Here is a 144179-nt window from a genome sequence, read left to right on the forward strand (position 1 = left end):
AGTTAAAAGATGCAAAGATCAAAAGATAGCCCTCCAACTTGAATCATCTATGATGTAATATCCAACCATTGTCTGGTCCGGACATGAACAGATTCTTAGAACTTGGAACATTACATCACAGGTCAGGCCCTATAGCCCATGGTGTTGTTCCGATCTATGGAAACCTACTCCACACCAATAACACTCTATTTTCCTTACATCCATGTGCCTATCTAAGAGTGTTTTGAATGTCCCTATTGTACCAGCTTCCACCACCATCCCTGGCAATACATTCCAGGCATCCACAATTGACTTAAAAACTTAGTTCCTCTGACATCTCGCCTGAATATTCCTCCACTCCCTTTCAACAGATGTCCTCTGATATTTGCACTTGTATCTTAAACTACTCTTGGCTTCATCTGCCCTGATATCTCTGAGTGTTGAGTACATTTAAGTTGGAAGAATTCCTCATTAATGCAACATTATGCCTTCAGATATTCAGATGTGTGTATATGTGTAGGGGTGGGTGTGTTTGTGTATGTGTGTAGGGGTGTGTGTGTGGGATCTGTTTGTTTATGAGTGCATAGAGATTAAACAACCTTGTCAGTGTTTGCTGTGGCTTTCAGGGAATTATGGAACCATAGAACATTACAGCACAGAAAACAAGCCCTTTGGCCCTTCTAGTCTGTGCTGAACTATTATTTTGCCTAGTCCCACTGACCTGCACCCATTCCATATCCCTCTGTATTCCCCCGCCCCCCCATCCAAGTTTTTCTTAAATGTTAAAATTGAGCCTGCATTCATGATTTCAGCTGGCAGCTCGTTCCACACTCCCATTGTTATTTCTAAATTGTGGGTTCAAATGATCTTGTGGAGACTTGGGCACAAGTTCTAGGTTCTAATGGGTAAAGCAGTGTTCCAAAGTCAGTGGAACTATTTTTAGGTGATTCCTTAAATTGAGATCCCGGATACTGGGGGGGGGGGGGAAGTAGAAAATTCTGCACCGGCTGCGATGGAAGAACAAAACTGCATTGGCCTTGATTCCTCTCATTCCCAAATAGCTTGTTGGCCCCACTGATGCCATATTAATGGAGGACAGTTGATAATGAGTGGAACATTCATTAGTTTTCAGGTTCAGCTGGAAAAATGGATAATCACCAAAAGCTCCATGCACTTGTTTCTGGTTAAACTTTGTAAGATGCAGAAGCAAGAGGAATGGGAGGGATAGAAAATAAAATAATGTAGTCTCAAAATTGGGCTTTATCCTTACTTTACTGAGCTAGATCATTGCTGTGGTTAGTATTAATAGTGGTTCAGAGCCCACAAAATGATCCAGAAATGAGCAAAAAAGTGTTTGGGTCAGAGTTAATGAGGTAAACACTCGGAAACATGCCCTAAAACAAGACTTAGATGTTGATGGCAAGCACTCGAGTGCATTGTTGTAGATACTTATTTCATACGTGTGACAGAGTGGGGTCTGCTCTAAAAGGCATATTCTTCATTGTAACCAGACAGCAACGCATACACTGGCTGCCTTGGAGGACAAAGAGGCTTCAGAGGGCAGCAAGAAAGCATCCATATTTGCTCAATATGAGAGTGAGGAACACGATGTCTTCCTGACCAGGCCAGTAATGATGTACCATTGGATGGTGAATGCTGCCTCACTGAATGCATGAGTTCATAGTGAACACTGAAGACTCTATCTCCATGGCCAGGAGGCCATAATCTCCATTCTGGAGATCATATGTACTTTTCCGGTGGAGTTGGGGAACACTTCCTTCAGCAGTAGTTTGTTGGAGAGGCAGAGAAAGAAGCTTATTGTTGCGGTGCTCTTTTTTAGATGAGAGCTGGTCTCTACGGCACCAGGAAGCTCAGAGGGACAAGCAGTACTCCATCAGTGAGTAGCTCAGATAGATGTAGATGAGTAGGCTGTTACTTTCCCTGGATGCAAACTATTCTCCAGGGGCAAGGAGATGCTGCATGGGAGCAGATCACTGCTCAACACCATGGGGAGATGCCACATGTGAGCAGATCACCACCCAGTAGGAGCAGAGGTTAGACATGGGAATGGCAGGAACAGCCACCCTTCCTGACCTCTTCAGGAGAAGTCTCCTCAGATTGTGCAGTGGACTGACTCCAAGAGGAAGAGTGAGGCGAGCAAGACCCGAGGACTTTGCCTTTTTTTTGCACTTCTTTATGTATTTTGAAAGTGGTTTATATAATGTTTGCTCTATCCTCAAAGACCCCCACTACCCTGGCAACGCCTTTTTCACTCTGCTACAATCGAGAAAAAGGTGCAGGAGCCTTAAGATGAGCACTCAATGCCACAAGGATAGTTTCTTCTGTGTACTTTTTAAATTTATAATAATGTTGCAAGATGAATTTTAGCTCGATGACGCTGCCGCAAAAACACAGAATTTCATGACTTGTTCGTGACAATAAATTCCGTTTTTGTACCAACCACTCTGCTGCTTGGTGAGATTTTATTTTCTCCAATCAAAGGATATTTTATCGGTAACTCGATCCTTGTTTCATAATGAACAGCAGGCACACAAGAGCCCAGAGATACTACCTTGGGAATGATTTGGGGTGTTTTGTCAGTAAATAAACCTCGAATTGCTCCAGATGGCTTCAATTTCTGCTAGAGGAAATGTGAGATACAGTCAAGACCTGGCATCTGGACATCTGACCTCTATCTCTATCCTTAAGATTTCCAAATAAAAATCACCATTAATGAAGAGATATTGGAGCTGGTGGTAAAAAAGTGTGACTCCCAGTTAGAATCTGACCCTGCAGGTATGTTATTGATCAGATGTCAATGTCAATAACTCCCTGGTGTTCAGTGCCTCAGGATTTCAGTCAGTCCTTCAGTGCACATTGATTACACTTGCCAACAAAGACTTTCCTTCCTGAACATGTTTGGGTGTATTTTATGGATTTTGGGCTGCTGATCACAAAAATCACCTTAAAGTGTTCCTATCATGTACCGTTGTTTAGATATAACCTATTTTTTTGGTTATTTTCTGTATGCTTCAACCAGACAAAACCATGAAATGCAATGTGTCGTTGAAAATTCATTTTCTGCATTCACACTTGGATGCCTTCCCTGCTGGTCTTGGTGCAGTCAGTGACGAACATGGTGAAAGGTTTCACCAGGACATTGCGACCATGGAAAAGCGGTATCAGGGTAACTGGAATCCATCAATGCTGGCCGTCTATTGTTGGACACTGACACGAGAGGCATCATATGTTGAGTACAAATGAAAATCAGCGGCTAAACATTTTTAGGTCAGTTGAACTAACACAGTGTGTCAGCATCATTATGCAATTAAACATACTAAATTCAGTAAAAGTTCTCCATCTTCCCATGTGATACAGAAAATTTGAAATTACCTTTGTATTCAGCTTGAAGTTGTTGCATGCCGAAGAAGCGTGGCCTCCCTACCTGCCTGGAATGTATGTATTGTAAATAGTCATGTGTCCTCCCTGTCTGAAACTTATTTGGAAGTCACATCACCTGTCAGTCAAGGTGGACTCCAGCCACTAATTAATGTACACTTTGCCATTGGGTGATTCAAATCATTCAGCGTCATTATTGGCTAGACACACAGATAAGCCCTATGTTTAACAGGAGCACGCTGCACACTTGTTCTCTCTGCCTCGTTGTCCAAGCCCCGGACACTGCTCCATGTCAGCTCACTACTGTGGACATCAATGGAACGGTCATGGGTAAGGTGTGCACTACACTGAAGCTGAGCTGTAGTACTGAGATAGATCAATGCTTGCAGTAGAGACGCATCGCCCATTGATCAGGGGTCCGGAGCATGTGTAAGAGCCCCTGTTTATGCTGTGTAGTAGAGCCACACCTCCTATTGATGATGGGCCAGAAGTGTGCATAAGAGTCCCTGTTTGTTTTCAGGAAGAAAATCTTTTTCATATGACACCAGCATCCTTTGCAAATTTCTACAGATGTGTGATGGTAAGTGTGCTGACCGACTGCATCACAGCCTGGTATGGGGACCCCTGAGCATAAAACCCTCCAAAAGACAGTGGACACAGTCTAGGACATCACAAGCAAAACCTTCCCCACTACTGAGTACATCTATAGGGAACGCTGCCATCAAAGAGTAGCAGCAATCATCAAAGACCCTCACCACCCAGCACATACTCTGTTCTCATTGCTGCCATCAGGAAAGAGATATGGGGCCACAAGACTCTCACCACCAGGTGCTCCCCCTCCATCATCAGACTCCTCAACAACAAACTCAATCAGACTCATTGAAGGGACTCTCACTTGTGAACTTCATTGATTTTCTTTTTTATTCTTTCTGTATTGCACAGTCAGTTTGTTTACATTCATTATCTGTTTACAGTTCTTTATTTGTTTCCATGTTTACGTTGTGTACAATTTATATTTTGCACTACCAATTAGTGGTAATTCTGCCTTGCCCGCAGGAAAAAGAATCTCAGGATTGTATGTGATATCATGTATATACCTGGACAATAAAATCTGAAATCTGAAAAAAATTGTTGTCCAGTGTAATTAGCTTTCAATTGCACAATGTCAAGCATGTAATACAAACTGGATCTTGTGTCTTAGAAAACGATTCATCAATATCTCATTAAACCAATGCCCAGGTGCTCTCAACATCATACAGCACATTGATGCTTTTGACAAATGACTTTGTTCAAAGTCACCAGATATGCATCAGCTGTGTCCTTATTGAATGACTGAGCAGATTTAAGGGGTCATATAGTCTACTGTGACATCCTGCCAAGAGAAGCTACTGCTGGACAGCCCTGCGAGATGAAACCTATACCAGTTTTGAAGACAGGCGCTGCCAAGAACTGACTGAAAACCGTGAGCGTCGTCACAAAGCAACAGGGACGGTTATTACAACAACGGACTTCTATTCTTTCTTAGTGTTTGTAATTTTCCCAAATCTGAGGAATAATTTAAAAATCTACTACATTAAAAGACATGATGTAGGCCATACTGAGTTTCTTTGTCTGAACAGTGTTTAATGGGCCAAAAGTGTTTAGAATGTCAAACTCACTGTCACACACTTTTTGAAAAAAAAGTTATTTCCACTGTTTTTACATAAAGCCTAGTTTTTCAACATGAAAATAATTGAGGAATTTGGCTACCAAGTAATTAATTCTTACATCTATACAAGAGGCAGATCAAAGAATACTGTACTTCATGCTAATGAACTTTAAATAAAAATAGCATTATAATCTGAAACAGTTCACATTCAATTCAATAATATTGTAAATAATATTGTTATAATGCACTTCATCATTTCTGTAGCTGCAGGGGTTGAAAGGAAGGGAGCAGCGATCCACTGGTAGGTCAAAGTTTTATCTGGTGTGGTCAGTTCCTGCTCCTTGTCATCTAATGTCTCAATAATAAATATTTCTGGAAAATACTGCCTGAGGTTACAAAACACACTGACACAGAAGAAACAGCTGGTAAATAACTTCAAGTATTTATATGAGAGTAAAGTGTATTTTGGGATGTGCAAAGAAGATAAAGGAAAATTAACAGGACTAAGTTGTTATTGGCAAGAAAATGGTGGCATGTATTCAGATAGACTGCAACAGATCCTAGGAATAGGCTAGTCACCAAGGAAAGGCTGCAGGAATGTTTTCACTTCCGGGTAGATATAGAGGAACAGTAGGCCATTCAGCCCTCACAACTGCTTTGCTATTTACTAGGGTCACAACTCAAGGATGAATTCAAGGCAGAGTTGAAAGGAAAAGTGCGCACCGAGAGCGTCAAAGTCACTGCCACAGGGAAAGGTCACTGAGAATGGTGCAGCCACAATCAAGGGGGAAAACAGATGAGTAGATCACGTGGAAAGTTCTCGGATGAAGGCGGTTCATAACCAAATCTAACATGTGGCTTTTGAAAATGAATGCCCTGTTTCTGTGCTACAAGTACATGAACAAGCAACATAATCATTATTGATGAGGTTACCTGTAATTTCGTTCTGTTTAATTTTTGATCTCCGTGCTGTGATCACACTAACATACATGTTTTGCAAGGCACCTATTGAGAGAGCATTCAGGAACAGTGCTACTCTCCACTATCAGACTCATCAACAACAAACTCAATCAAGGACTCATTTAAGAACTCTTACTTTTGCCCTTTATTCTTTGTTTTTATTTTCCTCTCTGTATTGCAGTTATTTACATTTCTTTGTTTACATGTGTACACTGGGTACAGCTTGCTTTTGCACCACCAATAAGTGGTAATTCTGCCTCGCCTGCAGTAAAAAAAGAACCTCAGGGTTGTATGTGATGTGATGCCTGTACTCTGACAATAAATCTAAAATCTGGAAATCAAACACTCTGGTCCACTACCGGAGGCTCCAATAGCTCAAAGGTGAGAGCACTGGCCTTGTAAACCAGGGGTTGCAAATTTGTTCCTTGCTGGTGGGGGGGGTGGGCACTGGACAAAGTGGCAGCTCTCTGTCTTCCTTACGGTAAAATTAAAGAATTTCATGCGTGTTATATTCTAAATGTAGTATTACATGACAATAATGGAATCTTTACCTCCGTTCGGTTCATTTTAGCTTCCCTATTGCTCACTGTGTGAAGTTAACTCTCTGGGCAGACCAGAAATCTCAGCTTCAAATCTTCAGTATGCTGAGTTAGGTGATCTTTTACTTGAGGTACTAGAGCCAGCTCAAAGCCACAGATTAAAGAAGAGGTTGGGTGTGTTTTGAAAAGTTCATCCTGAATCCAAATAGTCATGCTCTGTTCAGACACCAATCTGAACATTTGTCATACCCCAGCCAAAGGAAACCACTTGACCCGTCCAAAAATGGAGTTCAAGATAACCTTGGCTGTGGGTTATGTCGCTTCAAAAGTGCTCGTGGAGGATTTTTTGAAAGGTTGCAGAGGTTTCTGCTTCTTTTCAAGCAAGGAGTGCTTGAAACCCCTCTTCTCACTGAGTAAAAAGACATTTTTACCTCAATTCCATTTATATTTGTCAAACGATCAATTGTAAGTCTATCCTCTTACTTATTACCTTTCTCGAGGGGTAATAGATTGTTCTTGTTCACTCTGTTCAGACTTCTTCTGATGATCTTACTCACCTCTGCTTAATGTTACTTGTCTCAAAGAGGAAAAATACCATTCCTCTCTGAACGGATATTCTCCAGCTCAGCAACACCTTTGTAAATCCGAGGGGCATTCTCTTGGTTGCTCCAACATCCTTCCAGTAGGGACTACATGATGCCCGATGGTACTGGAGTGGCAGATCAAATCCTGCATGAATCAAAAGGCTGCTGGCAGGAGAAAAAGAGTGTTCTCTTTCACGATATTAAAGTGCTTCACAGCCAATTGTGTTCCTCTGTGATTACTATTGTAAAGTAGGAAGTGGACAAGTAGCCATTTTGCGGCATCTTGCTCTGTGCAAATAGCAAAAAGATCCATCACTCTTTGACGTTAGTTCGGCCATGGGATTAATATTGGCTCCAGTCCCTGAGGAAATATCTCTTGTTTTCCTGTGGAGTTTCTCCACATTGCTTCACCAAGGTAAACTGAGCCTCAATTTTATTGCTGTTTGAAAGACAGCAGCTTGGACACTCTTGAGATCTCCCAAGGAGGGAGCCAATAGACCCATGTCAACACTTGTAGTCAGTTTTAGGGATATTATTATTTTTCCATTTCTGAATTCAAACTGAATGGCATTAACATTGCCTTCTCTGGTTTCCGTTAAGAAACCCCCATCCCCCCCCTTCTTCTTCCCTATCTCCTTCCCTCAAGTTTTCTTTCTCTCTCTCTCCCCCCAATCAAAATCAATTCTCACCTTTCCTCTTATCATATCCAATATCACCTTTGGGGTGTCGGTCTGGACCCCTCCCCCTCCCATTCTTACCCCTTTCTCTCTCGTCTTTAATTCAGATGCCTGCCTGCTTTAGCTTATACCCTGTATCTTGAAGAAGGGCTCAGGCCCCAAACATTGGTAAAATGGTACATCTTTACCTCCTATGGACACTGCGAGACCGGCTGAGTTCCTCCAGCATTTACTGTGTGTTTCACTAAATTAAAACAATGCTAGAATTAATTCATCTTTCCAACACATTCAGCAGTGGCTAGCTGAGTCACTCTGTCGTTCACAGCTCCAACTCGAGCAAAGCCATGAAGTGCCAATCAATATCTCATAAGTTCAGTGTCATATTATTCCTATTTGTGGAGAGACAATCTCAAGATTCTCTCATGTAAACACAAATAGCAATTACCTTTGCTGGCAGTCTAATCCAAACAGCGCTTGTCTGAGGGATAACGACATTTCTTAAATCTTTGCTCTTGCCTGAGGCATGGTCATTTGGAGCTCAGCTCTTTCCAGACAGCTGGAGTGGAAGAATTTCAATGAAGATGTATTTATATAGCATACACTTTACTGCAACATTATCGAAGAGACTTTTGTATTAAGGTGACAATTTGAGTCTATCAGGTATTTCACCTTAATTTTATTCATCTTATCTCTTAAAATTCTTCATTTTAATTTGGAGGTAACAGGCCCTTCTGACTCAGAAGCTGTGCCACCCAAACGCACCCACATAACCAATCACTTACTGAGCCCATGCATCTTCAGAATGTGGGAGGAAACTGGAGCACCGAGAGGAAACCCACTGTTTATTTAGGACCTTAATCTGGGATACTCTTTTCATAGCTGTTATGCTCCCCAAAGTTGGGGCTCTGTTAATTTGGGGCTAAGTCAAAGTCCTTTTCCAAAAAGACCATGTATATTGATGAGGATTTCAAGGTACTGTAGTTTCAAAGGTAAAGCTATGATGTCAGGGGTTTTTTTGAGGTGGGGGTGATGGAAGAGTGTTAGGGGTTCGAGTTAGCACTAGGATTAGCACCAAGATTTTGGGGCTGTTAGGGTTTAGGGATATCGATAAGGGTTTGACGTTGTGTGCTCAGGAATGTGGATTGCAATTAGTAACAATGAATTACAAACAGGTCTGGGGGCTCAGGAGTAGGGATTGTTTTGTGAATGTACAGGGGCAGGGCATATCTTGGGCCATAAAGCAGGAAAAGGAGCTTTGATAACTGTTTTAAGTGGAGATGCTGAAGATTAGAGGCTTGAAAGCTGAGGGAAGGATTTGAATTAACTTTATCTGAACTATCAGGCTGAGAAACAACATCTTTCCAGGGGCAGTGAGATTGCTCAACTGAGGGATAACGATTCAGTAATGTGTATGCTACTCTATGCACCATATAAATACATCTTCATTGAAATTCTTCCACTCCAGCTGTCTGGAAAGAGCTGAGCTCCAAATCCTCTGTGACTCAACTATTTATTTATCAATCAGATTTATTTATTTTAATATTGGTATAAAGTACTGTGCAAGTGTACTGTTTGTCTGTATTGTTTGCAGTGTGTTGTGCTGAGGACCGGAGAATGCAGCTTCGTCAGGTTGTACCTGTACAATCGGATGAAGCAGGTGAGGCTACCTACTGGCCACCATCATGTCAACCTTGTACAGGTGCTCTATCGAGACCTGGCCGCTGCTTCACAGTGGGGTATGGTTGCTGCAGGACTATAAGTTTGGCGGAGAGGATCACTGTTGATTCCCTCCCCAAAATGCCCTACCCCCTCCCCACCCCAATCAAAGTGATCTACTGGGATCGTTATCTGAAGAGGGTGCACAAAATTGTTGAGGACCCCTTCCAACCCACACACAGCATCTTTCAGCTGCTCCCATCAGGAAAGAGGTACAGGAGTATCAGAGCCAGTACCACCAAGCTGAGGAACAGCTTCTTCCCATGGGCAGTGAGAATGCTGAACGACTAAAGGACCTGCTCACACTAACCCTCCGAGACTCTCATATTTACAAAACCATATTTATTTATGGTATATTTGAATACTGTACTTGTCCTGCATATGTATGGTTTATCTATATGTGTGTCATGTCTGGTTGTGTGTCTGTTTGCACCAAGGACTAGAGAACATTGTTTCGTCAGGTTGCACTTGTACAATCAGATCACAATAAACTTGACTTTAAACAGGAACTAAACCGAGATCCTGGGACCTAACTACAGTGAAAGTATATTTAATTCCCACAGTGTTTAAACCTAATGTTGAATTCTCTATGCTGTCACAAATTTACTGCTGCACTGAACCTTCTCTCAGTTCCCAGGGTGTAGATTCATTGCTCCTTCAATCTATTGATAAACACTCGATGGGATGAAGAGCCCGTACAGTGAAAATTCATAACTTATTATTTCCTCCATCCCTTCAGCAGTGCATTTTGATCACTAGTTATGACCACATGAAGAGGTTTTCTCTTCACGCCTCTCTAAATCTGTGCCCTCATGATCTCTGCCAATGGAAGGATAACTCTTTGCAGTATTTAATTTGTCCAGAAGTTCATGGTCTCCTTTTAGCACTTCTTGGTTCTAATTCTAGATTCCCCAGTCTATGTACAAAGCCCGTCATCCCATCTACTAGTCCACTAAATCTGTGTATCTTCTCTTCATCTTCCTTAAAGAGCATACCTCAATTTTTGCCACTAAGAAATAACTGCAATGAACAGAAGAGCTCAGAATCAGAAATGGAGGAATGATCTGATGCCAGTGGATGTGAGTGATTTCCTGGGGGTCACTCATAAATTATCAGCCCATCAGATTATAATGTGTCTGATATGAAAATATATGCCGTGACCCTGGAGTCAGGACTCCAACTTACCAAGTAACATCATGGAAGTAAAACAAGAAAAGAGATAAAGTAACACTGGACTGAGTCAAGGATAAATAAAATACAAAAACATTTTCCAACATCTTATACTTGGAGCTAAATATAAAAAGTATAATGATCAGTAAAAAATGGTGTCAAGCTGTGCGGTTGTTTAATTAATCCTGGAATCGGTGCAAGAGTTCACAAGTCTTTTTCTCGATGATTTCATGCAGTTTTTTAATGCGTTTATCACTCACAGTCCGGACGTAGCTCTCAGCCCCCAGCACTGCCATCCCATCATGGACATCGCCCATTATAAGGAGCGGCCCATCTGTCAGGGTGATGTTAGGGCATGGGCAGGTCCAGTCCATGTTTATCATTATCACCTCCAAATGCTTGAAGTCAAAGAACTTGAGTCCCATTTTTTCATCCTTCAGCACCTCGTCGAGTGTAAACCTTGCGACTCCAGAGTCTTGTTCCTCAATGATCTCGGTCACCCTCCCCACAATCGCGTAGTCACTTCTGCAGAAGCTGGGCACAATCTTATGCCGAGGCTTGCAGGTTTTGCACTGCTGGGTTTTGGGGAAGGGGCAGGACTCCTCGCACATCTCCTTGCTCTCAAAATTGTTCTTGTTCCCCTCACAGCCACTGTAGACAAAAGCGTGGCACTGCTTCATCAGGGAGTTGTAAGCCCACCTGGCCTCCCACATCTTGCAAGGGCCCTGCACAGCAGGAAAGGTGCAGATATTGACCGTCTCGTTGACGCAAGCCAACCTGCACTCTTCATATGTTTCAAACTGGTTCTTGCTGCCATTGCAGCCTCCAGACACGAAGGTCAAACAAGTGCCCTTCCTGTGGTCATAGAACCATCGGACGTGTTGACGGCCACAATCCCTCTTGTCTGGATCTTTAAAGCACTCTCCAGATGGTAAAGGCTGACCTTTGCTGGCTGAGCCCTCTCCCGAATGTCCTCGCTTGATAACAGACAGCGGAAAGTCTGCCCTCAGGAGACCCGCAGCATTTCTTGCTGTGCATGTGTATATCCCTGCGTCATCCTGCTGGGCACTGTAAATAACCAGCTGGCCGATATTGGTGACCACCACATTGGCGTACATCTGGTCAGGCCTCATAATGATATTTTCCCGGTGGTCACTCTGCTTCTCCCAGGTGATGTCTGGCCTGGGACGCCCGCTGACGTCACAGTGAAAGCTCACAGTGCCTCCGATGTAGACGGACTGGTGGAAGGGATTGGTGTAGAGAGCGGGAGGGATGGAATCCTCCAGCGAGCTTGTGGATGTTGGGTTGGCTGTGGTTTCTAAAGGCTGGGGGCTGGTGTTGGGCCAGGTGATGTGATACCTGCAGGTCACCACGGACAGGCTGATGCCCCTGATGCATGCCTCGGCATCCATGTAGCACTTGTTGTAGTAGGTCAAGCCATCTGAGGCACAGGTGAAATTTGGCTCCTTCTCGCACCTGTCCTTGCACTTGCAAACTGGTTGCCCATCCCAGATATCGCACTCTGAGCCTTGCTGGGTGCACACAATCCTCTCGCAAGTCACCTCCTTGGGAAGGTCTGAGGATGCCAAGCTGCCATCAGCAAATCTTGCTGCCACACAGCTCTTCAGGCCACACACGTTCATGCAGCATCTCTCGAAGCTCTGACAGTCCTGCAACAGTAATGCACACCATTGAAAGCAGCCCCTTGACATAATAATAACATAGAATGTAAGAAATAAGAGCAGGAGTGGGCCATCCGCCCCATCAAGCCTGCTTTACCATTCAATAAGATCATGGCTTATCTGATAATAAGTGCATCTCCAGGTACCTGGCTTCCCCCCCCCCCCCGCCCCCCCCCCCACCCCATATACCTCAATTCCCATACTATGAATAAATCTATCCAATCTTGTCTTAAATATGTTTATTGACATAGCCTCCACTGTTTCATGGGCATAGAATTCCATAATTTATGACACGCTGGGAAAAGCAGTTCCTCCTCATCTTCGTCCTAAATCTACTACCCTGAATCTTGTGTCTATTTCTCTATCTTATCTATTCCTTTCATAATTTTATACATTTCAACAAGATCCCCTCTCAATCTTCAGCGAGTTCATCCCTGACAATTCAATCTCTCATCACAGGCTGACCCCCTCATCTTTGGAATCAGCCTGGTGAACCTCAAAGGCCAGTATATCCTTCTTCAAGTAAGGAGACCAGAACTGCTCATAGTACCCCAAATGCAGCATAACCTCACTGCTTCTAAACTCAATCCCTCCAGCAATGAACAGGCCAACATTCTATTTGCCTTCCTGACAGCCCACTGTACCTGCAAACCAACCTTTTGCGATTCATTCACCAGCACCCAAGTCCTTCTGCACAACAGCGTGCTGCAATCGCTTGTCGTTTAAGTAAGAATCTGATCTTCCATTTTTCCTTCCAAAGTGAGTAACCTCATATTTACCAACATTGTACACCATTTGCCAGACCCTTATTTAACCTATCTATATCTCTCTGCAGACTCTCAATCGTCTCTGCTTTTCCACTCAACTTAGTGGCATCGGCAAACTTAGATACACCTCACACAGTCCCCTCTTCCAGATCATTAATGTATATTCTGAACCGTTGTGGGCCCAGTACTGACCCCTGCGGCACTCTGCTCATCACTGATTGCCATCTAGAAAAACACCACTGTATCCCAACTCTCTGCTTTCTATTGGTTAACCAACTTCTCATTGCTGCAGTCAAAAGTTCCAATGTGTATCGAAAGGGCATCAATCATCCCTGTGCCCAAGATGAGCAGAGTCAGCCAGCTCGATGACTATAGCCCAGCAGCACTAACATCTACTGTGAAGAGATGCCTTGAGAGGTTGATCATGGCCAGAATTAACTCATACCTTAAGCAAAGTCCTGGATGCTACGCAGTTTGCCGATCATCACATTCACTTCACAGCAGACATAATATTGCTTGCTCTCCACTCAGCTCTGCATCACCTCAAAAACAGCAACTCATACATACGGCTGCTCTTCATTGACTACAGCTCAGCCTTCACACCATTATTCCCTCAGTGCTGCTCAAGAAGCAAACACTGAGCCTCAGCACCCCGCCCCACCACCTCCCCCCACCCCCACCCCATTTGCAACTGGATCCGTGACTTTCTCATTGGAAGACCACAGTCAGTAAAAATTGGAAACAATATCTCCTCCTCACAGGCCACACAATCATGGGTATATAGTAAGTAGAGCAGTGGGATTATGCATGCATCCTTGAGGGGCTCCTGCGTGGCCAGGCACAATTCCAATGCTAACTACAAGTTTGCCGATGACACCATGGTTGTCTGCAGAATCACAATTATCAATGAGCAAGCGTCCAGGAAGGAGACAGATCAGCTCGTTGAGTGGTGTCACGTCAACAACCTTGCATTCGACATTAGTTAAACCAAGGAGATGATTGTGGACTTCAAGAGGAAGTTAGGGGAACATGACCCAGTTCCCATCAAGGGCTCAGTAGTGGAGAGGATCAAGAACTTCCTGGGTGTCAACATCTCCAAGGATCTGTTCTGGAGCCTCCTCGTTGATGCCATCATAAAGAAGGCTCGCCAGCAGCTATACTTTGTGAGACGTTTGAGCAGATTTGGTATGCCAACAAAAACTCTCAAAAACTTCTACAGGTGTACCTCTGGTATGGGGGTACCAATGGACAAGGAAAAGCTCCAGGTGGTTAACTCAGCATGTGACATCACAAGCACCAACTTCACTCCATCGAGGACATCTACAAGAGACGGTATCTTAAGAAAGCGGCTTCTATCCTCAAGGACCTCCAGCACCCAGGCCATGCCCTCTTCACTCTGCTACTATTGGGAAAAATGTACAGGAGCCTAAAAGTGAGCACTCAACAGCACAAGGACGGCTTTTTCCCCACTGTCATCAGATTCCTGAATAATCAATGAACTTAAGACACTGCCTTACTTTACATGCACCATTGTTTTTTTTGTAAGGTGGTTTATATGAATGTTTGCATTGCTGCTTCAAAACAACTAATTTTATGACAATAAATTCTGATTCTCTATCCATGCTAAATCATCAAGCTTAGTAAGACAACAACAATTTCTCATGCAACTTCTAAGAGCCGAGTTTGTTGGACATATAGACATTCAATACAGCTTGGTATCAGGCCATTTCGACCCAGAAGTCCATGCCGCCCAATTTACACCCCATTAACCTATACCTCCAGTACGTTTCAAAAGGTGGGAGGAAACCAGAGCCCCCAGGGAAAACCCACGCAGATTTGGGGAGAATGTACAAACTCCTTACAGACAGCAAGGGACCCAAACCCCAGTCACGGTCCCAATTGCTGGCGCCATAAAGACATTGCACTAACCGTTAACACCAACTGTGCTGTCCTTGTTGGTACTCCAGTGCAGAGACCAATACAGTGCCACATTTTTGCAGGTGCTCTGTTTTAACTGGATGCAACCTTAAACCAAGGCTCAATGTGTCCTCACAGACAAATACATGGCATCCCTGACACTCTTTTCTAAGAGAGAATGAGATACATTCCCTGTGTCCTGGCCAATATGTGGTCCAGAGCATTTAAATAATCCCAACACAAAATACTGCACTTGCTGGATATCCAAAAATGTTGGAAATACTCAGCGAGTTTCAACCCTTCTAGCCCAAATCCTGGAACTCTCTCCTGAACAACACTGTGGGAGGATCTTCACTGGGAGGACTGGAACAGTTGAAGGGAATGTCATCTTCTCCAGGGCAATTATGGAAGGACAATAAATGCTTGCCTTGCCCTTGAAACTCGAATCTCAAAAAAATGAATACAAATCCTGAATGAGTGGAATCCCATTTAACTTTCTCACAGAAACAAAAATCAGTGCCTCCAACAGGCCAAACCTCCTTCAGTATTATACTGGTGTGTCAGCCAAGATTTCCGTATTCTGCTCTCTGGAGAAGGATTTAATCTGCAACATTCTGGACGAGTGCTACTCACATCGCAGGGAATAAAATAATTAAAGACACCCCATCCTTTGCTGCATGCTTGCTGGTTGATAAGAATACCTTGGCGCTTCATGTAAGTAAAGAAAATCTGACATTTTAAAAATAAAAGGGAGTCGCTGGGGATTCCATATGTTATCTTACCTATTACATAAAGTGATACTTCGGGTTTTTAGACGCAGGCGCTGCTCTATGTAACCCGCACAGGAACTTAAAGGCGTGCAGTGTAAACGACCACAAGGTGAGCAACTTGGTTAAAATTTACACAAGATTTTTCCAACATTGTGGTCTGAAAACCACTACTGACACCCCTATTTCTTCTTCAACATTACATCACTTTTAACAGCGCCAGTAGGTAAAACATCCCTCAATTTTACATCAATAGGGGACAGAACCATTCAGCTTTTCCCCGCTGAATTCGTCGGGGCACATCTCGATTCTCCCCTCACTACGTTGTCCAGCTTTCCTGCGCTAGTCGCCTTGCACCACATTCTCAGTACTCTGTTTAAGACAAAGTTCCCTCTGCATTCAGGCGACTGTCTATACCGACACCGACTATTGTAATATCCAGACAGCGAACAAAGAGGAAACAGGAGCCTAGCAGGTTGAGAGCAAAAAATTCACAATAAAAATCAAATTCGTTCAGTTAAGTTCATGGTCTGCCTCCAGGGGTGCGGGGATGCAGGAGCGCCGTCCCGGCACCTCAGGGGACCTCCTTGTCACCTAAAATAAATGAGCACTGCACCCCTGTCTCCCACTCCCCAAATGATGCAGGTTCCACGGATGGTCGCAATTTGGTGCTTGGCTTTGCAGTGAGACAGTTGTCCATCTCCACCGCACAGTTCCTCGCCTCTCGAAAGAGACCAATGCACGTTGTTTCAGGACCCGTTGATTCTACCTCGTCGGCGTTGCATTCCCTCTCGCAAGTGCTCTGTGCGTCCACCCAGAGGTTAGGGTTAAGCTGGTTTGGACAGGCTCCTGGGTAAGAGAGCTTTCCTCCGGGGAGGCTGGCCCCTCCAGCCAGCTTCAACAAGCACAAGACAATCACCAATGTCCTGGGCTCAATTCGGGCTGCTCTGGGCTTCCTCTCAAACATCAAACCCAGTCCATTCCTGCGGCGCTTTGAGGAATAAACGTGTCCGTGCAAAAACAACAGCATCTTGAGAGAGAGAAAAAAAAATTCCCCCACCCCTGAAAAACTCAATAAAAACAGGTACATAAAAAGTTTCCTGAGAGAATTGAAAAGTTCACCCAGAGGCAGTGGGGGGAAAAAGCCATTGATTGGGCAATGGGACATAAAGGGCCGTCTGTAACCCGAGTAGCATCTACTCACATGATGGAAGTGGGAGGTAACTAGATCTCAACATCAAAACACTTTCCTGACCCAGACCCCCCAGCCCCGTCTGTCCAACCGCGGCCACACTAACGTGATCCCAGCGTTTGATCGGAATCGCCCGTGCGGTTACTCAGCAAACATCACTTCACTCTGGAGAGAAAAGGTGTGGCCACGTAAAAATGTTGAAGGTGCGACGAAATTATAATCAGAAAATATTTCAGTCGCAACACTGTTTGGCGATGGGGAAAGATTTTCTCCCAATGTACTTGAGTGATGGAAAGAAATTACCGCCCCCCCCCCCCCCCCCCCCAGAAACAGTTGCAACTTTGCTTTTGTTTGAGTAAATGAACTAGGGCTGCTTGTTCCAAAATCCTATCAATGAAATTGAGGAAGGCACGTTGACACCCCTGCTCCAAATATTATTATTCCACTGCATTTTGTGACTGTCATCTACAATTTTTCCATCTACCAAGGTGATATTGGTAGGATCACTTTAAAAAAAAAACTGTTAGTAATTTTGGGTAATTCCTGCTTTTCCTGGTATAATGATCTGAGCCCCGGTTTAATGGCTTACCTATTGAACAAAACTTCTGGGGATTGAGCAAATAATGAGGAAGTCAGTGGGTCAGGCATCATCCGTGGGCAGAAAGGGTCAGTCAACAGTTCAAGTTGGGAACTTTCATTGAGAGTCCCGTCCTGAAATGCTGACTGACCCTTTCCACCCATGGATGTTGCCTGACCCATCAAGTTCCTCAGCTTCTCGTTCATTTCAGCGTCTGCAGTTTTTGTGATACTCTGACCTTCAGTTCTGCACTGGAATATCAACTTTCAGACTCCAGGGAAGAACTTGGAACGTCACTGCACAGTACAGGCCCTTCGGCCCATAATGTTGTGTAAACCTACTCCACAATAATCTAATATTTCCCTTCATCATCCCATATCCCTCCAATTTTCTTACATACATTTGCCTATCTAAGGATGCCCCTATTATACCAGCATCCACCACCCATCCCAGCAATGCACACCACTCTCTGACTAAAAAACTTACAAATTTCAACATTTATTGTTCAAAGCTCAAATTTATTGTCATGTCATCACACAACCCTGAGCTTCCCCCCACCCCCGACCTGCAAGCCAGGCAGAATTATCACTTATTTGTAGGGCAAAAAAAAACAACATAAAAAATGAAGAAATGTAAACAGACTTACATGGCAATACAGAGAGAAGAAAAATCAATAAAGTGCAAATGTAAGTCCTTAAATGAGTTCCAGATTGAGTGTATCATTGAGGAGTCTGATGGTGGAGGGGTAGCAGCTGTTCCTGAGCTGGTGGTGCGAGTCTTGTGGCACCTGCACCTCTTTCTTGATGGCAGCAATGAGAACACAGCATGTGCTAGGAGGTGTGAATCCATGAGGATTGTTGGTGTTCTCCAACAGCAGTGCTCCCATGTAGATTTTCTCAATAGTGGGGAGAGGTGTATCTCCAGCATCTCCCCTAAACTTGAAATACTATCATGCATGGCAACACTTAAAAAGCACTGATCTTTGGAATTTTATTGGAAAACCGATCACATTGTAATTAATGTGTGTCCTCAGCTTTTCCTTCTGAAGTCTTATGTGCACATGACCTGCCAGGCCACAGATCTCCAAGATGCAATAGTTTGTGGCACTCAAGCATAGCCAGGACTCCACAATGAATGTTTTAGCAAGATTTAAGCAGAATCTCCCTCACCATCAGAGAATTCAGCAGTGGAAAAGACTTTGAGGTCGATAATCCTGCAGTCATGCCTTGTGCTTAGTGCTAAATGGAATTCCACTTCCAAAAATAACGGGATGGCCTGCTGTGCACCCCACATCTCATGCAACTTAACAAGGCCAAAAGAAATGTGATGATGCCAGCTTACTTTCAGCACCATCCCTTTGCTTTAAATCACTAACATACTTAATGCAGCCCTTAGACCATCCGGGTCAATGCACAATAGAATTTCTCACCAGCTGATTACTCAGCATCTCATTCCCACAGAGAGTGAAACCCCTCAAGGTTAAGCTTTCAGGCAGCAGAAGATAAAGTTGTTTCTTCGCTCTCAAGTGGAACAATGGACCATATTTTTCCTGATAGTAAGGCTGAACTGTTTGTTCTGAGAGTTACAGCTAGTTTGGTGTCACACTACATTTTGGATATAGTTTTTGTGGGACAATTTCGTCAGCTTGCTTTGTCTAGAAAATCTTGAAAATTGCTCTGTTGACTGGGAGGACTTTTCTTGATGTTAACTCACTGAATTGGCTGGGCAGCAAATAAACTGTCATCACCCATCCTATTAGTAGGTAGCATTGCAGCAGGGTGCGAAGTTCCAGGTATTGTATTCCAGGTTGGTTAGTGCCATTCAGTATCCATTGACATGTAGCTGACATTAACTGAAACTTAAAAATCAATTCCAGCTTCCTGTTTTCTGTTGTTGAATATCAGCTAACTATTAACATGCAGTGACACATAGAGATTTCCCATAACTTACACAGACCAATCCATTAGATCATCTACACACAGCCTCCATCCCATCCCATCCCACCTTCTTAGATGTCATAGAGCACACATGTCAAACTCTGGCCCGCGGGCCAAGATATAATTATATTTGGCCCGCAAGATCATATCAAAAATGTATTAGAGGTGGCCCGCTGGCCGCCGCACCAGTATAGCGCATGCACAGTAACCGTTGTGTCCCAGGGTGAGAGAGAGAGAGTGAAAAATCCTGGTCCTTGAAAAGTAGTGGTGGGTGGTTTTATAAACACGCTGTCGTGTCCCCCCGCCCACCCCCCCCACCACAGCGCGGCCTGGCTGGTGTCAGGGGAAACCAAGGACGCTTCCCAGCGCCCGGAACCCCAGTGGCACAGCGTTTCTTGGAGCTGCAGATGGAGTCGGGACGCCGGAGGGAAGATTGGGGCTCCCCGCCGGGTGATGGGGGCGCCGGCCGCCCTGCGCCTTCCCACCGGACCAGCGGCCGGTGCCCGGTGTACACGTGGAGAACGAGGCTGGTCGGGCAGGTAGGGTGGAACCCCCCGCCAATCTCGGGAGTGGCGTGGGCTGGATTGGGATTAGCCGCGCTCACCTGCTCCTCCACCGCTGACCGGGATCCCAGCGCAGAAACTCAGGGGGGGGGGGCCTGACCTCGCCAGGACCGTTGCCCACTCCCCCTCCCTGCCGCAGGCCGACCCGCGACTCACGGTGACGGGGCCGCTGATCCGCCGAGATGCCGCCCTGCAGCGAGAGCCGATGCCCCTGCTCTGTCGTTGTCCAACCCGATCGCCCGCAAACCCTGCCCTCCTGCACACAGGCCTGAGTAAGTATTATGAACTTTAATCTCAGGATAAAACGATCTTCCAATAGTTTCATGTCACAGTGATAAATATATTCCAGGTTAAAAATGGTCCTGCACCTGGATACAAGCTCATTAGGCATAAAACTTGAAAAGTGTGTAAATCAAAGGATATCTGTACCAATGGAAAAAGGGCATGGCAAATAACCCTGCTAGAGTTGATGCCCACAATCAGTCACCCATTGGATTGTTTCAGGAATCATGTTATTCTCCCACATTCTCAATAGCCCTCAGATTTTGCTATTCGACAGCACACTAGCAACATTTGACAAATCCTCTATAGAGAAATATTATTTATTGAATATTTTATTTCTCATTTGTTAATGCTTCTGGAAAGAGTTTATCCAAAACTATTATTAAACATTTATTTTAATAAGAAAAAGTTTAACATTACATATGTTGAAAGAAGAGAAAACATGCAGAAGTTGTTGAAAATTTTCAATAAATATTTAGTTCGGCCCTCGACTTAGTCCAAGTTTTTAATTTTGGCCCTCCGTGAATTTGAGTTTGACACCCCTGTCATAGAGTCTACAGTGTGGAAACAGGTCGTTCAGCCCAGCTTTCCCTCATGGACTGAACCGTCCCACCCACACTTGTCCCAACTGCCTGCATTTGGCTCATATCCCTCCAAACCCATCTTTTCCACATATCCGTCTGAATACTTCTTAAATGTTGCAATGGTACCTGCCTCAACTTGATCCAGACACCTACCAGGCTCTGTGCAAATAAAAGGTTTCAGGGAATTCTTTCTGGTCTTGTTGCCATAACACTAGTTAACACTAGTTCAACACTAATGATCAATGGAATGATCCCTGAACCTTAAAAAAATGCTGGAAAAGAAGAAACTCATTCAAAAAGGCTTCACTCATTTTGAAGATAACGGTGACTGTAAACATGAACCAAATTGGAGCTTGGCGATGTTGCTATGTGAATTGGGAAATCAAACCCTCTCACACCTGTGAATGTTAACTTGAATGAAACAATTGGCGATGCTTACATCTCCGATATTCTACAAAAACCGGCTCTTTGGGCCACTGAATAGCACTAACCAACAATCCACTTACACTAACGCTACACTAATCTCATTTTATTCTCTCCACATTCCAGATTCCAGCACTCACCAGAGTTGATTAACAGTGGGCAATTACCCATCAATCTGCATGAATTTAGGATGTGGAAAGAAACAGGATCATCTTAAGAAAATGTCACAAAGAGAAAACTCCACACAGTCAGTCACAGACGTCGTGATTAAACATGGGTGTCTGGAACTGTGAGGTAGCAACCCTGGCAGATATGCCAGGGACACATGCTCTCTGGAAAGGGTACAATGTGGCTTTACAGACTTGCAACCTTGAAGAAGGGCTCAGGCCCAAATAGTCGATTATATATCTTTACCTCCTATGGATGCTGTGAGACCTGCTGAGTTCCCTCAGCATCTCCGTGTTTTATTACAAACTTTAAACTCAATTTATAAATGTTGCTCTAGACATGCACAATCAGAAGTTTTTATGAGCCTACTTCAAGACCCAATACAATACAGAGTTAATAAAATATGGCTCTGTAAGAAGTCTTTTCCAGTGGCTCACATTTATTGTAACAATACATTGAAAGTATTCAAAGATCAACAGGGTGAGTTGGGAAGAGGGATGCAGAAGGCAAGGAGTGAAAATCTCACCATGACCCAACCATCGCCATTCTTTTGCATCAGCACTTTCCTCAGAGATGTTTGGGGAACACTGCCCTGTACAAACCAAGTTGCCGCATAACAGCAATTGCCTTCCAAAAACAATTCATTGTGGACAAGATAATTTGCAGCATTTCCAATGAATCTGATAAGGCATGGTGTAAATTCAAATGAATCGTGTTTAGAATCAAAGAATAGTTGCTTTATTGTGGTATGGGAGGAGGCTATTCAGCCCATTAATTCTTTATAAGCTTAGAATAGAATGATCTATTCTCCTGTTCTCTTAATAAAAATACAGAAATGCTGAAGGAATTCAGTAGGTCTCACAGCACCCAGGAGGGAAAGGTGTACTAACGATGTTTTAGGCCTGAGCCCTTCTTCAAAGTACAACCATAAAAAGCACAGAAATCAGGCCATTTGGCCCCTTTAGGCTGTGCTGAAATATCATTCCGCTAGTCCCACTGACCTGCACCTACTCCTTAACCCTATAGACCTCTCCCATCCATGTATTTATCCTTAAAACTTAAGAGTGAGCCATGTCAGATGGCAGCTCGTTCCATACCCCAACCACTCTCTGAGTGAAGAAGTTCCCCCTAATGTTTCCCCTAAACCTTTCCCTTTTCACCCTAAAGCCATGTCCTCTCGTATTTATCTCTCCTAATTGAAGTGGAAACAGCCAAGTCCCATTTATTCTGTCTATACCCTTCATAATTTTGTAAACCTCTATCAAATCTCACCTCATTCTTCTACGCTCCAAGGAATAAAGTTCTAACCTGTTCAGTCTTTCCCTGTAACTCAACTCCTGAAGACCTGGTAACATCTAGTAAATCTTCTCTGCACTCTTTCAATCTTATTGATATCCTTCCTATAAGTTAGGCGCCCAGAACTGCATACAATACTCCAAATTTGGCCTCACCAATGTCTTATACAATCTCACCATGAGATCTGAACTTCAGTACTCAATACTTTGATTTATGAAGCCCAAGATGCCAAAACCTTTCTTTACAAGCCTGTCTACCTGCAACACCACTTTCAGGGAATTATGTACATGTATTCCCAGATCCTTTTGTTCCTCCACACTCCTCCGTGCCCTACCATAACAAAATAAGAAAGTATAAGAAAAAGCAGGCAGGTACCTGAATCAAATAAATGTCAGGGATAGGGGTTGGGGAGTACAGACCAACAGACCATCTACTGCATCCAGTGCTCCCATTGTAGTCTCCTCTACATCGGAGAGACTGGACACAGACTGGTAGATTACTTCATTGAGCTCTGTCCACCACAATAACAGGTATCTCCCAGTGGCTACCCATTTTAATTTCCTGCCCCATTCCCTTGCTGACATGTCTGTCCATGATCTCATGCACTGCCTGACTGAGACCTCCAACTAAATGAAGAAATAACACCATATTCTATTTTGGCACCCTCCAACCAAATGGCATCAACATTAACTCTCTAAATTCCACCGCCCCCACCCCACATCTCTTTTCCTCTAGTTCTTTCTTTCTCTTTCATCCCTTTTCCCTCTGTCTTCTTTACCCCAGCTCTGCATTCACAGACCAAACCATCCCCTCCTCCCCTATCTTCTCCTTATCCAATTAACACCTTTTGTCTGTTGGTCTGGACTTCCACCCATCCCCCAACACTTTGCCATTTCTTTTAAATTGGGTGCCTGCCTGGTTTTTCCTCATACATTGAGGAAGGGCTCAGGCTTGAAACATCACTAATATATCTTTACTTCCAATGGACACTGAGAGACCTTCTGAGTTCCTCCAGGATTACATGTTTTTACTACAATCACGATGTCCGCAGACTTTATGTGTTTCTCCTCTGTTCTTTTCCCATAGCCCTATCCAACTGCACGAAAACCAACAAGGTCGGGTCAGATACAGCAATGAGCTCTCTGAACCCTTCTCCATTAACAATGGCGTGAAGCAAGGCTGTGTTCTCGCACCAACCCTCTTTTCAATCTTCTTCAGCATGATGCTGAACCAAGCCATGAAAGACCCCAACAATGAAGACGCTGTTTACATCCGGTACCGCACGGATGGCAGTCTCTTCAATCTGAGGCGCCTGCAAGCTCACACCAAGACACAAGAGAAACTTGTCCGTGAACTACTCTTTGCAGACGATGCCGCTTTAGTTGCCCATTCAGAGCCAGATCTTCAGCGCTTGACGTCCTGCTTTGCGGAAACTGCCAAAATGTTTGGCCTGGAAGTCAGCCTGAAGAAAACTGAGGTCCTCCATCAGCCAGCTCCCCACCATGACTACCAGCCCCCCCACATCTCCATCGGGCACACAAAACTCAAAACGGTCAACCAGTTTACCTATCTCGGCTGCACCATTTCATCAGATGCAAGGATCGACAATGAGATAGACAACAGACTCGCCAAGGCAAATAGCGCCTTTGGAAGACTACACAAAAGAGTCTGGAAAAACAACCAACTGAAAAACCTCACAAAGATAAGCGTATACAGAGCCGTTGTCATACCCACACTCCTGTTCGGCTCCGAATCATGGGTCCTCTACCGGCACCACCTACGGCTCCTAGAACGCTTCCACCAGCATTGTCTCCGCTCCATCCTCAACATCCATTGGAGCGCTTACACCCCTAACGTCGAAGTACTCGAGATGGCAGAGGTCGACAGCATCGAGTCCACGCTGCTGAAGATCCAGCTGCGCTGGATGGGTCACATCTCCAGAATGGAGGACCATCGCCTTCCCAAGATCATGTTATATGGCGAGCTCTCCACTGGCCACCGTGACAGAGGTGCACCAAAGAAAAGGTACAAGGACTGCCTAAAGAAATCTCTTGGTGCCTGCCACATTGACCACCGCCAGTGGGCTGATAACGCCTCAAACCGTGCATCTTGGCGCCTCACAGTTTGGCGGGCAGCAACCTCCTTTGAAGAAGACCGCAGAGCCCACCTCACTGACAAAAGGCAAAGGAGGAAAAACCCAACACCCAACCCCAACCAACAAATTTTCCCTTGCAACCGCTGCAATCGTGTCTGCCTGTCCCGCATCGGACTTGTCAGCCACAAACGAGCCTGCAGCTGACGTGGACTTTTTACCCCCTCCATAAATCTTCGTCCGCGAAGCCAAGCCAAAGAAAGAAGAATTATAGAAAGTTCTTCTATCAGCAAATAATTAAAAGCATAGTTGGTCGTATTGATCAGGTGTAGAAATCAGGTCAATGTATTTCACATCTGATCGACTTGGAGATGTATTACCAACAGGGCCATTGATAGTGAGATGATGGGAGAGTAAAGTGCTGAATCGTATTAATTTTTTTTTATCTCTGGTGTGTTAGATTCCATGTATCTGCCTGGTGATGGCTCTAGAAAGCTATCAAGTGTGAAGGATTTTAAATAGATTATTCCATCTGAAAGATGTTGAATGTGTAGTTGAAAACTTCTATTGACAAATATGGAAAGATGTCTGCATTTACTGGATCAAGCTCTTTAACCCTTTTTCTTGTCCTCTTTTTACACTGAGCAACCTTTTTTATAGTTTGCTTTATGTATTTTCTTCCTTGCAAAAAATGCTGCATTGCACGTAAAAGAGAAAAAAACAATATATATTCATAACAAAAAAGAAATCCCTACAATGTAATTTTTCAAACCAATTTTTGCTGGCATTTCAAAATATTCATCAGGTCCTGGCTCATCTGATTGTCTGGTCCCTGAAGATCTACACTTAACTGAGTCAATGTGGAAAATGGATCTAACTCACCCCACACCACTGAGTCACACCATGAGGTCTAAATGACAACAGAGCTGTAGGTGGTATGGTGCAGAGGTCTGGGGCACTGATGCCAAAAAGGTTCAAGTTCATGCACCATAAATGGCAGGGCACTGAGGAGTGTGGTTGAAACAGGGGGATCTGAGAATACAGATACATAATTACCTGAAAATGGCATCACAGGTAGATAGGGTCATAAAGAGAGCTTTTGGTATATTGGCTTTCATAAATCAAACTATTGAGTATAGGAGTTGGGATGTCATGGTGAAGTTATATAAGACATTGGTGAGACCGTATTTGGAGAATTGTGTACAGTTTTGGTCAGGAAGGATATCAACAAGATTGATAAAGTGCAGAGATTTAGCAGGATGTTGCTGGAACTTGAGGAACTGAGTTATAGGGAAGAATGAAGCAGATTAGAACATTTGATATGGGAATACAAAATTATGAAGTTAATGTAAGTAGACTTTTTCCACTGAGGGTAGGTGATGTACAAACCAGATTAAAGGTGAAAGGGAAAAAGTTTAAAGTGAATATTAGGGGGAACTTCTTCACACAGAGAGTGGTGGGAGTGTGGAAAGAGATTGCAGCTGAATTGGTAAATGCAGGCTGAATTTTGACAGTTAAGAAGAATTTGAACAGGAACATGGATGGGAGGTGTATGGAGGGATATTGTCCGGGTTCAGGTCAGTGGTAAAAACACACAGAAATGCTGGAACTCAACCAGTCTCATTTTGGGCCCGAGCCCTTCTTCAAGGTATAAGCAAAGAACAGGAAGGTGTCAGAATAAAGACAGAAGATGAGCAGGGGGAGGAGTCCTGACCAACAAAAGGTTTAAATTGGATAAGAGGAGAGGTGATCATTGATTTTGGCTCTGTGAAAGGAGATAGAAGGAAAAGGGAAAGGGGGGGAGGAGAGAGAGAGAGAGAGAGAGAGAGCGAGCTGGGGAAAGTTCCTCCAGCATTTGTGTGTGCTTTTACTATAATCACAGCGTCTGCAGGCTTTTGTGTTTCACGCAGGTCAGTGAAACTAGGCAGAAAAATAGTTTGGCACAGACTAAAAGGGCCAAAAGCCCTGTCTCTGTGCTGTGCTGTTCTATGGTTCAAATGTACACACCATGAGAATCAATGCTCAATAATTGTCTTTGTTTATCACTTTTACTCACTTAATTTGGCACATTGACAGTTAACTAATTTGGGAAAGGTTAACATGTATGAAAAGTCAAAAACACATCCAATTTTTAAAAGTTTATCTCCATTTTGAGGTCTTATCTCCCTTTTATTTATCTTTATAAAGTGCTGATGCGGTTGGCATTATAGTGATTGGGTTACAGCCCCAGTAGCAAGAGTTCTGAACCATTGGCCCGGGGTATGTGTTTCACTCACAAATCTGCAACTAGAAAATTTTACTTCAAATTTACACAAAACTAATCAAAAATAATTACAACTGATCTAAAACCTGATTTAAAAATTAAAAAAAAAAGTCAATTCGTTAAAGTAGCTATGAAATGATGTCGTCATTAAAATTTTGTTTTGTTCGCTGAAGAAAATTATCCATCCTTACTCAGGCTGAACGAGATATGATTTCAGACCACAATAATATCATAACAATAAGTTGCCAGCAATAGTATACTAATAGTAACTTGCCAGCAACATGTACAACCTGTGAACAAAGAATAATAAAAACATAGAGAGTCTCCACAAGTTCATAATGAGGAGGGCCATATGAACACTGAGATACCATGTTAAGAAGAGCATTCCAAAGATCACTGTTTCTTACACTATGAGTGTAAGACCTTTACACACAGAAACCATTTTGAAAGTCCTTTACTCACAGAAACCATTTTGAAAGTCGAAATGTCTATTAAGTTATTGTTCTGCTGGAAGCTTGTTTGCTGAAAAAGACTGTTAATTCAAAACTGCAAACATTCATGAAAGTCTTATGACTGCTCTCTATTGAGAACTCAAAGTAATAGGTGTTCACTGGAGAAACCTGCAAGAAAGCCATTTGCTGGTTGAACTGTGCAGATGGATCAGAGTCTGATCCATTCAAACTTCTGGAAGAGATACTTGTAGCAAAGAGATGTGAAGTAACTTCAAAAGGGCAACCTGCCATGATTCATGCTTTTGGAATAATGAAACAGAATCAGTGGTGAGCTTATATCACATGATTAAAGATATAAAGATTTTATATCGGAGAAGGCCACTCCGATATAAAACCTACAACCCAAGGACCTCGCTGCCACATCCCAGCTTGCTCGGCCACGGCACACGAACCATGGGTGTAAAGGGTGGGGCCAGTACTGCGCGCACTGCACTCCACCAAAAAGCTCCTTTGCGCAGGCCCGAGGACAGGTCCACGTCCTCCCCCTCCATGTCCTCCCCCTCCACGTCCTACCCCTCCACGTCCTACCCCTCCACGTCCTACCCCTCCACGTCCTCCCCCTCAAAAGATGCTCACAAACTCAAGCGAGCATGCTGGAACATCAGAACCATGCTAGACAAGGCTGATAGCCACCGACCTGAACGTTGGTCTGCCCTCATTGCACATGAACTCCTCAGACTTGACATCAACATAGCTGCTCTCAGTGAAGTCCGCCTGGCAGATGTAGGCAGCCTCCAAGAACGCGGCGCGGGCTACACACTCTACTGGTCTGGCAAGCCTTCGGATGAACGACGCCTTTCTGGTGTGGGCTTCATGGTCAAGAGCTTAATTGCCTCCAAACTCGAAAACCTTCCGACAGGCCACTCGGACCGAATCATGTCCATGCGACACCCCCTTCAAAACAAGCGTTGCATCACCCTCATCAGTGTCTATGCTCCAACCCTCCAGGCGGAACCAGCAGAAAAGGACAAGTTCTACACCGACCTGCGCAACCTCATCCAACGCACCCCTACAGCCGACAAGGTTGTCATCCTTGGCGACTTCAACGCTCGCGTCGGCAAAGACTCAGAAACCTGGCCAGGAATCCTGGGCAAGCATGGCGTCGGCAAGTGCAACGACAATGGGCGCCTCCTGTTGGAGCTCTGCGCAGAACAGCGGCTTGTCATTACAAACACCCTTTTTCAGCAGAGGGACAGCCTGAAGACTACCTGGATGCATCCCCAATCCAAACACTGGCACCTCCTGGACTACATCCTGGTGCAAGAAAGTGACAAACGAGATGTGCTCCACACCAGGGTCATGCCCAGCGCGGAATGCCACACTGACCACCGGCTGGTTCGCTGCAAGCTCAACCTTCATTTCAAGCCAAAGCCCAGGAACAGTAAAGCCCCCAGAAAAAGGTTCAATGTTGGAAACCTGCAGTCAGACGAAGCGAGAGGAAACTTCCAGGCAAACCTCAAAGCAAAGCTCGACGATGCAACCCGCCTCACGGACCCGTCCCCTGAAACCCTCTGGGATCAGTTGAAGACTACCATACTGCAATCCACTGAAGAGATACTGGGCTTCTCCTCCAGGAAAATCAAGGACTGATTTGACGAAAACAGCCAGAAAATCCAGGAGCTGCTGGCAAAGAAGCGAGCTGCCCACCAGGCTCACCTTACAAAGCCGTCCTGTCCAGAGAAGAAACAAGCCTTCCGTCGCGCATGCAGCCATCTTCAACGCAAACTCCGGGAGATCCAAAATGAGTGGAGGACTAGCCTCGCCAAACGAACCCAGCTCAGCGCGGACATTGGCGACTTCAGGGGTTTCTACGAGGCTCTAAAGGCTGTGTACGGCCCCTCACCCCAAATCCAAAGCCCGCTGCGCAGCTCAGACGGCAGAGTCCTCCTCAGCGACAAGATCTCCATCCTCAACCGATGGTCAGAACACTTCCAATCTCTTTTCAGTGCCAACCGCTCAGTCCAAGATTCCGCCCTGCTCCAGCTCCCTCAACAGCCCCTAAGGCTAGAGCTGGATGAGGTCCTCACCCAGGATGAGACATATAAGGCAATCGAACAACTGAAAAGTGGCAAAGCAGCAGGTATGGATGGAATCCCCCCAGAGGTCTGGAAGGCTGGAGGCAAAACTCTGCATGCCAAACTGCATGAGTTTTTCAAGCTTTGTTGGGACCAAGGAAAACTACCTCAGGACCTTCGTGATGCCACCATCATCACCCTGTACAAAAACAAAGGTGAGAAATCAGACTGCTCAAACTACAGGGGAATCACGCTGCTCTCCATTGCAGGCAAAATCTTCGCTAGGATTCTACTTAATAGAATAATACCTAGTGTCGCCGAGAATATTCTCCCAGAATCACAGTGCGGCTTTCGCGCAAACAGAGGAACTACTGACATGGTCTTTGCCCTCAGACAGCTCCAAGAAAAGTGCAGAGAACAAAACAAAGGACTCTACATCACCTTTGTTGACCTCACCAAAGCCTTCGACACCGTGAGCAGGAAAGGGCTTTGGCAAATACTAGAGCGCATCGGATGTTCCCCAAAGTTCCTCAACATGATTATCCAACTGCACGAAAATCAACAAGGTAGGGTCAGATACAGCAATGAGCTCTCTGAACCCTTCTCCATTAACAATGGCGTGAAGCAAGGCTGTGTTCTCGCACCAACCCTCTTTTCAATCTTCTTCAGCATGATGCTGAACCAAGCCATGAAAGACCCCAACAATGAAGACGCTGTTTACATCCGGTACCGCACGGATGGCAGTCTCTTCAATCTGAGGCGCCTGCAAGCTCACACCAAGACACAAGAGAAACTTGTCCATGAACTACTCTTTGCAGACGATGCCGCTTTAGTTGCCCATTCAGAGCCAGCTCTTCAGCGCTTGACGTCCTGCTTTGCGGAAACTGCCAAAGTGTTTGGCCTGGAAGTCAGCCTGAAGAAAACTGAGGTCCTCCATCAGCCAGCTTCCCACCATGACTACCAGCCCCCCCACATCTCCATCGGGCACACAAAACTCAAAACGGTCAACCAGTTTACCTATCTCGGCTGCACCATTTCATCAGATGCAAGGATCGACAATGAGATAGACAACAGACTCGCCAAGGCAAATAGTGCCTTTGGAAGACTGCACAAAAGAGTCTGGAAAAACAACCAACTGAAAAACCTCATAAAGATAAGCGTATCCAGAGCCGTTGTCATACCCACACTCCTGTTCGGCTCCGAATCATGGGTCCTCTACCGGCATCACCTAAGGCTCCTAGAACGCTTCCACCAGCGTTGTCTCCGCTCCATCCTCAACATCCATTGGAGCGCTTTCATCCCTAACGTCGAAGTACTCGAGATGGCAGAGGTCGACAGCATCGAGTCCACGCTGTTGAAGATCCAGCTGCACTGGGTGGGTCACATCTCCAGAATGGAGGACCATCGCCTTCCCAAGATCGTGTTATATGTCGAGCTCTCCACTGGCCACCGTGACAGAGGTGCACCAAAGAAAAGGTACAAGGACTGCCTAAAGAAATCTCTTGGTGTCTGCCACATTGACCACCGCCAGTGGGTTGATATCGCCTCAAACCGTGCATCTTGGCGCCTCACAGTTTGGCGGGCAGCAACCTCCTTTGAAGAAGACCGCAGAGCCCACCTCACTGACAAAAGGCAAAGGAGGAAAAACCCAACACCCAACCCCAACCAACCATTTTTCCCCTGCAGCCGCTGCAACCGTGTCTGCCTGTCCCGCATCGGACTTGTCAGCCACAAACGAGCCTGCAGCTGACGTGGACTTTTACCCCCTCCATAAATCTTCGTCCACGAAGCCAAGCCAAAGAAAGATTTTTTGATAGAAGATATTACTGAAAACAGGGGCATATTGAATCCAGAAGCCACCTGGCCATCCTGTAGGTAACACAGGATTGAAGAAGATGTTGGCCATCCTGTAAGTAAGAGAGGATTGAAGATACAGTAGCCAGAAAAGGTACTGTTACATGTTACTCCTGGTCAAAGGAGAACACAGAAGAAGACTTTTGAATGAGGAAGACAACTTCTGATGGTCTCTTTAAGATAAAGAGGGCAGCCTTGTGTCCATGGATGTGGTCACTTTTGATAAGAAAGCAATAGTAATCTTGCATTTGAAACATAACAATTTTTAGATGGTTACCATTGAGGAAGAAAATAGCCATTTCACTGTCTCTTTGGAAAAGAGGAAAGATTCATCATGTGAAACACAGATTCCAAAAAATCTCCAACTGAGAGAAAATTGTTCGTATGAAGAAACAACTGTGAAGACAATTCTACAAAAGACATGTGAGTTTTAAAGAGGTCTGATGACTTGATGTTTCAAAATATTCCACAATTGCTTTTGAGCAACAATTTAAAGAAATCTGATGCCTCACACTGAATCCATGATTGCATTTGAACAGCAGTAGAGACTTCGAGTTTCAACACAAAAGCTTTCTGAGAATGAACTTTAAAATCATCTCTTGAGAATCAAGCTTAAACTGTAATGGTTTGGGTTTTAACGCACATACATTTGCACATAGTGGGGTAAGTTAGAGTTAAGTTTAAAGTGATGTAAGAACTGTTATGTTATTAGCAATTAATAGTAAAAAGTATTGTTTTACCAAGTCCATTGTCTTGATTATTACCATTGCTGCTGGTCTAGTTTGTAACAACACATAGGCTGGCTGTTAATCTAGCCACTTGTTGAGACTTGATAAAAGGTGACACTATTTCCGAATGCATCACTCATTCATATTATTCAACAACCATCTGAGCTGCTGTTTAGTCACTACTGATTAGTGGGGGGGGGGGGGGGGTGTCCTTGAATTCTTTGAGGTTGAAACATTTATCCACTTTTTTAAAATCTCCAGTACATCTTAAAATAATCTGTAGGCATCTGATGATATTTATTAGAACACAGGGAAAAATAATATATAAAAACATATGGAAATATGATTCAGGAGCAGGAATCAGTCCCTCAAGCCTATCCAGCCACAGATGATGGGAAATCTGATTGTTAATCTCAACTTCCGATTCAGTCCTTTGTTTTCCAAGTATCTATTTCTGCTTTTAAAAAGCACTGCCTCCATGGCTCCTTAAGAAAGACTATTCTAAATGATTCAAGTTACTTTACAAAACAAAGAGATCTAATCCTCACATTTGAGGGTTCAATATCATTGTTATTTAAATGTCATGCTTTTATATTCCAATTCAGCGCATAACGTATAACTGTTATTGCATAGCAGAATTAAGAGTTCACCACCTGGCCACTGCTTTTCGTCTTCTGAAAAAAAACAGCTCATGTTTGACAAAATTTCTGGCAGCATTGCTATGTTTTCCCTTCTCCCCTTCCTCTCTTGGAAGTGTTGATTTTTCACACTAATTCAGAGCACAGTAAAATAAATAAAACATAACCATAATAAAAAAATAAAACTTACATTATATTGCACTCTTTCCAGACTAAGACACTCTGAAGAGCTATATACAAAAAAGAATTACTTTTGAAGTGCAGTTTTTGCTGTAATTAAGGAAATGTGGCCATCAATATTTTTACACACAAAAAGTTTTCACAGTCTCATGATAATTACCAGAGCAATTGTGGCTGTGATTTTGGTGGACATTTACCCCTCCATAAATCTTCGTCCGCGAAGCCAAGCCAAAGAAAAGAAAGAGAGGCTAGGGTAGAGATTGTTCCCTTGTTCTGCAAAATAGGATTATGGGATCCTTTACATGGAGCAGGCGTGACCTCATCTTCAAGAGTTTTTCTGAGAGGCAGCAATCCCACGGTGTCAAACTCAAATGAGAGTTTGGGATTTGTGTATTAAACAAAATGAATGTGATTCATACTTTGAATGAATTGCTCCGACGTTCCTTTAGGCTATTGTCCACAGATTTCAGTGGGTACAGGTCCAGCTCCTGACATCAGATTTGTACACGTCAACTGGAACTCCAGCCTGAAAGTCTGTAATAAGTCCAGAGAGTTATGGTGAGACTCTCGAATGTTTAACTCAGAGACAAGAGTGCTAGCTCAGGAACCACTCTTGTGGTGACTATTTTTTGTGTGTTCGTCTTTTCAGTATATCCATCAAGTTAATTAAGGAGGATTGTTATACCAGGAGGCTAAACTGCTCTGGTCTACGTGTGCTCCGAAAAATGCAGAAAAGAAGAATCCCAGGCTAATTCAGAACAGCTAAAGCCAATAGCAGCATTCTTACTCCTGTGTCATAAAAGTTGACATATGGTACACATTTCAGATTGTCAGAGTACATGCATGACATCACATATCACCCTAAGATTCTTTTTCTGCGGGTAAGGCAGAATGAACACTTTAGTAGTGCAAACAAAACTGCACAGCGTATACATGTAAGCGTATAAATAAAGAACTGTAAACAGATAAATAATGTAACAAACCGATTGTGCAATAAATATGACTGAGAAGTAAAAAAATCAATAAAGTGCACAAGTAAAAGTCCTTAACTGAGACCCTGATTGAGGAGTCTGATGGTGGTGGGGGAGCAGCTGTTCCTGAACCTGCACATATACCTCTTTCCTGATGGCAGCAGCGAGAATAGAGCGTGTGCTAGTCGGTTTGGGTCCTTAGTGATTGCTGCTGCTCTCTGACAGCAGCGATACTGGGTAGGATTTTGCCTCTTAGCTAACGTTACTTTGTAGAATGCCATCATACTTGTATTATATTAAACATTGCCAATATAGTTTTATTAGCCGTGAGAGATGGGCTGTGCTGAAATGATCTTGAAACAGTTTCAAGTTTACATTTGCACAAGCATTCAGTGCGCACAGACTTTTGTCACAGGGAAAAAAATTTGCACAACATAGGATTTTTGCGCTCACTGACTATTAAAAGTTAGAGGGAACATCGGTATTGGTGTCCCATACCAGACTGTGATGCAACTGATCAGCACACTAATGACACTTGACGCATGCCTGGGATGGGTAGAGAGTTGATAGCATGTGTCAAGCTAGACGCTAGTGGTGCTTGAATCATGCTAGTGATGAAGGAGAGGGTGGGGGGCTGGGGGTGGGTCTGATGGCGAGCAATGGCCATGACCTAATGGGGGGGGGGGGAAAACAGCACCTCGCTTGGGGGGCGGCACTGCTCATAGATGCTACCCCCCCCCCCCCCCCCACCTTTGGCACTGAACCTGCTTTAAACTTTAGTTGGGGTCCTAGGCTTCATAACTAATAGCAAGTCAGGTTGTCACTGAGGAAAATTTCATCTCATCTTTCTGCAATAGATTTGAACTTGGGTCCCAAAAGTGAAAGCACAATCTTCTACACCACTGCCTTCACTCTGTAAAATCAATCCAGTTAGTAATTTGCTCTTGATTCATAGCAGTGTTTCATCAGATTAATTCAGGATGCACCACAGTTGTTCATAGGGTCATAGATACAGCACAGAAAGTGGACCTTCAGCCCAATGAGTCCGTGCTCACCAACACACATTCATTCTGTGTACTCACCCTACTCGAACCTACCTTATTCTCTCCATTTTCCCATCAACTTCGCACTCAACCTATCACTCATCTATGCATAAATGTGATCGATTTGGGGAGATTTGGAAGGTATGCCTTGAACAATGGGAGGAAACCAGAGCACCCAAAGGAAACCCATTTGGAGAACGTACATACTCCTTACAGACAGCAGTGGATTTGAACACTGTTCCCAATTGTTACAATTACTGTGCTACCCCTCCACCAACTATTAACCTTATTTTTACTTTAACTGTTGAACCCTGGAAAGTATTGGAGGTACCCACATGATCCTATGGATTAATTACATGTCTCCTCCAAGGACTTCATGCACAACATTAAAGAACAAAATCCATTCTTTTAAGAAATTGTGTAGGCAGATTAAAAAAATTCCTACTGACTTGGAATTTTAAGTGGAGCTCTTTTCTCCTTCCAGGACATTGCGAGGCATGTTCAATAATAGAAAAGTGGATTTTTACCTCTGTGAGGCCTGGGGTACCATGGTATCTGAGGCCTGTACTGAACCCAGAAAACCCGTCCTGTCTCCTGCAACCCATTTTGTCCTTAAAATTAATATATATACTTTGTCATTGGGAGCAAAAGTTGTAGTTAAACTGCAAGCACGTATCCATTCAAGGGCTGAATAATCCCAGGTCTGTCCTTCTATTGAAATTATCAATATCCTTTACGCAGCATCGAACAGCTCCAAATCTTATATCCATACTTAGCTCCCAGGGATCAATTCTGTACAGTATTGCACTGCTGGTTAACTACAGTGTCTGCCCTTAACTTATTCACACCTGCCTTCTATCCATAACTATGTCTTGCAGAGTGGGAGTGTGGGTGATCAGATGTATGTCCATCTGAGCTCTTGCCCTGATCCTGGATTCACCATTGAGTTCAGGGGTATTTCATAACACTGAGTTGAGGGGCCAGATGCAAAGTGCATCCAGGTTCTTTTACATCCATCATAATTGCTGCGTCCAACACAGCTTCATTCATTCGAAGTAAATCACTGACCTTAATTAAAATGGTGAGTTTGGCCAATGCTTTTCTTCATTTCTCTGTGTATTTACGTTTTTCATTATTTAACATAAATGTAATAGGTGTTGACACGGTTTTTATATTTCATACCTACTTACAGTATAATTGTTCCCCTTATTATTTCATCAGTGTTTCTTGGGTCACAGTTTCAATGCATCTCTTGTGATTTTGATGTAGATTCTTGTTAACTCATGCGTCTCAACCAGCCCACCATGTTCTGTACAGTTCTGACCAACTATCCCAGAATATCTCACAGTCATGTCTCATTTGTTGCCTGTCCTGATAATGAACTATGTTTGTGTACATAGAGAAGGTCGAGATTTCTCTTGCTGAAATTTCACTTGGGTCTGTCTGTGAAAATATTATGTTTGGTTCTGAGAATCAATTATGTCAAGTTGTTGCAGCCTTTGCAAACATCATGCAGCTGTTGTTCAAATTGAGGTCTGGAGGGTTATGGAATGGGTGCAGGTCAGTGGGACTAGCGGAATGGTGTTTCAGCACAGACTAGAAGGGCTGTAGTGTTCTTTGGTTCTACATGGGTGTTTCCTTGTGATTCAAATGATCATGATATAGAACGCGATAAAAATCAGTTGAAAGTTTCCTACTATCTATGGTTACTCACTCTCTTCCTACTCTCCATGGTTCAATCATGGCAGAACCTTTGGGCGGCACAGTTGGCGTAGCAGTAAGCGCAAGGCTGTTACAGTGCCAGCAACCAGGATTCGAATCCGGTGCTGTCTGTAAGGAGTTTGTATGGTCCCCCTGTGTCTTTGTGGGTTTTCCCCAGGAGATCCAGTTTCCTCCCACCCTCAAAAACGTACTGGGTTGCAGGTTAATTTGGGTGAAAATGGGCAGCACGGGTTTATATGGCTGGAATCAACTTCTACTGTGCTGTAAATATATTTTTTAAAATAAACCCTTCATTAACCGATTACTTCACAAACTCCTTTCCGTTAAAGAATTTGGGTTTGCAAGTCCTTGGAAAATCGGGTCCACATTGCCCCACTTCAAAACAGATCACTGAAAAATGAAATCACGGTTCAATTGTAAACTGAGAAAAGGCCCAGCTAATCATGGTCCTATCAAACTGGTCACCCTATCGTTTGCACCATTAATTATTGACTATTCAGTCCCTGAGCGGTGATACACCATCGGTTAATATGACCTAACATGGAGACATTGAATGTGTCCATAACCTTGACATACAACACCAACCTGTTGCTCAAGTGGCACATGAGAGTCAGGACGAGCCTGCCTTGCTGGGCATTCCTTCAGCTCTACTATTTGTAACACAGAACACCAATAATGAAGCATCATATGAGTCCAGTGGCAGGTTAACCATTAGGTTAGGTAGGCTGAAGCCTAGGGGCCTGGAAAGTAAGGGGGCCCAACACCAATAAACAATAGAAATGTTACTTTAATGAAGCCAAAGGAAACTAAGCCACAATATTAAAAGTATTTTAATACTGCAACAACTTGTAGTTTTCAACGCTCTGTTGATTGGATTTCACCTGTTCACTGAAATCAAAAAACAACGGGCACACTCAGGGCAGCAGCGGCACCTCAATATGGGATCAATGACCGTCTTCATTACCCATAATCCCCATACACAGCTGAAATCACTCTGCCTGTGCCAGTGCAAGGGAAGGGTGCATGCCTGTTGCGCCTGCCTTCTACCCATAACTATGCACCCAATTGTAATTTTAGCGTTTATTCCAACAATTGTAATCATAACGCAGTAAAGTATAAATAACCCATACACTTCAGGAAATTTTAATTTCTATTCAAATACAGTTGCACGGGGATGGAATGTGGGAGTACTGGAATTGTTTGATCTGATTGGGCCTTCATGTAACATGCTTCTTTGAAATAAAGATAAGGTAAAATCCACTCAATACACTAGCCAAGGACTCAGGGGCCCTCCGAATGACTGTGGTCCCTCCCCTCTGCGCTTCCCATTGGCTGGGCCAGCTCTGAGCTAGCTTTCCATTGGCTCACTGCGCGGTTGATTGTCAGGTGCCCAGTGACGCGCATCCGCTGTTGGGCTACGGCGCACACGGCCTGGGCAGAACAGCGGGCGGGCGAGGGGGGGATGGAAGGGGAGAAGAAGCAGCAACGTGCACCATCTAGTACTGTCATGGCTCGGAGTGGAGCCACCGTTCAGCCCTGCAAAATGGCAGCCTGGCCTTAAAGTGTGTTTGCACTGACAAGGAGGGAGGGAGCAAAGGAGCAGGGCATAGACTGGAAGCAGCAAAGATGCGGGAGGGCTGTGAGGTCAGGGCGCTGCGGAGTTGCACCGTTCAGTATTGATCGGTCTGGAAGCAGTGGCGCTGGAGAGGCATCTGCAGGTACAGCTTGGGGAAGGGGGTCAGCTGGGTCAAGGTGAGTGCGTGTGGGGGCTCGATGGCTGGGGTGGAGAGGGAAATGGTGCATTAGGATATCCCTGCAGCTTAATTTTCATTTATGAGTTAGTAAAGTTTTCTAAAAGATGGTTGTCAGACATTTGGACAGTGGCGCAATTTCACTGCTTGTCATAGGTGCCACTTACTGTAGAAACACCATTGGGTGGGTGGGCATAGCCTGCGAGTGCCCCCCCTTGCATGACGCTGACCCTCAGGGGCCTCACTGAACCTCAGCCTAGGGGCCTGGGTGGCAGTTAATCTGCCACTGCCACTACTCCTGGCAGCCTGTTCCAGGCACCCACCTCTCTTCTGTGTAAAAAGTACTTACCCCCTCCTCACCTTTTTTTCGGATTTCAGATTTATTATCAGAGTACAAGCATGACATCACATAAAACCCTGAGATTCTTTTGCCTGAGAGTGAGGCAGAATTACCACTTATTGATAGTGTAAAACTAATTGTACTCAACGCACACATGTAAACAAAAAGAAATGTAAACAAACGGACTGCAATACAGAGAGAAAAATATCAATAAAGTGCAAAAGAATTGCACTCAATCTCTGATTGAGTTAAATGTATTTCCTCCATGTAACACACGTCTTCGGTGTTTTCTCTACGTTTTCACAAAGATTGGGGAGGGAGGTGTTGGATCTGAAATATTGACTTAGTTTCTCCTTCACATATGCTGTATAATCTGCTGGGTGTTTGGAACATTTTCAGTTTTTATTTCAGATTTTCAGCATTTGACAGGAAATTCAAACCCAGTCCTTCTCAGTGCATATCCATGTACGATTCTCAGGAGAGCTAACTTAGCAAGGATCTGAAACAGGAAAACCCAGCTGGATATCACCTTCCATTATTCAACATTTTGTATTGGGATGGTGAAACTAACTGAGAACTAACAAATGGGTGTGTAGCCCTAGCTTCTTCGAGAGCAGAAACCCAATTTTTACTCTTCTCTGAAGCTGACAAAGCTCAGAATTTCACATCTTTTGCATTTGAGAATTTTGAGTTCTGGTGCCTTGTGCGTGAGTGACAGGATGTGCATTCATCATCAAGCTCTTTTATATTCATAATTACCATAAACCTGTGGTCTAAGCCTGCAAGAGCTCATTTGTCACTGTCGATCACCGAGACACATGGATTCCAACCCTCCTCTCTGCCTCTACCTTCACTCCCCCCCCCCCCACCACAATTAGTCTCAGAAGTCTCACCACTGAGTTGCTTAATGTTTTGATTTTGGCTCAGGAGAATACAGGGACAATAGCAACAAAGTGCATTGATCGAATCTTTCTTACATGGTAAAAGATCTGCCAATGTATGTAATTCCGATTTAAGGAAAGTAGAGAGCTGGTGACATGAATGTATTTTGATTTATGTTCCAAAAAAAAACTCCATCAGCATTTAAATAGAATCTTCTTCTGATTCACTGGGCATAGCTGGGACATGAGGTGACAGACTCCTTCCTGTACATATCACAAGCAGCCTGCAAATATCTTCTGTCAGTGTACCGAAGATCAAAAAGCAGTCAGTGCTCATTTGCTCTAATTCCTTCCTTCCAAGCCTTCAGGGCACTACTGAAGGATGCAAGTCTAAGCCTTATTTCCCACCCTTTGATCCTTTCTGCTACACTGTTTGACCTTCTAATGAACTGCTTTAGTGCTCCCAACATATGCTCCAGGAGCAGGATAAGTGCAGTCAGGCATTTTGCCCTTTGAAATGAAAACAATGAAAGATTTTCTTAAGCCTCCCATTCTGCTCCACTCAAAACCTCCAGCACCTCTCCAGCAATATGGTAAAACTGCAGGAAAGTTGTTGTCCATACATTTAACACCATTGCTTATGGGCATGCCGTATATTTCAGTTTATAAGTCGACCGACAGATGGCAACCCCCCCTCCCCCATTTTCAGCCTCATTTTAAGGGGTTTTAAGGTGTATAAAGTCCCAGTCGTCAAAATGATTGACCTGATGGGCGCTGGCTGGAGGCAAATGTTATCAAAGAGGCTCCATCAAAATGAAGCAAGTTTTAAAGTAAAAGTGATAGAAGTGGCTAAGAAAACCAAAAACTGTGTGAGAAAAATTGGTAAAAGATTGAAGGAAAGAAGAAGAGGCTTTACGAAAAATACCAAAAAGGTAATGTTCGATGAGAAGAGAAATAATTCGTTGGCCATGTTGCAGAATGGACACATGAACAGAGGCAAGATTACTACATAACCACCCAAAATAAAATAAGAACAGTGGGCAAAGTTGAACCCAGACCTCAGTGATGATGTTGAGGCTACAATCAGCTGGAGCAAACGTTTCTGAACATGAAAAATCTGGTATTACGACAAAAAACAAAAATTGCTCAGAAACTACCGGAAGATCTTGATCATAAGGTTGTAAGTTTTCACCAGTTTATTATATGGAACCAGCAAAAACACCAGTTTGCATTGGCAAATATCGGAAACATAGACAAAAGCCCCATGAATTTCGACATAGAGGCAATGTAACAGTGGAATGGAAAGGTGTTAAAACTGTGCAGACCAGAAGGACAGGCCACAAAAGGACCATGGTGTTATTGTGCATGGCCAACAGGACCAAGTTATGATCCATGGTAATATTCAAACGCAAAATTAAACAGAAAATGAAATTTCCAGCAGGTAATACGTACATTTTCATGAAAAAGGGTGGATGGATGAAAATGGTGTAAAATTATGGATAGACAAGGTGTAGAACAGGCGGCTAAGGCTGGTTACGCAAGGAACAGAGTTTGCTGGTCTGGGATATGTTTTGTAGCTGAGAAATCTATTTAGCACCTCATAATAATTACATGGCGGTTATCCTGGGCGGTTTGACATCTCTATTGCAACCTCTCGATATTTGCTTGAACAAGCCCTTCAAAGACCATGTGCGTGAGGAAAGGAATACACGGATGACAAGTACAGAAAAGTCATTTACAAAAGGGGGGGGGTGCAATGCGTGCTGCGACACTTGATGTGCTGTGTAACTTCGTGCTCAAGCCATGGGACAAAGTTAGAGACTGTAATACAATCATTTAAAAAGTGCATTATATCTTGTGTAATTGATGGCACAGAGGATGGTTTTTGTGGGATATTGACGACGAAGCTGAAGTCGCCTCATCAGGTGCAAACTGCGACCCATATGGATGACCCTTTAAACAGTGAAAGTATGGATATTCTTGCCACAATCTTTGCCTCAGATGATGACAGTAAGTGTGATTTTGAAGGGTTCTAAAAATATTTTTAATCAATAAAATTTTTAATGAAAAACTTTGTGGTAGTCAGGGTTTGTTGTTTCTTTAAGTGTCGATCTATTCACCAAATCAGTTTTAAAGGGTCGACTTATTTGCCAAATCGCTGCCAGTGGTTTTTTTTGAGCTTAATTTAAAGTCTCAAAAGTATATCCAGTGTATAAGACAACCGCCATTTTTTTGAGAGATTTTTGAGGGTTTCGAGACTACACTTATACGCTGAAATATATGGCATATTTTTTGCATTTACTCTATTGCTGGTCTCCTATTCACACCTCGTGAGGAAAGCACGTCAGCGCCTCTACTTCCTCAGTAGTTTGCGGAGGTTTTGAATGACACCGGAAACCCTGGCAAATTTCTATAGACGTGTGGTGGAAAGTGTGCCAAATGACCACATCACAATTTAGAACGGCGTCACCAATACACACGAGCATAAAGCCCTCCAATAGGTAGTCGACACACACCAGGACGTCACAGGGATCCCCACCATTGAAAACACTGACAAGGAACGCTCCCATCAAGGAGAAGCAGAAATCATCAAGGATCCACACACTCTAGTTCAGGTGGAGGATGGCGTTGCAATCTTCCTTTGATTGTGATGTTGAAGTTCGTCTACTCGTGTTGAACATGTAATATGGTAATTGTGAGCTCTAATTCTCAAGTTGGGTTCCATGATCAAAACTCTAGTATCAGTAACAATGAGTACTGGTTGTGAAGTTATGTACTTCAGCTTCCCAGATAAATTCCCTGTAATCAAGTACAGATTTATTGTTAGAGTACTTACATGACATGACATACAATCCTAAGATTCTCTTTCCTACAGGTGAGATAGAATTACCACTTATTGGTAGTGCAAAAAACTGTACTCAAGAAGATACGCATACATGTAATTAAATAAAGAAATGTAAATAAATAGACACTGCAATACAGAGAGAAAAAATATCAGTAAAGTGGAATGAGTCTCTGATTGAGTTTGTTGTAGAGGAGTCCGATGGTGGAGGGGCAGCAGCTGTGCCTGAACCTGGTTGTGCAAGTCTTGCGGCACCAGTACCTCTATCCTGATGGCAGCAGTGAGAACAGAGCGTGTGCTGGGTGGTGTGGATCCTTGATTATGGCTGTTCCTCTCTGATGGCAGCATTCCCTCTCGATGCACTCAATAATGGGGAGGGTTTTGTCTCTTTATATTTTCCTACAGCCTAGAAGGAGGCAATTAGGCCCATCAGCCTGAGTTTCCCTGTGCAATTCCCTCATCCTGCTTTTTTCCACCTGCCCATCAACTACCCTCTGATTCACACACCAGGTATAATATACAGCCATCAATTTTCCAACCAGCTCACACATCTTTCAGATGTGGGGGAATCCAGGGCATGCACAAAACCCACCCATATAGGGGGAGAATGTGCAAACTACACACAGGCTCCTCTGGTCAAGATTGAATCTGAGTCACTGGAGCTGTGAAGAAGCACCACCACTTTCTGCTGCACCATAGCGCCTGATCCATCCCTCCCCATTCCTGTCAGCATCTTACAAATAACTTGCCTCATGTTCTCAGTTCTGATGCAAAGTTCTCAACCTTTAATGTTGCTCTTCCTGCAGATGCTGACTGACCTGCTTGAGTATCTCTGCCATTTTCTGGCTTCAATACAGTTATCAGTAATAATGAAGTAACCAAACTATTTCAATCCTCCACCACCCTCACTTGCACTGACCTTTGGCAAGTCACCAACTTATTCCTCTCTCGGGTTATCAAGGTTCATAGTGCATTCATTAAAATGGGATGAGAGAAAGACTTTGTACAAATTCAAGGTATATTACAACCAATTATATTTGAAGAACAGATAATGTTCAGACGCAGGAAGCGTGGCCGGCAATAAATACACAGCAAGATCCCATATTTGAACTATGACAATCACAATGGAGAATGGGGAATTTACATAGGTGATGCTATTTGAAGGGTAAGTGGTGACCAGGTGGTCAGGGAGATCTATTCTGGTCTTCTTAAGAGCATTATTGAATGGCCATTTACACCAATGAAAAAACACCATGGACCTTGGTTGAATGTCTCATACAAAAGGCAGTACCATTGGCAATTCTTTTGCTCTGCACTAGAGTCCCTGGTGTGGGATTTGAATTAATGGCAATTTTGCTACCACTGAATCACAGTTGACATTCATGTAAATATCACTGAATGAAATTTATAGGACATAATGATCTGACACATTAAAATGAAATTTGCTTAAAAGTTTTTAATGGGGGCATCATTAAATAGCTGTGAATGCAGTATCTTGAGAACCCAGTGAATACTTCAGATTTACTGGGAATATTACTCTCTGTAAGCAGGCATCTCTTCTATTGCCAGAGGCCCTGATGTAACCTCATTTAAAGCCCCATTCTGTGGTGAAATTGGAATGTGTCATCGATAAGAAGCCAAAATATTCATGATTTTTTTTAAATGCATTCATTGTAAGAGGTGTTTCAGATGTGCTCCATATTAATAACTTGCCCTTCAAACAGGGACAGTTTTCAGATAGAACATCAGTTGGATTGCCTCAATCTAATATTTTTCCCTAATGAACACAAAATTGTAAGTCAGAGTTGAGGCAAACTAGCAACATAATTGTACTCACCCCGTCCCCAGGGCACATGTTGTGAGTGCTCCACGGAGCACAAAGCAGTTTTGAAGAAGGCCAAATAGCACAGCAGAAAGGATGAAAGGATGGGAAATAAGGCATGAACTTGGATCCTTCAGCGGTGGCCTATAGGAGGGGAAGGAAGGAATTACAGCAAATGAGCACTCGCATTGCTCTTTGACCTCAAGGTTCAAGGTTCAAGGTTCTTTTTATTGTCACGTAATACTACATAAACAAGTAATATACTGTCAAAGTCACAATGATCATTGCCCAGCACCCCTAACAATAAGAGAAAGAGAAGCAAAAGAGGGCCCCTTCGGAGATACGGAGTGTCTGGATTTGCCTCTCCTCTCTCTTGAAATGACACAACATTTTCGGAAGATCTTTGACAAAGATCTGCACAAAAAGGTGCCAAATAAGATCGGAGTGCACGGTATTATGAGAAAGATACTAGCATGAGTGTCTGGTACAATGGGAAATATACCAGCATGAAGTGTATGGTATAATGGGAGATACTAACATGGATAGAAGATTGAACAGTCGATCTTAATAGTAAGAAAGATTGGGTCAAATCACCGACATCGCTGAATGCCCTGGGCCCATCTCAAGACCTGGCAACATCAAGTAACTCAGTTGAACAAAGTCTAAAGCAATGGTTCTCAACCTTCCTTTTTGAACTCACATCCCACTTTAAGTATTCCCTATGCCATAGGTGCTCTGTGATTAGTAAGGGATTGCTTAAAGTGGTATGTGGGTGGAAAGAAAAAAGTTGAGAGCAACTCCTCTGAAGTGAAAATGTGGGGGGGGGGGGGGGGGGAGAAATAGCCATTTTTTCCCTAGAATGCAGGAAAAAATGGTGAATTAAAATGTGCCCTCTGAGTCAGACCTAAACGAATGAAAAGAATGTAGAAGCAGACCAACTTCTGCTTGTAAATAAAATACCACAAAATCTCACCACCACTTTGTGTTGATTATGACTAACCAACAATTCCTCTTTATGTTTGCATATTGGGCCTCAGTCTAATTTCAGGGGGAGGGCAACATGGATTTTTTTTGATTTTCCATAACTGGTGCTGGATTCTAAATGTGGTTGAGAAGCATATTCGTTGTGTCACTGGACCAGTAATACCAAAAAATTGATAGAGGAAAAGATAAATGTTTAAAAACAACAAAGGTGTATTTTGAAACCTGAAATCCCTTTAAGAGGGAATTAGCTTTGGTATTGCTATTTTTTTATATAGCATGTGAAAGAAAACAAGCTTATAATTCATTTGTGGAATTTCATCCATATCTGCTAACTCTTTCTGTGTTCAACAGGCATAACTTGGAGAAAAAAAGCCTCTTCTGAAATCTGACTCCAAAAATCCCAGGCCACAGAAAAAAAATGCAAGAAAGAAATGCCATATTTGGTTACCTTGGCACCTTTGGGGAGGGCCACAAAATAAAAACTGAAAAATCAGGAGGTATGTCACACAGGAGTTCTGTGATATTCAACACTGTCTGAATGAGAAGGTGTGACAGTGTCAAGATGAGATCTCAATTATCTGGCATGAAACTCTGACCTTTTATCTCAAACCTTCAGGCATTTATATTGAAAATTGGCTGAAGACAGATTCAAATCTCTGAAGAATATTGCTCACCTGTCTTGGTATATCCAGTTAAAAAGAAGTAGGTCATTACCAGGCAATCTAAAAATCACCTCTATGTAATCCTAAGCAGTCATCTTTTGAGCTAATGTTTACACAGCACACTTCAAAGGTGCCACATCTAACATATTTGCAACACCTGTGTTTTTTCAGAAGCCTAACTGCATTAAATCTATCTACAAATGTACAGGATCCCTGTTGAAGAATCACCCAAATACATTATAAGTAAGTGGGCCAAATAGTTTCTTAACCTTGCTCAATAACATGGTGGCTGCTTTGATCGATGGCAACTTTTGTGCATGATGTCCATAAACAGTGACTTTCCAAAAATCGAACAGCCTTAATTATATTCAATAATCCCAGCTCTCTTGATATAGAAACCCTAATGATTCACCATGCTCCTAACGGAAGAAATTCTTCATCTCTAGGTTAACTAGGCACCCTCTTATCCAGAGACCAAGTCCCTCCTTTGAGATCTCCCCACCAGGAAAACATCCTCCCCACATCTATCTTATCAAACCCCCTCTAATGGGATTGTGAAGAAAGCATGTCAGTGCTCTACTTCCTCAGGAGTTTGCATCGGTTTGGTATGACATCGGAAACTCTACCAAATTTCTACAGATCTGTGATGGAAAGTGTGTTGACCAGATGCATCACGGTCTGGTATGGGGACTCCAATACCCCTGAGTGTAAAGCCCTGCAAAAAGTAGTGGACACAGCCCAGGACATCACAGGCAAAATCCTCTCAACCATCGAGAACATCTGCAGAGAACGTTGCTGTCAGAGAGCAGCAGCAATCATCAAGGACCCACACAACCCACTACACGCTCTGTTCTGGCTGCTGCCATCAGGAAGGAGGTCTTGGTGCCACAAGACTCACACCACCAGGATCAGGAACAGCAGCTCCCCCTCCACCATTAGACTCCTCAATGACAAACTCAATCAGAGACTCATTTAAGGACTCTTATCTGTGTACTTTATTGATTTTTTTTTCCCTCTCTGTATAGCACAGTCAGTTTGCTTACATTTCTTTATTTGTTTATGTACAGTTTTTTTGCACTAAAAGTAAGTGGTAATTTTGTCTGGCCTGCAGGAAAAAGAATCTCAGGGTTGTATGTGATGTCATGTATGTACTTTGACAATAAATCTGAAATCTCTGAATCATATGTTTCAATAAGATCAACTCTCATATTCTGCACCAAAGAGTATTGGTTCAACCTCTTCAATTATTCCTTGCAAAATGGTTTCTGCATCCCAAGAATCAACCTGGAGGGACTTTCCCCACCACTTTTCAAGGCAAATATATTCTTCCTCAAAGAAGGAGAACAAGACTGTAAACAGCCATCTTGGCGTGATCTCACCAGTGTCCTGCAGAGTTGTGGAAAGCTGTCTCTATGTTTGTGTTCCATCCCTCCTGCTATGAAGATCGACATTCCATTCACCTTCCTAATTACTTGCTGAACCAATTAGATGGGACATGAGATATTAAAATGCCCCAGATGTCCTACGGAGTGAACAGAAACAAGTCCAATGACACAATTTTAAAGAAAAGCAGGTGACTACTTCTCGGAGTCCTGACAGATTGAAGGTTCCTACGTCATTATGAAATAATACACAAAATGTAATGATACACAAAAGCCTGTATGAGGCAGTAGGACCCCGCAGAGGAGTGCTGTATCCGCTCTCCCTGCTTTCCTTTCAAAATACTAGTATATTTATTGAGCATCTGAAACAACTTAGTTTACATTATATAGATGTACGTTGCCCCCCTTTTTCTTTACAGAAAAAGCATACATATAAACACAAATGTTCACATTCATCCTCAGATACACAGATGTGGAATTTTATTCCTGCCAGATGCCAGATGTGGATTGATATTCTGGCCAGATGCCAGTTGTGGAATAGTCCGCCTGCCAGATGCCAGAAGTGGAATGATCTTCCAGCCAGATGCCAGTTATGAAAAGGTCCTCCTGCCCTTTGCCTTAAGCGGAATTGTCCTCTTGCCAAATGCCAGATGTGGAACACTCCATCTGCCAGATGCCCTCCCCCCCACTCCCTGACCACCTTGGCAGCTTTGCTGACAGTATCATTGGTGCATTTACCGATTGTACTAGTAAAACCATCCTGCAGTTAGACATTTACTCCATAAGCACTTGTAATTCAGAGAAATAACACATGAAGGGTTGCCATTTATGGAAAAAAGTTCTGGTGGACTCTCTTAATACATATTTGATTTTCTCCAGTTTAATTAAAAAAATTGATGTCTTTAATCCATTGTGTAATAGAAAGACACCTTTCAGACTTTGTGCAACAAGATTATACGCTTGGCTAATAACTCTATTACATCTTTCTGTAGGGAACCTCAGGAGTTGTCGGAGATTCTAAATATTACAGTCAATGGGCAGGGTTGCAAATTAACTTTAAATATTTTGGATAAAGTGCTAAAGACTCCACTCCAGAACCCTTGTATTTTGGGGCACTGATAAAACATGTGACTTAGTTGGCAAGAGGGGCTATTACACCAATAGCATTTGTCTTCTATTTCAGGTTAAATAGATGCCAGAATATTGTCAAATTTAAGTCCATGAATGGATTTAATTGACAGAGGTTGTTTTTTTTTCTGAATTATTGCAATCCTTCTTCCATGGTTGGCAAGGATTTGGACTCAACCATGGACAAGGCATAAGGATTATTTCCCAACCAGGAGAGTGAATCTGTCCATGGAAATGTTCAGGTGTGCCTGTTCCTCTTGCTCTTCTACTGGTTTGGGAGGTACTTTCAGAATTGTCAAAGTGAGCATATGCAGGGCATTTTGTAGATGGCATGTACTACAGCTAGAGCACAATGCAGTGAAGGGAATGAATATTTAGAGTTATGGATAGGATAGTCATCATAGTGGATGGAAAGCTCCTTTATGGTGTCATGTTGGTGAAGCTTAATTAATCTTGTCTTAAAATAGTGGAAAAGGTTTGGGGAGTCAAGAAACAAACCACTCATTGTCAATATTTTACTTTCCTTCAACCATGAAAAGGTTGTCGAATCTTTCCTACCTTCTACCAACAACTATGCATGCTCTATATAAATATTAATGTATCCTGAAGTGTTTGATAAAAATACAATTTTATTAAATTTAGTATTTGCTTTCGTCTAATCTTTTCCATTGTAGGTTCCTATGTCCCAATATATACAATATATAATAATTATTATATCAAATGTATCATTTTGCTCATAGTGGGGGGGTGGGGGGGGGTGGATAATCTTGTCTATGTATTCAGTAAAATTAAGGAACAAATGGACACTGATGCTACTTTGTGCAAATGTGTTTTGTGGTGCTGTAACTAGATTTTTTTTTTACCCCCCTCCATAAATCTTCATCCGCGAAGCCAAGCCAAAGAAGAAAGAGAAGAACTAGATTACTTTCTAAAGTGATTGAACATTATACTATAAGGTGCACAGTATCTAGATACACAGGTGAGGAACTGTCTTCAGACCTTCCATTCAGACACCAGAGGATAAGACTTTGGCAAGGAGGAATTTCTTTTCTCAGAGGAGTGAATCTTTGGGAATTCTTCTCCCCAGAGAGTTGATGATGTTGAGTTGTTCACTTATCTTTGAAGCTGAGATTATTATATCTTTGGACTGTGGGGGATTCTAAGGTTGAGGGATTGAGTAACAGTTGAGGCCAACGATCAGACATGATATTACTAAATGGTAAAACAGGCTCAAGGGACCATTATGGCCAACTGCTGTGCTTGTTTCACATGGTATGAAAGTGCATGATACCTTTATTTCAACTGGGCTTTTATCCAAATCATGCCTCCTGTTCGTACTCCTCAGTGGTTTTCATTACTGCAGTGATTTGCAAATGTAACTAGATTTCGTTTTTGATTGGTCTGTGTAGCCAAATCTCATGGTAGAGCTTAAATGGCAGCTGGTTAACTGCATGCGACAGAGGCAAATCAGAAGTTACATTACAGGGAGGGAAGAGAACAAGTGGGGGTGAGCTGCTGCAGAGTATAAACATCAGTAGGGACAAACTGACCTACTCCTATACAATATATCCTATAATTAAAGGTGAAGCTTCATTGGATGAGAAATCTGTGAATAATTAGCCAAGCTAATCACATGCCATACTGTTTGCAATCACTATAACATATTTGCTGTGAGAGATGCAGAGAGAATACAACTGATAGTTGGCATTCTCACACACATTAAGTGCTCACAACCAAAGTGGAATTTCCCTCTATTAAATTTCAATTTTATATGAGAAGACCCACCAAGAGATTATATTTGATGTTGCACTTCTGGATTATGTCTTTCATTGTTCAGTATTCAAATAAGAAACTTTGAAGAGATTGAATATGTCACCGAAGACTCTTGAAAACTTCTACATGTACCGTGGAGAACATTCTGACTGGTTGCATCACTGTTTGGTATAGAGTTGCCAATGCTCAGGACATGAACAAAAACTCCAGAGGGTTGTTAACCCAGCCTCCGACATCATGGTCACCAGTCTTCATTCCATCGACGACGTCTACAAGAGCCGATGTCTGAAGTAAACGGCCTCTATCCTCAAGGACCCCACCACCCAGGCCATGCCCGCTTCACTCTGCTACAGACAGGAAAAGGTGCGAGCCCGAAGACGAGCACTCAGCAGCACAAGGACAGCTTCTTCCCCGCTGCCATCTGATTCCTGAATGAACAATGAACCACAGACACCGCCTCACTTTGATTTTTTCTTTTTTTTTTGCATTATTTTTTTTACCTTGTAAGGTGGTTTATGTTTGCTCTAACCTCAAAGACCTACAGCACCCAGGCCATGCCCATTTCACACTGCTAGCATCAGGAAAAAGGCACAGGAGCCTAAAGACCAGCACTCAGCAGCACCAGGACAACTTCTTCCCCGCTGCTATCAGATTCCTGGATAATCAATGAACCAAAGACAATTTTCGTGCACTACTGTTTTAATTTTTTTAATAGTAATGTGTTTAGATGTTTATAATATGAATGTTTACATTACGATGCTGCCGCAAACACCGAATTTCATGATTTGTTCATGAGAATAAATTCTGATTCTATAGCATATTTGGTTTCAAAAATGTTGCAAAAGGTATAGAGGGAATGTAACTGATAGCTGATATTATCGCACACATTGAGTTCTCACAAAAGGTGAATTTCTATCTATTAAATCTTGTTTAATTGAGAAGACCCGCAAAATTATTATATTTGATGTTGTACTTCTGGATGCGTCTTCCATTGCGCATTATTCAATGAGAAACTGTAATTCTGTGTGATCTTACTGGTGTTTTATGCTTGGAAGTCAAGCTTCAAATGAGTCTTCCACTTCATACCATTTCAATGGTTCTATTGGGTTACAGATCTTTCTCACTCGCTGGTGAACAACTCTTCTTAACTGCTTCTTCACTGACTTTTGGGAGAGGCCCCGACCAGCAATGGTCAGCCTTTACCATCTGGAGAGTGCTTTAAGGATCCAGACGAGGGATTCTGGCCGTCAACAGGTCCAATGGTTCTATGACCACAGGAAGGGCACTTGTTTGATCTTCGAGTCTGGAGGCTGCAATGGCAGCAAGAACCAGTTTGAAACATATGAAAAGTGCAGGTTGGCCTGCATCAATGAGACAGTCAATATCTACACCTTTCCTGCTGTGCAGGGCCCTTTCAGATGTGGGAAGCCAAGTGGACTTGCAACTCCCTGATGAAGCAGTGCCATGCTTTTGTCTACAGTGGCTGCAAGGGGAACAAGAACAATTTTGAGAGTAAGGAGATGTGCGAGGAAACCTATCTCTTCCCCAAAACCCAGCAATGCAAAGCCTGCAAGCCTCGGCACAAGATTGTGCCCAGTTTCTGCAGAAGCGACAACGCGATCGTGGGAATCGACCTACATCCCCTATATGTTTTGAACGGTGGGAGGAAATCAGAGTACCGGGGGAAATCTACGCAGACACGAGGAGGATGTACAAACTTCTTACAGACAGAGTGGGATTCGAACCCCAGTTCCGGGTCGCCGGCGCTGTAACTGCTACACTAATCTCGCTGCTCTCGAAGAATTTTCTGAGACGATTTCCCTGAATGTTAGCCAATAATTGATTGGCATCTGAAATGCCTCTTTTAAAGTGGCTATATAACATTGTGGTTATATTTTTAAAGACTTGATATTCCCCTGCTTTACTGATTTGTTGTATTTTGATATGCCTGACTTTTACAAAGATTAAAGTGAAGGACAATGTGAAAGGCAGTCTTGGCAAAATAATCATATGCAGAGAAGCCTAGAGTGCGAGCACCGAGAGTGAGATTTTAAACATCACTTTTTCAGTCAATTCACTTTATATCGCTGAGGTTGTGTTTCAAAACATAGCATTAAAAGAACAGAAACAAGAGTAGGCCATTTAGTCTTTCCCATATGGTCTGGCATTCTAAAAGATCACATCTGATCTTTTACCTCAGCATTCCTTCCTTGCACTAATCCCATATGCATCAATCCCCTTATTGTCCAATCAAAAATTCTGTTGGTCTTGGCAACTGCACACCACCACTTCTCAATGGCAAACTATAAACTGCTGGAAGAACTCAGCCGTTCAAGCATCATCTGCGGAGGCAATGAGATGGTAGATTGTTTGAGTCAAGACCCAGCATCAGGATCCTGAGTTCGTCCTCAAATTCCTGCATCTGCAGTGACTTGTGAGAAGCTATTTGACCATCCAGGGATTTCAACTTATTGAGCAAAAAGCTCAAAGGTGGGGAGAAGAGAGGACTCTCTGCCTCATTCTCCCTCTCCTCCTTCCTCCTCTTTTATTCCATCATCTCTCTTCTTTTTGCTTCTACCTTGACCGGAAACGTTGGTTTCCCTTCACTTCCATAGACACTGCGTGACCAGCTGATTTTCTCCAGCACTGTTGTGTATTGCACTACAATCACAGAGTCTGCAGACTATCCCGTTTCTCTGAAAGGAAATCAGTGAGTTTTTTGTCACACATTTGGTGATGAAATGTATTTTCCATTGATAGTTATCTAGGTTGACAGTACCAGTGACACTGAAGAAAACTGCCAGTCATCTAGCCATATTGTCCTTCTGTCTTCAGCTTATCCCTATATCGGAAAGTTTCCCCCTCCAACTATGCCACTATTGTCCAGTTCGTTACCCCCGAACCAACTTGGAGCTAATTAGCTCAGCCCAACTGTGGAAAGTTGCTTTCCTAAGTCTCGTGAAATAAATGTGTTTACCCCCTTAATTTTCAAGTATAACAACTTCAGATTTTTAAGTTTTGCATGGCCATTCAATGTGAACTCGCAACATTTTGTGCATTTGTTGGTGATTTATAGATTACAATGTATGGATTACCTTATCACATTGAATTTTTCTGTTATATGTTTACAACTCGCTCCCAAAATTACTCCATATAGCCTTAGCAAATAAATTCAGAACATTTGTGGCTAGTGAGAAGTTTCTCTTGGTCAGTTGTCCAGCAAATCATTTAGAGAAGTCACTATTTAATATACAACTACCTTTAATCAACCTATCTTTCAAAATTGCATTCAACAATGTGCCATACAAAAGTAATGCCTTCCAACAGAGGGGTGTTTCTGTCTGTGATTAAATTTGTTACAGAGAATTATGTTCCCAACACTCAATAAATCTACAGTATATGTATCGCTGTGAAATATTGGCTTCAAGTATGCTTCCTCAGTAAAGAGTGAAAGGTCCAGAAGAAGAATAGAACTGTGGAAATATTTCATTGTTCGTCACTCAAATGCAACGACATTCTTCCTGTGGCGTGTACTCCACACCGTACATTGTACTCCAGCTGCAGTCTAATTTTATAAAACAGAACCATTACCTTCCTGCTCTTCTATTTCATTCCCTGGCTAATGAAGACAAGAATCTGAATGCATTGTTCAACTTCTTACCTACTTGTGCTGGTACCTTTGGGGATCTCTGAACAAGGTTCTTTTGTTCCTCAATAATCCTTGATTCATTCATTTTGATGATCAAATTCTGATGTCCTCCCAAGCTGCAGCCAATCCTCCTTATCATCAACAATAATATCTTTTTTTAATGTCATGTGCAAAAGTATGTTGGTGCAAAAGTAGTCATCATACTTTCAATAGTCTTATCCATACTGTTTATATGTTGTCCTGGGTAAACTTGTACCTCTCACTTTGTTCGTTTTAGATTGGTCACAATGTTTGAACTACGGAAAGAAAACAGACACCCACAACGAGAACAGTTCAGTTTATACAAATGTTTATTACAAATTCAAAAGCTGATTTCAAACTACAATATGCAAGCCCTTCCCAATTACACTTATCAACGCCTGGGCTGTTCTCAACTGCTGAAGCGAGGCAATAACCACACACTTGTAAGTAGGTTGTTGGGGCGCCGGTAGCAGCTTCTCCACCTCCCCCGACCAGGATGTTAGCTGGACTTTAGAAGTTCTTCTTCTTGCTAAGAGACGTTTTCACACCTCAGAGAGTCTCTACTTCAGCAGTGCGACCATGGCTTTAATATTACCCAAAAAATTGTTTACTCACAGTTTATCTCTTTGAATAAATTATTTAATTATCTTCAAGGTCTCCTGACAGTCTGCGACCAACAAAAGCAACTGCATCTGGTGGAATTTAGATGTGTCTACTAATTCATATGCATCCTGGGCCTCATGGTGGAATTTAGATTATGTCTTCTGATGCAACTGGCATCCCTTCTTGCATAAGCTGGTCTAAATCCTCCATTACATATGTATAACAAACAGTAAGGGACCAAGCACAAATCCCATTGTTCACAACTGGTCATAAATTTGGGTTAGGGTTCCAATCACAAACCCAACTTCCACTATTATCCTTTCTCTTCTATCTTCAAGCCAACATTGCATCCAATTTACCAACTTACAGGAGATACTCGGAGATTAAGGCAGCCTCCTTGGGAGCCAAAGGGATAGTCAATATCTTAGGACAAGACCCTTCATGGGGGGGGGGGGGATAGCCAGTATAAAGTGTTGGGGAGGGGGTGAAGCAGGAGCTGGGAAGTGATTGGTGAATCTAAATGAAGAGAGGTCGATGGAGCCAGGTGGGAGGGAAGGGTGGAGATGGGATAGAGAGGGTGGGAGGTGAATAAATGGAGATAATGGTTCGGATAATCGAATCTGATGAGAAAGGAAGGTGCTGAGTGGAACCCAAACAAGGGAGGGATAATGTGCAGATGGGAACAGAAGGGCGACAGGCCAGGGAATCCTGTGGGCTGTATAGGTGATAGATGGAACCAGGTGCAGGGGCGGGGTTGGTGAAGAATCTCGGTAACATGAGGTGGGAAGGAAGCAGGGTGGAGATGGAAATAGATGAGAAATCTTAATTTAAGACTTCAGCTTTGTGTATGAAAAGCCATTTTTGTTTCTCTCCATGGCAACCCCTTCTCCCTTGATATACTGATTGGGTAGCATGGTTAGTATAGCAGTTAGTGCCATGCTGTTACAGTGCCAGTGACTCTGGTTAGAATCCGGCACTGTAGTGCAAGGAGTTTGTATGTTCTCCCCATGTCTGCGTGAGTGTCACAGAGAGACATCCACAGACCCCAAGGCATGTATTTGTCCCTACTGCCCTCCCAAGAGTATAATGACTACAAGGGGTCAGAGATGCCGGTCCTTGCAATAACTCCTGAGGTCTCGGTCTAATAAGGTAACAGGTGGTTGGTCTCATTTTCATGAGACCAAAAGGGGGACTGTTGGAATCTAGGGGTTAAAACATTATGGAAGAAATGATTAATTAATAAGTTTATATGTACTGCATGAGTCAGGGAAAAAGAGGAAATGTGATTAAGTGGCAATCACAGCATGGAGCAAAGATGGCTGAGCAAAATTGTCTGCTCCCAAATACAGGGAGAGGAAATGCATAAAACGATTTAGGAGGAATGCTCAAACTGAAGGAGATGGTGAGTAGCACAGGAGACACAGGCCAGACCAGAACAAAGAATGGCCTGCTTGAAACAAAGGGAATGGAAAACCAGTCTAGGAGGAAGATTAAGGCAGGAGGAGGTGTTAAAGAAAACAGCAGAAATTGGCCAGACAGGGACAGAATGGTGATTAGAGATATCTGGGGATGAATTAATTTCTGATCCAATCAACAGGATAGTCTGGCCTGGAGGATTAAGATGGGAGTGCTACACCCCAGATATCTGCAAAACAGGAGATGACTTGTGATAACCCTTATGCAAAAAGATCTAGCAAAGGAAGACAACTTTTGTTCTGTATGATAAGGTTGATCTATATAAACTGAGCCAACTGGACAATAGGGGTCAGTCTTGGGGAGTAGCTCACTGTGCAGGTGACCTATGAACTAACGATTGACCCAGAGCTCTGTTAAGTTTTATTCTTGTGCTGTGTAATAAATTGACTGTTGAACCGAATACCTTCTCCTATCACTTCATTCAAAGAACACGCTGGACTCAGACCACACATAGACTAAATTAAGAGTAAGGTAAAGCCAGAGTCCAACACTCTCATCCTTCAAAACCTACCGGGGATGCAGGTTAATTGGGTGTAATTTGGTGGCACAAGTTCGTGGGCTGAAAGGGCCTATTACCAGTCTGTTTGCCTAAATTTAAAATAAATTAAATTCAATGCTTTGAGATTTTTCTTAATCTTGTCTGCCAACGATATTTCATGCCTCTTGGTTGACCTTATTTCTTTTTTTAAATACTCCCTAACTTTTCTGTACCCTTGAAAAGCCTTCCCCTTTTTCAGTTACCTGCACCGACAAAATATGCTTTTATTATTTTTTATATCCAGCCCTGAATAATCCTTGACATCCAGGAATCCATGGACTTGAGAAAACAAGGACTACATAAATCAGCTCTTTCCTCCCTCTCAATACTATCAGTTTTTAATATGTTTGTCACCGCATCTATTACTTATTCCTCATGGTTCTCCAAACTTTCTTATGCTATTTTAAACAGAATCTCGACCAAGGTGGTAAATTTTATTCCCAAGAAAGCCATTAGCAAACTAGTCGTGTCAACTCCAAAAGTTTAATTAATGATGATTTTTAAAAAATTAACATTTATTTAAGTAGTTAAATTGCCTGGTTATCACACTGCAATTTAAACTCATCTCCAGATTATTATTCCAGAGTTTGAATACTAACCAGTTCCTAACTACCTTCAACATTTGGTCTCTCCTTTCCTGTTTAACTGAACCTTCCAAGATCTCTTGACCTTCAAGTTTCTCCTCCTTCCTGTTCCCTTTAAGTTTTAAAAGCAAAACTTCTGCATTCTAATACTTCCACAGAACCCCAGGACTGCAAATCACTCCCTGTCAATCTTTCCTTCTGCCGATAGGCTATTAAAATTCAAGTTGACATTGGCTAATCATTATTTCCTGATTTATCTTGATTTACCTTTCATTCCTTACAACCTTGCTAGTGTCCTGTCACAAAATTTCCATGTTACAAATGATCTACGCTAGGATATTCAGACTTAGACTTTGAAGAATGATTCGAAGGAATAAAATGCATTGTGTTTAGAATATTAAACAGTGCTATCTGTAGCTTGATGATGACATTGACAAATATCAAAATAGAACAATCCTTGCAATTAAATGTATCCAAGAATATTGGAACTGGAAGGTCCATTTAGCTCATTGAGTCTGTTCCACCAATCAGTGAGACCAAGATAGGCTTGACTTCATTGACAAGGATATTAAATATAAAAGTGAGGAAGTCATTTTGCAGCTTTATAAAACTTTGGTTTGGCCACACTTGAGTGCAATTCTGGTCTCTTGGGATGGATATGGAGCCTTTGGAAAGGATATAGAGAGATCTACAAGGATGCTGTTTCGAGTAATGGGCATGAGCTGTAATGAGAGAGTGAACAAATTTGGGTTGTTTTTTTCTGGAGCATCCACGACCCTGTGGTGACTTGACATTTTGAGAAGCATTGATAGGGGAGAGGATCAGAATCTTTTTGCCAAAAATGTCCATACTAGAAGACATGAATTTAAGGTGTAGTGGGGGGGAGAAGGCGAGGAGTTTAAGGGAGATGTGTGGGCCAATTTATTTGCAATGAGACTGACAGGTGCCCGGAATGGGCTGCCAGGATTCATGGAGGCAGCAGAAACAATAACAGCATTTAACAGATATCTTGATAAAGACATGAATATGCAGGGAATAAAAGGGCAAAAGGGCAAATTAAACTTGAGTTTAATTTGGGCACCAATGTTTGGTGCCAACACATGGCACCAGTTCATGTGCTGTACTTTTCTATGTTCCATCACTAGTCTGTGACCTAACTTCCGGCACTTGTCAAATCACACCTTTGGTTGATAAAAATCTATTCATCTCAGATGTAGAAATCTCTTCTGGGAAAAAAGACACGGTGTCAGGCTGTTAATCCCCACTACGTGCAGAAGAGTTTCCTAATTTCAGCTATGAAAAGCCTGGATGTCATTTTTGAGCCCTGACCTAATTTTAGACTTCCCAAAATGTGGATATTCCTTCTCTCTGTCCACCTGAGCTCCTTAATTACAAAAATGTACTCTAACCACCTTATAAATTCCAGGGACTACCTCCCAGATTGTGCATTTTCTCGATGCAGGTATCTATGTGGAGCCCAGTGGACTGGAGTTCATTATATGTATTGGGTTCAGGTTGTGTTCAGCCTGGGTGACCTCGTAAGTATTCCTGGTATGTGAATAGATTGTTATATTCACAGTGGTGGTTGGGTAGGGTCAGATTTGGTCAAATGAAATTCTTTGGGCTTGGATCAGACTCAGATATGCTGGGTAAGGTTTAATTTTGATTTATGGTTTAATTATCCCTTCTTTAATTTATAGTTGACTCATTTACAATGTAAAATCCAATTCACTGTCTGTTTTATGCATTGAAGTCTTATAATCCAAATTTAAAAAAACCATACCGGGGTATAAGTTAATGGGGTGTAAATTGGGCGGCACAGAGCCCTGCCCCCCCAACTCCAAGTCAAAATGTTAAGGATGATTTGTTTGGTGAGCTGTAAGGTGACTAAAAAGGCCAACATGGGAGGAGTAGACTCTCCACTGATGGGCCAGAGATGGCTGATTTGTTGAAAGGTTGGATAGTTTGTGAAGTGGTGTACTTTCAATGCACAGACCAGAGGTTCTAGATACATCCCAGATATTCCCTTTCTACTTTTGGCAGTCATAGTTCAGGGATTTTCTAGAGTGGGGGTAGGGGGGGCTCCTTTTTCAGGGAGGCTCTGAGAATTTTTTTCTACTGTCCACCTGGTAACATCCTCCCATAACAGAACTTTGAATAGAGTGTTGGGTTTGAGATTCTGGTATTGGGCATGTGAATGATATGGCCTGCCTGATGGAGTTGACTGAATGTAATTAGGGCCTCAGTACTAGGGATATTGGTTTAGGAGAGGAAACTGATTCTGTTTTTTTCCCCCAGTGAGATGGAAGATTCTGTCAACAATCAAGCAGGCCCATCATTATTGCATTTTGATTCCAACTTTTGTTTACTTATTCTGCAGTGTGACTTTATCTTATGTTCATTAGTAGGGCTGGAATAAGGAACAGGAGTCTCAATTTTCTTCCTCAGGGACATTTATCCTACCCCCACTTTATCTCCTCCGCTCCCCAACCTCAGGCCCTTCCATCCAACTTATGCCACAGTTCCAAACAACAGCAATGATTTAGCAGCAAGAGGTGGTAAATCTCGTGAAATGGTACGAGCATAAAAACCTGAGTCTTAACGTGGACAAAACAAAGGAGGTGATCAGGAGGATCAGCAATGACCACCCTCCACTACACATCAGCAGTTCTATAGTAGAGAGAGTGGAGAGCACCAAGTTCCTTGCAGTTCACTTAACTTGTGACCCATCGTGGACACTCAACGAATTCTCACTTGTTAGGAAGGCACCACAGCTACTGCACTTCCTGAGAAGACTGAAGCGGGCAATGCTAGTGGCCACCATTATGTCAACCTTGTATAAGATCTCTACTGAAAGCGTCCTGGCCGGCTGCATCGCAATGTGGTATGGTTGCTGCAGAGAAATAGATTGGAGGTCAATCCACATGACCATAAGAGTGGTAGAGAGGATCACTGGAATCTCAATTTCCACCCCCCCCCTCCCCCCTCCTCCCCTCCATCAACATATTCTACCAGATTCGTTGTCTGAAGAAGGCACGCAAAATCATTGAGGACTCCTTCCACCCTGCAGACAGCGTCTTTCAGCTGCTCAAGTTGGGAAAGAGATACAGGAGGATCAGAGCCTGCACCACCAGGCTGAGGAACAGCTTCTTCCTATGGGCAGTGAAAATGCTGAATGACCAAAGGAACTGCTCGCACTGACCATCCGAGATTCTCATATTCATGAAACAATATTTATTTGTATTGATGAATAATTATCCTACATATGTTTTGTCTGTATGAGTATTATGTTCAAGTTCACCTTTATTTGCCATTTTAAAACCGCAGTTTAAAAAACAAAACAAGGTTCCTCCAAAACCATAGTGTTACATTTAAACAACACGAGACTACACGAAACAGCATTAGACAACATAATACTATTTCTACGCAAGATGTGTGGTTGTGTGTCTATGTGTTTTGCACTGAGGACCAGAGAATGCTGTATGTCAGGCTGTACTTGTACAGACAGATGACAATAAACTAGACTTGACAAACTCCTCTCTTCAAAACGCTGTGAGATTTCAGGCCCAGGGACAAAAGTCACCAAAATCAGAAACTTGGAAAACTGAAAAGAGGCCTTATCATGTCTATGTTGGTCCATTGAATATATGTCAAAATCCTTTGTGCTTTTCCAGTAAATCTGCATTTGTTTTAAATGCACATCCTCTTCCCTTCTACACATTGTATCCGATTCCACTTTCTTTACATACCTTGTGCTTCCAGAACAAGGACAACTTGCTGCCTAATCCACATTTTCTTTAGACATACTGGTAGCAGTCCCTTTCAGCCCATGGGCCCGTGCCATCCGATTACACCCAACTGACCTACAAACCCCACTCGTGGCCTTTCGAACGTGCCTATCACTACTTCTGGCTACTTTGCCAATAATTTTATGATTTCAGCCTCTTAGTCAACCGTGAAAATATATTTTCCTACTTTCAGAAATTTCTTACCATTTTCAAGCAAGGAGCCTAGAACTGTGGGACAAGTTGAGCTGATTCAAAAGGGATGGATTATCATGGAAAATAAAAACTTAAAAATTCCTGGCGAGTGTTGCAGTTATTCCAGAGTGTTCTGCCATCCAGTGGCAAGATGCAGGATTACGGCAATGGACCCTCGAGGACTTTTAAGCCCCTTTCACGTTGGTGCCCCACTAAATCGGCCATTCAGTGTCCCGAGATAGAAATGGTGTTTTTGCTGTTCACACTTGGCCACTCTTAACTAGGACACTGTACACGTTCACACTTGCAAGGAGCTATCCCTGGGGTTAGGACTGTTCTGTCTTCTACCAGCGACATCATGATGCATCAAGCGATGGTGGACCTGCCCTATATCCTGATCAATGTATTATGATCTTATATTTGAACTAAATTAATGATAACATAATTCAATTTTATGTACAGCACAGTATGAGTCCTTCAGCCTCTGTTGTTGCGCCGACCTATATAAACCTTCATAACCAATAAATAGCAATAGCAGACAATTTTTAAACAGCGAGGGAAAAATTGGTAGCGCTATAATGCAGAATTTATGCAGCATGAGAAAGTTGATAGCACAATCGCATACAATTTATAAAGATTGTGGGAAAAAGGAATGGCGGATGTGCCCTCCTAGAATGCCTTGTGGCAGAGAAAGGGCTGTATACATGGCCACATGCACAGAGCACTCATGGAGGGATTTCTTCTGCCACACAGCATTCAGGGAAGTCAGGTCCACATTGCTTTTTACCACAGTCTTTATAAATTGTGCTCTATAGTGCTATCAACCTTCCCATGCAGTTTAAAAATTGTCTGCTATTGCTATTTATTTCCTCTCTCTCTCTCCTGCTGCGGCTTTCCCACAGCAAAATTTATACCTTCATTTTAATATTTTCTTCCTTCACGTTCCTGTACTCATGCAAAAACTTGGGTCATTTCTATCCCAGAAAGCAATTGCCCATTCTACACTTGCCTCATTGCAAAGCCGTCACCTGCAGATGCCAGGGATTGTACTAAGAGTCGAGGCAGTCTATCTCCAGCGTGATATAATGTCATCTGATGCCGGCATTGAGAATATTTTCCTTTCACACTATACTCTTTTTAGGCAGATTGGCTGTTAATTCCTGGGACCACTTGCAAATGTGAAAGAGGCTTTAGAGTCAGAGAGCTATAGAGGAAGTGCAGCACAAATATCGGCCCATTGGGTCAACTCATCCATGATCACCTGTGCTAATCCTATTTGCACGCACTAATTCCCTATCCCTCTCCTTTTCTATATCATCCACATTAATTGTGCAGATGGCCAGAAGCTTTTTCCCAGGGCTGGAATGGCTAACACAAGAGGGCGTAGATTTAAGGTGCTTGGACATCAGAGGTAAGTTTTCACATGGAGAATTATTGGTGCATGGAATGCGCTGCTGGCAATGGTACTGGAGGTAGGTGACAAAGGATTTTTTAAAGATACATGGAACTAATAAAAATGGAGGATTACACAGTAGGGAAATTCTAGGTAGTTCTTTGAGTATGTTATTAGGTCAACACAACACTATACCCAAAGAGCTTGTACTGTGCTAAGATTCTACGTTTCTATAAGTAGCTGTCCAAATCCTAGTATCTGTCTCCACTATGTCCTCTAGCAGCTCATTCCATTTAACCACCACACTCTGTGTGAACAATCACTCAGATTTCCTTAACATTCCTCCTCTCTCATCTTAATCTTGTATCCTCTAGTTTAGAGTCTTTTCTATCTTGGGAAGCCTTACTTATGCCCTTCATAATTTTATAAAGCTCTACAAGGTCACCGCTCAAAATTCCATACTTCAGTGAGAACAAAACCAGCCTATTCAATCTATTCTTGTAACTAAAACCCAGCTAATGGGTGAGGATATTGACTGTCAGGGGAACAGACAACCGGGTAGACCCATTGTTTCTGCTATCTATCCCTCTCACCGGACCCAACCACGGCTCATCAAGCCACTGTCTCCAAGGACAGAGTGACCCTGCTGTAACAATGAAGTCACCATATTTGTAGGGGACAGAGTGACCTTGCTGTAACAATGAAGTCACGAAAGGAGTCACGTGATGGAGTAGTGGCCGGACGGTGAACTCCAGCCCTCTCCAGAAAAGTCGGGAAAAACAAAGGAAAACACAAAGGCACAGAAATAAAAGTTACAGAAAAGAGAGTATAAAGGTGGAAAGAAGATGGCGACAAAAAAAGAAAAATCGGAAGCAACGGTAAGAAGAGAGGAAGAGAAGACAAAGGAGGAAAAAGGTGAAGGCCTTACCTGTCCGAAGAGGCCCGCTGCGGAGAGAGAAACCCGCTCCCTGAGGTTGGTAAATAATGGACTACAAAAATGGCTCGCTGAGCCGAGTAAAAGTGCGCAACCGCGCATGAAAAAAAAACACACCGACGGGAGGGGGGACCAGCTGGGGAGTCGATCTCCACAGCCAGCAACGACAGCTGCAGAACACCTGCAGCAAGAAGAGAACACAAAAGACAATAGAAACAAGAAAGAAGAGAAGGAAAGGGCACCAAAGAAACAACAGATGGCCAACCCAGAGGAAGAAGAAGAGGAAGAGGAAGAGTACAGTGAAATAGAAGAAGAAAAGAAAGGCAAGATAAAGGATATACTTTCTCTTATTAAAGGATACATGGAGTCATTTAAAGAATGGCAAACACAGGAATTTAATGATTTAAGAAAAAGAATAAACAACACAGAAGAGAAAATGAATAAAATAGATATGACCTTAACAGAAAAAGAATGGACAAGGTGCAAGAACGAGAAGCAGCAGTAGAAATGGAGGTAGAAGACTTAAAAAAGAAATTGGAGGAATCTAATAAAAAAACTAAAGAGACACAAGAACTACTAGCTCAAAAAATAGATACAATGGAAAATTATAACAGAAGAAATAACATAAAGATAGTGGGCCTTAAGGAAAATGAAGAAGGCAAGAATATGAGGGAGTTTATAAAAGATTGGATCCCTAAGACCCTAGGATGTCCAGAACTACAGCATGAAATGGAAATAGAAAGGGCACATAGAGTATTGGCCTCTAAACCACAACCACAACAAAAACCAAGATCTATTGTAGTAAAATTCCTAAGATATACTACAAGAGAAAAGGTACTGGAGAAGACAATGGAAAAAGTAAGAGAGGGCAACAAACCACTGGAGTATAAAGGGCAAAAAATCTTCATTTATCCAGATATAAGTTTTGAACTCCTAAAGAAGAGAAAAGAGTTCAATACAGCAAAGGCGATTTTATGGAAGAAAGGGTATAAATTTATACTAAAGCATCCAGCGGTATTGAAAATATTTATTCCAGGACAACAAAACAGACTATTCTCGGATCCAGAAGAAGCACGAAAATTTGCAGAACAATTACAAAAATAGACTGAGGGAGGAAGACGGGTAATGAGAGTAAAAATGATCACGATTGATATGTATGTGGGTAAAGACAAAAATAGACTGAGGGATGAAGACGGGTAATGAGAGTAAAAATGATCACGATTGATATGTATGCGGGTAAAGAGATATAAGAGTGAATAGAGACAATGTGCATACGTGAATGTATCTGTACTTAGAGGAAAATATAGATAGTATAGACAAGAATTAATAAGGGAAGGTAATGGAATAGAGAGAATAAGGAGGGAATTAAAAGAGTGACCTTTGTGACATATGAAAAGTGAAATCTTTTCTGGGGGGGGCGGGGTGGGGGGAAATAGCGGTCACTGCAAAATCAGTTGACGCTTGCGAGTGGATTCGCAAATCCAAATGGAAAGGGGAGATGTGGTTGTCCGACAAGGGATAAAGGACAACTCAGGAGGGGAAGGGGAGATTGGGGATAAAGAAGATAGAAATAGGAGAATAAGGAAAATGTTGGATGTTGTAGGAATGTTGTCTTATAAAGAGTTGAAAATAAGAAAACAGAAATGGAAAAGGAGGAAAGGTAATGATGGAAAAACGGAAAGAGAAGATAAACAAAATATAAAAGGGCTACGCTGAACTATATGACTTTAAATATTAATGGAATACATAACCAAATTAAAAGGAAGAAACTACTAAATTTAAATGAATAAATGTATTCCATTAGAAAAAATAACATATAGGTTAAGAAATAATATTGAAATATTCGAACAAGTATGGGAGACTTACATTAAATACAATAGCGAAAACCTACCGGGGACAAACATTACCTAAGTTGATGGAAGGAGAAGGAAAGAAAAGAATGGACTCAGTAGAATTTCTGGTGTATTTTTGTTGAATGACAACATTGTCTGACTGGCTTAATGCAACCTAGATTGTATACCTAAAATGGATGAGAGGGGGGGGGTGGGGGGGTGGCTTGGGAGGAGGGGGGGGGGGTGGGGAGAAAAAGTCACTGTATATGTGTGAAAAAGAAATAGTGTATATCATGGCTAATGTGATTTATGGTGTGAAAAATAAAAAAATTTAAAAAAAAAGCCACTGTCTCCAACACCAGTACCAACCTCATCACCTCTGGCCACCTCCCCTCCACGGCCACCAACCTCATTGTCTCCCATCCTAGTACTACTCGCTTCTACCTTCTCCCCAAGATGCACAGACCCAACCATTCGGGTAGACCCAGACAGACCCAGACCAGTCAATCCATGTCGCTCATCCCACTTGGGATAAATTGCTAAACTCCTGTGAAGTGAAAAAGAAAATGAACAAGGGCATGCGCTTGTAAACCCACATCCATGTGCAAACGTGAGAGGGAAAAAAGACTGAATATTAAAGGCTGTGAATTATATCAAAGATTTCTGTTTTTGGGTAAGGAAATTCACCCTTACAGAATTCATAAATCACTTCCAAAATATTTGAACAGAAATGAACTTTTTTTCAGAACTTATGTGAGAATGAATTAACTATATAAACATAAAAGTGAAAGTAACAACAAATTTGGTCAATCTTGTTAAGAGTTTATGTTACGAAAATGCAATAAGGATGGTAATACTGGGGCATACTGTATGTCAAAGCTCTGAAGTTCCTGAGAGTTTTATGGTATATTTCCCAATCCATTATCTCTGTGCTTGTCAGATCTGAGTCCTGTCCTCTCATCTGATTTCTATCACTATGCTACTGTTGACCATGCCTTCAGCTGCCAAGGAGATCGTGTTGGGGTTCCCTCCTTAAACCTTTCCAACGACCTTCAAAAGACACCACCATATGTACTGTATCTGAGCCATCTTCTCCTTATGTGACTCAGTGTCAAATTTTGTTTGCTAACCCTCTAATGTGTCACATTGGGATATTTTTACTATATTGAAAATGCTGTCCTGTCTGGAGGATGCAATGTCATTATCAAGTATCGTCTCATTACATAGTGGCAAAATCAATGTCCTAGCTTCAATATTTACATATTTGGGAATGCACATACAGTAAGTAAACTCCTTAGACTGTGGAATGAACAAAGGCATTGCAACTGATTCTCAGAACTCCAGCAGCCTGGGTTGGATTCAGTGATATCTATGTGGAATTTGCATGTTTTCCCTGTGATCTCATGTGTTTCCCCTTGGGTACTTCTTTCCCTCCTGTATCCCCTAAACATGCTAGTTAGTAGTCTAGTGTCCAAAGTATAGGTGGCTGGGAGACAGGAGAACAGTTTGCAGGAAATTGAAAGGGGAATGGGATTGATGAGGCTGATCTGAAAGTTGGCACAAACTCGGTGGGCGGAATAGCTTTCGATATTTCGGGGAACTTTAAGACATACGAAGCTCTGTAATTTTCATAAATTAGCAGAAAATATGAATGACTTCCCAGATGGGTGGGGGAGAGGGAAGTTTGGCAACGAAAGTGCTCCAATATCTCAACAATATAGATCGTCTTAAATTTTTGGACATACAGCATGGTGACAGGCCATTTCAGCCCATGAGTCCATGCCGCCCAACTTACACCCAATTAACCTACACCCGTCGAATGATGGGAGGAAACTGGAGCCCCCAGTAAAAATCCACGCAGACACGCAGTAAAAACTCCTTATCGACAGCTCAGGATTTGAACTCCGGCCCCAACTGCTGGTGCTATAAAGGTGTTGTGCTAACTGGCATCTTTATCCATGAGTTAAAGACAGTAACTATTTGGAGGTAAATTGGCAAACGCCTGACAGAAATATTTATTGATCACATTTGACTTTTTCTATACAAATAGAGTCAGAGATCTGGTGATTGGGAATCACCGAACTAACTTTTCATACCTTGTTCAGGAAGATGCCAATTCTCTGACACAGAGAGACTTGGATGGGTAAGATTATTTAATAATACCATTCCTGTCCAGCCTGAAGGTAATGTTAAACAATATAATTCAATCATGAAAAGCTCATACCCTCAATCCAGTCCAGTGGTTAATGATTTTCTTTGAACAGGTTCGTAGTATTTGCTTTACGTATTAATTAAACTGTACTTTTTGTGGCAGCTTAACTTTAAGAGATAAAATGCAGAGAAATGGTTTAAAGCAGTGAGCTGTGACCTGAAAAGTTTTGTCTGAAGGCAAGTTCCAGAATAATCAAAATCAGAATTTATTGTCACGAAAGAGCCTGTAAATGTGCTGTAAGTCTAAATTAATAAAAAATATATAGGGATGACAGTTGTATCATTTTAAATGATATCTTTCCGTATAGGTGATTATTGTGTGCTTTGTATTGTGTGTGCATCCCACTTGGTCTGGAGAAACACTGGTGTATATGTACAGACAGATGATAATAAACTTGAACTACTGTCATCATTAATCTTTGTCATCATATTTACAATCTTGTTTTATATCTTTTTATTATAGCAACAATATTTGTCTTTGTCACATCACCACAAACCACCTGTTACAAAACCACAGACCACCAATGTTCTACAAACCACAGATCTGGACTTTGATCATTGATAAAGTTCTGCAGATGTTGAAAAGCTGAAATTTAAAAAAAAAAGATTTGCAAATGACAGAAACAGCCAGCACCTGCGAAAAGAACAATGTTTAAATATATATACATATATTAAAAAAAATTTAGACATACAGCACGGTAACAGGCCATTTTGGCCCATGAGCCCGTGCTGCTCAAATACAACCCCCATACATTTTTGAAGGGTGGGAGTAAACTGGAGCCCACATGCAGAAACATGAACAGGCAGTGAATTGAGGGATACAGACCATGTGCAGGGAAATGGGTGAATTGGATCGGTATGATGTAGATGTGGTGGGCTGAAGTTTTTGCTCAGATCTGTTCTATGGAGTAAAACACGAAAGTCTGCAAATGTGATTGTAGTTAAAAACCTCAAAATGCTGGAGGAATTCAGCAGGTCTTGCAGCATCCATAGGAGGTACAGATATATTATCGACGTTTCAGGCCTGAGCCTTTCTTCAAGGTATAAGTGAAAAACAGGCAGGTAAAGAGAGAAAGGGGGGGGGGATGGAATCGAGACTAATGGGACAAAAGGTGCTAATTGGATATGATAAGAAAAAGGTGAGAATTGATTTTGGCTCTGTGAAGGAAAGAGAAGGAAAAGTGGAGAGAGAGAGAGAGGGAAAGGAGACAATGTTCTATGTTCCAGATCCAATATGAAGTTCCAATGTTACAAAAGGGATAAATAAAGGCCAAAATTTGGAGAACGTTCCATTTTCTCCTTTAATCCAGTCTCTCAACTCCAACTGTGGGAATTTATATATGTATATGAAAGAGCAGACATGTCTTGTTTGAAAGTCACCCTGGATCTACATGTTCAGGGCTCAGAAGTGGAACACGTACACACAATTTGACTCTGAGGTTCCATTGTCATTGATGCAAGTACAAAATTAACAACAGAGTTTGCTTTTGGGGATGCGTGTGGTCTCTTGTTTATTTGCTACCCTTATCAATGTAAAAGGTCTGATTACGATAGGGACGAAGTTCATGTGGATTTGCCTCATTCGCCACAACTAAGCAAATAATGTCAGATGGAAAGGTTAGATCAGATTTTGAATCAAAAGGCAGAAAGATCTGGTGCAACATAGGAATTCACCAGTACTGCACCATCTGCTCAACATTTGGAAGAAGATTCACATAGAAAGGAAAAAAACAAATTACCAACTACCAAAATTATTATTGAAGCAAAATCAATAGATAACCTTTCCTTTAGAGAATGGGAGAGAAAAAGGATCAAAAGAATAGAAAATCGTTTTTCAGGAAATAAATTATTATCTTTTGAACAAATATGGTATAACTCACGGTCTTCTTTGGCTTGGCTTCACGGACAAAGATTTATGGAGGGGGTAAAAAGTCCACGTCAGCTGCAGGCTCGTTTGTGGCTGACAAGTCCGATGCGGGACAGGCAGACACGATTGCAGCGGTTGCAAGGGAAAATTGGTTGGTTGGGGTTGGGTGTTGGGTTTTTCCTCCTTTGCCTTTTGTCAGTGAGGTGGGCTCTGCGGTCTTCTTCAAAGGAGGTTGCTGCCCGCCAAACTGTGAGGCGCCAAGATGCACGGTTTGAGGCGTTATCAGCCCACTGGCGGTGGTCAATGTGGCAGGCACCAAGACATTTCTTTAGGCAGTCCTTGTACCTTTTCTTTGGTGCACCTCTGTCACGGTGGCCAGTGGAGAGCTCGCCATATAACACGATCTTGGGAAGGCGATGGTCCTCCATTCTGGAGACGTGACCCATCCAGCGCAGCTGGATCTTCAGCAGCGTGGACTCGATGCTGTCGACCTCTGCCATCTCGAGTACTTCAACGTTAGGGGTGTAAGCGCTCCAATGGATGTTGAGGATGGAGCGGAGACAACGCTGGTGGAAGCGTTCTAGGACCCATGATTCGGAGCCGAACAGGAGTGTGGGTATGACAACGGCTCTGTATACGCTTATCTTTGTGAGGTTTTTCAGTTGGTTGTTTTTCCAGACTCTTTTGTGTAGTCTTCCAAAGGCGCTATTTGCCTTGGCGAGTCTGTTGTCTATCTCATTGTCGATCCTTGCATCTGATGAAATGGTGCAGCCGAGATAGGTAAACTGGTTTGCATACCACCAACTGAAAAACTATTTGAAGGACAAATTGGGAAGTAGGCTGAGGTGACCAGAAGGAAGCAGTTTTGAATATGTGATTACAGACACAATGATAATTAAAAGATTTATAACAAACATGTACATCAAACTGCAAGAGAAAGAGGAAGATGAAATAAGCTGTAAACCCAAACAAAAGTGGGAACAAGATGTAAACATAAAGATAAAGAAAGAAACATGGGAAAAGCTATGCTCCGGAACTAAGAGAAATTCAATAAACACGAGGTTACGCATGATACAATATATTTGGTTACACAGGCTATACACCACACCCCAAAAGTTAAATAAATGGGACCCAACAGTATCAGACAGATGTTTTCGCTGTAAGAAGGAAACGGGAACAACGGTACATGCAATTTGGGCATGTGAGAAAGTGGAAAAGTTTTGGGAAGATCTAAATCGGGTATTAAATAAAATCACAAAAAGCAACATACCAAAAAATCCAGAGATCTTTCTTCTAAGTAATATAAGAAGTAAAGAACTTGGCCTCGATTTGGATGGAGCAGAAAAAAGATTTATTATGATAGCCCGAGCTGTAGCAAAAAAATGTATTATGTCAACTTGGAAATCAGAAGGTAGGCTGAGAATACAGCAATGGTACATAGAAATGAATAAATGTATTCCATTGGAAAAAAATAGCATATAATTTAAGAAATAACATTACATTATTTGAACAAATTTGGGAACCGTACATGGAACACAACAGAAAAGTCCTACCGTGGACCTCCACCCCCGAAAATGACAGAATGAGAAGAAGACGAAATGAACTGACCCAGTGTGTAAAAGTAGATGACACAATTTTCTTGTTTATTTTCATTGTGTGATGACATTGTTTAATGGGTTTAATGTATCGTATATGTTGAACGTTTAGTGGGTGGGGAGGGGGGTGGGAAGGAGGGAGGGAAGGGAGGGGGAAAAAAGGGGAGAAAATGACACTGTGTATATTCAAGAGGGAAATGTTTATGTGTATTTTGTCAATATGGTTTGTAGTGTGAAAAATTAAAAATTAAAACAAAAAGGCAGAAAGATTACTCCATCAAGCAGACTCCAAAGATCAATTTGAATAGACATTGATCAGCAGCTAGGTTTCCAGCTCTCAATTTACAACTAAGGGTGCCTAAACAAACATAGCCAACTGAAATTCATAACATAGCTGGAGCGAAGGGACTCAAACAAATGAGACCAATATTTGCATTGCCAATCACTGCAGCAGGCAAGATTTGTTCAAATTAAGATTAAGATTTTCTTTTGCATTTATAGTTTCCAAACTGGGATAACCCACAAAGTTAGAGGAAACTTTATGGGCAATATTCAGTTTTCATCATCTGACTAAATTGGCAATGCCAGAATGTAGTTTTGTACTTTAAATGATTTATTATTTTTTGCAGCTTTATGTGCATTTTTAACACTTCCTGAATGATAATTAAAAAACCTGCAATTGCAAGGATATAACTTGCAATGATTGCTCATGCTGACTGTAATAAGTTGCCCTTAAAACACAGAAAAAAATATTTACTTATTAGATAGGGCAGCATTTGTTTATAACGAAGGAAAAGACTTGGATTGGGAAGAAACCATTCAGAAATATCCTTGATTACATTTCGGGAAAAATATTGTAAAGATAATATTACAAAACTCGTTTTTATTCTAATAAAATCAGATTGTTTCTGATTTATATTTAAAAGCAGAACGACTTCCTACCAGGGGATCGATTTGATCCTTTTGAGGGAGAGTCACCTCATCGTGGTGGGGACACGCTTGTTGTCCGGAGGACGGACTGTGACGCCTTTTCCTGCGCTGCGGTGCGACAGTGTGAAGGTTCCCCGCCGCCCGAAGCAGGAGCGGGAAAGTCCGGCCGTGGGTTCCGGAGAGATGAAGTTCGGCGGCGGCGAGTCCCTGGATGTGGTACTGGCCGCCATCCTCTGCCTGGCTCTGTGGCGGCCCGTGGAAGGCCTGGAGGCCGGCAACGTCACGGTGCAGGACGGCGGCGGCTCCGGGCCCCCGTCTTGGGGCAACTCTGCCGATGGGTCGGTGATCGGCCGCGCCGTCGCCGTGGTGATCGGCATCAGCGGCCTGGGGCTCATCTACCTGCTGGTGCGGGGGCTGCGGTGAGTGGGGTGGGGGGCAAGAGGCGAGAAGCGACGGGGAGGGGGGGAATGGAAGGGTTGGGTGATGAAGAGGTGGGGGGTGGATAGGGAGAATGAAAGGGTTTGGTGAAGGGGGTAGGGGAATGAAGAGGTGGGGGGGATGGGGGAATGAAAGGGTTGGGTGAAGGGGTAGGGGGATGAAGAGGTGGGGGGGATAGGGGGAATGAAAGGGTTGGGTGAAGGGGTAGGGGGATGAAGAGGTGGGGGGGATAGGGGGAATGAAAGGGTTGGGTGAAGGGGTAGGGGATGAAGAGGTGGGGGGGATAGGGGGAATGAAAGGGTTGGGTGAAGGGGTAGGGGGATGGGGGAGGGGAGATAGGGGGAATGAAAGGGTTGGGTGAAGGGGTAGGGGATGAAGAGGTGGGGGAGGGGGGATAGGGGGAATGAAAGGGTTGGGTGAAGGGGGTAGGGGGATGAAGAGGTGGGGGGGATAGGGGGAATGAAAGGGTTGGGTGAAGGGGTAGGGGGTGAAGAGGTGGGGGAGGGGGGATAGGGGGAATGAAAGGGTTGGGTGAAGGGGGTAGGGGATGAAGAGGTGGGGGCAAGAGGGGTAGGGGCAGAGGAGGGAGAGTGGGGCAAAGGGACAGTGCGGTAGCAAAAGGGAGGGGAGGGAGAGAGCATGTGGGTGGGGGTGGGGAGTGTCTGAAATGGGTAAACTGGTAGTGGGGGAGTAGGAAGAAGGCACGGGGAGGAAGGAGAAGGATGCCATGTGGGGGAGTTGGAGGAAGGGTGACTGGTGATTGAGGGGTTGCTGATGAAGTGTGGGATAAAGGGGTGGAGAAGGAGTTGGGTGGAGGAGGAGGAACCAAGTATATCAGAGAATTTGCCTATGGTGTCTGTCATTGCTACACAATTTATTGTTCAGTGGATTTAGCATTGTTAGGTTCAGGTTCAATTATGACATATTTGACAGAAACAAGCAGTGAAGTCCCATCTGTCTCTAAACCAAACATAAAAGCTTCCATCACGTTATTTTGAAGATGAACAAGAGAGCTATCCCTTTTACACTCTGAACTTTTCCCTCAATTGTCATTGATGAAACATTATTTGATGTCTAATATGGGAGTTCTATGTGCATGTTGGCTGCCTTATTTCTTGCATTTCAGTGGTTAATATATTTGAAAAAGTACTCTCTGAAATCTGCATCAACCACCACAGAATACTTTTTTTTTTGATCAATGATCAAATGTTTTAGAGGCTGAATGTTCAACTTTCCTTCCTTTTTTCATAAATTCCCCTGATCTGCTGCATAGCTTCTGCTTCCTTTTAGTTTTCCAGTATCTGTGGTTTCAGCTTTTGTAATATTAAATCATTGATTCACTGGACAAAATTAAATATTTGCAGATGCTGAAAATCTAAATTAACTGAAAATGCACATGGAGCCATGGCCCTTAAGAGAGAAAATGTTAATGCCTCAGGTTTATGTTCTGTCAAAACTGAGAGAATAATAATGAAACCTGTTTAAAGTTGCTGATGAAGTGAGGAGAGATGGGGATCAAAATGAGTTTTTTTGTGAGTGGAGATATGGAATGAAATGGTATGTGTACCAGTGAAGTTGAGGTGTTTTTTATTGCACGCCTTGTGCAACAGATTTGTTTAAAAGTTCTTGTGTTTCTTTTCTGAATGTTGAGTGTCTTCATTCAAATGTGCTGGTCAAGAAGCTACAAACTCTAGATCTCTGCAACTCAGCAACTGGATCCTTGACTTTCTCATTGGAAGACCACAGTCAGTATGATTTTGAAACAATGTCTCCTCCTCACTGATCATCAACACAGACGCACAGACGTAGAGCTGACTGATCTACTCATTATACACCCGTGACTGTGTGGCCAGGCACAATTCCAATGCCATCTACAAGTTGGCCAATGACACCACAGTTGTCGGCAGAACCACTAACACCAATGAGGAAGCGTACAGGAGGGAGATAGATCAACTTGTTAAATGGTGTAACGACAACAACCTTGTGCTCAACGTCAGCGAAACTGAGGTGATGATTGAGGACTTCAGGAGGAAGTCAGGGAAACACGACCCAGTCCTCATCAAGGAATCAGTAGTGGAGAGGGTCAAGAACTTCAAATTCCTGGGTGTCAACATCTCCAAGGATCTATGTTGATGCAATCACAAAGAAGGCTTGCCAGCGGCTATACTTTGTGGGGTATCTGAGGCAGTTCGGTATGTTACTGAAGACTCTCATAAACTTCTACAGGTGAAGAGCATTCTGGCTGGTTGCATCACTGCCAACTCTCAGGACAAGAATAAATTCCAGAGGGTTGTTAACTCAGCCTGCAACATCACAGGCACCAGACTTCACTCCATCGAGGACATCTACATGAGTTGGTATCTTTAAAAGGCAGCCTCTATCCTCAAAGACCACTCAGGCTCTCTTTACTACCATCAGGGAAAAGGTATAGGAATCTAAAGAGGAGCACTCAACGGCACAAGGACAGCTTCTTCCACACTGCCGTCAGGTCCCTGAATAATCAAAGATACTGCCTGACTTTTTTTGTCCACTATTATTATTATTAATTTTTTTATACAGTAATGTTGTAAAATGGTTATAATATGTATGTTTGCACTATGACGCCTGCCACAAAACACCAAACACTTGTTCACGACAATAAATCCTGATTCTGAAATGCAACTAAGGTGTTCTTTTTAAAAGAAGAATAAAAATTCACCTCTTCCTAATGACATTTTAAAGTAATTAAGATGTAATTTCATAACGCAATAAAACCCGTGGTATCCTGCACAAATGGGTAGATGTAAGTGTATTTTCCGGTTGCTTGAGACTTGCTCTCAAAATGCCTGGTTAATACATTTGCATTAAGAATAAACTGTTTAAAAAGACACAAGACAAACATACTACGCTGTACTTGCACAAATATATAAATCGTAAACCATTTTATCTCATTTTCAGTCACATTCTTTGAAAACATTTAACCATCGGTGCCTCTGCAGATTCCACCCCCTCCATGATGCCACCTGAAAGAAGAAGAATAACATAATAGATAATTAATCCCCCCTCCCCGAAGTATACAGATAAATCCTCTGACCAGAGCGACTCTTACTAAGCAGGGATAAGGTGACATTTTAAGAGAAATCACCCCACGGTGAGTGGCGTCAACTAGCTCTTCATCCTGGGTGACACCATTGCTGTTTCACACAACTTTATTCAAACAGCTGCTACAAGCAAAGTTCGACCAAGGCCCTCCCTCTGCTAGCTGGATATTTGCTCCCATCTTCACCAAATGTTTGTGTTACTTCAGGGAACATTTACTTTTACAATTTTAAACTTGTGTATTTTTTAATCTATTTTATTCTTATCTATTTTAATATTTTTAATTGATTTTTTTTTGAGGCTGCCAGTAGCTTGAAGACCATGGGTTTTGCTGTATAGATGATTTAAAAAAAAAACATATAAAGTTTATAATAATTGCCAGGATGAATTTTAATTTAATGTCAAGAAGAACAGTGTCTGGTTGAGTATTATTGAAGTGATTTGGGAGAGATGCCAGAGGTTTGCAAATTTGAAAATGTTATTGCCTGACAATACAGCTGATGGTCTTGCATTAGTGATGGGAGATGTTTAGGAGATTGTAATGTAGATCAGAATTAGTTGGCAGTTATGAATGTTACTGTTAACTGAAAGTAAGATTAAAATAAATTTAAATGGGCTCTTGAAAATAAGAGTTAATGAGAATCTTAGTGGTTTATGTTGAACATTCATAAACCATTTTATAATGTACCATGTAAGCTTGTTGGCAGCTTTGAGACCCACAAGATTAAAGTGGCAATGTCTTTGTAAATCCAAACTTAGTGAACATAAAAAGCAGATTTTTTTTTAAAGATAGGAGTGAAACACAAAAGTGTGATTGAAGGTAAAAACACAGTGCTAGAGGAATTCAGCAGATCAAACTGTGTGTTTATATAGCAAAGATACATAAGACCAACTTTTCAGGCTTGAAACTTTGGAACATTTTGTTCTGGTCGGTGCCTGCCTACATTTTGTCATAACTTGATGAAGGGCTCAAATCCAAAGCATTAGTATTATCTTTGCTATTTAATGCACACTGTTTGACCTGCTGAATTTCTCTTTGTGTTTTTGGGTTTTAAAAGATGATTTTCTTTTATGTACTTGAGGAAAATGTAGTGGCTTTTTTTTTGGTGGCTGGTTTTGGTATTAAAAATACTGTACATCAAAGTTGGAAGGTGACCTGGAACTCTGACATGTTACTACTCTCCTCAGTCAATGTTCATTACATATCAGAAGATCATGGATTGGAGAAATTAAATGATGCAAAGCGGATGTGGTTGAACAAAAGTATATGCATTATTGAGAAATTTTGACCCTTGTGGTCCCAGATGTCGTCATTTTGTTTCCAAGCATATAAACTTGTTCATTTATTATAAAATGTTTACAGTAGCAGAGATTTGAAAATGGAGATAGGACATTAATGAACCAGTAATAAGAGCTCAAAAGGCACGTGGTATCTGGCTATTTAATTTGGTGCAGAATTAAAAATATAGAATGCTAGAACAGTGAAGCAGGGTGGGTAACATCTGTGGAAGGAAAAACAATTAACATTTCAGGATGGTGGATTTTTATCAGAACTGAGAAAAGTTAGAAACTAAGTGTTTTTCATATTGAAGAAAAGTTAGGGGAGGGTGTAAAAAGAACCGAGGGGAATGCAAAACATAATAATGAGTATTGTCTTGCACATAAAAACTCTGCATTTGCACAGAAATTCTTGCTTGCTGCAGCGAAATAGGTACTTATATTTAAAAAAAAAGCCTCCAATAGTGTACCCCAAAAAGGAAATATTTAATTGATACAAAAATTTCAAGATTTGTTGTCATTATAATAGTACAAAAAGTGCAATTGCCTGGCACCTCTAATGGTAAGAAAAGGAGAAGCAAAAGGCAGCAAAATGGATAGAATGTCAGTGATGGCATGGAGACAAAGAGTGACTGAATGGTGCGGAGGTGAAGAGGACTTGGTCATATAGAACAGGCCCTTTGGACCAGCTCCTCCATGCTGACCACTGGTATTCTGGGCTAATCACATTTGCTTGTGTTGATCCATATAACTTCTAAATCCTTCCTAACCATATATTTGCCTTGAACCTTTTGGGGGGGGGGGTGGAATGTTACCCCTCGGGTTCCTCTTGTGTCTCCAGTTCAGGTACAACTTGTGCTCTTTTGTTCAGGTCACCTCTCCCCAACAACCTGAATCCCTGCCCTCTGCATCAACTCAGCATCAACGCATTCATCTGTCCCATTATCTCTAACCTTCTCAGCAAGTGGCACTAGGACTACTCCAGTAATTACTAACCTTGAGGTACTGGATTTTCATTCTTATTCCCAGCTCCCCATATTCACTCTGCAGGGTTTCAGTTCAAATTTGGGAAAGACCCAAAAAAAGAACCTTCGAGGTTTTCAATGTAATGAATCATTTTGGTCAGAGTAAATAAAATATTTCCAATGGCAAGAATACTGGCATCAGAGGAGACATTTGAAGTAATTTAAACAGGATAAAGCAATGAGTGAGTTTTGTAAAACTGGGTTGTTTTGATCGGAATCCATTGCCCAGATGGGTAGCGAAAACTAATTGTATGAGAAATTTTAGAAAATTTTAAAAATGTGGAAAGTGGATGGAAACTGGGGCTAATGGGACAATTTTCTTTAGATTAGTTAAATGATCTCGTTGTCATCTGGACTCTGCCACGACATTCTCAGTTGTGAATTCCCTTTTTTTTTGTTGTAGGCATGTATTGAGTGCCCCATCTGGAGAAATAAAATAATTAGGTTTAGCTTCCGAGTGAAAAATATTTAGCGTTTTACCATTTTCTAACAGCACATTGCTATTTCAAAGTAATGAATTCTTTTTCTCATCATATGGCTGCAAATAGCAGCGAACTGAATCGTTTCTTAATCAATTGCTGGCAGTTCTGGCAGAGGGACAAATGTTGTCACAGACACTTGAATAGTAATGAGGCTTATACAAGCCTGGCGAAGGCAGATGTAAGGGTTTATTGCATGCTGCCTTTGGACTGCAATTCCATAGTTATGTGTACAATCTCTGTGTCAATTGTTACTTATACTTACTGCAGTATTCAACTTCCCACCCCTTTGTGAGCGACTGTTGTGCCCTTCTTCGGAAGATATTTCCCAAGTCTGGAAAGCCAGGTTCATTCTTCTAAATTGCGAGAGCTATTGCAAAGGTAAAACATTTTTTTCCCTTTGTTGTTTCTGGGGAATATTCTGCTGAGGTTGGTGCTGTTATTTCACTTTCAATGTCATTCAGGAAGGGAATGTAGAGCTCTGGGAGACAGTCTACATCCTTGATGTCATTTGAAAAGAAATTCACACTGAATGTCTGTTCCCAGACTACTTCTGACTGGTTCTAAATCTCACAAACAAAGGTAGAGCATGTTGAAATGAGGTGAATGTATTTGCTCTTTAATCTGCTAATTATATTCAGGGTTGTAATTCATAAATGTATGGCATACATTTAAACATTGAGGAATAATTAATCATTATCACTGAATAGAAAATGTAGACTGTGGGAGTTTTGTGCTTCAAGAGGATGCAGATTTACACCTTGCATATTTACAGCACTTTTAGTACTTTTGTACGTGCATAGGACTTTCTAGTTCTAATTAAGGTAGTATTCTTTTCACTAGTTGTTAGCAAGTTGAGCAATTTTGGTTCTGTACTATGGCTAAAATTCTTAATCTTGAGAGTTATTCTACTGTGTAACATAGAATGGTATTTTTTTTTTAGTTGAAACTTTTAAATCTTCCTCTGAAAATTATAGCCACCCTCTTCTACTCTCTAAACTTGTCATCCAGAACTCTGCTCTGCTCCCTCTCCACCTCCTTTTTCACTGGGCTGCACTCGCTCCCAGATACTAGTGTCTTAATTTAAATGATTGTCCTAAATCCCTTTATGATATTTTCCCTCCTTTGTTCCCATAATCTCCCCTTGTCTTCTGACCTTCAACTCCTCCTGATCGTTGTCACATTTAGCTGTCAAGGACAAATTCTGAAATTCCTTCCCAAATATCTTTTTTCATTTGAAACACAGTGATCAGAAATGATCACAGGTTTCATCTGTGACCTAGTGCCCGTTCATTGTATTTGCTAACGGTTCCATCATTGGGTCTTGGGATGCTTAAAGATGCCATTCTAGATACCTGAGCAAGGATGTAATCTTGATTTTGCATTTATCTCATCAAGCCCATAAAAATGTACTTTTCATTGAGATCACTACTTCCAGAGATCCCTGCTTACAGATCAAACTAGTTCACGGAGATTGGGACCTGGCCAGATGAAGCCACAGCAGTGCTTCTGGACTGCTTTGAAACCTCAGACTGGAGTAAATTTGGGGAGGTGGCCACCACATCAACATCGATGAGCAGAGTGACTTGCTACATAGGCAAGTGCGTTGAGGATGATCAGACACTGCACAGCGAGGGCAAGTCGTCAACCATGGCCAGATGTGGAGGATCGTCCATTACTTGGAGCTCATGACACTGCTTTCAGGTCTGAAGACAAGATGGCATTAAGATCAGGAAGGGGTGAATACTCCTTTACAATCAGAAAGGCAAAGCATAGGTGCACACAGATATTCTACAGACACCTGCGTGGCACCGTCAACATGAGGTGCATGTGGCAGGGCACTCAAACCATAGCTGACTGTACATCAACCTTGTAGGTTGGCGACAATGTGACTTCCTTCCTGACAGACTGAATACTTTTCGCATGAGGTTAGATGAGAAAAACAAGGTGACAAAGAAAGCTTAAATTCCCCTGGAGAACAGGCACCCTGCATAGCTGTGGCCGAGGTGAGGAAGATTTTATCCAGGGTGAACCAACACAAAGCATCAATTCCAGAAAACATACCTGGTTGGGTGCTGAAGATCTGTGCTGCCCAGATGACGGAGGTTGTACTGGACATCTATAACATTTCATTTCAGCAGTCCACTGTCCATGAAAGGTTCAAGGTAGCCACCATCATCCTGGTGCCCAAGAGAGCCAAGGTGACTGAACTAAATGCTACTGTCCAATGCACTGATGTCCATGATCATGAATGCATCAAAGTGCACCTTCCAATAACTTTGGACCCATTTCAGTTTGCCTGCTGTTCACAGATGATGCAATAGCCTTGACCCTTCACTCCATCCTGACCCACTTAGGGAATGATGCTCCATATGCCAGGCTGTTTTTCATTGACCTCCACTCAGCGTTCAACACAATCATTCATACCTCAGAGACTGGTGTATAATTTCTCCTCATTGGGGCTCAACACCCCTGACTTTAACTGGATTCTGGACTTCTTGAAGGAAGGATCTCAGTCTGTCCAAGTTGACGGCAGATTCACGAGTTCTGTTGTGCTGAGCACTGGTGCACTCGAGGACTGTGTGCTCAGCCCGCTGTTCGTCATACTGCTGACTCATGACTACACCAAATTCAGTTCAACAGAATCATCATATTTGCGTATGCTACTCCGGTAGTTGGTAGAATCAGCAACATCGATGAGTTGTATTACATCGAGGAGATTAAAAAGCTCGTAAAATGGTACGAGAATAACAACCTGAGTCTCCTCATGGTCAAGACAAAGGAAACGATTGGGGACTTCAGGAGGATGGAGGTTGACCATTCTCCACTACACATCAACAGTTCAGAATTGCAGTTTTTACACAGCCACTGTGTAGCAGGAAATTATCACAAAATTTCCGCAATGCAGTTTGTGTAAGAAAAAAAAAAAAAAGTTCAGAACGGAAATGAATGAGTCACTCCCGTTCCGAAATGTTTCCTGCAGCAGAGGTATTCAGTGTAAAATCACGTAAGGGGTCAGAGATTTCGAGTTTTGGTCGCTTGTGTGTGAACAGCCACACTGGAAGGTAGGAAAAAAAATTTTGAACAAAAAAAACCCATAATAGCTTCTACCTGCAGGCTGTGAGATTGATGAACAGTTTATTCACTCTCTCTCTCTCACATTCATGTACTGTGTAGTATTAATGTGTGTACACCATGGCCCAGAGACATCGTTTCCAAGGATACAACCAGATTTTAAAAAAAAATTGAACTTGTTCTCCTGAAGACCAGAATGTGGGACCAAATCTGTTTAATTTCTTCTTGTGGAACAAACCCATAGTTTCGAGTCATTCTGGTGAACCTATGTGTAATCTTGGTTAGGGAGGTCAGATGTGTACATGATATTTGTGATGGGACCCCATAATAATTGGTGAAAAGTGCCTCTGCTTTTTTGCAATTTAGCCCAAAGTATGAACTGTGGGATTGAGTTCAAGAGCTATGCAGTAGAGTTACCTTGATTAGACCCTGCTTGTGTAAATTTCTGGTCACATTACAGGAAGGAGATGGATGCACTAGTGTTGGTGCAAAATGTCATTTGAGATTTGCAATGATGTTGCTTGGATTGGAGAGCATGCCTTGTGAGGATTGGTTGAGTGAACTTGGACTTTCCTTTTTAGAGTAATGGAAGATGAGAGATGTACCAGATGATGAAAGCATTGATCATGTGGATAGCAGGTGGCTTTTTCCCAGAACTCAAGTGGTTAACACCTGAAGGCCATATTAAGGTGCTTGGGAGTATGTACAGGGTAGATGTAAGAGGTAAGTTCTTCTCACAGAGAATGGTGCCAACAACAGTGGTGGAGGCAGGTACAATAGAATCTTTTAAGGGACTATTAGGTACAGGTATTATCCTGCTTTATGAAACTAGAGCATTCCTATGAAACCTTTCGTAAGCCGAAAAGCGAAGACCCATTCACTACTATTGAAGGCTATTTTCGTAAAAGCGAAAACCCATTCAAATCCTTTCGTAAAAGCAAACACAGGTTTCTTTGTAAAATCAAATTTTCATAAAGCGAGTATTCGTAAAACGAGGTATACTTGTATATGGAACAAAGTAAAATGGAGGGTTATACAGTAGGGAAATTCTAGGCAATGGTAGAATAGGTTATGTCAGCCCAACACTATGAGCCAAAGTGCCTGTACTATGTTGTAGATTTTTATGTCTTTGTAATGTTCACAATCCTAGTTGTTTACATTTCTTGTATTTTAATTTCTGGTGATTTATATACAAAGATTTCTCGCTTGCTCTGAACACAAATACCTTTCAAACTCTCAGCATTTAAAAAATACTTCTGCCTAATTTTCAGTTTCTTGCATGTGTTATTATCTGTTTTGAGGCTGATGTTATCCAAAGGTGCCTAAATAAGTGTTTGTATTGTGATTCAATGGAGAAATAACTTGTTTGAAAGACTAATCTAATCTAATCTTCTCTTAATTAACTTCAATTTATCTTTTAAAACAAAGGATTACAATTTTAAATTGAAGTGGCTGAGAGCAATTTAAACCTAGTTCACCATTTTCCAGATCTTTGTATAGAATTGCATAAAGTTCATCCTAGAACTAGACCAACTGGATAACAGAGTTGCACTCCAAATTAACTTCCTTTTAGCCTTTTCCTCGAAGGAAAACTCAGGGTTGTATGTGATGTCATGTATGTACTCTGACAATAAATCTGAAATTCGATCAATGTTTCTTCCATGTAGAATTGTTGTAACAGACTGAGTAAACTGGATCAATTTTAGAGTAAGTGAGAATATTGGACATTTCTATTCATGCACTTCCAGGTCATTTAAAAAGGGATAAGTTATATATAGGTCAGTTAAACAGGAAACTCTGGAGATGCTGTGATTTTAGTGCAATACACAAAAATGTTGGAGAAACTCAGCAGATCACGCAGAATCCATAGGAAGCGAAGATATATAACCAATGTTTCGGGCCTGAGCCCTTTGTCAAGGGCTAAGTAATTTAGTGTTATCCATTAATTAGACTAGGACATTAAATAAGTAAGACTTTGTTAGCCTAGAAACACAGCCAACAAAGCTTGTGTTATCACTATAAGGAGCTTTCATCCCTTTAACTTTGTTACTCTTTTAGTAATTGAGCAGAACAGGATTTTTAATTTGCTTAGTTTAACAATGGATTTCTGTTCCATTTGTTATATTGCATTGTATCAACGTTTAAAAATGAATTAAGAGCCCATTTTGCTTAAATAACCCAAGGTGTTGAAGCCCCTAATGAGGCAATTAGAGCACTTAAATATCCTGTTTAACATCAGTGTTTTAACCTGCAGACTGCACCATTAACATTGTGTTTAACAAAAAGAGTGTAATACTGCTTAGTGGATCCATTGCCAAGCCTGCTGTTTCTGCTCTAGCGGGGCCACAGAGGTTGCATAACATTACTGGTCACGCGTTTCATTGCCAGCTGTTACTTTGAAACAGTCTGTGGCACTTAATTTTTAAAAAATATCAGTCTGCAATGATTGAGCATTTTTTTGTTGCAATATTGAATCATTCCAAAACACTACTATTAGTAGAATACTTTTGGCTATTGTGCAGCTATTGTCATAATGTAGAAGAAGGACTAAATTTGTTCTAAAAGCTCCCACCAACTGCAATGAAATAATGACAAGCTAATGTTTTAGTAGGAATAGAACATTACAGGCCCTTTGGCCCTTGATGTTGTGCTGACCCATATTCCTACCAAAATCCCTATTCCCTCCCTAACTCATAACCCTCTATTTTTCTTTCATCCCTGTGCTTGTCACAGAGGCTTTTAAATGCCCCTATTGATCCAGCTTCCACCACCCCTGTCAATGCATTCCAAGCACCCACTACCAATGTTCCCTCTAATTTTTAGTCGTCAGTGTGTGCAAAAATCTTGTGCAATTTTTTAAAAATCCTGTAATAAAAGCCTGTGTGTACTGAATGCTTGGGCAAATGTAAATTTGAAATGGTTTCAAGATAATTTTGGCACAGCTATCTTTCAGGGCTAATAAAACTGTATTGGCATGTTTTAATAACTAGTTAACAGAAGTTAGCTTATTTTCAATAAGTATAATTATTAATTTACTTTAGGTAACCAACCTTTTGTGTGCACATTACTTTCCTTAATATGTTAGTTGCAAAACACATGTGCATTAGAGGGAACAGTGCCCTTGATGTCTCCCCTAAACTTTCCTTCCTTCAACTTTGTACAGATGCCCTCTAATGTTTGCAACTCCTGGCCTGGGAAAAAGGTTCTGGCCGTCTACCTCCATTTAAGTCACCTTTCATCCTTCTTCGCTCCAAAGAGAAAAGCCCCAGCTCTACTTACCTTGGACATATTTTCTGATCCAGGCAACATCCTGCTAAATTTCCTCTGCACCCTATCCATAGCTTTCACATACTTCCTGTAATGAGGTGACCAGAACTAAACACAATATTGTAGGTGGGGTTAACAGATTAGCAGTTAAATTTGAAATTTAAATATAGATGCAGGGAAATTAAATGATCAAATAAATGTAATTTAAAAAAAAATTAATGCAAGTTTTCTCAATTATTCATCTCCATCAAAAAGAATTGAGTTGCTGAATCTAGGCCAGATTTAATCTTGCTCAGCTTCAGCTCTCAGATTTCCTGGTTTTATTGTTGATAATTGGCATCCTGATGCAGGAATCCACAACAGATCTATCATTGAAGCATGTTGGATTGATAGTGGCAAGAATTTCAAGATTTTCGGAAGAGTATTCCTCAAAATTTGGATTATTAGATTGGCTCTAACTATTGTAGAAGGCTGTGAACCATTGTATTAGAGTTACAGTTGGAACCTAATATTTAAAAATGTTTCCTTCTAATCAGTAAACCAGATTGAATGTTCATTGACAAGAAAAGGAATGTTTCTTCACGTACCTGTCCAATGTCAATTAATTAAAAAAAAATTGTTGGAAAAATGTGAAAAGAGAACATTAACTTTTTGTGGCCAAGACCCTTTGTTAGAACTGAAAGAGAACAAATAAATTGATTTTAAGTTGCAAAATGAGTGGTGGATGGGCAAATGGGGCAAAGGAAATACCTGTTTGGGTCAGTTTAGGGTTGCTATGGGTATAAAGCATAAATAAGGGTATCTAGCTATTGAAGGCCATTACAGAGTGAGGGAAAGAAAAAGAAGACTTGAACAAAGGAACCTAACAGTTATGAAATGAATGCATTTAAAAACTGAAAATGCGTAAGAATATAAGTATTGTAAAATACATAGTTGTAAGACGTAGTTATTGGCTAGCAGAGGGAGGGGGGGGGAAAGAAGCTATTAATGCAGACGGATGACCTACATCATAACTGGCAAGTTCTTGTATGGACACAATATGATTTGCCTTTCTTTGTTTGCCTTTGTCAGAACCGGCTATCAGCTCATTTTCTCTCTCCATTGGCACGGCTGGGCATGTCTTGCAGCATTGCATTTTACAATATTGCATGTTTCCTTTTTTTTCTCAATTGCCAACAGCTCTTGCTTAATAGTTTTTTACTTTCCTTTGTTCAAGTTCTCTTTCTAGCTCTCCTCATTAACTAGTCAACTGAATGACCATCTTGTCAGGATGGCAACTCTGGCTTCATCTTATCAAAAATATTTGCTATACACCAGTGATTCTCATCCTTTTTCTTTCCAGTCACATACCATTAAGTAATCCTTATGTCATCGATGCTCTGTGATTAGTAAGGGATTGCTTAAGGTAGGATGTGAATGGGAAGGGAAGGTTGAGAATCACTGCTCTAGACCCAGTTGTTCCTGAAATATTTTGCTTGAGAAAAATTGTCATTGGCCCATTTCCTTTGGAGTTCTGAAACCATGCACATAACAAGTCAATTAGGTACGATTAAAATAGTGGTTTTCAAACTTTTTCTTTCCACTCACATAGCACCTTAAGCAATCCTTACTAATCACAGAGCACCTATGGCAAAGGGAATACTTAATGTGGTATGTGAGTAGAAAGAAAAAAGGTTGAGAACCACTGCTATATACTATTCAACCTTTCATTGACCTTCTCTGTAACATAAAACCATTGTTTCTCTCTTTCCCATTTTCACAAAAGGCCTTTGACTTGAAACATTAACCCTCTTTCTCTTTCCTCAGAGACCGTCTGAGCTGCTGTGTGTCTCATGCACTTGGTTTTGGGCTCCTAGAATTTGCAACTTTAAAATTTTTTTTAATTTACTGTCTTAAGTTAAAACTGAGCAGAAAGCTAAAAGTTCATATGGTTTAACCGTACTCTTTGCTTCTTAGGTTAAAGAAGACTCAAAGAAAGAAGTATGGGCTCCTTTCCTCCTTCGATGACCATGTGGAGATGGCTCCAATGGATACAGATGATGACGACACAACCTTATTTGAAGCAAAGAGCATGAGGAGGTGATGATTGCAGTTTGTGCTGACTTGGGCGATGTCCTGTGACCGATTACCCCCCTCCCCCTGCTGGGTTCCTTGATTCTGTTTACGAGCTGTTGTTACCCAGAAGAGTCATAACTTCATGAATTTGGAATATGGTTATATTGTGTATATCTTTCAAAGTCTCCCATCTCTAAGCATTTCTAATTATTTGAACACAAGAGTCTTTTAAACTTGCCTCTTTTGTTTAAGAATTGCAGAATTCTCCATGTGGTCCTTATTTCATTCCCATGACTGCACATTTCTTATTATAATACAAAACTGACACCAGTGCAGAAGAGAGCAGGGAACCCAATGTGCAAGGGAGTGAGCTACGATACATTGGGGTAATTTGTCCTCTAATATATTTACACAGAGCACCTTGGAGATGTACATTGCAAGTTCAACCCAGAATAATTTTTCCAGAAATCACAGGTTCAGAGTTTTTAAAAGAACAGTTTAAGGAACTGCAGCGAGGCGCGTTCTTTTACAGAGAGATGGGTCAACAGGTAGAACATGTGAAGGTAGATGGTAATGAACAGGTTGACAGGCGATGGTGATCGACTAAATCGTGAGGAAAAGTAGCAAAGCTGATAGATGTGATGTTGATGTTTAAGAACGATGCGACTAATTGGCCAAAATAATCATCCTCAACCAAAGGCTGACGAGGTTGAAAATGTATTTAATATCTGACTAATTGATAACTTGTGGGTCTTTTTTGGATGCTGGAGAATTTCTGTGATCTTACAGTAAGTAATAAACATAGATGACAATTCGCCACCCTGCTTCTACAAGAATAAATAAAGCCTGGGCATGGAATTAAATCTAGTTCAGACAACTCTATGGGTATCTTTTCAATGCCATTCTGTTCTTTTACACAGTCATAGTATGTGCATTATATATTTACTACTTTTCCTGCAAATTCTAGGCCATTACCTTTTTGTTTGTAACACAAAATCTCATGAAATTTATTATTGGGGATTTCAGTCTCTTAAAATTTAATTAGTGTTTAGTAGGTATGAAATATTTTTCTCTTGAGAATCACATGCTGAACTTTAGAAGAGCATTGGGAAATGGGAAATGATCTTTCTGGGATTTGAAGTCGCAAAAACCTCTTTACAAATGGATGCATGCGCTGAAGGTGAATTTAAGTTAATGTTCTTCAGTAAGAGGATTCTATCTGAAGGACCTTTCAGAAATTTTATGTTTGGCAAATTATCCATGGCTTTGCTTATTTCAGGTTTTAGCAGGGAGTTCGAGATTTTCAACTGCTCGGCTTTAGTAGTGCTTTCTCATCTAAATTTACCATTTACTTTGGCTTATTGGTAACTTTCTCACCACTAAATCATGATGTCTTCAATTCAATTCCTCCTGGGAGTTTAATATTTTAAGCAGGTTGATAGTATAGTGTTTTGCATTTTGGATTACTTGTAAACCAAGTATTTTCTCATGGGTCAGCATGAAAGATCTCAAGGTGCTATTCCAAAGGCACAAGTATTTTTCCAGTATTCTTGGAATATTTAATCTTCAACTCATATTTCTGATTGCTTGTAAATTGGCTGCTGCATTTATTCTCATAATGGGGCTGAATTTCAGAATTGCACAACTGGCTATGAAATGTGTGTGAGTAAAAGAGAGGGATTGTATGTATTAACTAATACTTGCATGTGGGTTCACCTATTTTAATATCTATGAAGCTGAGACTGATCTCAAATGATCTTGGATACCCTTACCATAGAATCTAGACCTCCCATCTATATGGCAGCTGGTATGAAATGTCTACTGTAAAAGAATCACACACAGGCAACTTTCATTCCTCATTTTGAAAATTATGATCTGAAACATTAGGATCCAGTGGCCCAGGTTCAATGCTGTCTGGGTGGAGTTTGCACATTCTCTCTGTGATTTTTGTCAGTTTCCCCTAAATCCTCTGGTTTCCTCCCATATACCAAAGACTTGAGGGTTGGTTGGTTGGTAGGTTATTTGCTGTTCGGAGGTTATCCCTAATGTAAGTGGGTAGTAAGAGAATTGATGAAGTGAAAAGGAATGATTGAATGGCTCTGAGAACTGACGCAGACTTGAGAGCCAAATATTTTGGTATTAAAATTTAAAAAGCATTATATTTTTAGTCGCCTTGCATCCTGGTTGCACGAATACACCAATTGCATGAGAATTGCTTGAAAAAAATGTTAGGGCACACTAATATTCTTTGTGCAAATCTTTAAATACATTGCTGAGCTTTTAAATGTTTTGCACAGCAATTGTATATTTTGAGGCTAAACAGTAGTAATGAAAAATGGAGCAAAAAATTGAATGAATGACTGTACTTGCCATCACATGCAATTATACAGCATTGAGACAGGCCCAACTCATCCATGCCAGTGAAGTTGTGTTCCTAAGCTAGACCTTGTTTGTCCTGTAACTCTTGAAACTTCTTCCATATACCTGTCCAAATATATTTTAAAACTTCATATAATGGTATCCTCCCATAGCACTTCCACTGGCAGCTTGTTCCATATACCCATTATCCTTGGTTTGGAAATATTTGCCTTTCAATTCCCCTCTCATCTTGGTTTTAGTCTTTATCCTCAGTCAGGAAGTTCATTATATTCACCTTTTCTCTTCTCCTCATGATTTTGTACATCTCTATATAGTCACTTCTTGTTTTCCTATGGCCTAGGGGAGAAATAAAAACAGCCTGTCATATCTTTTAATTCAGTCCCTCCATTCCGACCTTGTGAATCTTTCTGCACCCTTTTCACCTTAATGACATCTTCCCTATAGTTGGGCGACGAGAACGATACAGAGCACCCCATATGGTCTCACCAATGCCTTGAACAGTTGTAATACGACGTGTCAGATTTTGTACAATGCCCTGGCTGATGAGGGCAAGCAAACCAAACATTGCTTTCACCATCATGTCAAGCTGTGCCTCTTCTTTTTGGGGACTACGTACTTGTACCACAGATGTCTGGGATCCCAGCATTTAATGCACAAATCCTGCCATGTTTTAAATTCTCAAAATGCAACACCTTATTCTTGTCCAAGTTAAATTTAATTTGCTACCCTTTGGTCCACTTTCCCAACTGATCTAATTGGGATAACCTATTAACGAAGACATGTATGAGTGAAGGAACTTGCCACAGCCCTCAGTTTATCAGCACATCTTATGACTTGGGGGGGGGGGGTGGGGGGATTAATATTTGAAGAACAAGATCTCAAATCATGCACAAGGCTGATGGTTGACCAAACAGTTGTGAATGTAGTATATTCAGTGTTGCTCCCCCAATTTATGGGTGGCTTTGGTTTGGCAGTAATCCTTGCCTACTTCTACTCTTCTGAGGCATAGACCACCTACTCAAAACAGCACAATGGAGGGAGACCATTTACTCTATCTATGCAATATTGAAAATTTAATTGGCAGGCAAAATAAATAATCCCTGAGTACAGAGGAAGTGATTTAAAGTTGTTCTCAAAACTTCTTTGAAAAGTGCAACATTTCCACTGGCTTGTGGGAATTCTAAGCTCATGACCACTCCAAATAAAGAAGGGTCCTTCAAAATGATGTTGAGAACTTCGAGTCCATTTGCATATCGAAGGAGCATCCCATCTGCAAAGCTGTATACCAGTCTGCCCTGATCTTGTTACTCCTGTCCCATCTACGACAGAGTATGAGAGCAGTTAGGGTGGATGTTTAAATTCAGTTAGACCATTTTTGGTTGATTTTTTTGTTCCTTGCTAGATGAATACAGTAAAATCCTTGGTATCCAGAATTCAAGCAACTAGCAGCCTCAAGTGGCAAAAAAATTGCAGAAAAAAAGGTAAATACTTTTAAAATTGGTGCACCAATTTAGTTAGTTCGCCAACAGCGTAATCTCAAGCAATCAGAAAATACACTTGTCCGGCATCTTCCAATTCCCATTGGTGCTGGATACCAGGGGTTTTTACTGTAATTTGAATTGTGATTGCCCCACTTACCTGGGCCATGGGAAGTGGTACTTGGCAGATTGGAGTATAAAGGGATAGTAGAGAGAGTTGGTGTGACATTTTAACATTTCTGCAATGGAAAGCTGTAGGCTAAATAAATAAGCTCTCTTGGTAGTGTTTGTATTTGCTGTTTAAACAGACACTGCTTGCAGCTACAGAGGGGAAGAAAAATGTGAACTGAATAACTGCAATGTGTAACACTGTGAAATTACAAGCTTTAATGTACCATATAAAATAATGAGAATGACACAGTACAATTTGAAGAAAAAGTTGTTAACTAAGGTATTCTTCCCAACCCATTACCCCACAAAACTTTTGTCCTTGTTTGCCTTGGCCATTGTCTGACTTCAGACCCATAGCAATGCAATTGACTCTTTTAAGTGTTTGGAAATGACCAAGCAAAATCAATAAAAATTAAGGATGGGCAATAAGCATTGATGTCTGCACTTTGAATAATTTTTAAAAAAATATCACATTATGTAGCTTTAAATTAGTTACTGAGATTTTCTGCCATCAATCTATTCTCATTTATTTCCCTCTCGCAGCCTTGCAATTTCTATTTCAGTGTACAGAACAAACCAGTCTACAGTTTGAAATATGCTCAGAGTTGGAAGACTGTTTGCTAGAGTTGCTTTTTTCTTGCCTGTAAAAAGTGGGTTCACTATTTAGAAGTTAATATTGACGCAGGCCAATAATACCTGGTGCTGAAGTGAAAGTGGTCTCTGGCAACATCTGATTTCAATATCAATCGAGAAACAGAAATGTAAAGGGATCAGTCAGTATCAGATTAGGGAGTTTATGGCAATAGTATTGGAACAGAAGGATAATAGCTTTTCTTCCCAGAAACTGAATTTTGCTGTTGTTTTCTATCTAAGTAAAATTGCTCCAATATTCATTGGATGCACTGTATATGCCAGTGTATAGGACAACCCTAGAATTTCCACCTAAAATATATATTTTGAGCAAAACCCTTTGACAGCAGTCAGGCTGGACAGATGGACCCAGCTGGGGAAGCACTGATACTTTTTTGATATTAACTCGTCATGCGCAAGATTGTCATGGAGCTGGCAGGAAGATGGCAGTGGCGTTCAGACTTCTCTGGTTTGTTTCAGATTTTAAACCTGGTGTATGAGCCGACCCAATTTTAAGGTGACATTTTTAAGTTTCGAGGATTGTCCTATACACTGGCGTAGTCTCTTTTCTGATATTCAATGCAGGTGCTTCTGCTTACATTGAGCCATCTTTCAGCCAATTATCATGTAAGTGTGGCCTGTTCCTGATGATGTCACTCAAGTTATTTTTTTCCCCCTCTTCAGCTTCGATTTATTCCTCTCTGCTGTCTTTTGTGGTCCTGTATGAATCTCCATTTGTTTCTTCATGATTAACCTTCCTGCTCAATCAGTTATTCATCTTTGTGCATCTATCCTTTCTTGGTGCATCTGTTGCATTTTCAAAGAAAATGTGAGGTGCTACTTTTTGGAAAGGCAAATTTAAATAGGTGATATACATTGAATGGTAGACAGTTGAGGAGTGCAGAGCAACAAAGGGATTTAGGAGTGATGGTAAATAGTACCCTCAAGGCTGATACTCAGGTAGATGATGTGGTGAAGAAGGCATTTGGAATGTTGGCCTTCATAAATCGGAGTATTGAATTCAAGAGTAGGGAGGTTATGATGAAATTGTACAAAGCATTGGTGAGGCCAAATTTGGAGTACTGTGTACAGTTTTGGTCACCAAATTATAGGAAAGATATAAACAAATTAGAGAGAGTGCAGAGAAGGTTCACGAGAATGTTGACAGGATTTCAGGGTCTGAGTTACAGGGAAAGGTTGTGCAGACTGGGGCTTTTTTCTCTGGAGCGTAGAAGATTGAGAGGGGACTTGATAGAGGTGTTTAAGATTTTAAAAGGGACAGACAGAGTAAACGTGGATAGGCTTTTTCAATTAAGAATGGGGGAGATTCAAACTAGAGGGCATGGTTTAAGATTGAAAGGGGAAAATTATAAGGGGAACATGAGGGGAAATTTCTTTACGCAGAGGGTGGTGGGGATGTGGAATGAGCTTCCGGCAGACGTGGTCGAGGCGGGATTATTGGTTGCATTTAAGGAAAGATTGGATTGTTACATGGATAGGAGGGGACTAGAGGGGTATGGACCGGGTGCTGGTCAGTGGGACTAGGAGGGTGGGGATTTGCTACGGCATGGACTAGTAGGGCCGAACTGGCCTGTTCTGTGCTGTAAGTGGTTATATGGTTATTTGAGACAAGACCTACATATTCTGTAGGTGGGTAACGATAATTATGCTTCAAGTGTCACGGTAGCAAAAGTCACTGTATATGTGTGAAAAAGAAAAAGTGTATATCATGGCTAATGTGATTTATGGTGTGAAAAATAAAAAATTTAAAAAAAAAAAGTGTCACGGTAGCAAGCAGTACAAGGCGAACATGGAAAATGGCTTTCCATACTTGTTCAAGCTGCATAACTCCTGCAAGATTGCATCCAGTGCAAAGCGGGCTTATAACCAAGTTGTTGGCAAGCCCAGGATCATTTTCACCTTTTCATTAATGTTATACAAAGCCATTTAATGATCATAATTGGGCTATATACATGCTTGCATTCATAGACCAGTGCTGTTACACTAGATAAGAGTCAAGGAGCAGAATTTTGATAAGTTTCTGCGAAATATTTATTTAATCTTAGCCCCTTGGTGCTCAATTTTTTGTTTCGGAGTCTAGTTTTGTTGGGCAAATTTCAGCCAATTAAATAGAATCTGCAAATTGACAGATCTATGATGTTATTAATTATATATTTTTGTTTGCAGATAAGATGCACCCGAGGGACATACAGTGAATGTGACATTGCCTGTTGGACAGTTTTAAGAAGCTCCCTGTTACCCACTGATCACCAACCAATGACTGAAAATGTTTGTATGGTTTTTGTGTGGGGAACGGACAGGTAACAATTCCAGCACAAACAGTCTCTTCAATGAAGGAAGCAGTGATTTTTTTTTTGAGTGGGTGTGACATTTTACGCTGATATTGACATGTCTGCATCATTTTGTGTCGATCATTCAGGAGTATGAGGAAGATTTGTTTGAATTAATTATTCTTAAAATGCTATTTTGCAGCAAATAGGATTTGCAAACCTTTTCTGCAATAAATACTTGCATTGATATTATAGCACCTAGTGGAATAATTGCTCTAGTCACTCGCTGTGGACAACCGTATGTATATGCAACATGGAGCAATGTTGTGTATATATATTTTGTGGTTGGTAGGGACGAGATTCTCTTTGGAAGTAACCAGTCAACTTTGTTTCTGGGGGCACCCTGACTTGTCCATCTTAAATGCTGCCCCCAGAGGCAAAGTTTAAAAACCTGTGCCCTCCAAGCAAAAGGGCTGTAATACACTTCAAATGTGGCAGCATTCTCTTTGTCCCATTAAATTAAGGCAGTTTTTCAGAAAGAATTTGCTAATAATCTAGTGCGACACTTCATTTTTCACTGTAGGGCTGTCATGTAGTCGTGCCTGGAAAAAGAAAGCAAGAGTGTGATTGGTTGCTGTTTAACACAATTTTTTTTTGACCAACTACACTCTTGATTCTATTGCACTGACAGCTCTCTTTGGTGGGAGGAGAATGAGGGAAGAACAGGTAGAAATTTCTCCTTTTCAGTGACATCAGTAAAGAAAAAGCAGAGCTGTAGCAGCCGAAAGCAACTTTACAAAAATAAATATATTTGGGGACTAATTCCAGTTGCAAGGAAGAAATTTGTCATTTTGCTGTTTGATTGCATTTTCTAAATGTGACCATGAAATGTAACCATGATTTACAATCTTCGGTTAGCTAAAGTCCTTCTTCACATGACTTTAGGATGATTTCATTGTCAGTTTAAATAAGTTCAGTTCAGGCCAACGTGGTATCGTACAGAAAATGCAAGCTTGTTGGAACTCTGAAGCTTTTTGCTTGCTTTCTAAACAACATGAAAGAAGATGCAGTTGGATTCCAATTTTTAAAAAATTTGCTAGCTCATCACAAGGTCTTTTTAACCTTTTAAAATATTTTTAGTGCCTTTAGTAACAAAATCATTCTTAACAATTAGATTATACGTCCTGAGAGTAGATTGAAATATGATGAACTGCCCACTGCACTACTGTGTACATGGGTCTATTCCTCTAGTTGGGTTGAAGCAATTGGGATTTGTTATGCAATGTCATGTACCAAAATAAAATGCATGTTTATGAAGGTGGGGTTCTGCAGTGTAGGTTTGGCATTAAAGCTACTACAGTCCTTGGATAGAAGAGTTGAGGGTTTGGAGATTGGAAGAGGAATCTTGTGAAGGAGTGGCAGAACAGAATAATATTTGCACATACTATTTTCCATTTCCTTTGCGTGGACTAGCAGCCCATTTCCCTTCAACTAGTGATAACCCTTTTAGAAATGGATAGACTTTCACACTAGATTAATTGTCAAATTAATCTAGCTAATTGAATGTCTGAGTTATGTGAGACATCCATATAATACAGTTCCAAAATGCAGATTCATTGTACTTTATGCAATGTTAAATGCACTTATAATTTCTCTTAAGCCGAGGTTCAGGTTTTGATTTGTTTTTGCAACAGGAAATTTTAGGAAGAAATTAAACTGCCTTTGCTTTTTTTAAAAAAAAAAAGTGGGTCGTCAACAGAAATTCTTGCTCTTCGACGTCAAGAAGGCACACTTTGCTCTGTCCATTTGATTTATTTAAAAAAAAGCTGTTGTGGATGGATCATATAACCATTGGTTCACTCCACGTTGTATTGCATGAAGTGGTCAGAGGCAACAAAAATGCTGAAAAAGATAATTAGTGACACTTTTGGAAGAAGTAAAAGACCAAAGTACCATAACTATTGTTTGTCGTAATGCACTGGTATATTTTGTTTTGTAATTTCATCAGAATGAAGTATATTTGTACCAAAGAATGGGACTCTTCAATCTTGTTTGAGCATTGAGCACATCCAAGTTGGTGGTGAGAGATGATAAATAACTCTTAATTTGTAACCCACATAAGTTCAGCTCTCATCTGAACCTGTGCAATGTGATGACCACCTCTAATTGCAATAGGTTGAAACATTTTTCTGTCATCTCTGGAATCAGAAACCCTTCTGATTGAGATCACCTCTTAGTTTCAAATCAGTGTTAGTTTCTACCCCCCCCCCCCCCCCCCACAGTGAGATTGTTGAGGAGTTTGAGAAGCTCAAACAATTTATTCATGATTCCAGATATTATGCAGCCAGGTGACAAGCTTTCAATGTAACATCTGTCTGAATACAATTTTAATCCAGGGCAACCTGCAAAAACAAGTTGACTTTCAAGATTCCTGGTTTGCAATGCTTTTCCTGAACTTTTATAGTGATTGATGTCAGTGATCTGTTTCATATTATTTTCTGATGATAATGGGTTGATGAGATGGTATATGACTGAGCTTAGTTGGGATTATGTCCTCAAACGTATTATTTAAAGAGTGAAGAAAATAAACCAACAATCTTTCCAAATAAAAGCATGGTAATTAGCCAACAAGAATACAGTAGTTGTAAATTAGTCTTTGTGATTAATAATATGCTTGACAGGATTGAAAGAATTACCCAGTTATTCCTTCTTTGCCTGATCATAATCTTGTGAATGCAGTCTTCCATGTAACTGGAACTGATCCCTTGTTAATCGTGGAATAATATTTAAACATTTAATTAGACCATGAGCTAATTCTAGCTGACCTATCACTGGGATTATTGCTACTAGTCTTAGTAACTGATCTGAGCAAATGGTGGAGAGAACTTGACCCAAAGTTTCTTCTGAAAATGATGGAAAGTCTGCTGATTAGAACAGTTAAGTAGCCTGCTTTCAATTGGCAGCCAGGTTTTTTGGGGAAAAAAAGCAGGCTCATTAATTAAGGAATGGAGGAGGAGTATCATTCCAAAAGTTGTTTGGTGGTAGCAGGAGCACAAAGCCATGAACTGGTAAGGAGACGGGCTGAATGGCCTTCCGTCTTAGATTCCATGTCTTTATTTTTTTTAATGATGTATTACAGAGAGGGTGGAGGACCTCTCCCACCTTGAATAATTGTACTCTGGCAGGAGGCAGTATGGTGAAACAAGATGCAGCAAAAAAAGCAAGCCAAAATAAAATGCAAGTCAGATTATTCTTTGATGAATATGCTTATTTACAAAAACGCAAGCACTTGTTCCCAGATGGTTTGCTCCATTCTTGTTTTGAAATCAGCTGAGCGTACAAAACAGGTATCATCGAGATATTAAGGATGCAGCTGAGCATTTGCATAGTATGAGGAGGACATTAGTCAGCCTTAAACATTGATAGATTATGTCTTTGTACTAATCTAGGGGAAAAAAACTGAAAAGTAAAATTTGTTCTTAAAGTAAATCGTTTTGTATAAAGGATCACTTTGTGGTATATTAGCCATTTTCTTCTCCAGAGATCAAAACTAGGTTTAGTTCAAACCCCATTTTTTTAAAGAAAACTATTGCAAATGTGTGTTTGGCAGCTTTATGACGTGTGCTGGCACGTAAATTATGTAAAAAAAATAATATATATATTTTGTTCAAAAGGAAGATTTTCATCCTTTGTAAACTTGCGGAGTGCTTGGGGAGTTGAGCTGCGTTATATCCTGTAGGTGTTACAAGGCCCAGTTTTAAGAAAGGTGGTTCCTTTTTATTGCCCTGTACCTTCACCCCACAGGGAGTGCTAGTGTGTATATTAGACAAGGAGCTAGATTCGGAACTGAGAATTCTGCCTCCCACATCCTCTTTTAGCCTAGATTTTTAAAAAAAAAAAGCAATGCCTGCAGACTAAGCATGTTGTTAATTGATTGAGAAACAGGAAGTAAATTTAATGCTGCCATTGAACTGGATGGTTGGTCTGTACACCAGGTTTGCATACTTCATCCTCTTCGGTGACAGTCATTCCATATCATTCCATATTGTTGGAGGAACTAACTCCAACTTAATATTAAAAGTCATGAAATAACACATTGTGATATTTTAAGTGAATTGATCTTGGATCTGTCATTGCTCATTGGTTTATTTTAGTTTTCTGCTATTTGGCAGTGTACATTGTACTGAAGAGCTATAATTTTGGATTGGTTGGAGAGGTTGGGATAAACTGGACATTTTACAGGCTGGGGTCTGTCTATGATCTTTGTGGCACTACCTTATTAAATCATTCTGATCAAAGAAAGCAGATCAAAGGATCTGTGAGGATATTGGGGAGAGTTTAACTTGAATGTCTGTGGACAAATGTTACTCATAGCTCAGATGGGCAAAGCTCAAGTCATGGAAAGCTGAGAACTTTGGAACATCAATTATCTTCATCTCCAGATTGGTGCTGTGTAAGTGACTGGAAGCACTTTAAAAATTATATTAAATCATTATCCTCTAAACAAACCAATTTTATAATTGAACCATATGCTGACTTCCCTTTATTTAACTAATGTTCATAGCTTGTTGAGTTTGATTTTGATTCTATTATTTCAGTAATTAGCTCAGTTTTTTCTTACTTGACATTCAAAAGGTAGCGCAAAAGAGAACTGTCCTTTTTTTGTTCTAAATGTTGCAAAGCTTTACGCTGAGGTGCTATTGAAGGTTGTATTTAAATTGCACTTTCCATATTGGAACACTGTGGTCAAATTTTAATCAGGGCAGGGTTAGAGTTTGTATGCTCACAAACCTGATCCACCATTCATGGCTCATCTATATCTTGGCCATGTCTACACACTTTGTTTTCATAGTTTTTCTTTTGATAGGCTGCCTAAAATGTGAATTTTTCAGATGTTCTGTTTCAGCTTGTGGTAGGATTGGGGTAGGGAGCCAGGGGACCAGGTGGTTTGTTGGTGGTCATGTGCGTTCCAGATTGGCACTATTTGGAACAAGTATCTTCATGGTAGCACAATTTTAAGGTTCTATCCCCTTGAGGTAGACTCAATTCGCTTCTTTCCCCCCCCCGCCCCCCAGCTGAAGAAATAGAGTGGATAGAGAAAAATCTTTAGCTTCTATCAATCTTCATAAGCGCCTTCATTTAATGCCATTGTTAACCGTAAATGGGAACAAGTCTTATTCAGGGTTGAAAAGCGGACAACAGGAACTTCTATTAAACATGTTTGCTACCAAGATTTAATCTCTTTTGATATGGATCATTCTTTGAATTTTTTTAAAGTGCATGGAGTGAAATTGAAAGGAGAGCATATTATAAAGATGACTCTTAACTGCTCAGAAAAAAAACACACCAAATGTAAAGTGTATATAATGTATTTGAGTTATTTGACCATGACCAATAAATTTTTTTTGAATTTAAAAATAAATGTTTTGCAGTTTTTTAAAACATTGATTTCTCATGTGTTTCCTGCCTGTCCGTGTGTGTTTAAAGCTGTCACTTTGCATGTTTAAATTGAGAATGCAGTCTCCTGTCCTATTACTTGCACTGAACATTGAGGTTAGAAGTGCCACCTCCTGAAAGATGATAATAAAAGGAAGCCATATGTTATTATAGCTCCTTCAAAGTCTCCAGGGCATCCAAAAGCTCTGTAGAGTGAATAAGAAACTTGTGGAAATGATGTCACGGTTCAAGAATGCATGGTACCCAATTACTGCACAATAAGCTTCTAAAGTCGGCCTTGTTGTGATAATGTGCCTCGTGATGCTGATTGAAGTATAAATACTGCCTTAACTTCTCCATTAAAAGCTCCCAAACTATTTTGTTCTGCTCATGTGACTGCAAATGGGACAGGTGCTTCAGTAAAAAAAATCTCAGCAGAATGACCCTCCTCTGACAATGCAACACTGGAGATGCAATGCAGATGTTACGATAATATCCCTGGATTTGGGTTGAACCCACAAAGTACAGTCCAAAGTAGGAGTGCAGTCAACAGATGGCAGTGACTGAATATGGATGATAGCAAAGCCTATTTAGTAAAGTCACTTTCATAGCAGCACCATTAAACAAAATTGGGCATTAAGCAGGTAAGTGATCTAATGCCTGTCAAAAAGATGGGGTTTGAGACATGCATTTTAAGTGTTTGGGGAGGAACTTCCTGAAGTCGAGCCCGAGTAGATGAGCATGTAGAATTATAGAATTATTACAGGAGGTGTTAGAAGACTGGAAGTGTATGTAATTGATCCTTTCCATGAATGTCTGTGGCCAATTTCCCAAGCTCTGAGAACTTACCTAAAAGCTCGGCAAGACTTAACTGAAGTATTTCTGAAGCTTGGGGACGTAGCTGAAATTTAGAAATCATACTCTGGTTTTCCCAACGAAGGAGTGTCTAAAACTCGGGCTTTGGTTGAAGATGAGAGTAAAAGATGTAAAAGGAACCTGAGGGCATCTTCACACAGAGGGTGGAGGACAAGTGAGAGGAGCTGCTGATTAAGTGGTAGAGGAGGAGGGTACAATTACAATATTTCAGGGATAGAAAAGGCTTGGAGGGATATGGGCCAAATGCAGGCAAATGGGACTAGCTCAGGAAAGTACCATGCTCAGCATGGATTGTTTGGTCAAAAGTCCTATTGCCATCCTGTATAACTCAATCTAAAGTACTTCTAATACAGCAGAACACAACAACATAATTTGAGATTGGTTCGTGTGATGTGTATCCATGACTTGTTATTTTGTTTATCGGTGTGCCCATTGCTGGCAATTCTACCGTTTATTACTGCCCATCAATGATGAAATGTTTTATAAAACCTCGATGATGATAATGTTCCTACCATGTAGGGAGTTCCAGGTATGATTTTTTTTTTGCAGAAGAATGGAATTTCACTACAAGTCCAAGATAAAGGAATGGTAGGTAGTATATTTGCCAGTTAGAATAAGGTGCAATTAGGAGGGGATGTTGGAGAGAGCAGAATTCCCCTGTGCCTGATGGCCTTTTCTGTGTTATCAAGATCGTGAGTTTGATGTGTTGCATCTGCAATGAACTAGAGATGAAGGCAGCATGGTTGGTGTTCAAGTGCCTCTTTGTCCTGAATGGCATCCAAGCTGAAGGTTCGTGCTGCTTAGATACAGCTGTTTGCTCTCCCATTTTAAGATCTCGTCACCAGCTATAAATTGCAGTGTGAGGAATGAGATGGGGAAACAAGTTACCTTGAAAAGTGTGGGGAATTGCATCCTCAAATATATGATCCCTAGAGTAGTGTCACTTGTCCGGTGAGCTCCTGCGTAATTCTACTGGGGGAAAGCTGTTAATGAATTCTGCTTTAATTAGACACTTTACATTTCAGTTTTAATTGGGTTTTGTAAATTGTACACATTTAAGATATTGCTTTCCTCTCATCAGACTTTAACTTGGCCCATGGGTGCATTAATTTTTTTTAAGCTCATTGTTTACTTGGTATTTTGTAATTTAACTTAACTGATAAAAGCTTGCATCCCTGCACTACCTATTGTGTAGAGAAATGTCTCTGGGCACTTCACTGTGATGAGGCAGTGATCCCCTGGGTGAGTTTTCTTGGTATGTTCATGTCTGAGGGATCTCCTCCCCCCCTCCCCAGTTAGACTCCTTACAGGAGCGACAGAGTTGTGGAAATAGAAAATGTCACTGAATCAACAAATATTTTTGATAAATGAGTTCTGTTGATGTCAAACCTCGCTGGGCCATTGGAGGGCAGCCTTGGATTGCTAAGCAATGACTGGTACACCTTTTAATTAAATTAACGTGTGTTTCAAACCGTAATATTTTCACATTTTGCTGATACCACCACCACCTGTCTCTCAACTCCAACCCAAATGCCTATTGAGTGCAAACAAATTCCACCGTTACTTCAGTTATTGCATCAGATCAGGTGCACTGACATGGTTCAAGGCTATTTTCATCAATGCACAGCACCAAAGACAAACAAATTATTGCTTTTATGAACTTCCTTGATCATGATTTTAATACTCTAGAAAATTTCCCAGGCAGTCTTTTGCCCAAGGCTGGCTGGGGTCTGCAACTACATCATTACTGGCAATTGCTTACAGAGGATTCCAATTGCAGTGCTGGATTGACAATTCCAACATTAAATGCTGATTTCAAAATCTAATTATTTAAATAATTAATTACTTTCTTTACTCTCAGTTTATTGTTGCATGGCCTAAATCCCGGAGCTGCCTTCCTCAACACACTCTGGGAACTCTATACCTACGAGAGAGCAGTGGACATTAATTAAGTATTTTCAAGGCGTTTAACGATCAGATTACAACAGCCAAGAGTTTTGGTGATGTGATAGGAAGGTGAATTCTGCCTATGATACAAATAAAACACAAGGTTCTAGAAATTCATCTTGGGTCAGACAAGATCACAGATTGCAGATGAAAGTTATTTCAATTCTAATTTAGCTTTTCTCCCCACTGATGCTGAGTGTTTCCAGTATTCAGTTTCTTTACTTTCCATTTCAGTTTTGATTGGGTAAAAACATTGATTAGACTGCACTTGGTCTATTACGTGTAATTCTGGTTGCCATGCTACAGAAAGGATGTGGCTGAGATGGAGAGAATGCAGAGGAGATTCACTAGGATGTTGGCCAGATTGGAAGACTAGTTATGGGGAGAAATTGGATAGGCTAAGGCTGTTTTCACTGGAGTAAATGAGCTTGATAGTTGGCCTGATAGAGATGTATAGTGAAACCCCGATTTTATGCGCTCCGATTTAATGTGAATTCAGATATAACGTGATAGTCATTGGATTTTTTTTTGCTCTTTCCAGAACTAAAAGTTTTTTTGGTGAGTTAGATCAAAATGGAACACACTGATAAGATATTTTTCTAAGAAAGAAGCTTCACACACTTGACGCGGTTAAGACTAAAAGTCAAACTCGAGTGCACGAGACCGCGGGATACTGGAATCAACACTTCGTGGTTGGAAATCTCAAGAAGAAGTTATGCGCATTGCTTTGCAAAGTTGAAGAAGCAGGATTAAAAGCCAAACATCTGAAGACGGCCAAAGATGTCATCCTCGATGACTCCCTGTCCGAGTCGTTAGTTCAAGCTCAGAAGACCTTCCAATTTCCGGTCCTATTCTCAAAGCTGAAGCCGAGAAGTTTGACAAGCAGATCAGTAGAGAAAACCTCACAGTTCAAAGTTAGCAATGGATGGTTTAAACGTTGTCACGGGATTTCTCAAGTATACTGCAACAACTATTTGCGGAATTCTTTAATTCAAAGACGTTAGGTCAACATTGGGTCAGTTTGAATGTTGATTTTTCTTGAACCCTGATTTAACGCAATCCCACTTTTTTTTGCAATGACATTCTATGGACCCCCAAGGATCGCGTTATAATGGGACTGCACCATATATTCATAAGAGGTAAAGAATAAACAGAGTATTTTCTAATTTTCTCAAGATTCCAGCATCTGCAGTTCTTGTATTTCTGTTATATAACCACTACTTGGAGCTGGTAAAATGGAGTTGCAACCTTAATTTTTTGCACATTGAACCAACCGTGCAATTAGCTCAAGACCAATTTCAGACCTAACAAAAGAGGGAAATAATCAGGGCAGGAGACCAAAACTTTTAGTCTTAAAGGAGATGTGAAAATGAAGTTGCAATACACAGATGTGTTGGAGAAGCCCAGCTGGTCATGAAGCATCCATAGGAAATAAAGGTAATATAACCAATTTTTTGGGCCTGACCCCTTCACTGTGATCCACTTTCACTCATCTTTGTCTCATCAGTTACCTTTCTCCCCTTCCATATTCTATACATATGTAATGAAAGAGTTAAAAGGGGGGGAGGGAAGACATTTTAATTCTCAGTATTTCTCCCAGGTTGTTCAAAGAAAAAGATCAACTCCATATTCCTAGAAATTCCTGAAGTAAAACACGAAAGTCTGCAGACACTGTGGTTGAAGTCAAAACATAATGCTGGAGAAAGGTTCCGATATTGCCATGTAATACTACATTTGGAATGTAACATACACAAAACTTTAACCTCTGTCTACCGTAAAGAAGACCGAGTCACCACTTTGTCCAACACCTGGTGTTCTTCGGCAGTCTCCCCTCCAAGTACTGTTCAGGCCTGTGCCTGCTTAGCTTCTGAGATAGACAATCTCAAGCTATCAGATGCTGTCAGGTCAAACTTTGCAGGTCAAAGTGTCCAGTATATAGATAGCAAAGATAAAAATACATAACCGATGTTTTGGGTTTGAGCTCTTCATCAAGTTATGAAATTCCAACATGTTTGAGGAGACAAAGCAGAGGTTGGCACAATGTTATTACAGAACCAGCAACCTGGGTTTGAATCCGGAACTGTCTGTAAGTAGTTGGTACGTTCCTTCCTTGTCTGTGTGGGTTTCTTTCAGATGCTTTGGTTTCCTTCCACCCTCCAAAGACATACAAGATTAGTAGGTTAATTGGTCACATGAATTTATTTCAGTGGTGTGGTCTTATGGGTCAGAAGAGCCTGTTCCATGCTGCACCTCTAAATCAGTGGTTCTCAACCTTTTTCTTTCCACTCACATACCACTAAATAATCCCTATGCCATAGATGTTCTATGACTAGTAAGGGATTGCTTGAGATGGTATGTGGGTGGAAAGTTTGAAAATCACTGTTTTAATTGTACCTAATTGATTCGTTATGTGCACGGTTTCAGAGCTCCAAAGGAAATGGGCCAATGACAATTTTTCTCAAGCAAAATATTTTATTAACAATTGGGTCTAGAGCAGTGATTCTCAGCCTTCCCTTCCCACTCATATCCCTTACTTAAGCAATCCCTTACTAATCGCAGAGCACCAATGGCATAGGGATTACTTAAAGTGGTCTGTGAGTGGAAATAAAAAGATTGAGAACTACTGCTCTAAATGGGGAAAAAAATTAACCTAATTTGGGCGAAGAGGGTGAAGGAAATAATTCTGGACTCCATTCCGTTCATCTGACAGCAGGATGAGGTGGAGTGCTGGAGGTCACAATTTGACGAGTGGGGAGGGGAAGTACAGGTACTGGAGGGACCCGGGAGGAAGGGTATGGAAATGTGTGTTCAACACCTGGCGTCTTGTTTGGAGAGCTGCTCCCCTTGAGGAATGTCGCACACTGGCTTCAGGACAGGCTCCACCACTGGGTGTGTAAACACCCATTGGATCCCATGGCCCGACTGCTCCAGTCTAGCCGACCCAGAGCTGCAGTTAATTTCCTGAAATGAACAAGCTGCAGGGTTTTGTCCAGAGAATTCCCAGTACAACCTCTGGCAGGTGGCAGTGAGGGGAAGGGCAGAGAGGGAGAAGCTCAACAGGTCACAGCTGAGGAAAAGCAGAGATCTCAGAGGGTTGTGTAGCAGAAGAATTTTATATAAACTTGTTAACCTGCTGTGACACTGGCCAATTAGTTAAACAAGCTGCTGTCATTGGCCAGGAAAGGATCACAGCTGAGTAACCACAGATTGCTGGTCCATTAGTTTAGTCAGTTTAATAAATCAAGGATCAGTTGGGTCACATTAAAACCAAATGTGTCTGACAGGCTTGTTGGTCATTCTCGAGCAATATATTGCCTTTACAAATGCATTGCGATGCAGCTTATATCCAAAAGAGCTATTGGCAGAGCAGCAGATTTCAAGTATTTACGTGTTGAGAATTTAAGCTGGTAGACTGAATATTCCAGACTCTGACATGAGTACATCGTTACAAACCAGGCACACCTTATAACTCATCACTGAGATGTTGACTGACCATTTCTACTGATGGATGCTGCCTGACTCACTTTAGTGCCTCCAAATTCTCATTGTTTATACCACATAGCTCTCTTGTCCAGCTAGGCTGTGATATGAGGAAATAAAGAAAGAGATGGATCAAACTACAGAAATGCTGGAGGAACTCGTCCAATCTCGTCGAGTCCATAGGATGTCATGTATATTACCAATGTTTTCTGGCCTGAGTCCTTCCTCAAGTTATGAGTGAAAAAAGGCCAGGGGATGAATGGGAGATCGTGGGTTGGGGGAGGGGAGGTGGGTGGAGTACTGATATGGTAAAAGGAAAGGCAAAATTTGTTTTTGGCTCTGTGAAAGGAGACAAGTGTCAGAGCTAGACAAAAGGAGATGGAGAAGAAGATTGGGTGGGGGGGGGGGGCTGGTTTCTAACAGAAACTGGATGTCCATATTAATGCCATCTGATTGGAGGGTGTCCAGATGGAAGACGAGGTGTCATTCCTCCAATTTGCAGGTGGACTCAGTCTGGCAGTGCTTGAGACCATGAACAGACTTATCAGCCAGGGAATGGGGTGGGGAAATAGAATGGATGGCCAGTGTGAGATTCATGCTATTGAGGCTGACAGAGGTGAGGTGTTCAACAAAGCAATCGCAGTTTGCCTTCGGCCTCTCCAATGAGGAGGAGACCATAATGGGAGCACCGGGGTGCCCAAAGATAGGTTGTGCGGCTCTCTCACAGCTCCAGTGAGCCAGTTTTGATTATGACCTTCTGATGTGGTCTGCATGGAGTTTGCACATCCTCCCAGTGACTGGGTTTCCCCTGTCATCCCAACTATGTGCTGGCCATTGTAAATTTTCCCAAGTGTGCAGATGCTTGGTGGGGATACCGGAAGGGCATTAATGGACAAGTGTGAAAGGTTAAGTTGCAGGGAAATTAGTAGGGGAATGGGATTCCTCAGAGCTGGTATTGACGTGATGGGCCAAATGGCCTTCGATGTTGCAAGGAAGTATAAGAATAAGAGCATATTAATCCTTAAAATTTTGTTTAGAAGGGACTGTTGCCAATTTATTAATGTGAATATATGAACAATGTAGCAGCAGGGATTGTCCTAAGGCCTTGATTATCCAGAGTCTGCTAGGCTAATTGCTCCATGTATGTCACAACATTAATCTCCAGGGGCTGTGGACTTGGTTTTTATCTTTCCATCGAATCATCAGGAGCACCGAATCTTACCTGAAATGCTTCTATTTGGAAGACAGTAACTTAACATCCTAGTGAAACGACTTTCACGTCCTGAAAGTGTCATGGATTTGATGTTTTGAAGTAAATTTGATCTTCCATTGGAAAGAGCCAGATGCCTTGCCACAGGGGAAGAGCAGGAGAGAAAAATCTTCTGGAGAGGGAGAAGTACTTTCATCTTTCATATTGGGGAATGCACTACATTTGTCCCAGAGGTTTTAGTAATGTATGAAAGTTACAGGGCTCCAGATATAATAAAGAACCTTGAGAGAACTTGCAAGATGTTGTTTTTCAGAGAGCAAATAGAATTGATTGGCAGAAAGCGGGGATGAAGGTATAGTTGGTTATGGAGTGGATAAATAGTCATATTGAGATAAGTTTTGCAAGGTTGCAGGGAGAAAGCAGGGAACTGGAATTACTCATTTGCCTTGATGGAGGCCTGGTTAGCACAACACTGTTACAGCGCCAGTAGCCAGGATTTGGGTTTGTATGTTCTCCCTGTGTCTGCTTGGGTTTCTTCTGGGTACTCTGATTCCTCCCACCATTAAAAAACGTACCAGGGTTGTAGGTCATTGGATGCATTTGGGCAGCATGGGCTCATGGGCTGAAAGGACCTGTTACCGTGCTGTATGTGTAAATTTAATTTAAAAAAAATTGTCAAAATGTAGCATGATTCAATGAGCTGAATGGCCACTTGTGATGCATGATTTTTATGGGTCAGGTAGACTAAGAACACTCCATGATGGGAGGTATTGTGTTCCAGAGTATTGTGGTAGAGAATGTCTTAGTTGCAAGTTGTGTGAATATACACCATTGTGGAAATCATGCTTGGATGGCACAGTAAGTGTGGATAGCACGATGCAATTACTGCGCTAGTGACCTGGGTTTGAATCCGACACTGTCTATAAGGAATTTGTACATTCTCCCCTTGTCCACGTGGGTTTCCTACGGGTGCTCCACTTTCCTCCTACACTCCAAAACGTATCTGATTGGAGGTTAATTTGGGTTCATATGGCTGGAATTTTACTAGGCTGTATATATATAAAAAAAACCAAACAAACAAACTATATACTGGCCCCATTGCCTAGCACTTTGTCCACAGCAAATTATACACTGTTCTTCCAACTCAACTTTCTATTGAAATCTGATGTGCACATCAGCTGGGATGTGTCTGGCCCTCTGAGATGTCCCTCATCTTGCCTCACCAGAACCACCTATTGCAAACCAAATGGTGTGGCACTTGCTTTGAAGAAGCCTGTGGCCTCGAGTGAAGCTGTCCCAGGATTAACTCCATTGAAAAGTTCTCAGGAACACCAATTGTAGGATTGGTTCCTCCTGCAGTTGATTGTGCTTTGTGGATATAAAAAGACTTGAGAACCCTGAGGACTTGCGTGACGGATTGTTATATTTTATATGGATATGCTTTTGGAAGGTAAATTGTGGGGTTTTAGTTAGGTCACACACAAACACTTCAAAACAGATCTCATTTAAAATGCTGGAGCTCTGCTCAAGCCAGACAGTCCAGGCTCAGGGTGCCTTTGCAAAAACTTTGAAGAATGCCTATAGAGACTTCACAAGTAGGTGTAAATTGGACATGCTGTGGAGCAATGGATTATTGTTTTCGAAAGCAACAGATGAACGAACTTGGAAGATTGGGTCTGAGTGCAGTTGGCTGTTCTAAGTGGGTCATGTGGTTTTCTCAGAGAGAGAGAGAGAGAGAGAGAGAATTCAGCTCTACAGTTCAGCAGTTCAGCAACAACAGCTGGGACTGGAACATGGCAAGCTTATGGGAAAAATCCATTTTGAAGATGGATTGTGAGTTCTGAGTTCAGCCTGTTCAAAGCCCCTGTCTACACAATGGCTGGCTGTATAATGTTTCCCTTGGAAATAAGGGAAACAAAAAGGAACTCTCAGGTGGCCTGGATGAAAGAGATTATCATCTGGAAAACCCTGATGGGGCAAGTTTCTTCGGCAAGACACTGAAGTGGCCGATCGGAAGGAATCAGTTGTGTGTGTCCAACGAGCAACAAATTTCTCTCTGAAAACCAACAAGAACCTTCCTAAGCGGTAACCATTTATCTTTCAAGCACCAAAACCTGGTGAAGATTCATAAATGTTAAATCCTGTGCACAGTATAAGAATTTCCTGATACCGATGAACTTGGAAGAATGAGAAGTGAGATTGGACTGTGAATCAAAGAACTTTTCTGAACTTACATATGCATTTAGAATTAGAAGGGAGTTAAGATAAGTTAATAATAATGTTAGAGTTTGATCCTGTTTTTATGTTTAAAGAAAATTAAAAGCAACTTTTGTTTAAGTAACCATTTGTCTTGGTGAATTTCTATTGCTGCTGGGTTTTGGGGTCCTCTGGGCCCATAACGCTTTGAAGAGCAGTGTTTGGTTTGTATCTGCAGCTTTCACTTTGTCAGTTAAAATTAATCCCATTATTTAGAAATCCGGGGTCCAAAATAAAGGTACCACTCTGATTTAAACCTACTCCCAAACAGCTGAAAAACTATCCTTTGAATACCATCGTGAGGACCAATCACATATAACAAGGAGATAAATGACTCCAAGCCTATTTCAAATTCTCACCCTTGTATTCAAATCTCTTCATGGTCTCTTTTCTCTCCACCCATGGACTTCTTACCAACTCACTCCTGCTGGAGTCACTCAAACTTGTCTGAAAACTCCAGGTTCCCATTGCTGTACAATTGTCAAGTGTGCCTTCGACTGTAAGAGCTTGATGTCCAAGAATTCCATCCCTAAAGATCTTTGCCTAACTAACTCTAAACCATTTACTTAAAACTCAGCTCTTTGACTGAGCAATGAGCCACCCAATTCTTTTATCCCAGCTGAGCAAAAGTCTTTGTCGGGAGAGCCAGTTTCAATCTGAATCACAGCTGAGACCTACATGTTCAAATCTTAATTTTCTCAAGTGCTTCTTAATGGTTTAAGTGTTTTCATTCTGTCTCTGTCCTTCAAAGATTTTTAAATTAGTTTAGAGATGCAGCATGGTAACAAGCCCTTCTGGTCCGTGAGCCCAAATACACCCATGTGATCAATTAACCTACTAACCCTGAATGTTTTTGGAATGTGGGAGGAAAGTGGAGCACCCAGAGGAAACCTACGCGGGCGTGGGGAGAACATGCAAACTCCTTACAGACAACGGCAGGTTCAAACCCAGATCGCTGATGCTGTAATCACGTTGTGCTATCCGCAATACTAAACGTGCCACCCATGTTGTAATTTGTAAATGTTATAATTTTATATCTGTTTCATTGTATTATTTTTAAATGGTTTTGGTTTTGATTATATTTTAATGACTGACTGCCAGAAGTATCTCAAGTTGTCAGCCAGCCTAATGACGAGCTTTAGTCACTAACAAAGGTTTTAAAGTTAAACTGTGCGATACTGAGAGGGAAAAAGAAATCAAAGTGCACAAGAGTCCTTAAATGAGTCTCTGATTGAGTTTGTCGTTGAGGAATCTGACGGTGGAGGGGCAGCAGCTGTTCCTGAACCTGGTGGTGCGAGTCTTGTGGCACAGAGACTTCTTTCCTGATGGCAAGAATGAGAACAGAGCATGTCCTGTGAGGTGTGCAACCTTGATGATTGCTCCTGCTCTCTGATGGCAGCATTCCCTGTAGATTTTTCTCCACGGTGGTGAGGGTTTTGCCTGTGATGTCCTGGGCTGTGTCTGCTACCTTTTGCAGGGCTTTACGCTCAAGGGTATTGATGAAGTGGAAGGTCCTGTGCTCTGTCACCCAACTTGGTTCTCTGGTGTTATTCTTGCATGAGGAGCAGTAAACACTGCTGACCACCATTCATTCTTAACAGCATATATTTAGTGCCTCTAACAGGATTCATCTCAAGGTTCAATTTACACAGACTGTGCACCACTGCAGGGTGCTTGAAACAACAGTCTGATTCAGCAGTGGTCATTTTATGGGGAATGCTGTGGGGACCTCCTTAGCTTGGGTTTCGATGTGAGGGCTGTGCACAGAGTCAGTTGCTTGCAAGTCCGAGTTTAAGACTGGCTATCAATCAGTTATGAGGTGAACTGGACCAAATTGTCCTGCAGATATCAGTTAACATTTTTTATATTTAAATTTAGACTTGCAGTACGGTAACAGGCCCTTTTGGCCATGAGCCCATGCTGCCCAATAACATCCATTTGACCTAGAACTCCCAGTACGATTTGAACTGTCGGAGGAAACCCAGGCAGACACAGGGAGAGTGTATAAACTCGTGTGTTGTCTGTAAGGATCCAAACCCTGGTCCCGATTCTTTGGCTTGGCTTCACGGACAAAGATTTATGGAGGGGTATGCTGCAGACGTGGTGACTGATAAGTCCGATGCGGGACAGGCAGGCACGGTTGCAGCAGTTGCAAGGGCATTGCGCTAACCATGTTAAAATCTGTTGGATTTTTGGGGACATTTCCCCATTTTACAGACAACAAGTGCACATTGTTAAGCATGAGTGAAGGCCAGCAGAATTCACTGCTCTTCATCCTACAATCTTTCATGTTCACTGGAGTGGGTAGGCAGATTCTGCTCAGCCCTGCTGTCAGATGCCTGTCAGTATCATGTGCTGAGCACCTTCCAGTGTAAACTCATAACTGTTGATTCAAATGTGAAGGAGACAAGAAGGCTGGCAGCATGGGAAAGTTTTTGAGAAGTTTAACTGGACAAAGCAGTCTCTGGCTTCTGGCTCCTGATATAATCTGAGTTTAATCACTCCACCAAAGCTGCCCTGAACTCAGTAATTTCCTTCCTGAACCTATCCATCTCTCTACCGTTTTGCTTCTTAAAGACCTCCTCTCTGCCCAAGGACTCAGTCACTTGTCCTCAGTGTCAAGATTTGTTTTATAAAGCCTCTCGGAATGGTTTCCCGCATTAAATGCAAGCTGGCCTATTCAAGTAATTGAGGTTTCCTTGGTAGCTATCCTATCAATAAGTTTCTGATGCAGATCAGGACTCTTTAATCCAATGTGGAAGAGATTTGGCATTTTGCATGACCAACTTGTTTTGAATATCTGAGGTTCGGTTTTGCGCACGCACCACCACGTGTTGCTACCAAGCTTGCTTCAGATGCACTGTACTTGGCCTGATCCCAGATGTTTCATGATACCAATAGCTCAGCCGCAGAACCCTAGTTTGACTACAGCTGGAATAACAGTGGTTCAATTACTGGACTAGTAACCCAGAGGTCAGGCTAACAATCCCTTCAAATCCCACCATAGCAGCTGTGGGATTTAGACTTGGTTTACATGATGGAATATTTAAAAAATCAGAACAGCTGGTTTTAGTAAAAACAACCAGGAAACTGCTTGACTGCTGTAATCATCCATCTGGTTCGCTGATCTCCTTTGGGGGAGGAAATGCTTCCATCCTTCTCTGCTCTGGTCTATTATGGCTGTAATGTGATTGACTCTGAAAAGGCCTCCCGTCAAATGCTGGTCTCGCCATGAATGCTTACATTATTACGTAAAACTCCTGGTATCTGGCACCTATGGAGTTTAGTAGATACTGGATAAGTGTATTTTCCAGTTGCTCAAGACATTGTATATAATTTTTCAGGTCAAATTTGGGGGGGGTCAACTTTTACACGGATTCTACTTTTGACCACAATGAGTACCTGTGTCGTTCAAAACATCGCAAGCTCTGATAGGCAGAACTGGCTGGTAGGTCCACATTTAGGGCATCTGGAGCTCAGATGGACGGGTGGCCTGTGTGAGGATCTGCAAGTATATATGGTACTCTTACTAATGCACCTGCATTAAGAATAAACAGTTTAAAAGATAAAAATACTGCACTGAACTTACACTGAATAAACTTCACTTGCATGAATATATAAACCTTAAAGCATTTTACTTTATTTTCAGTCACGTTCTTTGAAAACATTTAACCCTCACTGTATCTGCAGCTTCCTCCCCCTTCATGGAGCCCCCTGAGATGAACAATAACATTATAGTAGATAATTAATACCACCCCCCCAAATTTACAGATAAACCCTCTGACTGGGGCAACTTACTAAGCAGACAGAAGGAGACACATTAAGAGAGTCACCCCAGAGATGAGCGGTGTCAACCAGCTCTTCATCCTGGGTGGCACCATTGCTGTTTCACACAACTTTATTCAAACAGCTTCCACGAGTGAAACATGACGAAGACGCTGGCTGAATATTTGCTCCCATCTTCACCTTGCGTATATGTGTTACTTCAGAGAATATTTACTTTTATAATTTTAAACTTGCGTATTTTTACTTATTATATTCTTATTTATTTAATTTAAAAAAAACAATGTTTTTCCTTGTTTCTTTTTGCTAGTTGCTTGAGTTCCAGATACCAGGGGCTCACTGTACGAACAAATAAATAATAAGTTCTTGGAACACAGAAAGGAAATGTTGGTGCTGGAAAATGTGGTGCATTGATAAACCAAAGTAAGATTTCAGATTTATTGTCAGAGTACATACGAGACATCACAGACAACCCTGAGTTTCCTTTTTCCTGCAGGAGAGGCAGAATCCCCACTTACTGGTTGTGCAAAAAATATACACATAATGTATACATGGTAGACAAATAAAGAAATGTAAAGTGTGCAATGTAGAGAGGGGAAAACACAATAAAGGGCACGTGAGAGTCCTTAAACGAGTCCCTGATTGAGTTTGTCGTTGAGGAGTCTGATGGTGGAGGGGTAGTTCCTGAACCTGGAGTATTGTGGCACCTTTACCTCTTTCCTAAGGGTTGTCTGTGATGTCTCGTATGTACTCTGACAATAAATCTGAAATCTTACTTTGGTTTATCAATGCACCACATTTTCCAGCACCAACATTTCCTTTCTGTGTTCCAAGAACTTATTATTTATTTGTTCGTACAGTGAGAACAGAGCATGTGCTGGGATAGCGTGGATCCTTGATGATTGCTGCTGCTTTCTGGTGGCAGCATTCCCTGGGGATGTCCTCGATGGTGGGGAGGGTTTTGACCTGTGATGTCCTGAGTTGAGTCCACTACCCTTTGCAGGGCTTTATGGACGGGGGTATTGGTGTCCCCATGATGCAGCCAGGCAGTACACTTTTCACCACACTTCAGTGGAAATTTGCTAGGTTTTCTGGGGTCGAACCAGACCTCTGCTAACTCCTGAGAAAGTGGAGGCGCTGTCATGCTTTCGTCATGATGCCATTAGAGTATTTGGTCCAGGAAAGATCCGCCAAGATGGTGACTCCGAAGAAGTAAGGACTGGAGTAGGCAGAGAGATTGTAAAAATGTATTTCTTGGAATTTACATGGTTAAAGAAAGGTTTGGTTGAAGCTTTTGAAAGATTGTGGATTGATGGTGTAGAGAAAGCAAAACTCTGCTAGCTGCAGTGCTGGATTAAGGTAAAGGTATTGAGGGGCCTGTAGCATTTATTTTAAAGGGGCCCTAAATACTGCTGGCTAGGGATCAAGGGTTACAGGGAGAAAGCTGGGGAGTGGGGGTGGATGGATGAGCTCATGATTAGAATGACGGAGCAGACTCGTTAGGTCAATGGGCCTACTTCTGCTCCTACACCTTGTGGACTTGGAACTCCCTGCCACCCCCCCAGTCATCAGACTAGCTCACCAGAGTGGTCAGGGAGACTCAGAGTCGGCTGTGTTGCACGACAGACAATAATGTGTAGTGACAATCAACAGTGAGAGGGAAACTAACTGAGCAATTGTGTCAATCTATCTCGCTCAGTCTCTTTTAGGATTAAAGTAGCAGGAGGCATGCCCCTCCCCTCCAACGACATAACAAAATTAGTGACTTGCTCTTTTTGAGTCATCCTCTCAATGGTAAGTTCCACAGAAAAATGGTTCCCGGGATCCGATTTTGGCCAGGAAATGTTGCTTTTGATCTAGGGCCAAATCCACAAAGATGCTGGAGCACACAATGAAGGTAAAGCGAGCCAAGGTCAACTTAAGCCTGGTCTTACCACTCACGCGACAGAACTGTATCATATCCAGTAGTCACTAGCTCTCGGTGACCTTCATTATTCAGTGGGGAATGACGTGCTTTTGAATGTTTATTTGATGCAATGAGTGTTGAGTAAATAACAGTGATCTTGGCTTTATACAGACCTTCCCAAAGCACTATCCAACCAATGAAGCCCAGTCACTGATGCAGAGCATGAAATGTCAGAGCTAATTTCTGCACACAGGTCCCTGCAACAGTGCTCTGATAATGATTACAAAATCTTATTTTGTCCTTTATTCCCTTAAGCACAGAAGAATGAGGATAGGTTTTCTAGAGGTATACAAAATGATGATGGGTATTGATAAAGTAAATGCAAGCAGAGACTTTTCCCACTGAGGTTAGGTGAGATAAAACCTAAAGGACACGGTTTAAGGGTGAAAGGGGAGAAGTTTAAAGGGAACATTAGGAGGAACTCCTTTCACACAGAGTGGTGGGAGTGTGGAATGAGCTGCCAGCGGAAATAGTAAATGCAGGATCAATTTTGACATATATGTAAAATTTGGAAAGGTACATGGATGGGAGCGTGGACTCGATGCTGTCGACCCCCGCCATCTCGAGTACTTCGACGTTAGGGATGAAAGCGCTCCAATGGATGTTGAGGATGGAGCGGAGACAATGCTGGTGGAAGCGTTCTAGGAGCCGTAGGTGATGCCGGTAGAGGACCCAGCTGCGCTGGGTGGGTCACGTCTCCAGAATGGAGGACCATCGCCTTCCCAAGATCGTGTTGTATGGCGAGCTCTCCACTGGCCACCGTGACAGAGGTGCACCAAAGAAAAGGTACAAGGACTGCCTAAAGAAATCTCTTGGTGCCTGCCACATTGACCACCGCCAGTGGGCTGATATCGCCTCAAACCGTGCATCTTGGCGCCTCACAGTTTGGCGGGCAGCAACCTCCTTTGAAGAAGACTGCAGAGCCCACCTCACTGACAAAAGGCAAAGGAGGAAAAACCCAACACCCAACCCCAACCAACCAATTTTCCCCTGCAGCCGCTGCAACCGTGTCTGCCTGTCCCGCATCTGACTTGTCAGCCACAAACGAGCCTGCAGCTGACGTGGTCATTTACCCCCTCCATAAATCTTCGTCCGCGAAGCCAAGCCAAAGAAAAGAAACTTGGATGGGAGTGGTATGGAGGGATATGACCCGGGTACAGGTCAGTCAGACTAATAATAGTTTGGCACAGACTAGAAGGACCTGTTTCAGTGCTTTAGTGTTCTATGAACTAGGCAACACTCTCAAGGCAAGCATTTATTGGCCACCCTTAAGTGAAAGGAATAGTTGGTTAGGCTAACAAGATTGGTGGGCTTAGCAGCAGATATAGGCCAGAGGGGGTTAGGATAGAAATATTCCATTCCTTTGAGCTCCTATCTTAATGATTTTTTTAAGATAATTGACTGAAACGTTTCAATACAATTAGAGTTACAGCATGGTAACAAGCCCTCTGGCCCACAGGCCTAAGCTGCCAATTGGCATTCAAACCCAGTACATGAGCCATATTCGAGCTTGGGTCGCCTGCCCTGTAATAGTGTTGCGTCAACCCGTTGCACTGACCGTGCCACCCTAAATCTGTGAATTCTCCATCCATATTAGAAGAGGGATAAATGTATATTGTGGAGAACTGAGCTCCTCGTCTTCAAATTAGTGTCATGGGGTTTATGGCACAGGCATTTGTTGTGAAACGGTAGTTCTTCAACCGTAATAGTTGGGAAAACTGCCTTTCCACTGAAGACTTGTTTTTTAGGTAATCTGTGTTTAATTCATACTCAAAATGCAATATATAAATAAATCTGTGTGCAAAATCCTCAGAGGACAGAAGCATATGACACATTTTAGCAATTAATCATTTTTGTAATGCTTGAAAATGATGCAAAGATTTTCTCTTTTAATGTTTTAATGGGAAATGCTGTTATCTCTCAGTGTTAATTTTCTAGTTCATTATTAATAACTTTTCCTACTCTTTCTACATTGCTTCCATATTTACTTCTCTTAAGTGGCTTTTTCTTTGTTGTTACAACCTACTTGTTATTCCAGTGAAATAGCCACTGCCCTACAAAGAGAATCCCCTCCCGCCATCTTCATTTTCAATGGCAGGTCCTTGACTCTCCTTCAATGAAAGGGCAGGCACGGTTAGCGCAGCGGTTAGTGCAGCACTATATCCTCAACATTCATTGGAGCGACTTCATCCCTAACATCGAAGTACTCGAGATGGCAGAGGCCGACAGCATCGAATCCATGCTGCTGAAGATCCAACTGTGCTGGGTAGGTCACGTCTCCAGAATGGAGGATCATCGCCTTCCCAAGATCGTGTTATATGGCGAGCTCTCCACTGGCCACCGTGACAGACGTGCACCAAAGAAGAGGTACAAGGACTGCCTAAAGAAATCTCTTGGTGCCTGCCACATTGACCACCACCAGTGGGCTGATCTCGCCTCAAACCGTGCATCTTGGCGCCTCACAGTTCGGCGGGCAGCAACCTGCTTTGAAGAAGACCGCAGAGCCCACCTCCCTGACAAAAGACAAAGGAGGAAAAACCCAACACCCAACCCCAACCAACCAATTTTCCCTTGCAACCGCTGCAACCGTGTCTGCCTGTCCCGCATCGGACTTGTCAGCCACAAACGAGCCTGCAGCTGACATGGACATTACTCCTCCATAAATCTTCGTCCACGAAGCCAAGCCAAAGAAAAAAAGATACAACGCCAGTGGCCCGGGTTCGTTGTCTGTAAGGAGTTTGTACGTTCTTCCCATGTCTGCTTGGGTTTCCTCTGGATGCTCCGGTTTCCTCCCACCCTTCAAAATGTACAGAGTGGGGGGTGTTGCAGGTTAATTAGGCGGCATGGGCTCATGGGCTGAAAGGGCCTGTTACCGTGCTGTATGTCTTAAAAAAAAAAATTTTTTTTAAATCTCAAATTATTATTAAAACATTTCATGATGTTTTGCTGTGGGTTTTCAGGAATTCTATACTTCTTGAAATCCATGTATGCATTTGCACTGCCCAATTCTGTATCTAAAACAATAACTCACATTATTCAGACTAAATCCCTGACTCCTTATCTCATTTTGAGATTCGTGCATTTCCTGTTTCCATGTGAACCCTGTTTTTTTTTTGACACCACCATCCCCCCCACCCGAAGCTCTCAATCCATTCTCCAAATCCCTGGTCTGTTGACCTTCATCCCAGAACCACAGGCTTCATGGTCCCATTTAAATTTCCAGGTCTTTTGACCCCAACCCTGACCATCTCAGGATTATTTGTCTCCCGAATCTAGTCCCAGATTCACTGATGTCTTGGCCCAGATCCCGGCCTCTCCAATTCCACAATCCATGTCCCTAGTAGGTGAGAATTACAACCTTATGTTGGACACTTGTAAATATAGTTTCTGACTTAAAGGCAATCTGTTGACACAAATGTAATAAAGTGACTTGAGATGGAAGTTCTTATGCAGAGAAGCTGTCAAACACTGAACAGCATTGCCAGGACTTCATGAGCCAAAAAAAAGATCCTTGCAATACAGGTGCAAGATTACTTGGCTCTTGCCAAGTCTTGTTAAAATTATAATTGCCCCTTCAGGTAAATTTGAAACAAGACACTTAACGAGTGACTCATCCCTTGTGCTACATTTAATATCATTGATGCACAATGGTCGTTTTGAAAGTTTTATTTTCCTCCTCACACGCTGTTTTAGTTCTTGCTTACCTCTTCTGATCTCTCTGCTGGAGTGCAGGTTGTTTCCTGGAACATTGCCGAAGAGGGCATTTTCCCTCTCACTGATGGAAGTTGGGGTGAAGGAGAGTGGGGCATTTCCTCTATGTGACCTACACTCCAGTAAGGGTTGTTGCCATTAGAGTGATCAATATCACCCCTCCATCAACATCATTATAAACGTTATCATGTTGCAGTCTGTAGGAAATTATGGTACATAAATTTTCTTTAATGTTTCCTGCAGTCAAAAAAGAAAGAAATTTTGTTATTGTTTATTTTATTGACAGTGATTAATTATTTGGTTATTTGTTGTGTGTCGAACTTGAAAAGCATTGGTTGATTAATAATGGCAGTTGCCCCCAATGGTGGCTGTTCTGCTCCCAAGGTGCTCTCCCAATGCCAGCTCTTGGTCACCCTTAGACTGTCCAATGACACTCTGTGGAGTCCTCAGCATTCACTCAGTGACACACTGGGAGTTCCCTCGGTGCTTTCTGATGTTGGTCATTATGCTCTCTCATCAATATCCCAATATTGACCCCATCAGTGTCTGATCACACGCTGCTCAGCTCTGTTCTGATATCACTCTGTGCCTGTCCCAGTGTCAGTCTGTACACCACTTAACTCTGTCCCAGTGTCAGTCTGTATGCTCTCTCAGCATTTTCTCTCTTTTCCTGTCCCTATGTTAATCGTAAAAACACAAAGCTGGAGAAACTCAGCAGGCCAAACAGTGTCCTTTATACAGCAAAAATAAAGATACATAACCAACGTTTTGAGTTTGAGCCCTTCATCAATGTATGAGTAAAATGTAGGCAGGCACCTGAACAAAATGGTGGGAGGACGGAGCACAGTCCCATAGTCAGGAGGTAATAGGTGGATAAGGGAGGGAGGGCACACCAGCAAACAGGGAAGGGGATGGGGATGGCTCTGTGAATGGAGAGGGGAGGGGGTAGAGAGTGGGAGAAGGAAAACAGAGGGGTGGATAGAATGGGGAATGGCCTGGCCGAAACCGGTTGGAGATTGCCCAGATGGAAAATTAGGTGTCGCTCCTCCAATTTACAGCTGGTCTTGGATTGACAGTACATGTAACATCGACTTCTCCAGTTTCTGCTAACCCACTCCCCATTCTCCTCTCCTCCCTCCCCTTGTCTATGGGTATGTTCTCCCTTCCTTATCCACCTATTGCCTCCTGCCTGTAGGACTGTACTGCTCCCCTCTTTTTGTTTGGACACCTGCCTACATTTTTTACCTACCTTGATGAAGGGCTCAAGCTTGAAATGTTGGATAGGTATCTTTAGTTTTGTTCTGGTTAAACAGGAACATAAAAGAATGAGGGGAGATTTGTTAAGGTATTTAAAATTATAAGGGGTAAATGCAGCCATGCCTTTTCCACTGAGGGTTAGGAGAGGGAAGATGGGTAAAGGGTGAAAGGGGAAAAGTTTAGGGGGAACTCCTTCACTCAGAGAGGGGTGGATGTGCGGAACAAGCTTCATCTGAAGTGGTAAATGCCAGCTCAATTTAACATTTAAGAAAAATTTGGACGGGTACATGGATGGGAGGGGTATGGACTGTGTTCAGGTTAGTGAGACTTAGGCAGAATAATAGTTCAACACAGACTAGAAGGGCTGAAGGGCCTGTTTCTGTACTGTGATGTTCTATGGTTCTATATAAAGTACACTGTTTGACCTACTGAGTTTCTCCAGCATTGTGTTTTTATTTCAATCACGCCGTCTGCAGATTTTTGGGTTTTACTCCAACGTTAATCGTACACTGTTTAGCCCTGTTCCAGTGTTATTTGGTAAACTACCCAGCTCTGTCCTAATGTCAGTCTGGGCACCCCTTCAGAAGGCTGCTGATAGCTGAGCTGTTGCTCTGTTTACTGGTTGAACTCCAATATTGAAATGTGTACAGAGCCGTTGTCATACCCACGCTCCTGTTCGGTTCCGAATCATGGGTCCTCTACCGGCATCACCTACGGCTCCTAGAACGGTTCCATCAGCGTTGTCTCCGCTCCATCCTCAACATTCATCGGAGTGACTTTATCCCTAACATCGAAGTACTCGAGCTGGCAGAGTCCGCAAGCATCAAATCCATGCTGCTGAAGACCCAACTGCGCTGGGTGGGTCACGTCTCCAGAATGGAGGACCATCGCCTTCCCAAGATCGTGTTCTATGGCGAGCTCTCCACTGGCCACCGAGACAGAGGTGCACCAAAGAAGAGGTACAAGGACTGCTTAAAGAAATCTCTTGGTGCCTGCCACATTGACCACCACCAGTGGGCTGATATCGCCTCCAACCATGCATCTTGGCGCCTCACAGTTCGGCGGGCAGCACCTCCTTTGAAGAAGACCGCAGAGCCCACCTCACTGACAAAAGACAAAGGAGGAAAAACCCAACACCCAACCCCAACCAACCAATTTTCCCTTGCAACCGCTGCAACCGTGCCTGCCTCTCCCGCATCGGACTTGTCAGTCACCAATGCGCCTGCAGCAGATGTGGACATACCCCTCCATAAATCTTCGTCCGCGAAGCAAAGCCAAAGAATGGTTCTGAAAGGCATTGTACAAATGCAGGAACTTTTCTGCTTTCAAAGCTGTTTAATGATATTTAAAAAAAAAGGCCATAAGCTAAATGACCTGCCTCACTATAAATGCTTTCCTTAAGTAGAAAAGACTCTGCTTGCCAAGATTTTTTATCAGCAGGAAAATAGAACAGGGAGCAGCATGAGAACTAGGCCTTTGCATGAGAAGCAGTCTGTTTACCCTAATCTGCACCATGCCTTGAGTCTAAGCGTTTCCACTACGGAAGGCATGCCCACAATAAAGAGCAAGGAGCTTAATTAAAAAAAAATGAGCAGCCGAGTCTCGCCGCTGATTAAAGATCTACAACTTCCTGAGCTGGAAACAATGCTGTGTAATGTGTGAATTTCTGACTGGAAAATGTAGCACAGTTGTTCTCAAGAAAGCTGTTTTTACTTTGGATGTCGTCACCTTAAACCCCTGTGGGCTGTCCTTGTCTCTGCTGTTGGTTCAATGGGATTTATTTAGGCTAAATTTATTTTCGATTTTAGAACAAGTGGTTACTTGGGAGTAATCTCGAGGCAGAAATCTAATGGAAATATCCACATAGTCTAGAAATAATAGGTGAACACCAGTCACGAACTGTAATCTAATTGAGGAGTTCAGATGTTAATGTAAATTTCCTACAGGTTCAACGCTGTCTGCACTTTGATAATACTTCATTTGCTGCAAGTACTTTGGAACATCCAAGAGTCAGTCATGATGGAAATGCAAACTTTTATATGTGTATTGGATGACAGTTATCTGGGAATAAGAGGTTGGAAGCCATTCAGTAGTTTGACATGGTTATAACAGATTTCACATTCTAAGGTAGAAATACGTGAGAAAGAAGAGGGTTTGAGAGAGTGGCGTGGTTAGTGTAGCGGTTGGCACCATGCTGTTACAGTGCTAGCGACGTGGGTTCGAATCTGGCAGTGTCTGTAAGAAGTTGGTATGTTCTCCCAGTGTCTGTCTGTGTTTCTTTCGGGTGCTTTGATTTCTTCCCACCCCTCAGGGGTTATAGATTATTATAATAGAGTCATTGAGTGGCATGGGCTCAAGGACCATGCTGTAAGACTTAAAAAAAAATTATATTGAGAGGTTGAGATGGAATAAACTGGGAGGATTGGAGAGGGTGTAAGCTTTGGCATGAATCGGTTAGAACAGTGGTTTTCAAACTTTTTCTTTCCACTTACATATCACCTTAAGTAATCCCTATGCCAGAGGTGCTCAGTGATTAGTAGGGAATTACTTAAGGTGGTAAAAGTAAAACACAAAATTCTGTAGACACTGTGGTTGGAGTGAAAAAACACAAAATTCTGGAGAAACTCAGCAGGTCAAACAATGCCCCTTTGCTACATAAAATACATATTTAACCTGCTGATCTTCTCCAGCATTTCTGTTTTTTTTTAAACTTAAGATGGTATGTGAGTGGAATAAAAAGGTTGAGAACCACTGTTCTAATCGTAGCTCATTGACTCGTTATATGCACGGTTTCATAACTCCAAAGGAAATGGACCAACGACAATTTTTCTCAAACAAAATATATCAGTAACAATTGGGTCCGGAACAGTGGTTCTCAACCTTTCCCCACCCCCCCCACGCCCCAACTCTTGTACCACCCTGACTAATCACAGAGCACCTCTGGCATAGGGATTACCTGAGGTGGTAGGCAAGTGGAAAGAAAAAGTTTGAAAACCACTGAGTTAGAGACTGGTATGTAATAAAACAGAAAATGTGATATTACACGAAATTTCCTCTACTGTAAGGCAGACAAAGATTTGCTCTCAGCAGAAATTGATGCCCCAACGCCTCTCACAGCCAGAGAGAGAAGCAAGAGTCCCACATGAGTCACTTCAGCACTCCCACAGCCTCTGCAGCCACACAGTCTTCAGTTCAAACCATCAGCAACCTGAACTCCAGATGCAAACTCCTGGATTGATCAGGAACCCGCCTGCATTCCTGTTCAGATACTTGGTAGCCCTTCCGCCAGTCTTGAGCCACTCTCTAGCAGTCCACAGCTTGGTTATCACAGCTATGCTGCCTGTACAGACTCTACAGTCTAGAAATTCATGGCTAATTGAGATCATTAAACATGTTATGCAACCATATCATTGGTGCTTTGAAATTCATCCTGTTGATGCCAGTGAGACACAGATGAACATCCTTACAGACAGCGAACCCGGGCTGCTGGCGCTGTATAGTGCTGCGCTAACCATGCCAGCCCTTTCAATGAAGGACAGTCAAGGACCTGCCATTGAAAATGAAGATGGCGGGAGGGGATTCTCTTGGCAAGGCAGTGGCTATTTCACTGGAATAACAAGTAGGTTGTAACAATAAAGAAAAAGCCACCTAAGAGAAGTAAATATGGAAGCAATGTAGAAAGAGTAGGAAAAGTTATTAATAATGACTTAACAGATGAACTCCTAGTTTTGTGTAATTTGGAGTTACACAACTGAAAGTAGTTGCTAGAATGTAATTAGCTTGTAGAAACTCAGACTTGGAAAAGAAGGAAGACTTCAATTTCTGTGGCCTCAGGTAAGGGCCATCCCAAATTGCAGACCACAAAATACATTTAACGTGTAGCCGATGTTTAAATGTAGGAGATGCAGCAATCAATTTCCACACAGCAAGCTCTTAGACACGAATGTAACGATCGATTTAAGGTTTCATAGAAGTAGCTCAGAGTGATGAATTACTTTTCCATCTGCTATTATAATGGGATTTTGAGTTGAATAATTGCAAACTTCAGAATCAACAACTAGCTCTAATCAATGAATGTCTTCTACTGTGAATAAAATGCTATACATTTTCTCTATCTCTTTGCAATTATAATTGTTTGTTTAATTTTATTTCTGTGAAAATTATTAGTGTAATAATGAGATTTCCTAAGACAAGTAGCAGTAATATTATTTTTCATAGATGAAAAAATATTGATTTCCATTATGTTTTTTTTCTGGAATTAATCTGTACACATTTCTTTTAACATGAACTGGTACATTTCTTTTTACAAATACATACTAAAATCTGAATTTAAAACTGAGAAAGGCAAAAATGCTCAGAGTGGCAGGCAGCACCTGAACAGAGAGAACCAAGGTTAATGTTTTGGGGCAATAAGCTCTAATTTATTGTTGACATCTTTTTTTCTCTCCCCATAAGCATGTATGCTGTTCTAATGTGAACATGTGAACATACCTGGGTGAGAGGCTGCCAACTGAAGTAAAGATGGTTCTACTGTGTAGAAACGCAAAGCTAGAGAAACTCAGCAGGTCAGTGTCCTTTATATAGCAAAGATAAAGGGACATAACCAACGTTTCAGTTTGGAGCCCTTTATCAAGGTCCGAACTAAATGGTGGGGGGGGGGGGGAGGGAGAGCGCAGTCCCACAGGCAAGAGGTAATAAAGGGAGGGAGGGCACAGCAGCAAACGGGGAGGGGGGGGTGAGAGGGAATGGCTCTGTGAATGGAGAGGGAAGGGGGTGGAGAGCTGGAGGAAAGAAGACAGAGGGATGGAGAAGCGAGGGAGGATGGAGAGCAATTGTGTCAACTATTTCCATCTGTTTAGATCCCTCATCAAAAGCCAGGCCACTTCATTTATGTTCAAAAATCTCCAGATCTGACAAAAAAAAATTGAATATTATCTCCTGTTTTGCTCTCCTCAAATATTATCTGACCTACTGGCTATTTCCAGCATTCCTTGTTGCTTTGTTATATTTTCTATCAATAGCAGAGAGAGTTTTCACCTTATGCTGAGTGGAGCAGGTGTGGGTGACATCTATACCTGATCAGAGCCGTATCTGAAGAGATATGACTGACTAACTCAGATGCGAAGGAAAGGAACTTGTTTTTCTGCCCTCTGATCATCAACAGAATATTACTATAATATTACAAGTGTCTATAGAATTTGGAGGCAGACTATTTTCAACATCTTTAAAGGAACTACAGTAAAACCCCTGTTTCCTGGAATTCAAGCAAACAGCAAAAATATGCAGAAGATGAATAGATAGAAAATGTGGAAGTTTAAAATTGGCGTGGCCCGGCGTTAGCTCACCAATCATGCAATACACATTCTCAAAAAACCGGAAAATTTACTTTTCCGGCATCAACCATTCCCCATAGGTACTGGTACCAGGGATTTTACTAAAATATCTTTAGTTCATCTTGAAGATTTCTCAAGCTAACACCAGAAGCACTGCAGGTGCTAGAACTCAGAAATAAAAGCAAAACTTCCAGATATAGAAGCAACATATGTGGAAAGATATTATCATCTCAGGTTAATGACCTAATGATTGTGTCAGGAAAGATTTTACATTTTTAAATTTACATTTTTAATTAAAAAATTTTTTTAGACTTACAGCATGATAACAGGCCATTTCGGCCCACGAGTCCGTGCCACCCAATTAACTTACATCCCTAGTACGTTTTGAATGATGGGATTAAACCAGAGCCCACAGAGAGAATGTACAAACCCCGGTCCCGATAGCTGGCACTGTAAAAGCATATCACTAACTGCTATGCCATTCATGGTTGATTTAAGGTGACTTGCACCAGACAAAAGTCATTGTTTCCAGTTTTGTTTTGCTTTCCAACCATGCAATCTCAGTCAAGATACTTACTTGAGCAAAAATTCAACTGAAAATCCAGTGCAGGGCTGCATTCCTGGATGAGACATTAGGCGGGAATCTCAAAGTATACAGGACAATGAAGATTTTGGGTGTATTTTATGGATTTTGGGCTGTTGATCATGAAAATCACTTTAAAGCGTTTCTATCACGTACCTTGTTTTAAGATATAACTTATGATTTCCTGTCATATTTTAAGTCTACTAATATATTGCCCACAAGGCAAGCTGTTTTGGTCAATCTAAACATGCCTGGGCAGGTACTCAGTGCAGGTGCTATACAAATGTTGTCTTAATCAGGATAGATGCAGACAAGCTATAAAAGCAACTCACATATACAGATGCTGTGCATTACATTGATATTGATTGAACACCTGTTGATGCACATGTTCTTCAGGCAATAGCGTTAGTGAATGGACTTAACAATAGCATTTATTGTCTTCAGGAAGATTCAGTACAGCAAAAATGTCTCATCAATGTCACAAGTGCTGTGACACATTCTGTCACATTTGTGATAAGTACTGTATACGCTTAATGCTAAATTCAATAGAAGTTAATTTAATTTCTCCAACCTCCTATGTGATACAGCAAATCTGAAATTATCTTTGTGTTCAGCTTGAAGTTGTCTATCATAATCCCCAAATGTTTTTTTCAGGGAGGAAACCTTTTGGAAAAAATTGTTGTCCACTATAAAAGACCCCCAAAACAAGTGCTACAACTGGACCTGGGTAGTTTCAAATAGGATCTTACTCAATCCACTGGAGCTGTGGAGAGATAGAACAAGTGGAGACAGAGGAGCTGAGAAGCATGAAGGAAGATAGAAGTGAGTGGGAAAGAAGGGAAATTAGAATCTGATGATGGGTGGTGCATCACACAGCTAATCTCCATGGAATAACTTTAGATCCCTATGCCTTAAGTGCTCTGTGATTAGTAAGAGATTGCTTAAGGTGGTATGTCAGTGGAAAGAAAAAGATTTGAAAATTATTGTTTTTATTGTACCCAATTGACTCGTTATGTGCTTGGTTTCATAACTCCAAAGGAAATGGGGCAATGACAATTTTACTCAAGAAAAATATTTCAGTAACAGTTGGGTCTAGAGCAGTGGTTCGCAACCATTTTGTTCCTACTCACGTAATACCTTAAGTGATCACAGAGCACCGATGGCATAGGCATTACTTAAGGTGGTATGTGAGTGGAAAGAAAAAGTTTGAAAAATTGCTTTAGAGACTGGCACCCTGTCTCAGGAATATCTCCCAAGCACCAGTGGGGCTGCAGGCCTAGGGCCTACGGTGGCGGAACCTTACGTGGAAGAGTGTGGAGGTGTGTCATTGGGCCAGAGGACTCCAATAAGGACCATGGCTGGGATCCTTTCACGATAAGATTGATGATGTGCTAATATGGTGAGCAGGAGATGTTGTGGAACATGGAACTATCTTATTTATCTTTCTGTAGGATGGTATGAAAGTGAGGAGGTCGTGGCCTCTGGAGGCAATGCCCACTTCTTTGGTGGGGATGAACTTAGCATCCACCACTGCAAGCAGAGAAGAAGATGCAGTAAGTTTTGCCCCACTTCAAAAAATTGCTAGTGTCATGCTATGCCCGTGCCTGAGAGTAGCTTGCAGCTAGATGTTACTTCATGACCAATCATGTGATCCACATGATTGCAATTATTTTCTTAGACACACAGCATGGTAACAGGCCCTTCCGGCCCATGAGCCCGTGCCACCCAATTAGCCTACAACCCCCTTGTGTTTTGAAGGGTGGGAGGAAACCAGAGCACCTGGAGGAAAGCCATGCAGACTCGGGGAGAACGTACAAACTCCTTACAGACAGCGCCGGATTCGAACCCTGGTCGCTGGAGTTGTAACAGCGTTATACTAACTGCTACTCTAACCGTGCTGGTGTAATATATTTAGACTTAAATCGTGGTTGCCATGTTATGCTGGCAATGAATGCAATGACCATAATGTCAGGCTGATTGCAATAGAACATTGAATAATCTTTGGCTTGGCTTCGCGGACGAAGATTTATGGAGGGGTAAATGTCCACGTCAGCTGCAGGCTCGTTTGTGGCTGACAAGTCCGATGCGGGACAGGCAGACACGGTTGCAGCGGTTGCAGGGGAAAATTTGTTGGTTGGGGTTGGGTGTTGGGTTTTTCCTCCTTTGTCTTTTGTCAGTGAGGTGGGCTCTGCGGTCTTCTTCAAAGGAGGTTGCTGCCCGCCGAACTGTGAGGCGCCAAGATGCACGGTTTGAGGCGATATCAGCCCACTGGCGGTGGTAATACAGCACAGGAAAATGTCCTTCATTCCACGATATCTGCGTTGACCATTATGCCCAAATTAAACTCTTCTGTTTGCGGTCAGAGTTGGTTAATCAAAGGGTCAAAATATACAGGGATAGTTCATAACATCACTGAGGTTATAGGTCAGAGAAACATCCATTGAAATGTTATGTTCCGTGCAGGTGGGCCTGAACAATGAGATGTCAATGGGCTGCTAAGTTGGTGTTAAGGATATGGTGTGAAGTAGGTCACATGGTTTGCATTGGAAAACTGTACAATTCACTTGATGAAAATTGTCCCTTGGTGCCTTTTTTTTGCAGATGCCCACCTCCTCTCCTCAGCTGGAAGTTGCAGCTTAAGATGTTGAGCAGGATTGTCTCCTGGCATTCTTTTTCCCTGGACCCTTCGGGCCTGCTGCTCCCCCGGCTGTTTCATCAGCTGGAAACTCCAGGTGTCTTTGATTGGCAAGGCTATGGAGTGTTCAACAGTCAACAATGAAGTCCCACATCTGCTTGTCATGTACTGCCAAATTAATGTGGGTAATGAAACCTTATCATAAGGAGACTAGCATTTTCTTCTATGATCCTGGAATTCTAGTGGCTCTCTTTATATCTGCATTCAGCTGTTGTAACTGGAGAATGCATTAGTGCAGCCATTCTCAACGGGGGTCACGGACTGAAATCGTAAAATACTTTTAATGTTTTTTTTCCCGCAGTCGGTGGGAGAGAAAAGTATGGCAGGAACCAACTGAACTTGACTGCTTCACATGGAAGGGGGTCCATAAACTTTGAGCAGAATTCTAAGGGGGCCACAGGCAAAAACTAAAGGTTGAGAATGGCTTCACTAATGTATGGATCCACGGAAGTAGAGGCTATTTCCTGTGGTGAACCTGACCTGGGGAGGCCGGCATGTGTGGCTCCCAGAACTGCGGGACTCATTGTGAGAAAATTATTCTTGTGCTCCAAAATGACCAGGGAAATATTTTCTATGATGAAAAGGTATTAATACAACTCTTATGGGCCCATGTATGCGGTCGAGTGCAGCCTGCAATTCTGGAAACCTAGTACCACCTGCGGTGCAATCAATTCTTCACTGAAATCAAAATGGATGAAATAATTTATCCACAAATACACTGTCCCCTCTGGTGACCTCTCTGATGCTGCAATGAGCATTCAATTGAGAGATATGGTTGTCATCTGCTGAGGCTGTTTGATGCATCCGATGGAAAAGATGCAACCTTGACTTCCCCAGAGCGAACCGTCCAATCACAGGTGTATGGTAAAAGATATTCTCAGAGAATGTCATACTTAGTGTCCATTTGAGGCACTAATATTGATGGAACATTATTTATTTTTACATGTATATTTGCCCTGCATGTATATTGTTTCACATGTCTGGTTGTGTGCCTGCATGTTTTGCACCGAGGACTGGAGAACACTGTTCCGTCGGGCTATAATAAACTTGATCTCGAACTTGAATAGTTTGGGAAAGCCTGAGTCTGGGAATGTTGTTGTTGAACACAGATCAGGCCTGCTAACATGGATCACAAACTGAAGTGTTCAGTCTAATTATTGTGACTGACAGAATTTCGACTAGAAATCGTCATGACTTAGTCTGGGTAAGATTGCAATTGGACCATGCAGTGACTAAAAAGTGGGTGTTATGTGAACCAATTGCTCAACTAAACTTTGCTACATAAAACAGCTTAAAATGCTGTAAAACCCCTGATATCCGCCTCCTATGGGTATTGGTAGATGGTGAGTAAGTGAATTTGCCAGTTGCTTGAGATTGCGTGTTGTGTGAATTGGCGAAATGACTATTAGGGTGGCCAATTTTAAACTTTCATATTTTCTACCTCTTAATTTTCAAGCTGGTTGCTTGAAAACTGGATAACAGGGATTTTACTGTACTTCATTTTCTGTAAAGCTCTCTGGGATGCCCTGCAGTCATACAAGGTGCTATAGGAATGCAGGCCTTGCGGAGAAAGCAGGCAGCTTTCCCTCTGTTCGATGTCATAGGTAGTATTTGTGACATCATTTCCCTCTGGAGTGCGGCCTCACCTGATTGGCCTTCCTCCCATTGGGTCTGTCCCATCTGCATGACGCAGCCAAATGTGGATATTAAATATACAGCGCTGGGAGTGAGTCTAATTGAAGGAATTTTAATTCATTTCCCAGTATAACCTTGTGCAAATGGTGCTGCCATTAGCAAGGTCCTTAGGAAAGGACTCCAGAGATTTGGTAACGTGTAGGACTAATGTACTTTCAGGACATGAATGAATTCAGACAAATGGCTTTGATATCTTGCAGATTAAGCTAACAGCCTACAAACAGTGTGACAGGATAATTTTAAGACATTTCAAACCAATTGATTTTTCAACATTTAACCCACTTTTCTACAATATAGAAAATGTTATTTTAACCTGTCTTTTATATTCACTTATGGATCCTCAGATGCAAAACTGGCAGTTCTGATGAAAGCTGGAGGATCTTATCTGGGTAACTCAGATTTCAAATTTCTGATTTATTGTTGGAGTACATGCACAACATCACATACCACCCTAAGATTCTTTTTTCTTCAGGTGACGCAGAATTACCATTTATTGATAGTGCAAAAAAACTGCACAAAATACAGATGTAAACAAATAAAGAAATGTAAACAAACTGTGCAATGCAGAGATTGAAAAAAAAATCAATAAAGTGCACAAGATTGAGTCCTTCAGTGAGACCCTGATTGAGTTTATCGTTGAGGAGTCTGATGATGGAGGGGTAGCAGCTGTTCCTGAACCTGGTGGTGTGAGTCTTGTGACGCCCAGACCTCTTTCCTGATGGCATCAGTGAGAACAAAGAGTGATGCTGAGTGATTCGTCGCAGCGTTCCCTGTAGATGTTCTCGATGGTGGGGAGGGTTTTGCCTGTGATGTCCTGGGCTGTGTCCATTACCTTTTGGAGGGCTTTAAGCTCAGGGCTATTGGTGTCCCTGTACCAGACTGTGATTCAGCCGGTCGGCACATTTACCATCATACATCTGTAGAAATTTGCCAGGGTTTCTGATTTCATACCAAACCTCCGCGGTCTCCTGAGGAAGTAGAGGCACTGATGTGCTATTTTCACAATGCCATTAATCGTCAAGTCACCTTTATTGTTCATACCATGCTCGCATGGTAAAGGCGAGATAGTTTTCCAGGTCCACAGTGCATATTTACATAAATATAAGCTAGAATAGAAATTAAACACATTAAAATACTATGATGTATACAGTGCCAGTCCACGATACCCTATCCACAAATGTTTTTAGGTTCTGTTGGCTTGGAAAAAGCTGTTGCCCAATATGGATGTAAGGCTGTGAGTGCTACAGTATCTCCTACCAGATGGTATAAGGAAGAACAGAGTACATGAGGGGTATATGGAGTCCTTCACAATGTTTATTGCCTTTCGACTGCATCGAGTGTTGTAGATGTCCTTCATGGTAGGAAGAGAGCCCCCAATTATCTTTTCCACTGTGAGTTGGGTCCAGGAAAGATCTGCCAAGATAATGACTCCCAGGAACTTAAATTTGCTCACTCTCTTAACTTCTAATCCCCCAATGATCGTTGAGTCGTATACTTCTGGTTTCCCCTTCCTGAAGTCAAGAATCAGTTCCTTCGTTTTTGTGATGTTAAGTTGTTGGTGCACCATTCAGCCAAGTTTTCAAACTCCCTCCTGTTTGCTGATTCATCACCTTTTTTTAATGCAAATATTATTGGCAAACTTGTAGACAATGTTATTATTTGTACTGAGCTACACAGTCATAGGTGTGAACTGAGTAGAACAGAGGGGTGGTGTTCTGGTACTGATGGAGATTGTGGAGGAGATGTTCTTACCAAACCTCACTGATTGTGGTCTTGAAGTGAGGAAATCCAGGATCCAATTACACAGTGGAGTGTTGAGTCTCAGGTCTTGGAGTCTGCTGATCAGTTCTGAGGGAATGATGGTGTTAAATGCTGAACTGTAGTTGAATGTTTTGGATTCACAACTTATGTCTTGGGGATAAATATTTGCCATTGCAGCAGAAGTAACTCCTCAGCTGTTTGCTGAGTAGAATAACTGTGCTCCACCACTGGACTCACAACCCAATTTGGGGGTGGGGGGGGGTGGAGAGCAAACTTCCATGGACTTCTTGCCCACTGAACCTCTGACAGATTAACCTGGTGCAAATCCTGCAGGCTCATTCATTACAATTAGAGAAACAGCTGTTGAAGGAAGAGAAAGAACAAGGCCATTTTCCTTTTTTGTTCATTTAATTGAGTTGGTTTAAATATATTTAATTGTTTCCTAGGGATTTTTAAAGATTTTTGCTAATTTTTCAATAATCTAAAAATGATAATAGCATCTTTAATTTTTAATCTTTTGAATTCTGAATGTCTGAAGATTTATCAACTATCAATCCCCTTGACAGCTTTGATAGCTGGTAAACTTGAAGGCACTATTTAATAGTTCTCAGAGCAATCCTGTGGGTGGAATCTGTCAGTCAGGATAGGAGATGCCATACTTATCCATTGGCACCAGTTTTCTAGTGGCAGACAGCTTAGAGATGTTTTCCAGGTAAGACGAGGCTCACTGTTGTATCAATGTTATGTATACATGCACGTTCTGAACCTGATTTGTATTCCAAAGGAGAACAGCTTTCTTCAGATTGATAGAACAATTTCTAAGCTTTGCTTGATGTTGGCCCTGGTGAACTGTTGCGTTGAATTAACTAGTCAGTCAAAAATATCGAGAAAAAAGTGCTAGAGTTAGCTTGTCTATTGCCAAAATGTCCGGTGAGTAATCAATCTCCCTGGACCATCTTATTTAAAGTTTCCAGCTGATGCTTTGTGACATATAAACAAATACTAAAAGCATGACATCATCACTTTGGCACAAGGGATCAGTCCAACGTCTTGCGTGCTGCGAAGAAATGGATTGGAGGTCCACCCTCAGGATCATAAGAGAGGCAGAGATGGGTACTGGAGTCTCCTTCCCTATTTCCCATCTCTTCCCCCCCCCCCCCCCACATTTGACATGATTGAGCACAGTGGTTCTCAACCTTTCTCTTTCCACTTACATCCAACTTTAAGTCATCCCTCTGCCATTGGTGCTCTGTGATTAGTAAGGGTTTGCTTAAGGTAGTGTGTGAGTGGGAAGGTTGAGAATCATTGCTCTAGACCCAATTGTTACTGAAATATTTTGCTTGAGAAAAATTGTCATTGGCCCATTTCCTTTGGAGTTCTGAAACTGTGCACATAACGAGTCAATTAGATACGATTAAAACAGTGGGTTTCAAACTTTTTCTTCCCACTCACATACCACCTTAAGCAATCCCTTACTAATCACAGAGCACCTATGGCATAGGGAATACTTAAAGTGGGGTGTGAGTGGAAATAAAAAGGTTGAGAACTACATACGTTGCAGGATTATTCCCCCCTCCCCCCCCTCCCCCCCCCCCACCAACCCCACTTTTGATATGATCTAGCAGGATTGTTGTCTGAAGACAGCTCGCAAAATCATTGAGGACCCCTTCCACCCCGCACACAGCATCTTTCAGCTGCTCTCATTGGGAAACAGATACAGGAGGATCAGAGCCAGCACCACCAGGCTGAGGAACAGCTTCTTCCTATGGGCAGTGAGAATACTGAACAATCATAAGAGCTGCTTGCACTGACCATCAGAGACTCTCATATTTATGAAACAATATAATGGCATGAAGCAAGGCTGTGTCCTCGCACCAACCTTCTTTTCAATCTTCTTCAGCATGAAAGACCTCAACAATGAAGACGCTGTTTACATCCGGTACCGCACGGATGGCAGTCTCTTCAATCTGAGGCGCCTGCAAGCTCACACCAAGACACAAGAGCAACTCGTCCGTGAACTACTCTTTGCAGACGATGCCGCTTTAGTTGCCCATTCTGAGCCAGCTCTTCAGCGCTTGACGTCCTGTTTTGCGGAAACTGCCAAAATGTTTGGCCTGGAAGTCAGCCTGAAGAAAACTGAGGTCCTCCATCAGCCAGCTCCCCACCATGACTACCAGCCCACCCACATCTCCATCGGGCACACAAATCTCAAAACGGTCAACCAGTTTACCTATCTCGGCTGCACCATGTCATCGGATGCAAGGATCAACAACGAGATAGACAACAGACTCGCCAAGGCAAATAGCGCCTTTGGAAGACTACACAAAAGAGTCTGGAAAAACAACCAACTGAAAAATCTCACAAAGATTAGCGTATACAGAGCCGTTGTCATACCCACACTCCTGTTTGGCTCCGAATCATGGGTCCTCTATCGGCATCACCTATGGCTCCTAGAATGCTTCCACCAGCGTTGTCTCCGTTCCATCCTCAAGATTCATTGGAGTGACTTCATCACCAACATTGAAGTACTCGAGATGGCAGAGGCCGACAACATCGAATCCACGCTGCTGAAGATCCAACTGCGCTGGGTAGGTTACGTCTCCAGAATGGAGGACCATCGCCTTCCCAAGATCGTGTTATATGGCGAGCTCTCCACTGGCCACCGAGATAGAGGTGCACCAAAGAAGAGGTACAAGGACTGCCGAAAGAAATCTCTTGGTGCCTGCCACATTGACCTCCGCCAGTGGGCTGATCTCGCCTCAAACCGTGCATCTTGGCGCCTCACAGTTCGGCGGGCAGCAACCTCCTTTGAAGAAGACCGCAGAGCCCACCTCACTGACAAAAGACAAAGGAGGAAAAACCCAACACCCAACCCCAACCAACCAATTTTCCCCTGCAACCGTGTCTGCCTGTCCCGCATCGGACTTGTCAGCCACAAACGAGCCTGCAGCTGACGTGGACATTACCCCTCCATAAATCTTCGTCCGTGAAGCCAAGCCAAAGGAATTTATTTATTTGTGTAGATGAATACTTGTCCTGCATATGTGTTGCTTGTCTGTGTGTGTGTTATGTCTGGTTGTGTGTCTATGTTGTTTTGCATTGAGGACTGGAAAACGCTGTTTCATTGGGTTGTAATTGTAGAATCAAATGACAATGAACTTAACTTTATGTGAAAGATGTGACTGACTTCTTTGTGCAGTATTGAGCAAATACTACAGAATTAGAGAGGTAATATCTTGCATGACTTGTATAAAATAAAATGCCTCTCTCCTGTACTACATTGAGAGTAAGTATCCCATGGATCCTACTTGCAAAATAATTTGGTATTGTTAATTTAGGCATACAGCACGGTAATAGGCCCATACTGCCCAAATACCCCAACTAACCTATGTTTTGAAGGGTGGAGGAAAATCTGAACACACGGAGGAAACTCACACAGACAGTGCCGGATTTGAACCTGTGGCACTAGCGCCATAATAGCATTGCGCCAACCATGCCACCAAATTGAGGAGTTACTTCTGTCGCACTGGCAACTATTTATCCCCAAGCCATCAGTTGTGAAGGGATTATCTGGTCATTGTTCCATTTCTATTTGTGGGAGGTTATTGTGAACAAATTGAGCACTTTATAACAGAGACTTTAAAAAAAAAAAATCCCACTGTCAGCCAAGTGCTTTTGGGTAACCTGGAAAGTGAGTTTGAGTTCTCTTGGCAGCTATATTGCTATAATAGGAGTATTTGTCTCATTACTTTATGTTTGTTGGAACCTTGAAACAATGTGGTTGGTCTAGAGAGCCTGATTGCTGATGGGAGATTTTAGCTATCAATGAGCTTAACTCCAAACCTAGCACAAACATTGTCTGATGTAAAAATACCAGAAATCCTCAGCAGGTAACTTAGCCTCTGCAGAGAGAGAAACAGTGGAGCTTTAACTCACAGCTTTCTGACTTAGTGGTGAGAGAGTTGGCTGACATTTGTCCATGCTGAAGTTCCTAGGCATCATTTACTCAGTCCCCTACCCATCTGTTTTGGAAACCAGAACAGCATTTAGAAAATAAAGGGTGTCTGCAATGGGCAAGGAAGTTTTCTGTCTAATTTCTGGAAACATTTGATAACGTATGTTCTCCATGATGCGCCTAAGATCAGCAAGGTCAATTTTAATATCAGTGATCAGTTTGTGACAATAACTGTTGTTCTTTAAATGCTGAGAATTAACTGTTCAGTGTGAGATATGGAGTGGAGGCATTAGATTTTCTTCGCTTTTGAGATTTATAGATTTCAACAGCTTTTATCACCCATATTTGTTGAACTCAATGGCTTATGCTGTGTCTTAACTTTTATCGGTTAGGTTGCCAGTGCAGTTACAGAACTAATACTCTTCTAGGAGCCACAATGTAGGGGTCAGCAGTGGAGAGGGTCAAGAACTTCAAATTTCTGGGAGTCAGCGTCTCTGAGGATCTGTCCTGGAGCCTCCACATCATTGCAAACATGAAGAAGGCTCATCAGCGGTTAAACTTTGTGAGGAATTTGAAGAGATTCATTATGTATCCAAAGACTCTCGAAAACTTCTATAGGTGTACCGAGGAGAGTATTCTGGCATCACTGTATGGCACGGAGGTGCCAACACTCAGGACAAGCAAAACTCCAGAGGGTTGTTAACTCGGCCTGTACATCACGGGCACCAGTCGTCACTCCATCGAGGGTTAGGGTTTTTTTTAAAAATTTTTTATTTTTCACACCATAAACCACATTAACCATGATACATACTTTTTCCTTTTCAAATATAGAGGGTTAGGGTTTGAGGTGGTGTCTTAAGAAGCCAGCTCAATCGTCAAGGACACCCCAGCACAGGCTGTGCCCTCTTCACTCTGCTACCATCAGGAAGGAGGTACATGAACACCCAACGGCACAAGGACAGCTTCTTCCCCGCTGCCATCAGATCCCTGAATGAACTATTAACCACAGTCACTACCTCACTTTGCCTTTTTCTTGCACTTTTTTTATGTATTTTGTAAGGTGGTTTATATAAATGGTTCATGACATGTTCGGAACAATCCATTCTGATTCTGTGCACTAGTCTAGTTATAGAAGCTGGTGTAAGCTGGAAGACAGAGACGGCTTGTGGATCGGCACTGGTAGGATTGCACTTGAATAAAGCTAGCATATAATCAATTGGCTGAATGGCAAACCTCTGCACTGTGACATTCCTGTGATTCTATGAAGGACATTGATGGGTCAGTTTTGTGTAACCAGAACAGAAAGCGGCAATGAATGAGGAAAACCCCTTGTCAGATAAAACAGCAAAAGGAGAGACTTATCTGCAAAACATTTACTCTGAATGGAACTCATAGGCATCCATTTGCATATCTGTCTTGATCAGGTAATAACAGTTTTGTTCCTGAGTCGGAAGGCTGTGGATTCAGAAGTTAATCCTAGAGTGCGAGCTGGACTCTTAGGTGGTACTGAGGCGAGGACAGTGGCAGCACTGGAGGTTTCCGTGTTCAGCAATATGAAACTGATGCACCGTTTGAATGAAAAGCGTCTCGCTCACTGGCTGAGGAAGGTGAAGGGGCTTCCAGCCCTGTTAGCCTTTGTTTGACCTCTCATGCAACTTATAAAACCATCCAAAATGAATCCCTGGCCATGAATCATCAGAATTGATATTTAGGTAGCCAGTGTCCTATAGTGAGGTGCATTATTATTCCTTTGTCAATACCTTCAGTGCAAAGCAGAGATGAAAGAAGTGTGGGAAGTGTGGACTGAGATCAAAAAGCAGAAACAAGTGGATTGTGGACATTTTCTCTGCTTAAAATCTCATGAGAAATCGTTATTCCTCAAAATTGGGTTGTTAATAACCTTGTTAGACTTGCTCTCATTTCACCCTGGGGACAAGAACTGAAACCCAGCCCTACTCCAGGAAGATAGAATGAAAGCTTTCTGTCACCAGTTGTACGTAAAAGCACAGCCAGGGAGCCAACTCAGTTACCTACTAATTCGACCGAATTCGTTAAAATAGTTCAGGGTTCATAACTTAAGGCAGCGTCGAGAATGGAAAGGAGAAACCAAGAGATGGTTATATATATATATATATATATATATATATATATAAAAAGAAGCGATCGCGATTTTCTCTGTGTTGCAGGAGCAACTGTAGATTATTACGTCTTGAGTAGGAATGGATACGAGTTAGAAATACATGCACAGCTGAGATAGGAAGATTATTGGGCTATGGGGGGAGCAAGGGTTATGGGGATCAGGCAGGAAAGTAGAATTGAGGTCAATGATCAGATTGGACATGCTTTTATTAAAAAGCAGGAAAGGATTGATGGACACTATGGCCTGTCCCATCTCTTCTGTACTTCATTGGTGCAATGACACTTGCTTTCATTACAGCAAGTCACACGGTATCTCCTGCAAGTGAAACATAGTTAATATTTCAGCACAGTTAATTAAAGATGCAACAGCTGTGACAAATACACATGTGGAGACCAGGATGGGAGGGTGTGGGGTGAGGCAAATGCAAGGTCTGCAGTAAGCGTATCACAAGTGTGATTAAATACTGTTGCAGTGATCGCTTTTTTCTAACTTGCTGCAAATTTGCTCGCGGCAACTGAATAATTATGGGACATGGACATATACGCAGTCGGACGTTGCCCAAAGGAACGTTAAGTGGCCCACACCTGTAAGCACATCTGAAAAAATTGACGCATGGAATGTAAAAGGTTGGCTCCTCCTGGTTTATTGCCATACACAAAGTGCAATGCACATAAGACACTGAAATTCTTGCTTGTTGCAGCAAATCAGGTACATTTGTAAAAAATAAAATCCATTAGAAGAAGGCTCGCCTTCGTGAGTAGTTTGAGGAGATTCAGTATGACACCAAAGACTCTCGAAAACAGATGTACCGTGGAGAGCATTCCTTCTGGTTGCATCACTGTTTGGTACAGAGGTGCCAATACTCAGGCCAAGAAATAACTCTAGAGCACACATGTCAAACTCTGGCCCGCGGGCCAAATTTGGCCTGCGATATAATTATATTTGGCCCGCAAGATCATTTCAAAAATGTATTAGAGGTGGCCCGCCCTGCAGCGAGAGCCGATGCTGTTTTTTGGTCATGTCACCCCCACCATCCTCCCCATTCATTGCACATCCTTCCCCATTGTAACACGAGAAGTCTGTCGATGTCATCAGCCGGCAAGCCAGTTGGAAGGCTCCCCAGTCACTTCTCCCACCTGTCGAGCAGTGCGGCGGATGGGCGAGCGCCCTTGATTTCCTGTCGGCGCGACGGGCATGGCAGGCTGCGCGAGCCCCGCGCGACTGGCACCGGACGGCCCTTCCACAGCGCGAGCGCACTTCTCCCGGTCACCACGGCCTTCAGCGCTTGCACCCGCGCGGACCCCAGGGACGGCTGGTTCGGCCCTGCACGTGAAGAGAGAGATGGTGGCTGTCCGCAAAGGCTGATCGGCAGCGCGCTGGGCCTGGGTGAGGAGTAATGGGCAGGGGAAGTTATGGTGGTGCGAGGGGCAGTTAGAGGGAGGGATGAGTAGAAGGAGGGGTGGATAGGGAAGAGGTAAAAGGGGAGGGGCAGGGCGAGTAGGGGAGGGGTGATTAGAGGGTGAGAGACGGGTAGAGGGAGGAACAGGTTGAGGGGAGAGGCAGTAGAGGGGCGTGTATAGGATGGGGTGGGTAGAGGCAGAGCGAGTGGAGTGAGGGGTGAGTAGAGGTTGGGTAAAGGACTGGTCAGGTAGAGGGATGGTGGGTCGAGGGTGAATAGAGGCCTAGAGCCTGAGGAGTGAGCAGGAAATGCTGAGTCCTGATGCAGGCCAAAATGGACACAGCCTGTGAATGCTGACTACATCTCCATAGGGACCAAATATGTTTCCCTCAGGTCAAGCAAAGGGTGAACTTGAGCTACCTAATCCTGACCTGTAACATTATCCTCCTAAAGTTATATCCTAAAGTTTAACATTACATATGTTGAAAGAAGAGAAAACATGCAGATGTTGTTGAAAATTTTCAATAAAATATTTAGTTTGGCCCTTGACTTAGTCTAAGTTTTAAATTTTGGCCCTCTGTGAATTTGAGTTTGACACCCCTGCTCTAGAGAGTCATTAACTCGGCCTGTGACCTCATGGGCACCAGTCTCCACTCCATCGAGGATCTCTACCAGAGGCAGTGTCTTAAGGAAGCAGCCTCTATCCCCAAGGACCCCCACCATCCAGGCCATGCCCTTTTCCATCCGCTACCATCAAGGGGAAAAGGTGCTAGAGCCTGAAGACGGGCACTCAGCGGGACAAGGACAACTTCTTCCCCGCTGCCATCAGATTTTCTTGCTGCTCCCTGTCAGAATATCACCGAAGTATTTCAAAGGTATACTTAAAGCCAAGAGCGTATCAGTGTAAGTATTGGAGGTGGGGTTGGGATGTACATCTCTCCGCAACAACGCCTTTGCACACGAAAGTAAATTTATTAGGTAAGCAGTCGACTTAAAGAGCAGGGTCAACATACTGAAGCAACTAATCAAGCTATGGGCATCAAACTTGAACTTCCCAATCACATCCGCGCTCCCTCACGATTGGCACCAGATGTAACCCTCCACAAATTCTCTGCAGACGTGTAAAAGATTTATCACAAAAGCAATGGTTTCAGCTCTGAAACGTTGCTATTTGTGTTCATAATGTGGTAATTTTCCCAAAAGAAATTATTCAACTTTTAAAAGAATTCTGACAGTTTTTTTAAAAAAACTTGCTTAATGGTTGTTTTGGGAGTTGAGCAATGTAAAAAGTGTTGTTTAATTTCAAGTTGGCAATGTTATCCAAGACTAAATGAAACATGAATAACTTTATTAGGGTCTAAAGATTATATTTAGCAATTCTACTTTTGCTCACCATACTCCATCTTCTCTGTCCCCGGTGAGTGTAATCTTACTCAAACTGCTTGCATAATTGATACATTGTTAGATTCTGATTGTTAAGGGAATGCCCCTAATTAACCGACTTAAAATGAATGGAAAGAGTGAAATAAAAGAACTGCTATAAATGCCCATGTTACGTTATTATAATTACCATTTATTAACAAAAGCAATGGACCAATATGAAAAGTACATAATAATGATTTTGGGGACATTTATTATAATTCCCAGCGTAGGAAATATGAACAAGATTAGGCCATTCAATGCCTCAAGCCTGTTCTGTTCAATTAGATATCTAATCTCTGCATCTTGATTCCATCTATTTACCCTCTGTAACCTTTCATATCTTCACCCAATAATAATCTATCAATTGGATGCTGGAAATCTGAAATGGGAATCAACAATACTGGAAATATTCAACAGTAAATGGCAGGACTCTTTGGAAGGGATTGTGGGGTGCAGGTCCACAGCTCTCTGGAAGTAGAAAGGCAATATGATTAGTGCAGTGGTTAGCGCGACACTGTTACAGCGTCATCGACCCGCGTTCATATCCGGTGCTGTCTCTAAGGAGTTTGTACATTCTTCCCGTGTCTGCCTGGGTTTCCTCCCACCCTTCAAATAAAGTACCGGATGTGTAGGGTAATTGGGCAGCATGGGCTTGTCGGATGGAAGTACCTATTACCATGCTGTACGTCTAAAATATTTCAGCGGTCAGGGCATTGAGTGTTACAGATGGCAGGTCAGATTGATTAGGTCACTTATGGAGCATTGTGTGCAGTTCTGATCACTTTATTACAGGAGGGTGTGGTGGTTTTGGAGATGGCATAAAGGAGGTCCACCAGGATGTTGCTGGAATTGTATAAGCTGCCAGGAGAGGCTGGACAAAGTTGTTTAACTGGCTCCTCAGAAATTGAGGGGGCAAACTGATTGAAATATGTGCAATTCCATATCCATCTTTTCCAGGCTACACAGGATCTTTCACTCAAGTCCCTCTCACTCTTCTACATTCTGGTAGAAACACTTTTCATCTGTCAAACCGTTCCTCATCAGCCAACCCACCCATTCCAATTATTAGGCTAGGTAACTCTCTCTAAACTGCTTCCAAAGTGTTAACATCATTCCTTAAATAAGGTGGCCAATACTGTATGCAAATATAGTCTCACCAGCTCCAATGTAATGGAAACTTTATTTCCTACTATTGCATTAAATAATTAGCTTTGCCAATTACCTGCCATAGCCTACCTATTCATCATTTCTGCATCACTTATTCCTTTAATCAAATCCCTGCAAACTCTCTTTATGTAGGTAATGTCCTTTATTTTTTTTATCCCTGTTAAAATGGACGACTTTGCATTTCCCATATTAAACTCCATTTGGCAGTCTTTGCACACTCACATAACCTATCTAGATTCCTTTTGTAGTCTTATTTTTCTCTTCACAGCTTCACAACCTGTTTTCCAACTTATCTTGTGTCATCAGCCAATTTGGAATCATATTTTTGGTGCCTTCAGTTAAATGATTCATAGAAATGGTTAAAAGAATAGGTCAAGCCTCAGCACTAATGCCTGTGGCATATCTTGAAAGCAGAGAAATAATCAGTTCTTGTCTACCTTGTGTGTCCCTGTCAGCCAGCCATTTCTTTATTTGTGCCAGTATATTATCTGCGTGGTTTAATTGACTGTCAAAGCAGATTTTTCCTTCTGATTGGAAGGTCTTGCACTATTCTTAGTCTTGCTGATTAGTTTGGAACAGGCTCCTTGGAGGAAGTTTGCTTGAGATGAACAGAAGGTGGACATTCAGCAACTGTACCATTTTGGTTGCAGCTTTCCAAGTTGTGGAATGGGTTGTGTCTGCTATTTGGTGTTTCTTCCATAAGACCGCCCCTCAATTTTACATTTTTTTTCTTTTAGACATACAGCACGTTAACAGGCCATTTCGGCCCACGAGTCCATGCTGCCCAATTTACCCACAATTAACCTACACCCCAGGTACATTTTTGAATGGTGGAAGGAAATCAGAGCCTGCAGACGTAGGGAGAACATACAAACTCCTTAGTGACAGCGGGCTTCGAATCCCGCGCTCCGGTCCTGATCACTGGCTCTGTTGAGGCGTTGCGCTAACCGCCACGCCAACCGTACTTCCCTCCTTTGCATGTCCAAAATCAACTCTGCCGCATTCATGATGCGCATGAGGAAAATTCAGCTTCCAAAGCGAATTCGTCACAGTCACCAACAATGTTGCCCAGTGCAATCAAGGGGACTCACTGCTACATCTTGCAGCCTCTCTCGCTTATGATCCTGAAAATAAGCTTCGATCAACCAACAAGGCAGATGCTGAATCCATACAGATGGAAGCGAGCAATTCTGCGAGTGTGAATACCAATAGCTCACTGAAAGAGCAGAACTGACAAGCACGACTGTTAGAATAATTAGAGTTATGCTTATCTTCTTTTAGTTGAGATGTTTAACTGGGACTCTGCCTGCTCCTTGTGTGTGTAAAAGATCCCACGGCAAGATTTCAAAGAAATTCTCCCAGGTGTTTACACCAGTGTTTGTCCCTTGACCAACATTGCATGAAATAAACAATGATCACATTTAGTGTTTGTAGGTTCCTAAATGATTGCTGAATTTTTGTTAAATATACAATTACAGTTTAAAAGTACTCAATTGGTTACAAACCTGTATGGAGATCATGTGATCACACAGGGTGCTATAGAAATTCAAGTACTTGGCTGCAACTATAACCAGCCAGTGTGGAAATGATTGGACAATTCCACTGTCAATCCAGCTTTTTGTAAGTGGCATGAAACTGATATTATATCGATTATTTATATTTTTATTAGTGCACTGGGAAGACAAATGTTTTATTTTAGGGTTACTCGTATTTTAATGGAAGGAAAAGAATTGCCTGCAAACAGATGCTTTCTATGAATGTCAAAGGATTTGCTATGAAATTGGTGGTCATGATAAATTTATGGTGAAATATGTTTGTTTTCCTATTTTCTTTACTGTAACTAGTGCATCCCTGGGCCAAGTTATGCTTTATAAAAGTCATCTTTAATACATTATGACCTATTATTGTTCTGTGGTGCCAATTATTCACTAGTAGTGAGAGTATCTTGGCCTGAGCTACCTTAATACATTAAAGGGAGCAGCGGCATAAAGATTACAGGGCATGAATCATTACCATTCATTAAACCTTCTCCCCTACCAGGAGACGACCAAAAATACATCTGTAGTCTCATTTACACAAGGCTGTTAATTTGGTTTGAATCTCAATGAAGACAGAGAAATCAAATTCAAAGAATAGTATGTTATCAGGATGGAGCCTCATTAAAAGGTGGCCACACTTTTAACGTTTACATAATATTCTCAAGGTCAAGGCTGAGCTGCAAACACCAATGTAGTTGCAAAGTGTGGATGTAAATCAGGAAGTGAAGGAAAGTGGAAAATCACAGTTGGATTTTTGTGTTCGAGATTGTAAAAGGAATTGAATGGTAAGCAATTTTGGATAGAGAAAGAATACCACATATTTCGGCATATAAGTTGACCCCATTTTTCAGCCTAATTTTAAGGGTTTTATTGTATATATCTGGGATCCGTCGACCCCAATT

General features: G+C 42.0%; 2 protein-coding genes and 1 long non-coding RNA gene across 5 annotated transcripts; 2 read left to right on the forward strand and 1 right to left on the reverse strand.

Moving 5' to 3' along the window:
* Window positions 1-10825: 10825 nt before the first annotated feature.
* On the reverse strand, window positions 10826-72669 carry LOC138758741 (WAP, Kazal, immunoglobulin, Kunitz and NTR domain-containing protein 2-like). Of its 2 annotated transcripts, none has more exons than XM_069928084.1 (2): window positions 72036-72669; window positions 10826-12342 (listed from the first exon to the last, which is right to left on the reverse strand). In XM_069928084.1, exon 2 carries the CDS (start codon window positions 12313-12315, stop codon window positions 10852-10854), a length of 1464 nt encoding a protein of 487 aa, XP_069784185.1. In that variant the 5' UTR covers window positions 12316-12342; window positions 72036-72669; the 3' UTR covers window positions 10826-10851. The 2 variants fall into 2 exon arrangements, with proteins under 2 accessions (XP_069784185.1, XP_069784184.1); XM_069928083.1 differs by lacking the exon at window positions 72036-72669 and adding an exon at window positions 16575-16925.
* Window positions 72140-99089, forward strand: LOC138758742 (protein FAM174C-like). Of its 2 annotated transcripts, XM_069928085.1 has the most exons (3): window positions 72142-72442; window positions 86620-86742; window positions 93564-99089. In XM_069928085.1, the coding sequence occupies exons 1-3, from the start codon at window positions 72207-72209 to the stop codon at window positions 93565-93567; spliced, it is 363 nt and encodes a 120-aa protein (XP_069784186.1). In that variant the 5' UTR covers window positions 72142-72206; the 3' UTR covers window positions 93568-99089. The 2 variants fall into 2 exon arrangements, with proteins under 2 accessions (XP_069784187.1, XP_069784186.1); XM_069928086.1 differs by lacking the exon at window positions 93564-99089 and having other exon boundaries at window positions 72140-72442; window positions 86620-86746.
* Window positions 99090-123979: 24890 nt separating this feature from the next.
* Window positions 123980-129712, forward strand: LOC138756483 (uncharacterized). Its single transcript, XR_011353089.1, has 3 exons — window positions 123980-124154; window positions 126957-127058; window positions 128107-129712. It is a non-coding gene; the product is annotated as an uncharacterized lncRNA (long non-coding RNA).
* The last annotated feature ends 14467 nt before the right edge of the window (window positions 129713-144179 follow it).

Source organism: Narcine bancroftii, chromosome 3, assembly GCF_036971445.1.
Source record: "Narcine bancroftii isolate sNarBan1 chromosome 3, sNarBan1.hap1, whole genome shotgun sequence".
In the NCBI taxonomy this organism is placed as follows: domain Eukaryota; kingdom Metazoa; phylum Chordata; class Chondrichthyes; order Torpediniformes; family Narcinidae; genus Narcine; species Narcine bancroftii.

Coding starts and splice junctions, on each gene's coding strand:
- LOC138758741 (XM_069928083.1), bottom strand. CDS start 16,895: ATGTACCTGTTTTTATTGAGTTTTTCAGGGGTGGGGGAATTTTTTTTT. Junction 12,343..16,574: donor GGGAATGCAACGCCGACGAG/GTAGAATCAACG, acceptor TTACTGTTGCAG/GACTGTCAGAGCTTCGAGAG.
- LOC138758742 (XM_069928086.1), top strand. CDS start 72,207: ATGAAGTTCGGCGGCGGCGAGTCCCTGGATGTGGTACTGGCCGCCATC. Junction 72,443..86,619: donor CTGCTGGTGCGGGGGCTGCG/GTGAGTGGGGTG, acceptor TTTGCTTCTTAG/GTTAAAGAAGACTCAAAGAA.